Source organism: Lithobates pipiens, unplaced genomic scaffold (assembly GCF_037356315.1).
Source record: "Lithobates pipiens isolate NorthernLeopardFrog02 unplaced genomic scaffold, aLitPip1_a1.2 Scaffold_8, whole genome shotgun sequence".
Taxonomy (NCBI): Eukaryota; Metazoa; Chordata; class Amphibia; order Anura; family Ranidae; genus Lithobates; species Lithobates pipiens.
The window spans coordinates 642,441,592-642,563,487 of record NW_027507903.1 but is presented as its reverse complement, the minus strand read 5'-3'; the positions used below and the strand labels follow the sequence as shown (position 1 = coordinate 642,563,487).

Genomic DNA, 121,896 nt, shown 5'->3' with positions numbered 1-121,896 from the left:
TCAGATGAACTCCCGTATTGCCAAGAGGAAGAAGTTAAAAGAGTAGCTCGGTAACAGCTATTCCACCACTCCCTTCTGTATCAGTGTCCTCTGGGAACTGTAGTGTAAAGGGTCCATAAGTCCCATTCTATGGCTGCTGTACCGGACTTCAATTCACAAGATCCTCAGTGCTCTGCATTGAAGTCCATTAGTTTTCCTGGCTATAGCCCCCCCTGCTGACTGAGGATAGTGCAACACAACATCCAGCATGGCAGTAGGAAATGAAAGTAAAACTGTCTGTGAAGAATGCAATATCTCCTTCTCCATGTTTCTGTAGTCCAGCACCTGGCTACAATAATAAATTTGGCAATGCCGCCCAGGACAGGGGTTCTTTGACCAGACGGGACTCTCTTCCTGGGAAATTAACCAATAATCTAAACAAAGTAATTGGGAGCAGAAGAACTACTGCAACCAGCATACAACATTCACCATAAGAATATAGATACACACCAGTATGGAAACAATGCAAGCTTTATAAAACAAGAGAATAATAACAGTACATCCAATGTACAAAAAGGCTATATCATCCAAGGGCCCGATAGGCATCCTGATGGAATTGTGCGCATATACCCGGTATTTATAACTATTAATAGAAATACTGCCTGATGAATGTTGCAGTTGCAGGGGCCCCTGAGGAAAGTATTTTTGCAGTCCAATCTTACCGCCGGACTTGGGTTTCAGCGGACAATACATTCGTCAGTATGCTAGTCCGGCGGACTAAGAATGACACATGCTCAGAAGCAAATTATGAAAAGGAAGCTATTGGCTACTGGCTATTGAACTTCCTTTTTCTAGTCCCGTCGTACGTGCTGTACGTCATCGCGCTAGCAAACGCCGGACTTTCTGTGTGTCCGTGTGTGGCCAAGTCTGTTCGGTAGAAAGTCCGCCGGACTATCCGCCGGATTGTTTGCCGGACTAAGTACGCTGGACAATTCGATCGTGTGTACGCGGCATTACGCTACAACAGTCTATCCAAACTAGAAAATAAAAGCTTTGGCCGGCGTTCCTCTGTATATGTTGAACTGATTTGTGTGGGACAGCTCTAACCTATCTGCGTGTAGACTGCTTAGGCCCTGTACAGCACAGCTAGTCATTTTCCGGAATGCCACCAATGATTGACGTGCCATACGCTGGGAATCACCATTCCCAGATGTCCTAGACTCAATTCCAGAGTACTTTCTCTTCTAAAACCGCCTCTGCATAAAACAGATAAACTTAAGGAGATGTTATTTCTTCCTTGTGTGCGGCAAAGTTTCCGTTTCAGTGAAAGGTCAGTGGTTTGTAGTCAATGTGTCCATATCTAATCTTTTTTCATTCCCGTCTTCGCTGTCTTCGTGTGAAAGTTGGACAGATAGACATCCAGGTCATATAGAGGCTTCCTGGCTACTTCCAGAGATTTCTGGGGATTTGCTCTTACACACTTGGTACAATGCCATGATGCATAAGCTAGGGTTCTTCAGAATCATATCTAAAGAAGACCTCATCCAAAGGAAAGAGAAACATTTCATAAATATATTGGAATTTCCCTTCTGGTGATCTGAGACCTCAGTTCTTGGCTGGAATTCGGACTTTCTGCCTATGGACAGTATGGGACTATTATCAGAAAATCGGTCTTCTGTACCTCTGACCAGGGTTTAGCAACAGGTCTTCATTGGCTGTAGGGTGCTATAGGAGAGAGGGCAGAAAAAAATGGCATGGGTGATAGGCATGTGGCAAACTGTAACCACATGAGGTAGAGGGAAGTGCAGAGATCTCCAATGGAAGGAAAGGTAGGTCACCTTAAAGTGGACCTCATCCAGAAACAGTTTCCCTAGATATAGATGTAGCAGTCTGTATTACAAAGGGCATAACTACGGAATAGGGATGAGCTTAAGGTTTGTGTTTGGACCGAGCCTTGGCAAGTTGGTCATTCAGATGAACATCGAAACCTTTACCTGTTAACATTATGTACAGTATATTGTAATATGACTACTGCTGTTATACATGACGGCTTCGTACTGTCAATGAAGACGCAGATGGGTGCAGGCACAACCAGTGCTGTCACCAGACCTTTCCACTTATATGGTCATGAATCTCCAGCAATGTAAGGAAAGAAGTCTGGGATAGTTTAGTTAAAAAAAAGATAAAAATGGTGCGGTTGTTCCCTCATAATTCATACCAGGCTCTTTAGGTCTGATAAGAATTTTAAGGGGGACCCCAAGTAAAGATAAGAAAAAAAAAAACATGAGATCTCACTAAAAATATTTACGAGACCCTTACGTATGGTAAACCGGATTCCTAGCATCAGAAAGCCAGTGAGGATTTGTGCTCGTGCTCATGCTCGTGTACACTGCACATGTCCTCATTTTTCCGAGTGAAGGGGGAATCAGGGGCATTGCTAGGTCTACAAAAGATCTGGGGCTAGAGCCCATAGCAGCTTAGTAAAGAAAGTCATATGCTTGGGGCGGGCATGCACATGTATATACAGTAATATACGTGTGTGTGTGTGTGTGTGTATATATCCCCAGAGAGCCCCCCCTTACATGAGGGTCCCCATAGAGCCCCCCTTACATCAGGGTCCCGAGAGAGCCTCCCCCTTAACATCAGAATCCCCAGAGACCCCCCCCCCCTTGCATCAGCGTCCCCAGAAAGCCCTCCACTTACATCAGGGTCCCCAGAGAACCTCCCCTCCCATTGGCGACCCCTGCAGAGACTCGGGATTCGGGGCTATAGCCCCAAAAGCCACCCCCTAGCGACACCACTGGGGGAAATGCTAGATATACTGTTCCAGCTGGTCACGTGAATATTTGTGCATGAGCACATGCACATACTAATTAGCACCTGGTGCCCATTAACCTATTTAACCAGTCAAATGATGGAGGGGCGGTGCGGCTCTCATTCTTGTGTCAGAACCAGTCCCGCCACGGGGGGGCGCGCAGCGCGGTGATCATGGCTGCGCCATGTTGCTAGGACATGGCGTGACTCTGATCTCTGTAAAGATCTCTGTAAAAATTGTACTCAATTTTATTGCCAGTGGTTTAGACATTAATGGCTGTGTGTTGAGTTTTTTTGAGGGGACATAAAATGTACACTGTTATACAAGCTGTACACTCACTACTTTACATTGTAGACAAGTGTCATTTCTTCAGTGTTGTCACATGAAAAGATAGAAGAAAATATTTACAAAAATGTGAGGGGTGTACTCACTTTTGTGAGATACTGTATAATCTGTAATTACTTTGCCACAAGGGAGAGCGTCTTACAGACACACATAAACCTCAGGACAAAAAATGTATTGTTTAAAAAAAATAAAATAATAATAATTAAAATAAAATAAGCTTAATACTATTTTTAACCAGATTTTATTGTGGTGAGACTTGTATTTATAGAATAATACATTTCTAATCATGTGTATCAATTATGTAGTAATAATTTGTATGTGATGCACCTCATTTACAGTAAAGCCCCAGGGCTAATGTATTGGAATTTGTGTATACACTATAAACATCACTGGGCCTACATAAGGTTTGTAATGAAAACAGAAAGGTTTTATTAAAATCCCATTAGCACATGAATGAGGGGGATGGGAGGAACCCGGGAAAACAAAGTATAAGCAGATTAAACTTCAACTTTAAGTAATATTTTGATTCGGGAAACAAATCATAATAATTGCCCTTGTGGAGCCAAAAAGGAATCCCCTCCCAATGTACATTTGCCCATTGCCCGAGGGTTTGTTATTTATCTGACTGATGACGTCCTTCTTGAGTAGTTGTTTTAGCCTTGTAGTTAACTTTGTAATGCCGTAATCTTCAGATTGGATCTGATGGGCAGATTAGCATGGCACCGCTCAACATTGTGATGTTTAGTCACCGCTCATTAATAAGCACAGATGGTAGGATGGACAGGAACCCTTCGTCTCCAAGCAGGAAAGAGATGGCCAAGACAATGGGAAACAGCATGGCATATGAAGGCGTCATCAGGCTCCATGATCTCCATCACAGTCTAGGAATATTTTGTTGTGTAAGAAGCTAGTCTGTATTCCCGCGTCTCTAAAGTAAACAGGATCATTGTTTTGAACGCCATCGAGACTCTCCAGATTTGTCTTTAGCAGGACAGTCATGGGTTTTGCATACGATGGCAGATGTCTGTTTACAATGTCCTGATTAAAGAGCCCATGGCTCCAGGAAGTGGAGAGAGAGCCATTCATAATAGCTTCTGAAGAAAGTCGGCAATATGCAGACTCAAAGCCAGTTGCTCTGTCTTTGTATTTTTTCCAATCGCCTACTAATTGTACTTTTGCAGATTACAGTTTCTTACTTTTGTAAAGGAAAATTCAGTTTGATAGATGAATGTGTGTACAATTGCTACACAAGCCTTTCCAATGAGTCTAGGATGATGGCCCCTCTAGGTGTCTGAATGTACATGTAGCACTAACCACCTATGGAGATTATGGATTTTATGGACCTTCCTAGTGTTTCTATCGTTGATCTGGCCTACAGCTGCCCCCAAGCACTCACTGGCCCACCATCAATGACTAAATGACTTACATTCATTGTACCAAGCTTTTCTTTTAGGTTCTATTGGCTTATGGCCCACCATCAGTGACCAAATGACTAATATTCATTGGACCAAGCTTTTCCTTTAGGTTCTTTTGACTTATGGCCCACCATCAGCGACCAAATGACTAACATTAATTGTACCAAGCTTTTCCTTTAGGTTCTATTGGCTTATGGCCCACCATGAGCGACCAAATGACTAACATTAATTGTACCAAGCTTTTCCTTTAGGTTCTTTTGACTTATGGCCCACCATCAGCGACCAAATGACTAACATTAATTGTACCAAGCTTTTCCTTTAGGTTCTATTGGCTTATGGCCCACCATCAGCGACCAAATGACTAATATTCATTGTACCAAGCTTTTGCTATAGGTTCTATTGGCTTATAGTCCACCATCAACGACCAAATGGCTAATATTCATTGTACCAAGCTTTTCCTTTAGGTTCTATTGACTTATGGCCCACCATCAGCGACCAAATAACTAATATTCATTGTACCAAGCTTTTCCTTTAGGTTCTATTGGCTTATGGCCCACCATCAGTGACCAAATGACTAAAATTCATTGTACCAAGCTTTTCCTTTAGGTTCTATTATCTTATGGCCCACCATCAGCGACCAAATGACTAACATTAATTGTACCAAGCTTTTCCTTTAGGTTCTATTGGCTTATGGCCCACCATCAGCGACTAAATGACTAATATTCATTGTACCAAGCTTTTCCTTTAGATTCTATTGGCTTATAGCCCACCATCAACGACCAAATGGCTAATATTCATTGTACCAAGCTTTTCCTTTAGGTTCTATTGGCTTATGGCCCACCATCCACAACCAAATGGCTAATATTCATTGTACCAAGCTTTTCCTTTAGGTTCTATTGACTTATGGCCCACCATCAGCAACCAAATGACTAATATTCATTGTACCAAGCTTTTCCTTTAGGCTCTATTGGCTTGTAACCCACCATCAATGACCAAATGGCTGATATTCATTGTACCAAGCTTTTCCTTTAGGTTCTATTGGCTTATGGCCCACCATGAGCGACCAAATGATTAATATTCATTGTGCCAAGCTTTTCCTTTAGGTTCTATTGACTTATGGCCCACCATCAGCGACCAAATGACTAACATTCATTGTACCAAGCTTTTCCTTTAGGTTCGCTTATGGCCCACCATCAGGGACCAAATGATTAATATTCATTGTGCCAAACTTTTCTTTTTGGTTCTATTAGCTTATGGCCCACCATGAGCGACCACATTATTAATATTCATTGTACCGCTTTGCTGGCTTATGATTTGCCAAGCATGCACTGTGAAACCGCATGCTTGGCCAATCACAGCGCCGGCAGCGAGGAGAGCCATAATTGGCCACAGGCAGGATGCCTAAAATAAAAAAAAATAAAAAAAAAGTTTGTAATTTTCCCGCAACTTGTGGCAAAATATAAAATATTCCATGGACTCAACATGCCTCTCAGCAAATAGCTTGGGGTGTCTACTTTGTAAAATGGGGTCATTTGTGGGGGTTTTGTGCCATCTTGGCATTTTATGGCCTTCAAAACTGTAATAGGTAGTGAGAAGTGAAATCAAAAATTTACGCCCTTAGAAAGCCTGAAGGCGGTGCTTGGTTTTCGGGGCCCCGTACGCGGCTAGGCTCCCAAAAAGTACCACATATGTGGTATCCCCGTACTCAGGAGAAGCAGCAGAATTTATTTTGGGGTGTCATTTCATATATGCCAATAGCATGTGTGAGCAATATATCATTTAATGACAACTTTGTGTAAAAAAAAAAATTGTCATTATTCAATCGCTTGAGGCAAAAAAGAAAATATTCAATGGGCTCAACATGCCACTTATCAATTTCCTTAGGGGGTCTACTTTCCAAAATGGGGTCATTTGGGGGGGTTTTGCACTGCCCTGCCATTTTAGCACCTCAAGAAATGAGATAGGCAGTCGTAAACTAAAAGCTGCGTAAATTCCAGAAAATGTACCTTAGTTTGTAGATGTGACAACTTTTGCGCAAACCAATAAATATACAGTTATTGACTTTTTGTTTACCAAAGACATGTGGCTGAATACATTTTGGCCTAAATGTATGACTAAAATTGAGTTTATTGGATTTTTCTAATAACAAAAAGTAGAAAATATCATTTTTTTTCAAAATTTGCAGTCTTTTTACGTTTATATCGCAAAAAATAAAAATCGCAGAGTCAGTCAAATACCTTTAAAAGAAAGCTCTATTTGTGGGAAGAAAAGGACGCAAATTTCGTTTGGGTACAACATTGCATGACCGCGCAATTACCAGTTAAAGCAGCGCAGTGCCAAAGTGTAAAAAGACCTCTGGTCATTTACCAGCAAAATGGTCCGGTCTGAAAGTGGTTAAAGTTAAAGTGGTGTTGTGTGCCTCCAGCACAGTATACACCTTTATCTACCCTTTATTGCTGTTTTTCTCTAATTAAGGCATCTGCAGGAGTTAGTGGGTGTTGTGTGCCTCCAGCACAGTATACACCTGTATCTACCCTTTATTGCTGGTGTTCTATAATAAAGGCATCGGCAGGAGTTAGTGGGTGTTGTGTGCCTCCAGCACAATATACACCTGCATCTACCCTTTATTGCTGGTGTTCTCTAATACAGGCATCTGTAGGAATTAGTGGGTGTTGTGTGCCTCCAGCACAGCACAGTATACACCTATATCTACCCTTTATTGCTTGTGTTCTCTAATACAGGCATCTACAGGAGTTAAAGTGGGTGTTGTGTGCCTCCAGCACAGTATACACCTGAAGATACCCCTTATTGCTGGTGTTGTCTGTTGCATCTCTTGCATATTAGTCTTTAAAATTAGCACTTTTGATTTCGAACGTTCGAGTCCCATAGACTTTAATAGGGTTCTAAAGTTCGTATGAATTTTAGGTCCGTTCGAAGGTTCTGGTGCGAACCGAACCGGGGGGGGGGGGGGGGGGTCGGCTCATCCCTACCCTCAATCAACGACCAAATGACTAATATTCATTGTACCTAGCTTTTCCTTTAGGTTCTATTGGCTTAGTGTCCAGAGGAGAGAGAGAGTGCTAGAGATTACAGGATACCTGTTCAACTGACTTTAGCCCCTCTCAATGGCTATTAGTGTGCTTATAAGCTGAAACCAGTAATGGACTGTGCAAACTTTCCTGAAGGTTCTCCTTTTGGATAGCCACCTTTCTGTCATCCAGGCCTTAGCATAGGCCAATACCTAATCCTTAGGACTTGGTTCTGTAATTGTTCCCCCCCTAGGCAGCAGGCCTCGAAGGCTATGGCTGGATCCCTCACTTTGGAATCGTCTTCAGGTAAAGCCTGGGAAGGAAGGATCCTTCTGCAAGAGATCCCACATTTTTATCACCTTCCCCAGCACAAATCGCTGGCAGTAATTCTCCTAGTGATTTGCCAGAGTGAAATAAATATTCATAACCCATAACATTGTATCTTCTTGCTATATCTAGCCAAGAACGTTCCCCAGGAGCAGGCAGAAGTAAACAATGCCCTAGGCCTAGGGTCTCCCATCTACAGCCCATGGGACATCTCTGGTCTGCTACAAGATGTTATCCAGCCTGCAGCTAGAGTGGTGTATCCTCAATGTGCACTGATTGAGGATTAAAGGAGAAGTCCAACCTGAGCTTTTTAGGCTGGGCTTCTCCTTTGGGTCACAGAAGTGCAATTCGTTTTGCACTCCTGTGACCCATTTCCAGCGGAGAGCGGGCTCTCCGCTGACATCACTGCCATCAGTCGAGGCAGCGCGTCATCCCGACTTCCCAAGTCTGGATCTGCCAGATTCCTTGATTGGTGGCACTCTCAGTGAGCCGCCGAGACGGCCACTCTCTGCCCCACCCCCAACGGCACGGTGCTCCAGTGAGCATGGAGAAGCAGAGAGGAGAGACACTGACTGACAGTTAGCAGCTCTCCTCTCTGGGATCTGTGAAAAACGAGCCATCGGCGGTGTTTGGTGGCTCGGTTCTCAGTGCAGAGACGGCGGGGGGACAGGTGCAGCATCGGTCTGATCCAAAAAACAAACAAACATACTTCTCTTCTAAGGTCAGCGAAAACTGCCTATGGTCCCTGCTTACATAGTTACATGCATACATTTTAAAACAGACACAAGTCCATCTAGATCAACCAATGAAGAAGAAAAAACCACACAAATAGAAAACCTCCATTTACACAATCCTATACCCACAGTTGATCTAGAGCAGGGGTCTCCAAACTTTCTAAACAAAGGGCCAGTTTACTTCAGAGTTGTCGCAATGTCAGTGGGAGAAAACAATGATTTATCATTGGTTTCAGTGGCAAAAAATAATGATTCATCATTGGTGTCAGTGGGAGGAATTATGCCTCATTGTTGGTGTCGGTAGATTGTAGTGCCCCAAGGGCCAGGTAAAAGCAAGCAGAGGGCCACACCTGCTCCCCCAGGCTGCAGTTTGGAGACCACTAAACTAGAGGAAGGCAAAAATAAAAAACAATAAAGCATGATCCAATTTCCTCAAGTGGGGGAAATAGATTTTCTTCCTGATTCCCCAGGAGGCAATCCGATATTCATTGGATCAACTGCCCCTGGCATTATTACCTCTAAAAAATAATATCCATATAGCAATGCATTTGACGCTTTTTAAAACAATCTATTGAGCTGGCCAATACTACGAGAGACGGAGTCTATTCCACATTTTTACAGATCTTACTGTGAAGAAGCCTTTCCATATTTGGAGATTAAATCTCTTTTCCTCCAGATGTAAAGAGGGTCCCCTTGTCCTCTGTGATGACCTGGAAGTGAATAACTGAACACCAAGTTCAATATATGAACCCCTTATGTATTTATACATGGAGATCTTATCCCCCCTTATGTATTTATATTTGGTGATCATATCCCCCCTTATATATTTATACATGGAGATCATATCCCCCCTTATATATTTATACATGGAGATCATATCCTCCTTATATATTTATACATGGAGATCATATCCTCCTTATGTATTTATACATGGAGATTATATCCCCCTTATGTATTTATACATGGAGATCATACCCCCCCTTATATATTTACACATGGAGATCATATCCTCCTTATATATGTATACATGGAGATCATACCCCCCTTATGTATTAATACATGGTGATCCTGTCCCCCTTTATGTATTTATATATGGTGATCATATCCCCCCTTGTGTATTTATATATGGTAATCATATCCCCCTTTATGTATTTATATATGGTGATCATATCCCCCCTTATATATTTATACATGGAGATCATATCCCCCTTATGTATTTATACATGGAGATTATATCCCCCTTATGTATTTATACATGGAGATCATACCCCCCCCCCCTTATATATTTACACATGGAGATCATATTCTCCTTATATATGTATACATGGAGATCATACCCCCCTTATGTATTAATACATGGTGATCCTGTCCCCCTTTATGTATTTATATATGGTGATCATATCCCCCCTTGTGTATTTATATATGGTAATCATATCCCCCCTTATATATTTATACATGGAGATCATATCCCCCTTATATATTTATACATGGAGATCATATCCCCCATTATGTATTTATACATGGAGATCATATCCCCCCTTATGTATTTATGCATTATGATTATATCCCCCTTATGTATTTATACATGGAGATCATTCCCCCCCCCCCCCCTTATATATTTACACATGGAGATCATATCCTCCTTATATATTTATATATGGAGATCATATCCCCCCTTATATATTTATATATTGAGATCATATCCCCCCCTTATATATTTATACATGGAGATCATATCCCCCTTATGTATTTATACATGGTGATCATATCCCCCCTTATGTATTTCTACATGTTGATCATACCCCCCCTTAATCTCCTCTTCTCAAGACAGAATAAATTCAGTTCCTCTAATCTTTCCTCATAGCTGAGCTCCTCCATGCCTCTTATCAGTTTGGTTTCCCTTTTCTGCACTTTCTCCAGTTCCCCAATATCTCTTTTTAAAACTGGTGCCCAAAACTGAACTGCATATTCCAGATGAGGTCTTAAGCCCAGTACTAGGGTTGCCATCTTTTCTTCAAGACAAGCCTGAACCCTTTTACAGCACAGGGCAATTTATTTTTATTTTTATTCTTTGCTGTAAACATTATAGGATTATAAAAGACCTGGGATACATTTGGGTGCCCTAAGGAGAGTAGTAATTTAGCGCACAGGGCGCGCCTTGGCAAACCAGTGGGTGTGGTCAAATTGCTCTTGCTGACATTATCACCCCACTCTTCAGTCAAACCTGCCCCCAAACAGCCGGACGGCAACAGATTTGTGCATGACTATCTCGGTTACTTTGGCAGCCACAGCCTGGTCTGCATAATGTGTCCGGGTTTCACAGTTTCAGGTGGACTGAAACCCGAACACATGATTTAATACCCAAACTGCCCGAGTAAATCTTAGTACACATGACCGAAAAATTGGCAAAAATATACAGTTTTCAAAGTGATCGTACGATAGTCTGATCGTTAGTACACAGTTTTTTTACAGCCGATCAGGACAGTTTGACCGAAATTATCCGAAGGGACAAACACAAACGTTTTTTCTGGCACAATAACAGATTGTACGATTTTCGTTTAATCAATACAGTAAACCACGAATGCTCGGAAATAAAAGAATGCATTGCAATACAATAAAACACATTACATCACTTCTGAAATTGTGTTCTGTTTTCAGGCATGTACTGGCCATCGGGACTACCGGGAGATTCCCGGTGGGCCGATGGCTCAGTGGGCCAGTCAGGTGCAGTCCTGGAGCCGCTCCTCTCTGACAGTGAGTGATCGCAATTTCACTCCAGTCAGGAGGAGCAGCTTCCGTCATATGCTGGAGAGAGCGTTAGGCTTTCTGCTCCCTCCAGCCTGCAGGGGAAGATAGACGGCCATCAGACTTCCCTTCCTCTCTCCCCTATCATTTGTTATCACATGACTGGAGAGAGGAAGAAGAGAATCTGATGTAAGGGGCTGCTGATGGGAATCTGATGTAAGGGGCTGCTGATGGGAATCTGATGTAAGGGGCTGCTGATGGGACTCTGATGTAAGGGGCTGATGAAGGGACTCTGATGTAAGGGGCTGCTGATGGGACTCTGATGTAAGGGGCTGCTGATGGGAATCTGATGTAAGGGGCTGCTGATGGGACACTCAAAATGTAAGTGGGCCGGTCTGGATGAAGTCCAGGGCCAAATTTCTGTCCCAGTCCAGCCCTGTCTGTTGTACGAGAATTTTTGTAAGTTTAGTAACCACTTCATTATCCATATGAGACTAGCAAAAAAAAAAAGAAAAACGGACGATAATTCGTCTGATACTCTCATCGTGTGTACAAGGCTTAACTGATTTGTACAGTGGCAGAATGATCTCTCTCTCTCTCTGCACTCCATACCTCTTTTAATACAAGAAAGGATTTTGCTTACTTACTTACTAGAAACCGTAGCTTGGCATTGCATGCCATTATTAAGTCTATGATCTACCAGACCACCCAGATCCTTCTCCACCATTGACTCCCCCAGCTGTTCTCCTTCTAGAATGTAAAATGTAAAATTTAAGGGGGAACTCTGATGAGGACCCTGATGTAAGGAGGTGCTCTATAAACCTTGGTTCCCTGGATTCCTCATTCTTTCGCTTTTGTAAAAAAAAAATGTCTCCCACTCTCAGAGGACTGCAGGGTTTGAAGTAGAAATCTTGCCAATTCTCAGTTATGCTTATTGTGTGAGGAAGTTTGGTCAATCAAAGAGAAAAATGTAGCAAACCCAAAGAACCTAGATCAGGGGTGGGCAACCTCGGCCCTCCAGCTGTGGTGAAACTACAAGTCCCACGAGACAGTACAAGACCCTGACGATCACAGGCGTGACTCCTAGAGGCAGAGGCATGATGGGATTTGTAGTTTCACCACAGCTGGATTTGCAAGGTTTCCCACCCCTGGCCTAGATGTACAGTGTTGGGAAAGTAGATTGGGCAGAGGAAAGGTCGACATTCTGTTTCAGGTTAAATACACACACACATCACAATCTACAGTGGGGGAAATAATTGTTCCTAGTATCAGGGTCGCCTTAATAGCATCATGGGCCCCTGGGCAAAGTAATGCTCTGAGGCCCCTACAATGGAGACAGCGCAGGTAAATAGATCTGACCTGGGGTGTAGAGGGGTCAGAGTGCTGGGGGGATATCTGGGGTGTAGAGGGGTCCGAGTGCTGGGGGGATATCTGGGGTGTAGAGGGGTCAGAGTGCTGGGGGGATATCTGGGGTGTAGAGGGGTCAGAGTGCTGGGGGGATATCTGGGGTGTAGAGATATCCTCCTAGCACTCTGACCCCTCTATACCCCAGATATCTCCTCAGCACTCTGACCCCTCTACACCCTATATATCCCCCCAGCACTCTGACCCCTCAGGAGTCTAGGTATTCCCCCTTGTATTGTGACCCCCACTACATCCCTGATACTCCCTACACTGTGGCCTATCTACATCCCTGATACCTCTAGCACTATAGTCACCCAAGCTACCCCAAGCATTGCTACCCCCTATACACCCCAGATCCACCCCCAGCATTGTTTTCCCCCATAAACCCTTGATATCCCCCAGCACCATTATTCCATCCATGTAGTACCCCCTTTTCCAGTGGAAATACACTGCATGTCAACTTTTGGCTATGTGCCCATCTCCAGCACTGGAGTCACCTATACCAATCAAGCAGGCAGAAGGAGGGACGAAGGAGGGAGCATCCCTCCGGGCATTCCAAGCCCTTCAGTGCAAACAGTGCTGGACAGCTGGACTCACCATGACGCCATCCACAATGCCACTTCCGCAGGTGGGCTCTCAGTGCTGCCAACTCAGCAGCTCGCACTCCAGCTCCTACCCCGCAGTCTTTGAGTCCCGAGCATTCAAGCTGCATGGAGCGGGGTCAGAGCATCACCGGCGCTCTGGCCCCACCCCTCCCTGCAGGCTGTGAAATAATAGGTATCATTCTGCACAGCGCACCACTGCCAGCCTGCCTCCCCTGTGTATCCATCACTCTCAGTGCCATCATGGGGCTCCCGATTTCCAGGCAGTGTGGGCTCAAGGACCAACTGCTTTGGGGAAAGTGCAGGGGCCCCCCATGCAGCTGGGGGCCCTGGGCAGTGCCCAGATGTGGCCAATCATTAAGACAGTCCTGCCTAGTGGCCTAATCAGTCTGCAGACCTTAATCCTATAGAAAATTTATGGAGCGAGCTGAAACTTCGATTTGCCAAGCGACAGCCAAGAAACCTTAAGGATTTAGAGAAGATCCGTAAAGAAGAGTGGACCAAAATCCCTTCTGAGATGTATGCAAACCTGGTGGCCAACTACAAGAAACGTCTGACCTTTATGGAACGAACTGAATGTCTGAGTTGCCAAGCGACAGCCAAGAAACCTTAAGGATTTAGAGAAGATCTGTAAAGAAGAGTGGACCAAAAATCCCTCCTGAGATGTGTGCAAACCTGGTCACCAACTACAAGAAACATTTGATCTTACCCCTGTGCTTGCCAACAAGGGTTTCTCCACCAAGTACTAAGTCATGTTTCGCTTGGGAATCAAATACTTGATTTTACTCACTGAACCGCAACTCCATTTATAACATTGTATCATGTGTTTTTTTCTGGATTTTTGGTTGATATTCTGTCTCTATCATTTAAAATACATCTATGACAGCCATTCTCAACCAGGGTTCCGTGGAACCCTGGGATTCCTCCAGAGGTTGCTAGGGGTTCCTTTAGCTGTGGCTGATGAACCACCTTTTTGATGGTGCCTACAGAGTTCAAGGTTCAGCACCACTTCAGCAGAGCCAGCAGCATGACACAACATATATTTTTAGCTGTCTTTAAGGGTGGCATTCTGAGTGCCATTTTAAGGGGAACATTCTTCCTATTGGCCACCAGTATAAGAGGCATTGTTCTATTGACCCCTAATGAATTGGTTTTAGTAAGGGTTCCTCAAGACTTGAAAATTATTTTTGAGGTTCCCCTAGGGTTAAAAGGTTGAGAAAGCCTGATCTATTATAACAATTATAGACACTTCATTTCTTTGTAAGTGGACAAACTTACAAAATCTGTAGGGGATTAAATCGTTATTTTCCCCACTGTTATGGTACCGTCTCCTTTGAATCCACCATTTTGTAGTGCCTACTTAATCTATTTACGAATGAAAATAGATTTTTTTTAACGGTAGGAACTCAAGTTTTATTGTTATATTGGTGCAATTAGATTGCAGCCTAAATGGCCAAGTTTTGGAATTGTTGACTTTTTTCAAAGGTTTTGATGGAACCTGGAAGCAATAGAAGGGAATTTGTATTCTTTTTAGGGAAATTTCTCCTCACTTTAAGTTCTAGAGACATAATGGGAAATGAAGTACATTCTCCTTGACTGGAATGTATGGAAGTTATTTAAAAAGTCAAATTGTGCCATGCTAAAGAGCCCACCCGTTGGGTTATAATTCAGAACCTTCCACTTTCAGCCTGATTTCTGATGAAAAAAGAATTGTACTTGGAAAATAAAAACAGGTTTTAGTTAATTAATTTGGGTCTACTTTAAACCGATCACATTTACATGTATTGCTTTAACAAAAATTTTAATGCTAAAGACTATATTTTGTTTAGGTTTGTAAGGCCAACCAGGCGGCTGTTTTTTCGACTTTTGGCTCTAATGTAACTGTTGCTGTCCATTTGCTGGGCAGTGGCACCATGGAAAGGGGAGACAGCGGGTCGTCTCGAAGGCAGGAAAAAAATAGCTGGCACAATGGGAAGTTCCTCGGCAAACACTTGGCGTCATCCCGCTTTGCTTCTTAGGAGCCAGGGATGTGCTGGGTCTTTTGTTTTGAGACGTCATACATTTTCTGCGTTTCCTTGTTTTTAGTGGAAGTGTTGTAAACAAGATGAATGACTCGAGGCTAAACAACACAGGAGGCTTTCAATCACTTTTCATTAACTGTTTCTCCTTATGGGTGTAGAAGCTTTCTTAGATGAACCATATTACTTTTTAACATTGTGAGTACTGGGGGAGGCTGTTCCTGGCTAGGGATTGGGTAATTATTCTGCAATGCATTATTTTAGTGCTGGGGATTAAGTAAGGGCAGTGGCAGTTAACCTATGAGCTAAGGGAGCCTCATATGTGACACATCACTAAAGGGGCACACATAATGTTCAATATATGTAATTGAGAGGACTGTTAGAAACTGCAGACCTAATAGAGGAAATGGTGGTCGGAGATTGTGGACTTGCTCTATTGTTGACTGGGGATATGCTGCAGAAGACAATACGAAGCTGAAAACATGTTACATGAGGCTAGGTGGCCATCTTGGTAAAGGCAGGACTTTGCTTCATCGTGTCAGAACTACCCCCTTGATGACTTGTGACCTGATGACTAGTGAATTGATTACTAGTGGGGTAATGATGAAGAAACCATAGAAGCGGTTGGCGGAAGCATGCTTTGTTCTGCAGTGTCTCTCCGTTTAGAGGTGGCTATCTTGGTAAAGGCAGGGCTTTGCTTCCTCATATCAGAGCTACCCCCCATGATGACTGGTGATCTGATGACTAGTGAATTGCAAACTGGTGGAGTAATGATGAAGAAACAGTAGGAGAGGTGGAGGAAGCACAGATCAATGGAATGATGTGGCAGAACTACCAGGGTCGCATCGGTCGCACTTGTCACCAGGCCCTGGCATTCAACCACTGTGGGGGCCCATAGCTGGCACCAGTATGAGGCACTGTGCTAAATCCAGGAGCCCAGGGCCAGGCACTCGGTTCACCTGCACCCCATCTCTTATGGGATGCATAGAGTCCCACACTGGTGATCGCTCCCTCCATAGCAGCTGCCATATCTCAGAACTGTCTGAAGCTGGCTCCTTCTCCTCAGCTCTGATGTCCTACTATACACAGACAGGAAAAGGAGGAGTCATAGAGGAGGGACATTACATTGCAACAGCTGCGCTGATGATCTGAGATCTGTGTTTATGGAATTGTATCTACAGGGGGACAGAGTAATGGGGGTGGGGTGGCTGGTAATTAACCGATCCACCTGGAGGAGTGAGGGGGTGTAAAAGGATGTGTGCTGGGGGGGTGCTTTGGGAGGGGAGAGGACTAGGCTGGGGGGGAGCAGATTTGAAGTCCCCCACACCACTTTATTGTCCTCTCCCCTCCCAAAGCACCCCCCAGCATACAACCTTTTACCACCCCCCCTCCGCCAAATCAAAGAGAAGCTGCCTGCCGCAGAGGGGGAAATTGCAGTGCCTGGAACTCCTACACCCATAAGAGATGTGGGGCAAGTGCCCCCGAGTGCCCATTCTGGACTGCTCCTGTCAAGCAAGTCACTGGAGCCAAGTGCCAGAACTTGTTCTGGCACTGGCCCACAGAACTCAGCCTGGATTTACAGGACACCAGGATTTTATTCAAACCTCAGAAAGGTCCCGCCAAAACCGGTACAGTTAGGAGCAGGGGCATATGTACAAGGGTGGCAATTGTGGCTGGCCCCATGCTCCAGGGGGCCTATGCAGCTCCCTGTACACACAGAAAAAAGGGACCAAAGGTGGACATGGTGTACAGCGCCCTGTACACCTGGATAGGAGGTGCGGTGGGGGCAGCATATAGAGGAACTGATCTCTCAATTTTTCTCCTGCAGCCTTTCATTCTCTACATGCCGCCACTCCTATCCACCTCCTGCTGTAATTGGGCTCCTGTGCTATCCCTCATCCCTCACAGCACCGTCTTGTTCCCCCCTCCCCTCTCCCGCTGGCTGCTGCGGCAGATGCTTTCAGGATTGAGAGCAGGGAAGTGGGCCCCTTCCTTGTCTGAATGAATAGATCTGTACCGATCACTGACTCTGTCCATTCATAAATGAAGCATAATAAACTGTGTTCATTCATAACTGTATTTACAGTGCTTCAGTTTACGAATGAATGGGAAGTTCCGTACAGAGCTATTCCTGTTCACTCATTCTGATGTTGCAGGGATGAAGATTGAATGTCCTCAATGTCTTTTCTCTGTCTCAAAGGTGGAACATCAGAGGTCTGTTTAGTCCACTGATATTTCACCAAAGCCCCCCAATGGGGCTCTAAAAAAAAAGAATATTTTTTTTTTAAATGATATTGTAAAAAAAAAAAAAATGGAAATAAATAAATACATAGAAAAAATAAAATGGTACAAAAATAATAAAACAATAACAAAAATTATAAAAAGACTGACACCAGTGACGAAACTACCAGGGTTGCAAAGATTGCACTATTGACTGGGCCCTGGCATGAGGGGTTCCCTGCCGGTGGGGTCAGGGGGATCCTTTATGGTTTCTTGCACCGGGGGCCCTGAAGGTTCTACATAGAATGGATGAAACAGAAGCAGGGGACTCCTTGCACTGTAGATTCTCAGATACAGCTTCCTCTCCAGCAAGAACAGTGAGCAGCGCAGTAGTGACCTCACCAAATCTCGCTCCGAATCTCCTAAGACTAGCAGTGCCTTAGATGATCTCACACTGCACATATACAGCTATGAGTCTACAGAACACGAAGAATTTAAGGCAACAGGTAGATTTTTATGGGTGCGGCTTAGGAACAAATAACATTTCTAGATTTTCCCTAAAATCTTTTGGAGTTGGAGACTCCATTTGCTCTCATTCCTAAAAATGAACCCACCGGTCTCCAAGCATTTTTTCACGTTCGAATTTAGTCTTTGAAATACACCATCAGGCACGAGAAAAATATATTTATTTAACCCAGAAAAGATAAATATATAGAAATATTTACGTTCTTAACTTAATATCAAATATAAACTATCTTCATACCTTTTTTTACCTTGTTTTCAGCTGTGAATAATAAAACACTAAAAAACACAAGTCATGTCCATAAAGTCCTTTGTCCTGGCGGTGTGGAGTGGAGTAATGGTGAGAGACGATGCAGCTATTTGTCCATGTGGCCCATCATCTGAGCTTAACATTGCTGCAAATGGAAATAACAACAGTCCTATATTTTCCTTGTAAAAAGTTCTTGTAAACACTGTAGAATTGTTGTAAAGTCCTTGCGGCAAAAGTCTTTGATTCTCTGTCCGTATTTTCTGTTTCGGCCTAATGGTAAAAACAAAAAAATATATATATATTATTTCTCACTCAAGACCAAGCCTTCAATCATTTCTCTTACGAAGCCAGTCTACTTCTGAAAAACAGGAGAGGGTTTGGAACCCATTCCAGGTTTTTATTACCGTGTTCTCATTAGGAAGCATTCCCCTAAAGTAGTCATAAAAGGTCTATGGAGGCCACCATTGATAATGTCCTAAAATGCTAGTATTCTGGTTTCCACGTTGAGGTTTCTATTTCCTTCTAAATTTCTGACTCGAAACAAGTAAATTTGAAACCGGGGTCCCCACACTTTCTAATCAAAGGGCCTGTTCACTGTCTGTCAGACTGTTGGGGGGCGCCAGGCTGTGGTCAGTGTACTAAAAATATACCCTGGCATAGATAGTCAATGGGAGTAAAAATTACCCTGATACCCAGTGGTCATTGAGGGTAAACAAAAGCCCCAGTGCCAGAGGTCATTAAGAGTAATACATGGAAGGCATCAGTGGTAAATGACAGGAATGTAGCCCCATCATTGATGGTCACTGATGGTCAGAGGTGTGAAGGTAGCTCAGTCATTGATGATCATGGGTATAAATGTAGCTCCATCGTATACGGCCCATGGGAGGAATGTAGCCCCAGCATTGGTGGTAAAGGGAGGAATAAAGCCCCATCAGTGGTTAGTGAAAGAAATGTAGCTCCATCATTGGTGGTCCATGAGAGGAGTGTAGCCCCATCATTGGCGATCAGTGGAAGAAATGTAACCTCATCATTTATGGGTAGTGGAATGAATGTAGCCCTTTCACTGGTGGTAAGTGAAAGAAGTGAAGCCTCATTATTGGTGGTCCGTGGAAGGAATATAGTCTCATCATTGGGGGTCAGTGGAAGGAATGTAGCCCTTTCATTGGTGGTAAGTGAAAGGAGTGCAGCCTCATCATTGGTGGTCAATGAGAAGAATTTAGTCCCATCATTAGTGGCCAGTGGAAGGAATGTAGCCTCATCATTGATAGTCAGTGGAAGCAATGTAGCCCGTTCACTGGTGGTAAGGGAAAGAAGTGCAGCCTCATCATTGGTGGTCCGTGGAAGGAATGTAGTCCCATCATTGGGGGGTCAATGAAGGGAATGTAGCCCCATTATTGGGGACCAGTGGGAGGAATGTAGCCCCATCATTGGCGGTCAATGAAAGAAGTGCAGCCCCATCATTGGTGGTCAACGAGGGGAATGTAGCCCCATCATTAATGGTCAGTGAGAAGAATGTAGCCCGATAATTGGTATTCAGTGGGAGGAATTTAGTCCCATCATTAGTGGTCAGTGGAAGGACTGTAGCCTCATCATTGATAGTCAGTGGAAGGAATGTAGCCTCATCACTGGTAGTCAGTGGTGGTAATGCAGCCCCATCATTGCTGGTCAATGAAGGGAGTAAAGCCCCATCATTGGTGGACAGTGGGAGGAATGTAGTCCCATCATTGGGGGTCAGTGGAAGGAATGTAGCCCTTTCATAGGTGGTAATTAAAAGGAGTGCAGCCCCATCATTGGTGGTCAATGAAGGGAATGTAGCCCCATTATTGGGGACCAGTGGGAGGAATGTAGCCCCATCATTGGCGGTCAAAGAAAGAGTTGCAGCCCCATCATTGGTGGTCAACGAGGGGAATGTAGCCTCATCATTAAAGGTCAGTGAGAAGAATGTAGCCTGATCATTGGTATTCAGTGGGAGGAATTTAGTCCCATCATTGGTGGTCAGTGGAAGGACTGTAGCCTCATCATTGATAGTCAGTGGAAGGAATGTAGTCTCATCACTGGTAGTCAGTGGCGGCAATGCAGCCCCATCATTGCTGGTCAACGAAGGGAGTGAAGCCCCATCATTGGTGGTCAGTGGAAGGAATGTAGCCCTTTCATTGGCGGTCAATGAAAGGGGTGCAGCCCCATCATTGGTGGTCAACGAGGAGAATGTAGCCTCATGATTAATGGTCAGTGGGAGGAATGTAGCCCCATCATTTGTAATCAGTGGGGGGAATGTTGCCCCATCATTGGTGGTCAGTGGGCAGAATGTAGCACCATCATTGGTGGTCAGTGGAAGGAATGTAGCCCTATCATTGATGGTCAGTGGGAGGAATGTAGCCCCATCATTGGTGGTCAAGGCTAGCACTGTAGCCCCATCATTGGTGGTCAGTGGAAGGAATGTAGCCTCATCATTGGTGGTCAGGGGAAGTAATGTAGCCTCATCATTGGTGGCCAGTTCAGGGAATTTAGCCCCATCATTAGTGTTCATTGGAAGAAATGTAGTCCCGTCAATGGTGGCAAGTGGTTGGAATCTAGCCCAATCACAGGTGGTCAGTGGAAGGAATGTAGCCTCCATCACTGGTGTTCAGTGGAAAGAATGTAGCACTGTCAGTGGTGTTTAGTTAAAGGAGTGCAGCCCCATCATTGGTGGTCACTGGGAAGAATATGACTTCATCATTGGTGATTAGTGGAAGGATTGTAACCCCATCATTGGTGGTTAGTAGTATTTACAGTACCTAGCAGGCTCCATAGTTCTACACTGCCAGGACTATACTGGCGTCATCAAGCTGGAGGCCCGATAGTCCTTACATTAAACTGCCAGGTGCAGAAGCCTTCTACATGCCACAGCCAGGTACCTGTTGCCACTCTGCAATTAGCGACCCCCCCCCCCCCCCCCCCGCCCCCTACTTTTGGCTTGCAATGTTAAAGCTTATTACAGGGTGTGCAACAAAAAAGGTTTAGTGTCCTCTTTGGCTTGTTCTATTCTGTACACAATTCCTAAAATATGTGGCAAAGGGATAGAAGACAGGATGGGACTCCATGAATGGCAAGCCAGGCTTAGCGTGACTCTGCAATTCTCACCAGGAAATCTTATTATAGTGACCTATTGTTCAGTCTTGACAAGCATGTTCAGCCATGTACCTTATAGGGGCCCGTCTATAATGATTGACTAAATCCTTACTTTTTTTAATTTCGTGTAAGTACCATCCCTAGCGCAAATAAATAAATTTAAAAAAAAAAGATTTAATTAAACTTAAGCTTTACCAAGCTCAATTTTTAAAAGTTTTATGGTTTTTGGTCAATGGTAGTTAAAATTAAAAAAAAAAAAGCAAATTTATAAAAACTTATTTAACCACTTCAGATCCAGGATCCCCCCCGCCCCTTCATGACTAGGCCGTTTTTTTGCGATTCGCCACTGCGTTGCTTTAACTGAAAATGTTGTGGTCGTGCATCAAAACAAAATTGATGTCCTTTTTTTTTTTTCCCCACAAATACCTTTCTTTTCGTGGTATTTGATCACAGTTTTTTTTTTTTTTTTTTAAAAGAGCGACAATTTAAAAAAAAAAAAACACAATATTTTTAACTTTTCTGCTATAATACATATCCAAAAAAAGATATATAAAAAACAAATTTACTCATCAGTTTAGGCCAATATGTATTCTGCTACATATTTTTGGTAAAAAAAAAATTAAAAAATTCAGAATAAGCGTATATTGATTGGTTTGCGCAAAAGTTATAGCGTCTACAAAATAGGGGATAGTTTTAGGGACTTTTTATTTATTTTTTGTTTTTACTAGTAATGGTGGGGATCAGCGATTTTTCGTTTCAATCATTTTATTCGTTTTATAGGCACAAAAAACAAAGTACGTTCGAAAAGGAAATGTTTGGTATGTGTTGTGATATGGCTGAGTTCATATAAGATTAACTTGGGTTAACCTGTTAGTTAGTTTAAACTCTGTATTTACAGACTGTAGAGAAATGAAATAGAGAAAGAAAGAAAAAGAGAAAGGGAAAAGGAAATAAAGAAGGAAAAAAGAGAGTGAAAGAAGGAAAGAGCGAGAGAAAGAAGGAATAAAAACAAGTGAGAAAGAAAGAAGGGAAAAATAAAGAGAGAAAAATGAATGAAAAAAGAAAGAAAAGGAAAAAAAAACTGAGAGGAAGAAAGAAAATGACAAGGAGAAAAAAAAGGAGAAAAAAAAGGAATAAAGAAGGAAAAAAGACAGAAAGAAAAAAATAAAGGGGGGAAAGAAAGAGAAAGAAGAATGATAAAAGAAAGAGAGAGTGAAAGAAGGAAAGAGAGAAAGAGAGAGAGTGAGAAAGAAAGAAAGAAAGAAGGAAAGAAACAAAGAAAGAAAGGGAGAGAAAACGAAAGAGAGAGAGAGAGAAAGAGAAGGAAAAAGAATGAAAAAAGTGAAAGAGGGAAAGAAAGCAGGAATAAAAAACGTGAGAAAGAAAGAAGGAAAAAATAAAGAGAAAAAAGAAGGTGCAAAAAAAAAGAAAAACAAAGAGAGATAGAAAGAAAAAGAGAAAAAAAAAAGAAAAAACAAAAGAAAAAAGGAATGAAAGAAGGAAGAAAAAAAGAATGAAAAAAAGGGAAAGATGGAAAGAAAGAAGGAAAAGAAAGAGGTAAACAAGATGGAAAGAAAGAGAGAGAAGAAAAAAGAAAAAGAAAGGGAAAAGGAAAGTTAGAAAGAAAGAGAAAGAAAAAGGTAATAAGAAAGAAGGAAAGAGAGAAAGAAAAAAAATAAAGGGGGAAAAAAAGAGAAAGAGCAAGAAAGGGAGAACAAGAAAATAAGAAAGAAAGAGAAAGAAACCCCCTACCTATTACTCATTACTTTTAAAGTATATCTAAAGTCAAAACCTCTTTAGTTTTGGATGGAGTATGGAATGGTTGAAATCACTTTTGTTTTTTTTTCCATCTGTATCCCATTGGGGATCTTCTAATAAGTCTATCACTTTCCTCCATGATATCTTCCTATATTCTTATTATAGAATTGTGCAGTATTATAGCCCCTGGATCCCATGTGCTGGAAGCATGTGAAGCCCCCTAGGGATGGAATACATTGAGGAGTTTTCCATGTGTGTATGAAGGGTCAGAGCTCCAGATCACAGGATATCCAGCATACATGGAAAGACGCCGGACTTGCTGTTTTATAGCCCTGCAGGTTGGAGCTCCTTCTTCTTTCCACAAAGCCAGCCGGGTGAAAATTAAAACATTTTCAGAACTGACGGCAAGGCCGGGCGCCTACTACCCAATTATTTGTTTTCCGAATAAAAGCTAAAATTTCATTTTTAAAATTCGGTTGGAGTGGCAAAGGTTAAGCCCTTATACACACGGTCACAAATTCCGACGGAAAATGTCCGATCGGACCGTGTTGTCGGATAATCCGACTGGCAGAATGGGGGGATCTGTCAATGTAAATAGACAGATCCCCATTCTGTCAGGGAGAGGAGAGAGGTCTGCTGTTCCTAGTGATCTCTCTCCAATCACAGTCAGTCCCCTCCCCCCATAGTTATAAACACCTCCCTAGGACACACTTAACCCCTTGATCGCCCCCTAGTGTTAAACCCTTTCCCTGCCAGGGATATTTATACAGTAATCAGTTTTTAGCTCTGATCGCTGTATAAATGTCACTGGTCCCAAAAAAAAAGTGTCCAATCTGTCTGCTGCAATGTCTCAGTCCTGCTAAAAATCTCAGATCGCTGCCACTAGTTGTAAAAAAAATAATAATAAAAATCCAATAAATCTATCCCCTATTTTGTAGACGCTATAACATTTGCGCAAACCAATCAATATATGCTTATTGCATTTTTTTTTTTTTTTACCAAAAATATGTAGAAGAATACGTATCGGCCTAAAGTGATGAAAAAAAAATTGTTTTTTTATTTTTTTTTTTATTTGGGATATTTATTATAGCAAAAAGTAGAATTTTTTTTTTTGTTTATAGCGAAAACAATAAAAAACACAGAGGTGATCAAATACCACCAAAAGAAAGCTCTATTTGTGGGAAAAAAAACTATTTTGTTTGGGTACAACTCGCAATTGTCAGTTAAAGCGACGCAGTGCCTTATTGCAAAAAATGGCCTGGTCATTAAGGGGGCAAAAGCCTTCACAGGTTACTTTACTGACATGATAAGCAGGTGGAAATCTATTCCCTTGAATTGCACATAATTTAAACAGAGTAGCAACAGTACAAATGTAACAATGTTACTTTGTATCTCTCTATCCTGTCTGATCAATGTTTGTAAACAATGCTAATTTGCCTCTCTCGATCTCCTGTCTGATCAATGTTTATAAATAATGTAGTTTGTATCTCTCGATCTTTCATCTGATCAATGTTTATAAACAATGCTACTTTGTAGCTCTCGGTCTCCTGTCTGATCAATGTTTATAAACAATGTACTTTGTATCTCTCTGCCTCCTGTCTGATCAATGTTTATAAACACTGTACTTCGTATCTCTCGGTCTCCTGTCTGATCAATGTTTATAAACAATATTACTTTGTATCTTTCTATCTCTCATCTCATCAATGTTTATAAACAATGTTACTTTGTATGCATCTATCGCTTGTCTGATCAATGTCTCTAAGCAATGCTACTTTGTATCTCTCTATCTCCAGCCTGAACAGTGTTTATAAATGCTGCTGAAGGCTCAAACCAAGAAACAGGAGTCCAAGTGGGTGTTCCAAGTCAATGGAAGTTATCCGATTACTTTTGAGGATGGTGAAGCATCTACTTCCTTGTCCACTTTTCTAACAGTTTATGCCTATCTATTGATCAGAAGAAGGTTTGAGGATACAAGAGGGGTTTTTGTTTTGGTTGAACCTCATGGATTTGTTTTAATTTTCTATCCTATGTAACTAACTACTTTGTCATCCAGTCCACCAGCAGAAGGGTGAACATGGGTACCAGATTTAGTCTGTGGTTAAGAAGCACATCTGACCTTGGTGTTGGTTCTGTCCAGGATGTTCTTCATGGTCCGCACTCTGCTGGGGAAATTCTGGAGTGAGATCTCCAATTTACATTCCGAGATGAACTTTGTAATCTTCGGGGCAGCGCTGATCAGTAAGGAAAGTCCTTCCTGCACTTCATCCCTCTGCTGAGATATCTACGGGTATAAAATGATATCATTTTACAAAGAAGAAGAAGAAGGAAGAAGAAATCCAGAGACACTTATTGCAGTTTTCCTTTGATACGCGCTTCGTGACCTTAATAAGCGCCCAGATTAGTTATTACGTTATTACGGGTTTTTTTCGAAAAGGCCTGTTTTCTTGAAAGTTCAAACTGGGAGCTGTTTGCGATTATCCGATTGACTTTGAAGTGGTTACGTCAGATGCCTTCCTGTCACCGTGTCATTGTCATCGAAGGAAGTGCTGATTAACCCCATAGCACCAATCATCTTTAGCAACGTTCTTATGAGGTCGGCGCCCTGATTTGCGTCACTCTTCCAAACAGCAGTTGTGTCTGGCTGGGGTGGTATATTAGTTAGTTATTTATCATTTTTACAATTATTACGGTACTAAATTATTGGTAGCCAATATAAATAAATATAGGATTAAAGGTCAACTACTCCCTACTGAGGGATTCAGATTTGGTAAGGCATAAAAGAGCTTGGGGACTACTAATAGTGACGGGGCAATTTGATTCATATTTTTAATATTTTCGTGTCTTGAAAAGATGCTGACACGGTTTGGGCTGGGCACAGTTTGCCATTTTCACCATGGGCACTAGATGACCTTGTCTCAGGGAGATTCATAGTTTCACCAATGCTGAGAATTATTATTGAAGAAACTGGCACCAGTGCTACAGGTTAGTACTACAGAAACTGGCAACAACAACGCTGGGGTTATTTTTTGTGGAAACTGGCACCAATGCTGGGGGTTGTTATTGTGGAAATTGGCACCAATGCTGGACGTTGTTATTGTAGAATCTGGCACCAATACTAGGGGTTATTATTGCAGAAACTGGCACCAAATTGAGGATTATTATTGTGGAATCTGTTAACTATGCTGGTGGTTATTATGGCGGAAACTGGCATCTATTCTGGGGGGTTATTATTGCAGAAACTGGCACCAGAGCTGGGGGTTATTATTGTGGAAACTGGCACCTATGCTGGGGGTTTGTACTGCAGAAACTGGCACCATTGCAGGAGGTTGTTATTGTGGAATCTGGAACCAATGCAGGGCGTTATTATTGCAGGAACTGGCACCAATGCTGGTGGTTGTTATTGTGGAAACTAGAACCAATGCTGGGGGTTGTTATTGTGAAAACTGGCACCAATGCTCGGGGTTTTTACTGTGGAAACTGCCACCAGTTCTGGCGGTTGTTATTGTGGAAACTGGCACCAATGCTGTGGGTTGTTATTGTGGAAACTGGCACCAATGCTGGGAGTTGTTATTGTGAAAACTGGCACCAATGCTGGGGGTTTTTACTGTGGAAACTGCCACCAGTTCTGGCGGTTGTTATTGTGGAAACTGGCACCAATGCTGTGGGTTGTTATTGTGGAAACTGGCACCAATGCTGGGAGTTGTTCTTGTGGAATCTGGCACCAATGCTGGGGGTTGTTATTGTAGAAATTGCCACCAGTGCTGGCGATTGTTATTGTGGAAACTAGCACCAATGCTGGGGGTTGTTATTGTGGAAACTGGCACCAATGCTGGGAGTTGTTCTTGTGGAATATGGCACCAATGCTGGGTGTTAGTACCTCAGAAACTAGCACCAATGCTGGGGGTTATTTTTTTCAGAAACTGGCACCATTGCTGGTGGTTATTATTGAAGAAACTGGCACCAATACTAGGGGGTTCTTATTGTGGAATCTGGCACCAAGGCTGGGGGTAGTTGTTATTGTGGAAACTGGTACCAATGCTGGGGGTTGTTATTGTAAAAACTGGCACCAATGCTGGGGATTGTTATTGTGGAAACTGCCAACAGTGCTGGCGGTTGTTATTGTGGAAACTGGCACCGATGCTGGGGGTTGTTATTGTGGAAACTGCCACCGGTTCTGGTGGTTGTTATTATGGAATCTGGCACCAATGCTGGGGGTTAGTATTGCAGAAACTGGCACCATTGCTGGGGGTTGTTATTGTGGAATCTGGCACCAATGCTGGGAGTTATTATTGTAGGAACTGGCACCAATGCTGGGGATTTTAATGCAGAAACTGGCACCAATGGTGGTGGTTGTTATTGTGGAATCTGGTACCAATGCTGGGGGTTGTTATTGTGAAAACTGCCACCAGTTCTGGCGGTTGTTATTGTTGAAACTGGCACCAATGCTGGGGGTTGTTATTGTGGAAACTGCCACCAGTTCTGGCGGTTGTTATTGTTGAAACTGGCACCAATGCTGGGGGTTGTTATTGTGGAAACTGGCACCAATGCTGGGAGTTGTTCTTGTGGAATCTGGCACCAATGCTGAGGGTTATTATTGAAGAAACTGGCATCAATGCTGGGGGTTGTTATTGAAGAAGCTGGCACCAATGTTGGGGGTTCTTATTGTGGAATCTGGCACCAAGGCTGGGGGTAGTTGTTATTGTGGAAACTGGTACCAATGCTGGGGGTTGTTATTGTAAAAACTGGCACCAATGCTGGGGATTGTTATTGTGGAAACTGCCAACAGTGCTGGCGGTTGTTATTGTGGAAACTGGCACCGATGCTGGGGGTTGTTATTGTGGAAACTGCCACCGGTTCTGGTGGTTGTTATTATGGAATCTGGCACCAATGCTGGGGGTTAGTATTGCAGAAACTGGCACCATTGCTGGGGGTTGTTATTGTGGAATCTGGCACCAATGCTGGGAGTTATTATTGTAGGAACTGGCACCAATGCTGGGGATTTTAATGCAGAAACTGGCACCAATGGTGGTGGTTGTTATTGTGGAATCTGGTACCAATGCTGGGGGTTGTTATTGTGAAAACTGCCACCAGTTCTGGCGGTTGTTATTGTTGAAACTGGCACCAATGCTGGGGGTTGTTATTGTGGAAACTGCCACCAGTTCTGGCGGTTGTTATTGTTGAAACTGGCACCAATGCTGGGGGTTGTTATTGTGGAAACTGGCACCAATGCTGGGAGTTGTTCTTGTGGAATCTGGCACCAATGCTGAGGGTTATTATTGAAGAAACTGGCATCAATGCTGGGGGTTGTTATTGAAGAAGCTGGCACCAATGTTGGGGGTTATTATTTCACAAACTGTGACCAATTCTGAGGGTTATTATTGTGTCCACTGGCATCAATGTTTGAGGTTACTATCAGTGCCGGGACAATTTAATTGATATGTTAAATATTGTCTTGAAAAGACACTGACTCATTTGTAATAAACATGGGGGAGGGGGGGGGGGGGCACAGTTTGCTATCAGTAAAGCAGTTGAGATTTGCTATCAGTAAAGCAGTTGAGATTAGTCCAGTAAAAATAGAAAATAAATAAAAAAAAGAGTACTAGGGCTTCACATCTGCTAACAAAAAAATGTATATTTATTTCGATATTGGATATATACTGATTAAAAATAATAATTTATTTAAAATATACACAAATAAATAAATGAATATATAATATCATTATATATTATTAATATTATATATATTATGTACAGTATAAATAAAGTGAAAACCTAAGAGATATAACAATTATAATGATAGGGATTTTATGCACATATAGTATTATAAAAAAAAAAGGATCCTAACAATCTGGCCGGGGATTCCTACCTGCAGCTTCCGCCATTCTGCATTCATACTTGGCTCTGGTAAGATGACGTCCTCGGGGAACTGACACGGAACATTCTATATAGGAGAACAAGGATGAGCCTATAACAGTGAATTGAAAGTGGTGCAGTTTGATATTTTGTCTTTGCAGCTGCTGATCACACTCATTGTTCAGTCATTGCAAATTGCTCTTCTCACCCCATACTGTCATCGAGTTTTGTTTTTTGTTTTTGGCAAAAAAACAACTGATGTTACCATTAGTATAAATTAGTCGTTTTTGTTTTATGTACCATTTTTCACAACGCTAAAGTTATGCATTGGGACAATCTTTGCCAAAGTTAATTACGTATCAGTTGATGTTTTTTTTTTTTTTTTTGCAGATTTTTTTTGTTGCAGATTTTTTTTTTTTTTTTTACAAAAATAATGCTACTAATAAACCAATGAAAATAAAAGGAACATTTTCTTGAGAAATCTATTAAAATAAAACAAAACGTTTCACAAAAAGAGAGTGAGAAATTAATAAATTGCAATTAACTGACAAAGCATAAAAAGGCTTTTTTTGTTTTCAAACATAACAGAATTTTTTTTATATTATATTTTATATATATTTCCATCTATCTATCCATCTATATATATATATATATATATATATATATATATATATCTATATATATATATCTATATATATATATATATATATATAATCTATATATATATATATATATATATATATATATTCTACTGAGCAGTGCTATAGCCAGACCATTCCAAAGCGCCAATCAATGGATTAGAACCAAAGCGCTTAAGTAGTGCAATAAATATATAACAATAAAAGTGCAATAAATGGATACCAAGTAAGGTATATCAGCTGGCCTTAAAGGGCTTAGTGCAGCTCCACAGCAGAAAGAAGGAAAATCTGTAGTAATGTAAAGAAGACAGAAGAGGGCGCTTCTAAGTGCAGCAGATTAAATGATTTATTATAAAAAATTTAAAAAAAAATGCAAATGAAATTAGCCTCTCACATGAAGTAGGAATAAAAGCGCATATCAAGCTTAAAAGTCATCATCTATGAGGACCTGGGTCGTCTGAAGCAGATGGAAGTGACACCACCAGTGTTAGGAGATGCACAAGCTCACAAAAGGGAATACATCAGCTCAGGAGCCAGTCTGACAGCTTGAGAACACGTCCAATGGCTTCAGGTGGTGGAGGTCGTGGAGGGGGCGTGTCTGTGTGTTTTGAGGCAGCAATGCCTCTTTCTCAAGCCTGCTGCCTCAAAATGCATAGCCATGCCCACGCCACTCCCTCCTGTATCTGATGTCATATATAAAAGTATTGGGACACCTGCCTTTACACACACATGAACTTTAGTGACATCCCAGTCTTAGCCGGTAGGGTTCAATATTGAGTTGGCTCACCCTTTGCAGCTATAACAGCTTCAACTCTTCTGGGAAGGCCGTCCACAAGGTTTAGGAGATGTGTCTATGGGAATGTTTGACCATTCTTCCAGAAACGCATTTGTGAGGCCAGGCATTGATGTTGGACAAGAAGGTCTGGCTCACAGTCTCCACTCTAATTCATCCCAAAGGCGTTCTATTGGGTTGAGGTTCCTCCACCCCAAACTCTCTCGTCCATGTCTTTATGGACCTTGTTTTGTGCACTGCCCCAAATCATTTGGTGGAGGGGGTATTATGGTGTGGGGGTTGTTTTTCAGGGGTTGGGCTTGGCCCCTTAGTTCCAGTGAAGGGAACTTTTAAGGCGTCGGCATACCAAGAGATTTTGGACAATTTCATGCTCCCAACTTTGTGGGAACAGTTTGGGGATGGTCCCTTCTTGTTCATACATGACATCCCACCAGTGCACAAAGCAAGGTCCATAAAGACATGGATGAGCAAGTTTAGGGTGGAGGAACTTGACTGGCCTGCACAGAGCCCTGACCTCAACCCAATAGAATCACCTTTGGGATGAATTAGAGCGAAGAATGGGAGCCAGCCCCTCTTGTCCAACATCAGTGCCTGACCTCACCAATGTGCTTCTGGAAGAATGGTCAAACATTCCCATAGACACATCTCCTAAACCTTGTGGACGGCCTTCCCAGAAGAGTTAAAGCTGTTATAGCTGCAAAGGGTGGGCCAACGCAATATGGAACCCTACGGACTAAGACTGGGATGCCATTAAAGTTCATGTGTGTGTGTAAAGGTAGGCGTCCCAATACTTTTGATAATATAGTGTATATAGTACTGTGCAAAAATGTTTTAGGCAGGCGTGAAGAAATGCTGTGAAGTGAGAATGCTTTCAAAAATATATATTACATTTTTTCTTTTTTTTATAAATTTACAAAATGCAAAGTGAGTGAACAGAAGACAATTCTAAATCAAATTAATATTTGCTATGACTACCCTTTGACTTTAAACCAGCACCAGTTCTTACACTTACACATAGTCCAAGCAGGTGCTAATGATCATCATTTTCATGAAACATTGGTATAGGAGGCTTAAAACTGGGTGAGGAATGGCCAAAATCTACTACCAAGGTGAGGTTGTGGAAGACAGTTGTCACATCACAGGTCATACACCATGGCAAGGCTCAGCACAACAAGACACAAGGTAGTTATTCTGCATCAGCCAGGTCTCCCCCAGGCAAAGATTTCCAAGCAGACCGGGGGTTTCAAGATGTGCCGTTCAAACTCTTTTGAAGAAGCACAAAGAAACGGGCAATGTTGAGGACCGTAGATGCATTGGCCAGCCAAGGAAACCTAATGCAGCACATGAAATACACAGAAACCAGAGGGACCCAGTTACACCCATCTACTGCCTGGGGAAGTCTGGCCAGAAGTGGTCTTCATGGAAGAACTACAATCCAAAAAAGCCGCCAACGTGGAAACAAGTCTAAGCGACTCAACTGTGGGAACTGGGTTGCAGAAAAAAGGCAGCAGTGCGACTGATGAGTCAAAAGTGAAGCATGGTGGAGGTTCCTTGCAAGTTTGGAGCTGCATTTCTGCAAATAGGAGACTTGGTCAGGATCAATGGTGTCCTCCAGGGGTGGACTGACCATTTGGGCAGTGCTCGGTGTCAGTAGGGGGCATTATGAGAGGCTCCACGTGTCTTATATTTAGGTCTGTCCGAATAATGTGTCCGCCTGAAACCCAGAAACATTGTTCAGACAGGAATGTGACTCGGAGCTGGGCCTGGAAGGAGGACCATGAGGGGAGTCCAGGATGGGAGCAGATAAGGAGGCATGACGAGCAGAGGACTGCCAGGGATGGTGAGGGGAGCAGAGGAGGTAGTCACACTGATACTGGAAGTAGCTTGCCTGTGAAGTAGTGGCGGAGTGGGTCGGGGTCCTGGGCTGTGGTGCCTTGCTACATGCAGCTAGTGATGGAGCCGAGAGGAGTGAGATGAGTCTGTGACGTTAGATAACATGACAAGACACTAATGCCGCGTACACACGGGCGGATTGTATGGCGTACTAAGTCCGTCGAAACACATTTCAGCGGACAATCCGCTCGTGTGTGGGCTTCAGCGGACTTTTTCAGCGTGCAGTCCGGAGTACTAAGTATTTCGGTTTAATTCTGTCCGTCGTACTTTGGTTTCAGCGGACAATCCGCTCGTCAGTAGGCTAGTTCGACGGACTAAGAATGGCGCATGCCCAGAAAGGATTTACACGGCGGAAGGGTGCTTTGCTGTGTCTTGGACTTCCTATTTCTAGTCCCGTCGTACGTGCTGTACACGTCATCGCGCAAGCTTTCGACAGACTGTTTGTGTATCCGTGTGTGGTCAAGTCCGTTCAGTGGAAAGTACGACGGACTGTCCGTCGGATTGTATGACAGACTAAGTACGCCATACAGTCCGCTCGTGTGTACGCGGCATAACTCTTTCACCGTGGCTAATTACAGGCATGTGAAAGTTGTAGAACATTATACAGGTGTAATTTGATTGGGGGGAGGGAGGGGTCATCCCCCTATCTCACTCTCACCCCCCTCACTTTCTCATTCCCCTTTCTCTCTCTAACCCCCTTTCCCCCCCCTCTCTCAACCCCCTCACCATCTCTTCTCTCTCACCACATCTCTCTCTCGCTCCCCCTCTCTCTCACCCCCTCTCACCACCTCTCTCACTCTCTTCTCTCTCTCCCCCCCTCTCCTCACCCCTCACTCACTCTCTCCCCACCACCTCTTCTCACCCCTCCTCTCATCCCCCTCTCTCTCACCCCCTCTCCTCTCTCTCCCACCCACCTCTCTCACTCCCCTCTCTCTCACCCCCCTCGCTCTCCCACCACCTCCTCCACTCCCCTCCTCTCACCCCCCTCGCTCTCCCACCACCTCTCCCCTCTCACTTCCTCTCTCTCAACCCTCTCTCTCACCCCCCTCTCTCTCCCACCACCTCTCCCACTCCCCTCTCTCTCACCCCCCTCTCTCTCCCACCACCTCTCACACTCCCCTCTCTCTCACCCCCTCTCTCTCCCACCACTTCTCTCACTCCCCTCTCTCTCACCCCTCTCACCACCTCTCTCTCCACCACCTCTCTCACTCCCCTCTCTCTCACCCCCCTCTCACCACTTCTCTCTCCCACCCCCCTCTCTCTCTCTCCACCACCTCTCTCCCTCTCCTCTCTCCTCACCCCCCTCTCTCTCCCACCACCTCTCTCACTCCCCTCTCTCACCCCCCTCTCACCACTTCTCTCTCCCACCACCTCTCTCACTCCCCTCTCTCTCACCCCCTCTCACCACCTCTCTCTCCCATCACCTCCTCTCACTCCCCTCTCTCTCACCCCCCTCTCACCACTTTCTCTCTCCCACCACCTCTCTCACTCCCCTCTCTCTCACCCCCTCTCACCACCTCTCTGTCTCACCACCTCTTCTCACTCCCCTCTCTCTCACCCCCTCTCACCACTTGTTCTCTCCCACCACCTCTCTCACTCCCCTCTCTCTCACCCCCTCTCACCACTTCTCTCTCCCACCACCCTCTCCCCCTCCCCTCTCTCTCTCCCCCCTCTCACCACCTCTCTGTCCCACCTCCTCTCTCACTCCCCTCTCTCTCACCCCCTCTCACTACTTCTCTCTCCCACCACCTCTCACACTCCCCTCTCTCACCCCCTCTCTCTCTCACACCCCTCTCTTATGCTCTCTCTCTCTATAATCCCACCACCCTCTTTTATCCCCCCTCCCCCTCACCCCCCTCTCTCTCAACCCATTCTCTCCCTCTCATCCCCCCTCTTTCAACCCTTTTTCTCTCTGCCTCTCTCACTCCTCCATCTCTCTCTCTCCCCCCTTTCTCATCTCCCTCTCCCCCTTCCTCCACCTCTCTCCTACTTTCCCATCTCTCTCCTTCTCTCCTGTTCCTATGTAGGTGGGCTTGGTGTGGGTGTAGTTTGAGTGTGGACACAGGAGGCCCCATGATCTTCTATTGGCCTGGGGGCCCCAAGAGTTGTTGGTCCGGGGGGAGAGGTCTCCTGTGTATTTGGGTCTAATAAGGGTTTCCCCTCTCTCTCACGCCCCCTCTCTTTCTCGACCCCCAGTCTCACCCCCTCCCACTCTCACCCACCTCTCTTTCTCTACCCTGTATCTCACCCCCTCTCACCCACCTCTCTTTCTCATCCCCTTTCCTCTCTCTCACCCCCTCGTCTCCCCTCTCTCACTCTCTCTCACTCCCACCCACCTCTCAATCTTACCCCCTTTCTCTCTCTCACCCCCAGGTCCCCCCTCTCACCCCCTCTCACTCTCACCCACCTTCTCTTTCACACCCCTCTTTCTCTCTCTCACCCCCACTCACTCTCACCCACCTCTCTTTCTCACCCCCCTTTCTCTCTCTCACCCCCTTGTCCTCCCATCTCACCCCCTCTCACTCACCTCTCTTTCTCACCCCCCCTTCTCTCTCTCACCCCCTTGTCCCCCCATCTCACCCCCTCTCACTCTCACCCACCTCTCTTTCTCACCCCCCTTTCTCTCTCTCACCCTCTTGTCCCCCCTATCTCACCCCCTCTCACTCTCATCAACCTCTCTTTCTCAGCCCCCCTTCCTCTCTCACCCACCTCTCTTTCTCAGCCCCCCTTTTCTCTCTCACGACCTTGTCCCCCCTCTCTCACCCCCTCCTCTTTCTCACATCCCCTCTATTATGCTCTCTCTATAATCCCACCCCACCACATTCTTTTATCCCCCCTCACCCCTCTCTCTCTCAACCCCTTCTCTCCCTCCCATCCCACCTCTCTCACCCCCTTTCTCTCTGCCTCTCTCTCTCACCTCTATCTCTCTCTCCCCCCCCCCTTCTCACCTCCCTCTTTCCCCCCTCCCTCTCTCCACTTTCACCGTCTCTCTCCTACTTTCCCATCTCTCTCTCTTTCTCTCCTGTTCTCATGTAGGTGGGGCTTGGTGTGGGTGTGGCTTGAGTGTGGACACAGGAGGCCCCATGATCTCCTATTGCCCGGGGCACCATGAGTTGTCGGTCCGCCCCTGGTGTCCTTAATGCTGAGGAATACAGACAGATACTTATCCATCATTCCATACCATCAGGGAGGTGTGTGATTGGCCTCAAATTTATTGTGCAGCAGGGCAACCACCCCAAACATACAGCCAATGTCATTCGGAACTATCTTTAGCGTAAAGAGTCTTGGAAGTGATGGTTTGGCCCCCACAAAGCCCTGATCTCACCATCATGGAGTCTATCTGGGATGACATGAAGAGACAGAAGGATTTGAGGCAGCCGACATCCACAGAAGATCTGTGCTTAGCCCTCCAAGATGTTTGGAACAACCTACCTGCCAAGTTCCTTCAAAAACTGTGTGCAAGTCTACCTAGAAGAACTGAGGCTGGTTTGAAAGCAAAGGGCGGTCATCACCAAATATTATTATCTACTCTTCTATTGGTACGGTTATTCCATTTCATATATTGTATTCTTGTTATAAACTCTATTATTTTCATTGACAATATAATCATAATTGCTTTATAATTATAATATTAGAAGACAACTATCATTACTTTATTCAGTATTTGTCTTTAACCCATTCCTGCTGCCTCCAGGCAGCCCCTGAAATGCTAGAAGGTGGGACAGACTCATGTGATCACTGTGATTAGCTGTCACTCTCAGCACAGAAACCTCAGTGTCCATGGATGTATATGTGCAGCATGTGGGCCTTGGGGCTAACCTGCCCTGCTGCCACATACAGTATCTCACAAAAGTGAGTACACCCCTCACATTTTTGTAAATATTTTCTTCTATCGTTTCATGTGACAACACTGAAGAAATGACACTTGTCTACAATGTAAAGTAGTGAGTGTACAGCTTGTATAACAGTGTACATTTGCTGTCCCCTCAAAATAACTTAACACACAGCCATTAATGTACAAACCGCTGGCAACAAAAGTGAGTACATCCTTAAGTGAAAATATCCAAATTGGGGCCCAATTAGCCATTTTTCCTCCCTGGTGTCATGTGACTTGCTAGTGTTACAAGGTCCCAGGTGTGAATGGGGAGCAGGTGTGTTAAATTTGCTGTTATCGCTCTGACTCTCTCATACTGGTCATTAGACATTCAACATGGTACCTCATGGCAAAGAACTCCCTGAGGATCTGAAAAAAATAATTGTTGCTCTACATAAAGATGGCCTAGGCTATAAGAAGATTGCCAAGACCCAAAAACTGGGTTGCAGCACGGTGGCCAAGACCATACAGCAGTTTAACAGGACAGGTTCCACCCAGAACAGGCCTCGCCATGGTTCGACCAAAGAAGTTGAGGTCACATGCTCAGCGTCATATCCAGAGGTTGTCTTTGGGAAATAGACATATGAGTGCTGCCAGCATTGCTGCAGAGGTTGAAGGGGTGGGGGGTCAGCCTCTCAGGGCTCAGACCATACGCTGCACACTGCATCAAATTGGTCTGCATGGCTGGTATCCCAGAAGGAAGCCTCTTCTAAAGATGATGCACAAGAAAGCCCGCAAACAGTTTGCAAGCAAACAAGGACATGAATTACTGGAACCATGTCCTGTGGTCTGATGAGACCAAGATAAACTTATTTGGTTCAGACAGTGACAAGCGTGTGTGGGGGCAACCAGGTGAGGAGGACAAAGACAAGTGTGTCTTGCCTACAGTCAAGCATGGTGGTGGGAGTGTCATGGTCTGGGGCTGTATGAGTGCTGCCGGCACTGGGGAGCTACAGATCATTGAGGGAACCATGAATGGCAACATGTACTGTGACATACTGGAGAGCATTATCCCCTCCCTTCAGAGACTGGGCTGAACATGATAATGACCTCTAACAATCCTTCAAGATGACCACTGCCTTGCTAAAGTAGCTAAGGGTAAAGGTGATGGACTGGCCAAGCATGTCTCCAGATCTAAACCCTATTGAGCATCTGTGAGACATCCTCAAATTGACGGTGGAGGAGCGTAAGGTCTCCAACATCCACCAGCTCCGTGATGTCATCATGGAGGAAGGGAAGAGGACTCCAGTGGCAACCTGTGAAGCTCTGGTGACCTCCATGCCCAAGAGGGTTAAGAAAATAATGGTGGCCACACAACATATTGACACTTTGGACACAATTTGGACATTTTTCACTTAGGGGTGTACTCACTTTTGTTACCAGAGGTTTAGACATTAATGGCTGTGTGTTGAGTTATTTTGAGGGGACAGCAAATTTACACTGTTATACAAGCTGTACACTCACTACTTTACATTGTAGTTGTGTTGTCACATGAAAAGATCTAATCAAATATTTACAAAAATGTGAGGGGTGTACTCACTTTTGTGAGATACTGTATATGCATTATGGGATCGACAAGAGTTAGGCCGCGTACACACGGGCGGACTGTTCGCCCAACCTTGTCCGCTGAACAGTGTTTGGGCGGACAGTCCGCTCGTGTGTGGGCTTTCAGCGGACAGTTGGACGGACAAAGTCTTTCGGAAATTCCGAAAAACTGTCCGCTGAAACTGTGTTTGAGCGAACAGTCCGCCCGTGTGTGGGCCTGTCCGCTGTACTTTCGAAATGAACGGACTGTTCCCGCTCGGAAAGTCCGCCCATTTCGAGCGCGTGTACAGGTAGGCGGGGCCCGCGAAGGATACGTCGCGGGCTCTGCCGCCTGGAATGGGCTTAAAGGGGAACCCCAACGCCGAAAAAAATCGGCGTGGGGGTTTCCCCCAAGTCCACACCAGACCCTTGTCCGAGCACGCTACCCGGCCGGCCAGGAAAGGGGGGCGAGCGAGCGCGCCCCCCCTCCTGAGCCGTACCAGGCCGCGTGCCCTCAACATGGGGGGGTGCCTTGGGGAAGGGGGGGCCGCGCGGCCCCCCCACCCCAAAGCACCTTGTCCCCATGTTGATGAGGACAAGGGCCTCTTCCCGACAACCCTGGCCGTTGGTTGTCGGGGTCTGCGGGCGGGGGGCTTATCGGAATCCGGGAGCCCCCTTTAAGAAGGGGGCCCCCGGATACCGGCCCCCCACCCTATGTGAATGAGTATGGGGTACAATGTACCCCTACCCATTCACCTGTGAAATAAAGTACAAAAAAAAACACAACACATAGAAAAAGTATTTTATTGCACAGCTCCGGGGGTCTTCCGTCTTCGGGGGTCTTCTCGCCGGACTCCTCCGCTATGTGTGTGTAGCTCTTTTGCTAGCGGAGGAGTCCGGCTTTCTTCCTCCCCACCGCCGGCCTCTTCTCCCGACTTCGGGGGTCTTGTCCCCCTCTTCGGTTCTTCTGCCGGGCCACCGCGCCTGGTCCGGTGGCCCGGTCTTCTGTCGCCGTCTTCCGTTCTTCTGTCGCCGCCTTCGGTTCTTCTGCCGGGCCACCGCGCCTTCTTGTAGCTCTTTTACAGGCGGTGGCCCGGTCTTCTGTCGCCGATGTCGTCGCCGCCGCCGCCGCCGCCGCCGCCTTCCGTTCTTGTTCTTCTTCTTGTTCTTCTTCTTCTTCTCCTGGAGATGTTGACTCGACTAGCTCTCCAGCCGGAATGCCGGGGACGCGCTGTGAGGTCACTTATATAGTGACAATGGGGCGGGGTCACATGGTATATGTCACATGGGTTGGTCACATGGTGACCCCGCCCCCTTACGATGTCATAGTCCCCATGTGACATCAACCCATGTGACCAACCCATGTGACATATACCATGTGACCCCGCCCCATTGTCACTATATAAGTGGCAGCAGAGCGCGTCCCTGGCATTCCGGCCGGAGAGCTCGTCGAGTCAACATCTCCAGGAGAAGAACAAGAAGAACAAGAAGAAGAACAAGAACGGAAGGCGGCGGCGGCGGCGACGACAGCGGCGACAGAAGACCGGGCCACCGCCTGTAAAAGAGCTACAAGAAGGCGCGGTGGCCCGGCAGAAGAACCGAAGGCGGCGACAGAAGAACGGAAGGCAGCGGCGACAGAAGACCGGGCCACCGGACCAGGCGCGGTGGCCCGGCAGAAGAACCGAAGAGGGGGACAAGACCCCCGAAGTCGGGAGAAGAGGCCGGCGGCGGGGAGGAAGAAAGCCGGACTCCTCCGCTAGCAAAAGAGCTACACACACATAGCGGAGGAGTCCGGCGAGAAGACCCCCGAAGACGGAAGACCCCCGGAGCTGTGCAATAAAATACTTTTTCTATGTGTTGTGTTTTTTTTTGTACTTTATTTCACAGGTGAATGGGTAGGGGTACATTGTACCCCATACTCATTCACATAGGGTGGGGGGCCGGTATCCGGGGGCCCCCTTCTTAAAGGGGGCTCCCGGATTCCGATAAGCCCCCCGCCCGCAGACCCCGACAACCAACGGCCAGGGTTGTCGGGAAGAGGCCCTTGTCCTCATCAACATGGGGACAAGGTGCTTTGGGGTGGGGGGGCCGCGCGGCCCCCCCTTCCCCAAGGCACCCCCCATGTTGAGGGCACGCGGCCTGGTACGGCTCAGGAGGGGGGGCGCGCTCGCTCGCCCCCCTTTCCTGGCCGGCCGGGTAGCGTGCTCGGACAAGGGTCTGGTGTGGACTTGGGGGGAACCCCCACGCCGATTTTTTTCGGCGTTGGGGTTCCCCTTTAAGCCCATTCCAGGCGGCGGAGCCCGCGACGTATCCTTCGCGGGCCCCGCCCACCTGTACACGCGCTCGAAATGGGCGGATTTGCCTCCTCCTTACGTGGGCGAGTCCGTTCATTTCAAAAGTTGAGCGAACTGTTTGCCCAACCTTGTTCGTCAAACAGTCCGCTCGTGTGTGGGCAAGTCCGCTCATGCAAATTTTGAGCGGACTGTTTGACAAACTGTTTGCCGAACAAGGTTGGGCGAACAGTCCGCGCGTGTGTACGCGGCCTTACTGGTGTTCGACTTTAATATCATAGCTTTCAATGTGCATAAAAAATGTTCTTTTTGTTACTTGTTATCTCCCAAAGGAGATGAAGGAGGTTGCGCAAAGCCCCTAAATGATTTGGCTTTTGTAACCAATTGACTTATATCTGCACACCAACATTTCGGTCTTGCATATAAATTTCAGACTTATTTGCAATGTAAACCTGACAGAGGTTCTATTCCTTTCCCATTTCATCCACAACAAAAAAAAGCTTTGGCTTTAGCTACAATTTACCGTGTTAAAGAGTCACCTTTCCCACCTTGCCGACCCCCTTATATTCATCTCCTTGCTCCTCCATCTCAAATGGCACTGAAATCACCAATGCCAGTGACCAGGAGGAGCGGTGGCATCACTCTCTCTGTCAAGTGACAGCGCTCGGGCCTAGGGATTGGCTGATAGGTTCAGGTAGGAGGTCACATGCTCCTTCATACCAGCTTGTGACGGCGGGGGAATGCTGTACAGGCAAGGTGGCCGCATCTCTTTAACACTTACATGAAGTTTGGTGATCGTTTTCAATCTACTTTAATAACGTATCTGAAAAGAAAGCTAGAGCGTTCTAATGTCGTCAATTTTCACATTACCTTGCCGGTAACTCACCATCACTTTAGCCTCATCCACAGCAGTTCTGATATAACTGTCCAGAACTTTTCTGTCGCAGACCGGCTGAGGAGTAACAAGCTTCACATTAACCAGCAACATTTGTAGCAGGATAAGTAAACCTGGAAGACAGAACACAGACCGCATGGGAGTTACCCTGAAGATGTCCCGTGTATACCAGGCTGAAATCGGTTCCTATTATATCCTAATATCCAGCCAAATCAAGTTTAAATACCTTCTTTTTTTTTTTATCAGTTCATAAACACCAAACAGGATGTAAAATCAATTATTATCCATAGATAGTGGGCTGAAGAAAGATATTTACCCAAGGCATCATAATTCATATAGTAAATACCAAACCAGGGACCACCCATTGGTGAGAGAGGCTAGAGAAAGGACTTCCCCCAAGGAAGCATCATTTATAAAGCTCAAACCAGGAATCACCTGTTACCTTTAACGGAGAGAGGTGCGGGAGAAACAGAACTTTTCCTAAGAGGTCTTAATTTATAGTAAAGACCAACCCAGGAATCATCAATTACTTTAAATGGGGGGGGGGGCGTTGGTGTAGGACTTCCCCCAAGCAAGCATAATCTTTAAAGATCAAACCAGGAATCATATGTTACCTTTTAATTGAGGGAGGTGCTGGAGAGAGAACTTCCCCTGATGCCGCGTACACACGACCGGACTTTCCAGCAGACTAGGTCTTCCCGATGGACTTTCGGCAGAGTTCCGACAGACTTAATTCATAAAGACTTGGCCACACATGAACGGACTAAGTTCGCTCGAAAGTCCGTTCATTCTGAACGTGATGACGTAAACAGGACTAAACAAGGAAGTTCAATAGCCAGTAGCCAATAGCTGCCCTTGTGTGGTATTTGGTCCTTCGGACTAGCACACAGACGAGCGGTTTTCCAGATTGTTAGTCCGTCGGAATTGAGTCCGTCGGATAGATTTGAAACATGTTCTATTTCTAGGTCCGTTTGATTTTTTTCGAAAAATGATCAGACTAGCCCACACACGATCGGATTGTCCGACGGACTGATCCAGCCGGACCGAGTCTGCCGGAAAGGCCAGGTCGTGTGTACACGGGATAAGACATCCTAATTTATACAGTGAAAGACCAAACCAGGAATCATGAATTACTTTCAATGGAGGGCGGACGGGGAGCACTGCAGTAGGACTTCCCCCAAGAGATCATAAATTAGAAAGACCAAACCAGTTACTTTTAAGGGAGGGAGTGAGTTGGAGAAAGCACTTATGGCAGCATAATATATAGATATCAAACACAGAACGGTTCATTACTTTTAACGGAGGGTCTAAATGGAAGGTTTTCTACAAAGGTAGCATCATTTTTAAAGATCATACCAGGAATCATCTATCACTTTCAATAGAGGGAGGGATGGAGAAAGATCCTCCCCCAAGGAAGCAAAATTCATAAAGCCAAAACCAGGACTCGTCTTTTAATGGAGGGAGGGGCTGGAGAAAGCACTTCACTTATGGTAGCATAATACTGTATATACACTTCAAACACAGAATGGTGAATTACTTTCAATGGAGGGAGGGCCTAAAGAAAGGACTTTGCTAAAGGTACTAATGGTAGCATAATTTATAAAGATCATACCAGGAGTCATCCATCACTTTTAGTAGACTAAGAGGATGGAGAAAGATCTTCCCCCAAGAGAGCATAATTCATAAAGCCCAAACCAGGGATCATCCGTTACTTTAAATGGAGGGAGGAGCTAGAGAAAGGACTTCCCCCCAAGGAAGCATAATTCACAAAGACTTCCCGAAAGGTACTAATGGTAGCATAATTTATAAAGGTCATACCAGGAGTCATCCATCACTTTTAGTAGACTAAGGGGATGGAGAAAGATCTTCCTCCAAGGGAGCATAATTCATAAAGATCAAACCAGGGATCATCTGTTACTTTAAATGGAAGGAGGAGCTAGAGAAAGGACTTCCCCCAAGGAAGCATAATTCACAAAAACCAAACCAGGAATCATCAATTACTTTTAATGGAGGGAGGGACTGGAGAAATCACTTCCCTTATGGTAGCATAATATATAAAAGTCAAACAGGAAATGGTCCACTACTTTCAATGGAGGGAGGGCTTAGAGACTTCCCCAAAGGTAGCATAATTTATAGAGGTCATACCAGGAATTTTCCATTACTTTCAATAGAAGGAGGGGATGGAGAAAGGACTTCCCCCCAAGGGAGCATAATTCATAAAGATAAAACCAGGAATCATCCATCACTTTTAATGGGAAGAGGAGATGCAGAAAGGACTTCCCAAGCAAGCATAATCCATAAAGATCAAAGCAGTAATACCCCATTATTTTTAATGGAGGGAAGGACCGGAGAAATGACTTCCAAGAGACCATAAAAAAAAACCAAAGCAGGAATCATCTGTTACTTTCAATTCAATGGGGGATGGGCTGGGAACAGGACTTTCTCATCATAATTCATAAATATAAAACCAGGATTCATCCATTACTTTTAACAGAGGGAGGGGCTGTAGAAAGGACTTCCCCAAAGGAAGCATAATTCATAGTGTTCAAACTAGGAAGGATCTGTTACTTTTAATGGGGAGAGGGGCTGTAGAAATGACTTCCTCAAAGGGAGCATAATTCGTAGAGAACAAACTAGGGAGCATCTATTACTTTTAATGGGGAGAAGAGAGGGGAAGGAGAAAGGACTTTCCCAAAGAGAGCATAATTCATTGAGATCAAACGAAGGAGCATCTATTACTTTTAATGGGGAGAGGGGCTGTAGAAAGGACTTCCTCAAAGGAAGCATAATTCGTAGAGATCAAAGTACGAAGCATCTATTACTTTTACTGAGGAGAGGGGATGAAGAAAGGTCTTCTTCAAAGGAGGCAGAATTCACAGAGATCAAACTTGGAATCTTCCATTACTTTTAACTGAGTGAAAGCTGTAGAAAGGACTTCTCCAAAGGTAGCATCATTTATGAAGATCCAACCAGGTATCGGCTATTCATTTTAATGGTGGAGGGGCCGGAGAAAGGACTTCACCCAAGATGTCATAATTCACAAAGACAGAATTGGATACTTTCAATGGAGGGACACACAAGGGAGCATCATTCATAAAGCGCAAACCAAGAATCATCCAATAAATTCAATAAGAGAAAGGGGCTGAAGAAAGGATTTTCCCCAAGGTAGTATAAAGATCGAACCAGAAAAAATCAATTCTTCTTTATGGTGGGAGGAGCTGAAGAAAGAACTTACCCCTGGGTAGCATCATTTGAGAAACATTTTTTCCAAATTGTTTTACCTTCCTTCACACCATAATATAGGTTATAACACACATAAACATGATGCACAGTAATGCACTGTTTGTGTGACTTGTACTGTGTTGCAATGAAAACCTGCCATAAAGTTTATCACAACACATAAATACCTATGCTTTGTGTTTTACATCACATTGAGGAATGCAGGACCGATTTGTTCCTATGCTTAGGTGTATTGACAGACTATTCTTTTTAATTAGGCTGCCTAATTCTACGCACCACAACGCAAGCATGTCGATGTGCATGTTATGGTGTGAATGGGTCCTTATCAACAAGTCTCTCTAAATGTCCCTCACATTGCTTTGAGTACATTTCTATAAAGGTTAGATTTAGCCGCAAACAAAGCCAAGTGCAATGAAGCAAAAATATTTCACTCATTTTTACAAATAGGTTCCAAAGAGTCCAGTCAGAGTAGGTATCTTAACCACTTAAGGACCACTTGCACTCCCTATAAAAGACAACACCCAACCTTGAAAACACACCTGGGGAAAACAACCCACCTGCCAGGGCTCCAGTTTTCCATCCAGGCATTGCCTGGTGCACCAACCTACCACAATTATTTTTATTTTTGTAGTCCACTGGTTTGAAAACTTTTTTTCAGAAAACACACCCACTGTTGGCTGTCCCTCTCACACACAGCTTTTGACAGCAGATACATTCAACCCACATCTAACAAGTTATCTGCATTCTGTCAGCAGCAAATGAAGATGTGAGTTTCTTTTGTGCATGCACTCCAGTGATGGCTGCATGGCAATTTTTAGGGCAGGCTTCCTGAAGATGACAATGGTGGCCCATGACTATGTAATGTGTGTTGGTACCTATGACAGGGTAACAATGTAGGTGCACAGTTGGAAAAAAGAGACTATAAAAGGTAGGGCCTCAATAACCATGAAAAAGAATGCCTTAATGGCATAAGTAGTGTATGGTTAACCTCCTTATATCAGAGAAAAAACACTGGGATGCATAACCAATACACCAGTCTTTATCAGGTATGTCAGGGGTTGAATCCAGTAAGCTTCCTTTCATAAGATGCAACTCCTCCAGAGAGACGGAAGAAATCTCTGAATCAAGACCTAAAAACCAACACACAGGGTGCCATCTAAACGCAGCATTAAAATATTTTCTGTATGATAAACAAAAAGTGGCAACTCGCATGAAGTAAGTTTTTGATGGCATGCAAAAACAGAACATCCGAGGAACCCTGTAGCAGAGGCATCCAGTGCAGGGATTGTACAGCACTGCCGCCATCAGGGTATGCATAGGGAGCTCAGGACACTTCCCAGTGGGGTGGAGACTCCAGAGGAACCCAATAAATGATGTCAAATCCATTTCTAGGCACTACTGACTCTTTGTCAAGCCATAGGCCATAGCCATAGGCTTGACAAAGAGGCAGGAATACCTTGACATGCATAGCCATACCCTGTGGATATCCCCCAGTGTCTGACCCAGATGGCGGCAGTGTTGCAAAATCCCTGGACTGAATGCCTCTGCAACAGGGTTCCCTGGATGTTCCGATTTGTTATGCTCTACATTTCTTCATAAACTGACTTCATGTAAGTTGCCTTTTTGCTTTTATCATACAAAAAATGTTTGAATGCTGCATTTAGTGTCATCGTGGCAATGATGGTCAGATGATCAGGTGCCATTCCACTGGTCTCTGATTAGAAGCCTTGAGTGGGAACTGTTTGTGATAGCTTGGTCAGTGTACTGGGAGTGTACAATGAGCAAGAAAACACATTTCACCTTATTGCACAAAAAAAATGGTTCAGTGAATTTTTTAGACACTATAAGGCAGTGATGGGGAACCTTGGCACCCCAGATGTTTTTGAACTACATTTCCCATGATGCTCAACTACACTGCAGAGTGCATGAGCATCATGGGAAATGCAGTTCCAAAAAAATCAAAAAAATCTGGGGTTCCAAGGTTCACCTTCACTGCTTTAAGGCATGTGTGTCAAACACAAGGCCTGCAGGCTGAATTGGACTCAGGGCTTTTTTCAGCCGAAGCGGTTCTCGCACTCCACTCACCACTGTTACTTGTAAACACAAAAGCCTTCTGTGTTTGCAAGGTTAGCTTTCCTCTCGGTGACTCTCACAGATCCCTGCCTGTCTTGCACTCAGGGCAGGAAAAGGGAAATGCAGGTCCGGTGTGGGATGGGGCATTACATGATAAGCTTGTCAGGGCTGGGGTCAGCCCTTCCTTCTCAAAGCTGGCCACTCAGCTGTTGGCTAATTGCCAGCTCCTTTCTCTCCACAGTGACTCACCTGTTGATGATATCCTGCTCATCATTCCTGCCTACTTAAGCTGTCCAATCCAGATGATCTCTGCCTTCGCCTTGGTCACATCTCTAGAGACACTTTCCTGTGTTCCTATTAAAGACTTGCTTGGCTCCAGATCCTGCTTGCTGTTCTACTACGCTCATCTCTGGCTCCCTGACGTTTTGGCTTGTCTGACTAGCCGTTCCGGTACCTGAACTCTGGCTATGTTTTGACTACTCTGTTTACCTTTTTATTATTATTATTATTATTAATAAACAAGTTTGATTTAACTGTACCTCTGTCTCAGTCTGATTTGCGGTTTTTGACAAAGCTGCACCGTGACCAAGGCTCTCTCTACAGACGAGAGAGAGGTGAAGTCTGTCAGGAGGTGCTAGAGCCCTGCCAGGTATATGAGATAAGAGGAGGCGTTTGGGAGAGAGGAGGGTGAGGCCTGTAGAAGGAGATGTTTGCAGAGGTGGGGGTGGGGGTAGGGGATGAGGGAAAGTGGTGCAGAGATCAGAGCTGAGTAGGGGTGGAAGTGATATGTTAACATTCCTGTGAAAGAGAGCTGAACCCTGCACACTGTGCATAGCACACCCCTAAACCCTGCACTCTGTACGTAGCACACTCCTCAACCCTGCACTCTGTACACAGCACACCTCTAAACTCTGTATGTAGTGCACCCATGAAACTGGACTCTGTATGTAGCGTATCCCTAAATGCCACACATAACATATTCTTGGTATTTATTGCCCCTTGAGGATCTTCCCACTGTAATTTGGCCACATCCACTTTTCAATGCGTTTCAGCATGGGGGGGGGGGGGCGATGTTGAGTTCCTACACCTATTTTTTGAGAAAAAAAAGCCCTGAATAAATGTATAGTCTTACAGATACAACCGGTCCTTTGAGGGCAACCATAATGCTGATGCAGCCTGCACTGAAATTGAGTTTGACACCCCTGCTCTAAGGCAAGTGCCCAGCTACCGTAACTATACTATGACTTGCTTCTGTATTAAACATCATGGAGTGGTAGGTCACTTCGTTTGTATGTGCAACAGTCCTGGAGCTTGTCATGTTCTCCATTTTGTGTGTCCATCTCTGCCCTGCCCATAAAGGAAGGTTTTCAGACACCTATGCCAGAAGCTAATAACTACAATCAGTGCACAAACGAAACAGTGCCAAATTTATAAAGCCACGTGCCTTAAGTGTAGAAAAACCATATGACCTAAACCCATAGGTTTTACAGACCATATGACCTAAGGCCACATAAAGTAAAAAGTATTCACACATTATAAAACAGTTACATAGTAAGGTTGAATAAAGACACCAGTCCAACCTGAGTGAGTGTCTACAGTTGTCCCTATCCCTGTACATGGCACACTCACATTGGTCCCTACCCTCAAGGAGCCCACACTCCAAGGTCCCCATTCATATACTAGGGCCAATTTGGGACAGAGGCCAATTAGCCTACCTGCATGTCTTTGGAGTGTGGGAGGAAACCCACGCAGGCACAGGGAGAACATGCAAACTCCAGGCAAGTATGTCGTGGTTGGGATTTGAACCAGCGACCCTTCTTACTGCTAGGTGAGAGTGCTAACCACTACACCACTGTGCCGCACCAAAATGTTCCCTTGTTGCACTCACCAGCAAGACACCAATACAGTCCAACTGGCATCCAGCAACAATTAATCCAGCAGCCGGCAGGCCATCAGAAGCAAGTCAAGCTGAACCCTCAGAGTTGGTCTGCATAGTGTCAGCAGCAAACTCCATTCTGTATGAGGAGCCATATACAATGTCTAGTTTTTCATGGGGCTTTGTAAGTTCTGAAGCTACAATTCCAGGATAATTTATTTTATAATCCTGAGTCTGTCTGCAATGTTTTATATAAAGATTCAAGCAAAGGAATAAGAAGTAAAAAAAAAAACATATAAATTGAAGTGATATATTGTCACTGTTCCATTTTTCTGGAGGTCTTTTGCTGTACCGAATGTACTGTAGGTGCTTGTCACTGCCCACCGCTCTGTGTAAGCGTTCATGATGGCAACATGACTTTCTAAGGGCAATCTGGCAAGAATGTTGTTTTAGTTCTAGTAGAAAATCAGTGTAATATCAGTTGCTTGCAATTATGACATGCATTTGTTGAATCTTTGTATGATTGGGCAGAAAGTAATGGAAAATAAGAAGGTTATGGACAGACTAAAACTAAACTCCCATACCTTTGAAGAGCTTTCTGCATTTGTTTACCGCCCACCATATCAACTGCACGTTTTTCACGCCCCCCCCCCCCCCCCTTCCACCACAAGTCTAAATGAGCCCTTAGATTTAGGATTTGAGCAAAATTAGTGGACTTTATGACATCTGTAGAGTAAGGGCCTGTGTTGATGGGCTTTGGATTTGTGTCCAAGTCATCAGTTTGAGGTGCTTCTGAGATCATTTAGAATTCATTGACATGCAGTTGAGCTCCATCTGATTTGCAGTTGACCTCCTTGGGATGTGCAGTTGACCTTCTTTTAACTTGCAGTTGGCAAGCTTCTGACCTGCGGTTGACCTCCTTTTTATGTGCAATAGACATTCTTCTGACCGCCATTTGGCCTTCTGCTGACCAGCAGTTGACTTCCTTCTGACCTGTAGGTCATAGACTTCTGACCAGCAGTTGAGTTCCTTATGACATGCACTTGATCTTCTTCTTATGTGCAGTTGACCTCCTTCTGACATGCAGTTGACCTTCTGATGTGCAGTTGACCTCCTTCTGACATGCAGTTGACCTTCTGATGTGCAGTTGACTGTCTATGAACATGCAATTGACCACATTCTGATGTGCATTTGACCTCCTTCTGACACGCAGTTGGCCACATTCTGACCTGTAGTTGACCTTCTGATGTGCAGCTGACCTCATTCTTGACATGCAGGTGACGACATTTTGACCTGCAGTTGACCTTCAAATGACATGCAATTGACCACATTCTGACCTGCAGTTGACGTTCTGATGTGCAGTTGACCTCCTTCTGACATGTAGTTGACTTCCTTATGACATGCAATTGACCACATTCTGACCTGCAGTTGACTTTCTGATGTGAAGTGGACCTCCTTCTGACATGCGGTTCACCTTCTTCTGACATGCAATTGACCACATTCTGACCTGCAGTTGACCTTCTTCTGACCTACTTTTGACCTTTTTCTGATGTGCTTTTGACCTCTTTCTGACATGCAGTTGACCACCTTATGACATGCAATTGACCACATTCTGACCTGCAGTTGACCTTATTCTGACCTACTTTTGACCTTCTTCCCGAGGTGGAGTTGAATTCCTTCCGGCCTGCATTGGCCATGGTCTTGTACTCCCATAGACTTATATGGGAATGCAAACCCTGCAAACCTGTCAGCAAACCTGTCAGCACAGGCCCTTACATTTTTTTTGTAGAAGTTGCTGCTATCAATAAAACTGAGCAGATACAGTGTTTATAACCATTGTTCAGACAGGAAATGGAGAGATACAAAGTAATATTGTTTATAAACCTTGATCAGACAGGCGATAGAGATATACAATGTAACATTGTTTATAAACATTGTTCAGATAGGAGTTGGAGTGATACAAAGTAACATACAAAGTAACATTGTTTCATTCATCTGTAGGTCAAAGGGATGAGCTTCCATCTACATATGATGTTAAAGCAACCTGATAAGTAAAAGTTTTACATTTAATAAAATGTGCTTCTATTTAGCCCCTGATTAACTCTTATTTGACCCTAATCAGCCCTAATTACATCCTTCTTCCCCTTTTCACCTTAACTATTATCTTCCTGTTGATTTTCTTTTCTATGTCTGTTTATCTAACCATTAAAATGTAAATGTTTTCGTTTTTATACGTTTTGTTTAATAACTAAGAAAGTAACCTTTACATCATTTGTAAAAAAAAAAAAAAAAAAACGTTCTCACTGCAGATCACCCCGATTCCTGTACCTTCACACTGCAGATCACCCCGATTCCTGTACCTTCACACTGCAGATCACCCCGATTCCTGTACCTTCTCACTGCAGATCACCCCGATTCCTGTACCTTCTCACTGCAGATCACCCCGATTCCTGTACCTTCTCACTGCAGATCACCCTGATTCCTGTACCTTCACACTGCAGATCACCCCGATTCCTGTACCTTCTCACTGCAGATCACCCCGATTCATGTACCTTCACACTGCAGATCACCCCGATTCCTGTACCTTCTCACTGCAGATCACCCCGATTCCTGTACCTTCTCACTGCAGATCACCCCGATTCCTGTACCTTCTCACTGCAGATCACCCCGATTCCTGTACCTTCACACTGCAGATCACCCCGATTCCTGTACCTTCTCACTGCAGATCACCCCGATTCCTGTACCTTCTCACTGCAGATCACCCCGATTCCTGTACCTTCTCACTGCAGATCACCCCGATTCCTGTACCTTCACACTGCAGATCACCCCGATTCCTGTACCTTCACACTGCAGATCACCCCGATTCCTGTACCTTCACACTGCAGATCACCCCGATTCCTGTACCTTCACACTGCAGATCACCCCGATTCCTGTACCTTCTCACTGCAGATCACCCCGATTCCTGTACCTTCTCACTGCAGATCACCCCGATTCCTGTACCTTCACACTGCAGATCACCCCGATTCCTGTACCTTCTCACTGCAGATCACCCCGATTCCTGTACCTACTCACTGCAGATCACCCCGATTCCTGTACCTACTCACTGCAGATCACCCCGATTCCTGTACCTTCACACTGCAGATCACCCCGATTCCTGTACCTTCTCACTGCAGATCACCCCGATTCCTGTACCTTCTCACCTTCACACCTCTGATCAGCTCCAATACCTGCACCTTCTCACCCTAGATCACCCTACTTTCTTCACCTTCACACCTCCAATCATCTCCAATTCCTGCACCTCTACACCTCAGATCAACTCAATTCCTTAATTTTCTCACCCCAGATGACTCCAATTCCTTTACCTTCACACCTTCGAAAAAATCAATAGGGCAGTGTTGAATCCCCTCGGGAGGAGGTTAGGACGGTGAAGGCACTTGGGCTCCATAGCAATTTTGAGGAGCTGATCGAGATTTTGGATATGCGGCTCTATGCTGCATTTTAGACCCATGTCCATATTAGTGTGGTGCGTTGGGAGCATCTGCATATTGTGAGTACCTTATATATTTTAATAAATGCTTGTTAAAGTGTTTTAAACAATTCAAGCGCTATTGGAGTCTTTTTCTCTGCATATGCTCTGCTGCTGACATACCGAGGAGGAGGTCTTGGGAGAAGTCTAGGAGCCAGATGTGTTGGACATCTCGCTGAGTCCTGGGGTGGCTCACAGACATTTTCTAACCCTGCTTGGTTGGGGGGGTGGCACTCCCAGAGGTGAGCCTATACCCATTGGGTGGAGCACGAGTGAGGTGAGTTGTTGGTGGTCTGGAAATTTTACACGGTCGGACATTCCGACCACAAAATCCTTTGGATTTTTTCCAACAGATTTTGGCCGAAACTTATCTTGCATACACACGGTCGCACAAAGTTGTCGGAAAATCCAATAGTTCGGAACGAGGTGACGTAAAACAAGTACGACGGGACTACGTAGAGGCCAGTAGCCAATAGCTTTCGTCTCCAAATTTTTTCTGAGCATGCGTGGCACTTTGTGTGTCGGAATTCTCTATACACGATCGGAAAAAGTCAGATCGGCTTTTGTTGTCGGAAAATTTTAGATCCATCTCTCAAACTCAAACAGAAAAAGTCCAATAGAGCCCACACACAATTGGATTTTTTGACAACATAATCCGATCTGACTTTTTCCATCCGAATTTCTGACCACGTGTATGGGCCATAATAAATTATACCTTAATGCCTGAGATCACCCCAATTCCTTCATCTTCACATCTCATATCACCCCAATTCCTTCATCTTCACACTTCAGACCACCCCAATTCCTTCATCTTCACACTTCAGACCACCCCAATTCCTTCATCTTCACACCTCAGATCACCCCAATTCCTTCATCTTCACACATCAGATCACCCCAATTCCTTCATCTTCACACCTCAGATCACCCCAATTCCTTCATCTTCACATCTCATATCACCCCAATTCCTTCATCTTCACACCTCAGATCACCCCAATTCCTTCATCTTCACACATCAGATCACCCCGATTCCTTCATCTTCACACCTCAGATCACCCCAATTCCTTCATCTTCACACCTCAGATCACCCCGATTCCTTCATCTTCACACCTCAGATCACCCCAATTCCTTCATCTTCACACATCAGATCACCCCAATTCCTTCATCTTCACACCTCAGATCACCTCAATTCCTTCATCTTCACACCTCAGATCACCCCGATTCCTTCATCTTCACACCTCAGATCACCCCAATTCCTTCATCTTCACACCTCAGATCACCCAGATTCCTTCATCTTCACACCTCAGATCACCCCAAATTCCTTCATCCTCACACCTCAGATCACCCCAATTCCTTCATCTTCACACATCAGATCACCCCAATTCCTTCATCTTCACACCTCAGATCAACTCAATTCCTTCATCTTCACACCTCAGATCACCCCGATTCCTTCATCTTCACACCTCAGATCACCCCGATTCCTTCATCTTCACACCTCAGGTCACCCCAAATTCCTTCATCTTCACACCTCAGATCACCCCAATTCCATCATCTTCATACCTCAGATCACCCCAAATTCCTTCATCTTCACACCTCAGATCACCCCAATTCCTTCATCTTCACATCTCATATCAACCCAATTCCTTCATCTTCACACTTCAGACCATCCCAATTCCATCATCTTCATACCTCAGATCACCCCAAATTCCTTCATCCTCACACCTCAGATCACCCCAATTCCTTCATCTTCACACATTAGATCACCCCAATTCCTTCATCTTCACACCTCAGATCACCCCAATTCCTTCATCTTCACACCTCAGATCACCCCGATTCCTCCTTCTTCACACCTCAGATCACCCCAATTCCTTCATCTTCACACCTCAGATCACCCAGATTCCTTCATCTTCACACCTCAGATCACCCCGATTCCTTCATCTTCACACCTCAGACCACCCCGATTCCTTCATCCTCACATCTCAGATCACCCCAATTCCTTTATCTTCACACCTCAGATCACCCCGATTCCTTCATCTTCACACCTCAGATCACCCCAATTCCTTCATCTTCACACTTCAGATCACCCCGATTCCTTCATCTTCACATCTCAGATCACCCAAATTCCTTCATCTTCACACCTCAGTTTACCCCGATTCCTTCATCTTCGCACCTCAGATGAAATTCACTTTGTGCAACCTCACACCTCAGATCACCCCAATTCCTGCACCATCACACCTCAGATTTAGGTCTGCTTTTGGTTAGTAAAAATATTAATTAAAAAAAATAGGTGAAAAAATGCTTCATGAATTTCTAAAATAAAAAATAAAAATTGATGGCTTATGTTTCCGCGTTATGCAGAAAAAATCCTAGAGCAGTTTTACAAACAGGTAGAACGTTAAGGAAAACGTTGTAGCAAAATTGGGTAAGATACTACAAAAAATGCCATTGTTTTACTCTTTGAAACTGGATCTGAAAGCCATATGGTGTAGGGCAGTGGTCTTCAACCCTGTCCTCAGGACCCACTAACAGGCCAGGTTTGCAAGATAACTGAAACACATCACAGGGGATATCATTTGCTGCTCAGTGATTGCAGTATTCTAGTCTGCATCTCCCCCCAAGGGAATACAAAAAACCTGGCCTGTTGGTGTGCCCTGAGGACAGGGTTGATGACCACTGGTGTAGAGGGATTTCAGGAAACTTGCTGAGGAATTTGCATCGTCCTTAACTAAAGGTACCATGTTTAACCATTAATAGCCCCACGTTGCATCCCAATAATTCCTAGAAAGCCTTATAGTTCAGAGGTTCCTGACAAGGCTGGAATGAACTCTGGTGTCTATGAACTGAGATGCTCTTTTTTTTGATGATGAAACCTAAAGGGTTCAATGCTCTTTTTTTTTTTCTTTTTTTACTGACGGTGATCAATGGACCCAATGTATAGTAATTAAAGGTCATAACATGAAGGCAAAGTATAATCATAGTGGACCTGAACTACAGCTCAAACTCTACAGGCGGCAAAATTCTTCTTGCTTTGCAATCTAGTGCACACAAAAACAGTTTTGTTTACATATATATATATATATATATATATATATATATATATATATATATATATATATATATATATATGTGTGTGTGTGTAAGCAGGTTGAAATAGCCAGATAGGTGCTGCCCCAGCCAAGACGGTAGGAGTTAAAGCCTTTCCTGGTTCTTTAGTCTTTTGGTAGGTTATTCTCTGGGCCCAGCCCACTAATCCTGTGGTAGATAAATATGGGACAGTGGTCTGGTACATGTAGAACCCCCACCCGGAGAGGTAGTTTTGGGCAGGTTCGGGGATTTATCCCCACGGAGCGGCCAAGAAAAAGAGAGCGGGGACCAGTGCTCATAAGGGAGAGATAAGGAGCGCAGAAGGAAGTCATTTACCACCGTCGAGATGTAAAATCATCTAAACCTGGGGTTCGCCCTGATGACACCAGAACTGGAGTATGCCTCTGAAGGACTTACATCTTCATGAGAATGCCTCTGAAGGACTGTAATTGATTGAGCTTCCCCTTTGTAGGTATGTCGGGGCAGCACAAGCCTGTAGTTAGGAGTAGGGATGCAGGAATAACCTTGTGACTGCATGTTGGACTGTTTATAATTGTTGTATAGTAGTAGTAAAATATTGAAATTTTGTCCTTGGTCTGAAGCTAAAGAAGAAATGGCCGCACTCTGTACTCGATCAAAATTCTTTTAATCAGAATATCCCAACGTGTTGACAGAAAGCTGGTAGATGCATTTCACACACTCCAAGTATGCTTAATGATTAAGTGCACTTGGAGTGTGTGAAATGCATCTACCAGCTTTCTGTCAACACGTTGGGATGTTCTGAATAAAAGAATTTGGATCGAGTACAGAGTGCGGCCATTTTTTCTTTTTTTTCCACAAAAACATTTCTTGAAACTTTTTTCATAAACAGTGCATAATACAACAAGCACCATAAAACAAATAGGAAAGATACAAGTGCATGGTTCCAACATAAGGGAGGCATAGGGTTTAATGTACCTGTAGATAGAAAGCGAAATGTACTGCCTCTACGCGTCATTGGAAGGAAGGCCACACATGAAGACCTTTATTGGTAAGCGATAGACCGTTAAACAAGGTGTAGAACGGTGTGCCGCCGGCCAGCTTGATACTTGTTGGAATGGAGCATTTGAGATCCGAGTACTCATTGTAGCTTCTAGAGGTGCTAGAGGGCATACAGGGAGTGGGAGTGGCGCCTGACCACCATGCCGGCCTACGACTCCACTCCCTGCTTTGAGAGCTTAGGACGAAAACAAAAAGAAAGAAAAGAGGAAGGACAAGGAAAGGAAATAAGGGCCAGAAAGAAAACGGATTAGGGTAATATGGGGGGGGGTAGAGGGTGGCACCATAGGGGGAGTATGTGAGAAGGGGGTGGGATCACACCAACTGCCCTCCCCAATGGCCCCCCAGTATTATGAGCGGCATAGCGCTCTTAGTTCTACCTTTCAAAGGTTATCTCGGGATAAATCCAGAAAGCGATGCGAGCTTCGGTATTCAAGCCAAGGGGCCCATGTTACCATAAAGTAAGCCATTCTGTCATGGGCAGTGGAGATCAACTCCTCCATCGTAGCTATCTGGTTGACCCGCGTCACCCACTCCTTAATGGAAGGGGGTTATTTGGACCTCCAGTGCACTGGTAGGCATAGCCTAGCAGCATTGATCAAATGCATAGCTATTGATTTATAGTATTTCTTACGGGGGATTTTGGAGAGGTGAAGGAGGTACTGAGCTGGTGTGAACTCCAGATCAAGTGAGGATATCTCAGCCACCACTTTGTGTGCTTTACACCAGTATGGCTGGATGAGTGGACATGTCCACCAGATGTGAAGGAGCGAGCCTAGTTCCCGTTCACACCTCCAACGCTGATCTGACACAGCTGGGATAAATTTGTGAATTATTTCCCGTGTTCTGTACCACCTCATTTTGATTTTATACCCAATTTCCTGAGTATGTGCATTCAACGAGCCCTTGTGCATGTACAGATGAACTCAATACCAGGCGGCGTCATCAATCTCTGTGCCCAGCTCAGTTTCCCAGTAGGCATGTTCGGATTTCAAGGAGGCACAGGGCTCTCCGAACATTGTGGCGTGTAGCCCTGAGATCAGGTGATTCTGGGGGGAGGGGCCTGAGCAAAGTGATTCCAATACCGTAGGAGATTTCGTAAAGTGCTTGCTCGGCTGTCCAGAAAATGTTTCAGTTGGATGTAGGCCCAAAAAGGGAAAGACTTTGCATTAGACAATGACGCTAGCTCACTTTGTCAGAGAAGCTGTCCTCTGGAGAAGTGTTTGGCCTGCATGTCTGTGCAGGGCCATTCAGCATTTCTTCTTTTGATTGTATGAGGAGGCGAGCCAAGGCGGGCACCTGTCCAGATCATCAGGCTTTCAAAACCTCACCTGGAGCAGCGAGTCTTCTTGTTTGGATATCTGGTCTGAATCTACTAATGAGGCGTATTGCAAGTAACCGGAACACACATAGTTCACCAAATGGGTCTTAACACTGGGGTATAAAGACTTTGGTGCGGGGGGGGGAAATTGTGAAGACATAGAGTAAGTGGTTATTTAAGGTAACAGACGTTTTACAGCTTCCTGTTGGTAGCCTGTACCAGTTATGGGTGGAATAGACTCCAGCAGCAAGGGAGATGTGGTCGGCACTCCTTCTACCAGCGGTCTGTTTCCCAAAGGAAGGGGAGTGGATTAGTGCCACAGAGGTTCCCATCTTGTACAGAGGTACGGAGGTTCAAGAGTTAAGTTAAAGCGGAGTTCCACCCAAAAGAGGAGCTTCCACTTTAAGTTCTCCTCGCCCCCTTACATGCCACATTTGGCATGTCATTTTTTTTTGGGGGGGGATTGGGTACCTGGTTTTGACAAGTACTTCCTGTCCCACTTCCTCCTTCCGTCACTTGGCCGCCTAGGTGACTCCTCCTCTCTGCAATTTTATGGGACACGTCACAGATCCCAGAAGAGCGTCTGGCCACTAGGAGGGCGCAGTGCAACTCACGCATTGCGCACCCGGTGGTGAAGCCACAAGCTGTCACAGCCGGGTGCCCACACTTGCAATGATGGTGCCGTGGAGAGGAGGGGGAGAAGAGCGGGCGTGGACCGTGGAACAGGTGAGGGTTTGTTTATTAAAAGTCAGCAGCTACGCTTTTTGTAGCTGCTGACTTTTAATAAACTGAAAAAACTAGTGGAACTCTGCTTTAGGTGCACATGTAGAGCCCATGCAGGGACTCACTGTGCTACTGAGGAGTAGTAGTGGAAAACGCTGGATAGGTGGATGCAGACTGAGTTCAGCTATTCTTTCTTACATGCATATTACAGAGAAGGTGAGAGTTAACTGGAGAATAGTGTGCACGTTCATCTCTAATGCCACGCACACCCGGTCTGAATTTTAGTCGGAAAAAGCTCTGATGGTTTTCCCGATGGAATTCCGATGGGATTTTGCTCAAGCTGTCTTGCATACACACGGTCACACCAAATTCCGACCGCCAAGAACGCGGTGACGTACAACACGTATGACGGGACTAGAAAAAGGAAGTTCAATAGCCAGTAGCCAATAGCTTCCGTCTCGTAGTTGAATCTGAGCATGTGTGAGTTTTTGCGCGTTGGAAATGCATACACACACGATCGGAATTTCCGATAGAAACTTTTTCCGTTGGAAAAATTGAGAACCTGCTCTCAATCTTTTGCTGGCGGAAATTCAGCCTAAACACGGGCGCATTTTCTGACAAAAAGCTCTCATCGGTCTTTTGCTGGCAGAAATTCTGACCGTACGTACGCGGAATAAGAGTAGAATAAAATAAAATGGGAATGAAGCACGTGTTTATCGCCTCCATCCCTGAATCTTGAAATAAAAAGGGGGAGTTTGGGACTTTAGATGAGGCAAGTGACCGACAACTTGATGAAAAGTAATAATAACCTTGGAGTTATTACTTTTCACCACCGTTAAGTAAGTAAAATATGGGGGCCTTCATTTTCTGGGAATGTTTTGTGTGCGCCCACTCCGCACGCAGGTTTACACTACCAAACGTTGTCCATCCTTATAATCACATATGCCTACAGGGCCTGCCAGGGGGTCATTAACAGCTGGGCGTTAGTTCCTTCAATCTGCAGGCCCAAACAATCTATTCAAATTCAAATGCGGACATTTATCTACTCTGTTAACTACAGAATTAATAAAATATATGTAATATATCAAGAGAATATCTGTGATATCATACCGCTTTTTATATCTAATATTACACTGCCATGTCCACCCTACTACTTACACAGGATAGTTGTATCTTTATCATAACTATGCATACTGTAGTTAATCTAAGCATCTAATCATGTTATTGCATACAGTTTGCTCTTTTTCCATCCTCATTCCCACCCATTTGTTCTCTGGAACACAACCTCATATATTAAGAGTTCTCTGCTGTTATCTATCTTGAATCAGGCTACATTAGATCTGCCAATCAAATAGAAAAGCATGGATGTCAACTGTTCCGAATTTTGTGGGACAGTCCCGCATTTTCTAGGACAGTCCCGTATTTTTGCCTTCTGCCCCATGGATGCTGTGTCCTGGGCCACAGCTTTAATCTTATTTGAGTGACTGTACATGCAAAGTACCTCAAAAAAGTATTAATTACAGAGCTCAAGGCCATGGATGGGCAGACCTACATTTTTAGAGGTGGGGCCTAGGCAGGACCAACTCTTAAAGTAAGCTTGATGGGTAGTCCTGCATATTTAGAGGCAGGTCTTGGCAGGACCTGCCTGTAAAGTGGGCCGATGAAATGTAGACCAGGGGCAGGGTTAATAGCATCCAGGACCATAATGTTGGTAAATATGTAAAGAGACAACCTAAGCATGAAACAAACTCCCTTCTTCCATCCCCTTGTCTGTGCATCTGTGGTAGCCAGTGTCAATGACCATAATAGACCTGTTGGGTTCAGGCCTATGAAGTAGAGAAAGTTTGGCACACTCTTCTGGTCTCCGTTTATCAGGGAACAAATAACCTGTCTAATTGCTATTACTTCTTATGAGCTTCAGCCTTTTTAGACTAATAATTTTATAGACTAGTAATTAGATGCCTATGGGCACCAAGAATCTACTCTACGACTAATGGAAGAACAAAAAACTCTGGCCGTGATTTATTAATTTAATCTCTGATTAACAGGGTTCGCCGACTGTGGAATGTGCTTTTTTCATACAGATGGCCACTAGAGCAGTTGTGGGAAACTTTATTGACATGATCCACCCATGAACTTTCTATTTATGTCATGCCTCTGCACTTTTTGTTTTCCAGATTATTGTGCTCTATCCAGCCAATATAGTTACATAGTTACCTATAGTAGGATATATACCAATATCTCGCGTTTGTCACTCTTGCTGTTGTCTGTATCTTTGCAACCACTCGTTACCAATCATTGGCTTGTTCCTCAAATACGCTTCTGCTTGATCCCAACCTGCAACCACTTGTTACCAACCTTTGGTTTGTTACTGACTAGGCTTCTGCTAGATTCCAACCTGCTACTGAACCCCCCCTGGCTTGCTCACCTCCTGGTGGAACGATGCTGAGAACTACGACATGGTACTATTATGCAACAAAACCCATTTCTAACATCAGAAGCGCTAGTAAATCCCAGTTAGTGCTTGTACCTTTCATCATAGGCCTTGTACCTTTCATCATAGGCCTTGTTGACTCCTCTCCAAATGTAGCGTTTATGGCTTTAGCAAAAAGTAAAATTTTGGTCTAATCACTCCAAATGACTTTGTGCCAGAAGATTTGAGACTTGTCTCTGTGCTGTTTGGCGTATTGTAAGCGAGGTACTTTGTGGCATTTGCGTAGTAATGGCTTTCTACTGGCAACTCGACCATGCAGCCCATCTTTCTTCAAGTGCCTCCTTATTGTGCATCTTGAAACAGCCACACCACATGTTTTCAGAGAGTCCTGTATTTCACCTGAAGTTATTTGTGGGTTTTTCTTTGCATCCCGGACAATTTTCCTGGCAGTTGTGGCTGAAATTTTAGTTGGTCTACCTGACCGTGGTTTGGTTTCAACAGAACCCCTCATTTTCCACTTCTTGATTAGAGTTTGAACACCGCTGATTGGCATTCTCAATTCCTTATCTTTTTATATCCCTTTCCTGTTTTATACAGTTCAACTACCTTTTCCCACAGATCCTTTGACAATTATTTTGCTTTCCCCATGACTCAGAATCCAGAAACGTCAGTGCAGCACTGGATGAAAGATGCAAGGGTCTCTCAGGAGTCCAGAAACTCATTGACCTTTTATACACGCACACTAAATACAAGCAAACATATCACAGGTGAGGTTGGTTACCTTTAATAACCATTCAAACCCCATTTGTGTCAACTTGTGTGCATGTTATCAGGTCAAAATCACCAGGGTATGTAAATTTTTGATCAGGGTAATTTGGGTAGTTTATTTTGCCCTTATGATTTTAAAAGAGTAAACACGGTTTATTGATAATAAATGGCTTCAGCCAAACACCAACCATGAGTGGAAGAAAAGTTTTTGTGTTATCATTCATATTCTCTAAAAAATGGGCAAGAAATCATAAATTCTGCCAGGGTATGAAAACTTATGAGCACAACTTTACATTATGAGGTTATATCAATGAGAGCTTCAATTTTCTTGCTTTTATCTTGTACTCATTTTTAGAATCTCCATTTTTGTAATATATTTGTAATAAAAAGAATTTTGTAAAAATTAGTGTAGTTGATGTAGCGTCCCTTTTCTGGTACCGGCAAAGTCGGCTCAAAATGTCCTCATCTTTTAAACAAGTAAAAAAATATTACATTTATATTTAGATCAATGGAAAAATGGGGAAAAAATGATGACTCCAATTGTGAAAATATATTATGGTTTCACTTTAAGAAATGCAGTATCATGCTCGACAGACAAACGTGCAAAGATTTATGACAATCCATGTGACAACGTCTGACCTTTCATGCAGGCACAAGTAAGATCACAGCATCCGCCTCGCATATTTATACAAACATATTTAGTGAAGAATGCATAGTGAGACATGCGGCCATATCCTCTTGTAGGATAATTATAGCCCCCAGCTATTCTCTTCCAAAGCTTTGAAGGGAAATCTGCTGCGTAATAGTCCATACAGACGAATACAACTGAAAAACCAACCGCTTCAAATGGTATCTAACGGAGGTGGACACAATTATGGAAAAATCTCATAAAATAAAGATTAGATAATTGAATTAACTAAATCGCAAATACAAGCTTGCCGAGGTGAGTCCTATCAAGCTGACTACCAGTTTTATACACAATGAGCTTATTCGTAGATTCACCAACTGCACAAAAAGGCTCACTGTGAGTGAAACGTGTGAAAGAACAAGGCTCAGGTGGTCCGTCTTGCACTGAACCATTCATTCATTCTTCCATTATAGCTTTCCAGTTTGGAGTGCAACTGCCTTTCTTTTTACTGCCATCGAACTTAAGGTGGAGAGTGAACTACCGGTGAGCCGGCACCCAACCCTGAGCTGTGTGGTTATAGGTATCTGTGATGGAGTGCAGGGGGGGCAGGAGGTGGCGAAACTGCCCTAGATGCAGTGTCTTTATACATTGGGGGGGGGGGGGGGGGGCACGCCTCACCCTTTCCATTCCTGCAGCCCTACCTAATTGGAGGAACCCAAGCAGAGGGGCAGTGACGTCTCTGTTGGTCAGGTTCATTGTCTGCACCAGTGGTGTACTTAGGGGGGTGTAGCCCGCACCAGATACCAGCACTCTGGGGGCATCGACCAGCCACCCAACATTTTATGCACTTTGAAACTATTATACAATCAGCAGTGGCACTGTAGCACTACTATCATAGATCCCAGATGCAGAAGACGATCAAGGGTGCCCACGTCGTGTGGGGGGCAAAGTTTGGCATCTTTGAACTGAACGACTTTGCTTCGGCAGTGCAGTACCCTGAATCCTATTGACTACTAGTTACTGTATGCATATCTAAAAAACACTTTGAGTTTTTAAAAAGACTGATGTCCATCAAACTCAACACTTCTCAAAATACTGATAGCTTTGACCCCGAAGTGGCTATCCCAGGGCAATTGTTTCCAGTCTCCCACGGCAAGGGTTTACAGTTTCTCCCTGACCCCCCCCCCCCCCCTAAAGAGTTTGATCCAGAAACAGCTACCCCAGAGAAATTGTTTCCAGTCTTTCTTGACCCCTCCCCACCCCTCCAGAAATGACTACCACAGAGCAACTGTTTCCTGTCTTTCCGGACTCCTACCCCCCCCACAAGAGTTTGGTCCAGGAACAGCTACCCCAGAGCAACTGTTTCCAGTCTTTACTAGCCCCCCCCCCCAGGGTTTGATCCAGGAACAGCTACCCCAGAGCAACTGTTTCCAGTCTTTCCTGACTCCCCCCAAGGGTTTGGTCCAGAAACGGCTACCCCAGAGCAACTGATTGCAGTCTTTCCTGACCCCCCCCCCCCCAAAGGGTTTGGTCCAGGAACAGCTACCCCAGAGCAACTGTTTCCAGTCTTTCCTGACTCCCCCCCCCCCAAGGGTTTGGTCCAGGAACAGATACCCCAGAGCAACTGTTTCCAGTCTTTCCTCACTCCCCCCCAAAGGTTTGGTCCAGGAACAGCTACCCCAGAGCAATTGTTTCCAGTCTTTCCTGACTCCCCCCAAAGGTTTAGTCCAGAAACGGCTACCCCAGAGCAACTGTTTGCAGTCTTTCCTGACTCCCCCCCCACAAGGGTTTGGTCCAGGAACAGCTACCCCAGAGCAACTGTTTCCAGTCTTTCCTCACTCCCCCCAAGGGTTTGGTCCAGGAACAGCTACCCCAGAGCAACTGTTTCCAGTCTTTCCTGACTCCCCCCCCCCCCACAAGGGTTTGGTCCAGGAATGGCTACCCCAGACAAGTGTCTCTTTTTCGGGGCAAAAGAAACAGAACATATCTGATGATGCACCATCCATATTACAAGTCAATTGTTTGTACACAAAGAACACTAAATCCAAATGGATATTATAGCCTAAACCAGGGTTTCTCAAATAGGGTTCCTTCAGAGGTTGCTAGGGGTTCCTTGAGGGTTCCTTCAGAGGTTGCTAGGAGTTCCTTGAAGGTTCCTTCAGAGGTTGCTAGGGGTTCCTTGAGGGTTCCTTCAGAGGTTGCTAGGGGTTCCTTGAGGGTTCCTTCAGAGGTTGCTAGGAGTTCCTTGAAGGTTCCTTCAGAGGTTGCTAGGGGTTCCTTGAGGGTTCCTTCAGAGGTTGCTAGGAGTTCCTTGAAGGTTCCTTCAGAGGTTGCTAGGGGTTCCTTGAAGGTTCCTTCAGAGGTTTCTAGGGGTTCCTTGAAGGTTCCTTCAGAGGTTGCTAGGGGTTCCTTGAGGGTTGCTTCAGAGGTTGCTAGGGGTTCCTTGAAGGTTCCTTCAGAGGTTGCTAGGGGTTCCTTGAAGGTTCCTTCAGAGGTTGCTAGGGGTTCCTTGAAGGTTCCTTCAGTAGGTTGCTAGGGGTTCCTTGAAGGTTCCTTCAGAGGTTGCTAGGGGTTCCTTGAGGGTTCCTTCAGAGGTTGCTAGGAGTTCCTTGAGCAATGAGCAATTTTTGCCTCTCTTTGCTATCTTTAAGGGGTGGGGGGATTCTTCCCAATGACCACAAGTGTAAGGAGCATTCTTCCCACTGACCATGACACTAATGTATCATGAGTTGTAGATATAGTCATTTTTATTAGGAGTTCCCTGAGACCGGAAAGTTATTTTAAGAGTTCCTCTATTTTGCTCTGTGATCGATAGATCAACCTCACATGAACAAAAATGCCCATACATGGTTCGAAATTTGTCTGGTTCCTGCTAAACCAACCAAATTTTGATCCGAGTATGGCCAACTTAAGTTAGAATACCTTGGTATAGTATTGCAAGATAATCATCCATATGTTTTTTTTTTTAATCTTTAATCACTTCCTTGTTTTCGTCAAGACTTCAGTAAGTGATTACGCAATTGTTGGTTCTTCAAGAAAACTGCAGACTATTGGAATGTGTATAGGAGGGCAAAAGTCTCACAAATGATGACAGCATCAGCTCTATCTATAGCTAAAAAAAAAGTGACAGTGATTGCAATTAAAATCTCATTGATGGGAACAAACAAAGAGGCCTCACAAGATAACTGCTAAATTCCATGAAGGTACAAACTCCAAAACAGAACTGAATCAGCAATTCCGTCACTCAGTATGAGGAAAAAACTACACGTCACAAACTTCTGAAAGCTGGAATTTATGGCAGGGCTGCCTTTTAAAAACCACTTATATCCAAGGCCAGTGCTTAAAAACAAGCTGTGTGAGGGGTACAAAGCTGAGCAATGGTAAACAAATGTTCTATGGCGGGATTCATCATCCTTTCACCCAATTTCAACCTACAAAATTATTGGCAATTTTGAAATATGGCTCTATACGGTTTTATCATAGTATGGGCATCCATCTCTTAAGCCACATACACACGACCAGACTTTTCGACGGACTTGGTCAAAGCGGAATGGAATCCGTCAGACAATTCGATCGTGTGTGGGCTCCAGCTGACTTTTTCTTCTTTCGTATGAATAAAAAATTCGTACGGACTTTCCGAATATTCGTACATTCAGAAGCATCCGAAATACGAATTTCTATGCTTCCGAATTGTATACGAAATTTCGTTGACGAATTTCGGAAATGTGACTGGTGTTTTGTTGACCATACAGAGGTTTTCTTCTGCTGCTGAGTACCTTTTTTAATATGGGAGTGGGAGACTGGTACTGGTAGTCGATGGGAGATTCAGAATCGGATAAAATAAAAATGTTTCTTAATATCGTTTTTTTATTGTCATAATAATTACGATTATTCGTTAAGATGAAGGGTTAACTAAGGGTTGGGTGATTGCCAAAAAAAAATGAAACAAAGCTGGGATATGTCACCCAATCAAAGTGTTTTCCCATGATTAAATGTCTTAGGTTATTTAAATATCCACGCTGATAAGAAGCATTGTTTCATGGCAGCTGTGTGAATGTCAGAGGACAGCTTTTCCAGCAGGATAATTCTCCATGACACAGCGCTTCCAGGCCAGGAACGGATCCAGAAATATGAGCAGTGAACACGTTTGTTAGTTGACCAGGGTCATTACCAGAGGTGACTCTAGAGAGATAACCATGCTGTCAGCCACGCTGCTGGCGGCTCCCCTTCTGTGATAAAAAGGAGGCCTAGAATTCCTCTAAAGCTTGCCATACATTGACCAAAATTCAGTCAGTTCAGTAGGAACCGGCCAAATTTAAATTCATGTGTAGCCCTTTCCTTCAACAGAAGTTGATCTTTAGAAAACCTGCTGGGAAAACCAACATTCAATCGGCGCATGCAGCCAATGGGCTGCGGTGCTGATCAGTATATTCCAACAGCGGGTGAGTCCCACTATCAGTATAGAAAGATGCAGAGGGAAGGATTTCCCCATTCACCTCGAATGTGTGACCTCCAGAAAATTTTACCCCCTTCATGACCACACCCTTTTTTTTTTTTTTTGCTATTCGGCACTGCGCTAATTAAACTGGCAATTGCGCAGTCATGCAACACTGTACCCAAATAAAAATGCAGCTCATTTTTTTCAGAGGAAACCCGTGCAGGCACAGGGAGCACATGCAAACTCCAGCCAGATATTGCTGTGGTTGTGATTCAAACCAAAAGCCCTAGACCTGCTAACTGGAGGTGCTAACCACTTAGCCGCTGTGCTAAATGCAAACTTATGGTTCCCATCTTTAAAGAACTTCAAAATAAGTTCTCCTCGTGTCACAAATTTTATCTCATTGCTAATTTTCCCAATTTTTTTCAATATAAAAGTTTTACATGGACACTTGTGATATTCAAATAAAATGTTAAAAGTTACCAATAACTGGCCAGACTCGTTTAAGGGAATCTAAAATATTTTCAACATATTTTCAGATATTCATGTAAAGTAAACATAACAAAAACATGTAAAAGAATCTCTGGAATGTATTACAACCAGTTCAGGTCCCTACGTTTTTTTTAAAAGTTCTCCTGTGGAGCCGCGGCGCCCAATCACTTTTACTGTACTGAGAAGGGCTGTAACCCCAACATCCCCCCAAACTCCAGTGGTTCTCAGGATCTCCTGTTCCTCTGGAAGCCCAGGAATGCAACTGGCCCAATGGTTAGCAACAAAAACACACAGAGGAGGGTGCCATCTAAGTTCAGCATCGAAATATTTATTTTATGATAAAAACAAATTGGCAACTCACATGAAGTAATGCCCTCTACACACGGTCGGAAATTCCGATGGAAAAAGTCAGATCCGATTATGTTATCGGAAAATCCGATCACGTGTGGGCTCTATCGGACTTTTTCTGACGGATTTTCCGACGCACAAAGTTTGAGAGCTGGATCTAAAATTTTCCGACAACAAAATCCGATCGCAAAAATTCCGATCGTGTGTAGACAATTCCGACGGACAAAGTGCCTCGCATGCTCAGAATAACCTAAGAGACGAAAGCTATTGGCTACTGGCCCGTTTATAGTCCCGACGAACGTGTTTGACGTCACCTCGCTCAGAACGATCGGAAATTTCCCACAACTTTGTGCGACCGTGTGTATGTAACACAAGTTTCGGCCAAAATCCGTTGGAAAAAATCTGATGGATTGTGTGGTCGGAATGTCCGACCGTGTGTACAGGGCATAAGTTTGTGAAGGAATGTAGAGCATAAAAAGTCAGGACATCCAAGGAACCCTGTAGCAAAGGCATCCAGTCCAGGGACTGTGCAGCACTGGGCAGCGGCTGGGTAGACATAGGAAGCTCAGGGCACTTTCTGGTTCGGAGGAGACTCCAAGGAAACCAATGGATGTGGTACTCCGGGGGACATCCTGGGGCTGTGACTATGCATTTCAAGATGTTACTGTCTCTTTGTCAAGCCTGTTAAATAGATGCCTGAACTACAGGGTTCCTTGGATGTCCTAATTTATTACGCTCTACATGCCTTCACAAACTTACTTCATGTGAGTTTCCCATTTGTTTTTATCATATATGTTTCAATGCTGCACTAAGGCTTCATGTACCCTAGCAGCTCCCAAACTTGAGTTTAGGAGGTCTTGGCATTTTTTTTTTGCCAAAACTCCTAAACGCAACTCCATAAAAGCCTATGTGTCATTGAACACACAGGCTTTTAGCATAGTTTAGGAGCTGCTGCGGTTAGGGGAGCTTCAACCTCCCTCTCCTGGTAGTGGATGAATCTCCCTTGGCTGCGATATATGATGGCCAAGCGTACTTAAGATGTTTTTTATTTTTCTTGATTTAGAGATTTCTTCCATCACTCTGGAGAAGCTGCATCTTGTGAAAGGAAGCTTGCCGGAGTCAACCCCTGATATACCTGATAAAGTCTGGTTTATTGGACTCATGATTATGCATCCCAGTGTTTTTTCTCTGCAATAAGGACGTTTCCCATACCCTACTTGCACCATGAAGACATTTCTTTCCAATAGCTAGATCCAGAGGAGATCAAGGAATATCCATTCCCAGATCTCCTTAGTAACTAATGAACCCCAAAGCGACAAGGATTTCGACATTTCCTGTCTCAGAACTGGCATTCACTGGCAATTGTAGCCAAGGATGCAGCTAATTAAGTATGCTCTGTGCTTGATTGGCTGCAGTGGAAGGTAGAGTAGACATTGGGGGGTCCAATAGACATCTGACATCTCAATGAAGAGTACCTGTCACCTAACCATGCAATCATATAGAGGGCTTCCTCCTCCTTCTACCCACCGCATCTACCCTACTGACTGCCTATTCAGTAGCCAGACTTCTCTCAAGGTTTTCAGCCTCTTTGGGCAGCAGAGGTACTCACCCATAAACCGCTGCTCCAGGCGTGACATGCTGTGCTCCGAATAAGATCTTTAATATTAAGAATTTTAGTACTACAATTTTTTGTGCTGCTGCTTTGAGTTACTTACTGTAAGTTAAGACTAGAACAACGTGTTCTGTTTTAGCTCTTGTTATATTAAATCTACTCCTACCACAGGGGACATAAATCAGCAAACCACAGGTGCTTTAATATATAGCGGGTGGGAAAGCCGTAACCACTTCCCCCTTAATTAGGTGTAAAGAGCCGCCAGAGAGGTTTGTATTGTAAATCAGAGAAAGAGAGCGGGCAGAGTGAGAAAAAAGTGTCCTTTAAACCAAATCAATTATGCGTAGAGAGGTACCTCAATACAAATCTAGTTTTACGAGAATCAATTTTAGGTTGGAGACTTGGTTGGAGACTTGCTTCTCTTGGGTCCCTGCAGCCCCCCCCCCATTCCAAACCCCTGGGAGCAACTACTTTGGAGGTTGTAGATCACATGTGTCAAACACAAGGCCCACAGAGAAGTCTTGAAAGTTGCACATCTCTGCGAAACTCTATAAGAAGGTGTGTGACAGCCTCAGTCTGGGCCCCAACCAGGTCACAAGCCCAGGCGGAGACTGTCATACACCTTCAAACAGAGTTTTGCAGAGATGTGCGACTTCCAAGACTTTTCTCTTTTCCATTAGATGTCTAGAGCTGGGACGAGCTCTGTCCATAGATGTCTAGAGCTGGGACGAGCTCTGTGCTTAGATGTCTAGAGCTGGGACGAGCTCTGTCCTTAGATGTCTAGAGCTGGGACGAGCTCTGTCCTTAGATGTCTAGAGCTGGGACGAGCTCTGTGCTTAGATGTCTAGAGCTGGGACGAGCTCTGTGCTTAGATGTCTAGAGCTGGGGCGAGCTCTGTCCTTAGATGTCTAGAGCTGGGACGAGCTCTGTCCTTAGATGTCTAGAGCTGGGTCGAGCTTTGTCCTTAGATGTCTAGAGCTGGGGCAAGCTCTGTCCTTAGATGTCTAGAGCTGGGGCGAGCTCTGTCCTTAGATGTCTAGAGCTGGGACGAGCTCTGTCCTTAGATGTCTAGAGCTGGGGCGAGCTCTGTCCTTAGATGTCTAGAGCTGGGACGAGCTCTGTCCTTAGATGTCTAGAGCTGGGGCGAGCTCTGTCCTTAGATGTCTAGAGCTGGGACAAGCTCTGTCCTTAGATGTCTAGAGCTGGGACGAGCTCTGTCCTTAGATGTCTAGAGCTGAGACGAGCTCTGTCCTTAGATGTCTAGAGCCGGGACGAGCTCTGCCCTTAGATGTCTAGAGCTGGGACGAGCTCTGTCCTTAGATGTCTAGAGCTGGGACGAGCTCTGTCCTAAGATGTCTAATGCTGGGACGAGCTCTGTCCTTAGATGTCTAGAGCTGGGACGAGCTCTGTCCTTAGATGTCTAGAGCTGGGACGAGCTCTGTCCTTAGATGTCTAGAGCTGGGACGAGCTCTGCCCTTAGATGTCTAGAGCTGGGACGAGCTATGTCCTTAGATGTCTAGAGCTGGGACGAGCTCTGTCCTTAGATGTCTAGAGCTGGGACGAGCTATGTCCTTAGATGTCTAGAGCTGGGACGAGCTCTGTCCTTAGATGTCTAGAGCTGGGACGAGCTCTGTCCTTAGATGTCTAGAGCTGGGACGAGCTCTGCCCTTAGATGTCTAGAGCTGGGACGAGCTCTGCCCTTAGATGTCTAGAGCTGGGACGAGCTCTGTCCTTAGATGTCTAGAGCTGGGACGAGCTCTGTCCTTAGATGTCTAGAGCTGGGACGAGCTCTGTCCTTAGATGTCAAGAGCTGGGACGAGCTCTGTGTTTAGATGTCTAGAGCTGGGACGAGCTCTGTCCTTAGAGGTCAAGAGCTGGGACGAGCTCTGTCTTTAGATGTCTAGAGCTGGGACGAGCTCTGTCCTTAGATGTCTAGAGCTGGGACGAGCTCTGTCCTTGTCTGTACTCCAAGCAGTTGCTACATAGGAGGACCCGGGGGAGCCTTGAGCAGCACCTGTACATTCAGTTTGGATTACAAGGCCTGTGGGCCAAATCCAGACCTGCAGGCCATTTCATGTGGCCCTCACACCCAGGGATTTTTTTCAGCCGGAACATTGTAGAACTGCCACATTCGGTTCTTGTCATCTGCTCTTGCTTTCCACTGTCACTTATAAACACAGAAGCCTTCTGTGTTTATAAGGACAGCTTTCCTCTTGGCAGCTCTCACAGATCCCTGCCTGCCCTTTACTCACAGTGGGCAGAAGGAAAATGTATGTGCAGTGTGGGAAGTTGCACTGGGATCCCCATCTGTGCATGATTCCCCCCAATGATCTTCCTACAGATTAGAGAGAGAGACTAAGCTGCCTACACTGCCGGGAGGTACTGGAGCCGGGCCGAGTAGGTAAGAGGAGAGGAAGCTTTGGGGGCAGAGATAAGGCTGTTGAAGGAGATGTATGCAGAGGAGAGGGATGAGGAAGAATGGTGCAGAGGTCAGAGCCAAGGAGGGGTGGAAATTAGATGTTGACATCCTGTGAAAGACAGCTGAGCCCTGGACACTGTGCATAGCAAACCCCTAAACCCTGCACTCTGTATGTAGCATTTCTCAACCCTGCATTCTGTGTGTAGCGCACTCCTTAAAGCGGAGGTCCACCCTAAAGTGGACCTTCCGCTCATCGGAACCCTCCCCCCCTCCGGTGCCACAATCGGCACCTTTCAGGGGGAGGGGGGTGCAGTTACCTGGATAATCCAGGTAACTGCACCCACTTCCGGGATAGCTCTCTGCGGAAAGGGGCGTAACTTACGCCCCTTTCCGCAAGTGCCCGCCCCTTCCCGCAAGTGCCCCGCTGCCTGCTGGGAAACACACAGATTCCAGAGGCAACGGGGACCGTCCTCATTGCGCAGCGCGGCTCGCGCATGCGCAGTAGGGAACCGGGAAATGAAGCCGAAAGGCTCCATTTCCTGATTCCCATACCCAAGATGGCGGCGGCAGCACTCGAGTGTCGATCTAGAGATCGGCTTCGGGTGCCGACATCGCGGGCGCGCTGGACAGGTAAGTGTCACTATTTTAAAAGTCAGCAGCTGCAGTATTTGTAGCTGCTGGCTTTTAAAAAAAAAAAAACGCGGAGTCCCGGTGGACTCCCGCTTTAACTCTGCACTCTGTGTGTAGCACATTCCTCAACTCTGCACTCTGTGTGTAGCACATTCCTCAACCCTGCACTCTGTGTGTAGTGCACTCCTCAAACCTGAACTCTGTGTGTAATGCACTCCTCAACCCTGAACTCTGTGTGTAGTGCACTCCTCAAACCTGAACTCTGTGTGTAGTGCACTCCTCAAACCTGAACTCTGTACATAGTGCATCTCTGAACTCTGCAGATTGTGGATAGAGCACCCCTGAAACTGCACTCTGTACATAGTGTATTTTCGACCAACTTTGTGTGACCATGTGTATGCAAGACAAGTTTGATCCAACATCCGTTGGAAAAAAATCCATGGATTTTGTTGTCGGAATGTCCGATCAATGTCCGATCGTGTGTATGGGGCATTATAGATACTACCGGAGAGCAATCATACTGCTGATGTGGCCCGTCATAACACTGAGTTTGACGCTGTTGTAGATGAACTCGTATTAAGATAACCATTATTTACTGAGATGATTGCCAGCATTGAAATTATATTTTTTGGCTTCTATCAAGTGATTGTAAAGGTACAAGGTTTTTTTACCTTCATGCATTCTATGCTTAAAGGTAAACAACCTTCTGTGTGCAACAGCCCCCCCAAATACTAACCCAAGCCCCCTCTAGATCCAGTGATGTCCACGAGAGCATTGACTATCCGAGACTCGCACTCTTGATTGGCTTTCGGCAGCAGCAGGAGCCATTGGCTCCTGCTGCTGTCAATCACAGACAGTGAGCCAATCAGGAGATGGAGCGGGCAGGGCCAAGCCACAGCTCCGTGTGTAAATAGACACACAGAGCGGTGGGTCAGGAGTGCGCCTTCCTTGGTACCCCCAGAGCAATTTACTTGCTATGGGAGCACCTGGCAGGAGGGAGGGGCCGGGAGCACCAGCGTGGGACCTGAGAAGAGGAGGATCCAGGCTGCTCTGTGCAAAACCATTACACAGAGCAGGTAAGTATGACATGTTTGTTAATTAAAAAAAAGAAAAACAAGGCTTTAAACATCTCTTTAATTGGATGTATTTGTACAATTTCTGACATATTCCTTTGTACCTCCTGTTATCACCCGAGGAAGTAGACCATTGGTCTAAGCCCTTGTACACACGATCAGACATTCCGACAACCAAATCCGTCGGATTTTGTCTGACAGATTTTGTCCGAAACTGTTGCATACACACGGTCGGACAAATTTGTCGGAAACAGAACGTGATGACGTAATTTCGTTACGATGGGACTACGTTCAGGCTAGTAGCCAATAGCTTTGGTGTAGGAATTTGATCTGAGCATGCGTGGCACTTTGTCCGATCGGAATTCTCTACACATGATCGAAGTATGTCCGATCGGAGCATTTTGTCAGAAAATTTTACCAACAAGTTGGAAAACTTGGTCCGTCGGATACTCCGACGGAAACAGTCCGATGGAGACCACACACAGTCGGAATATCCAACAAAACGGTCCGATCGGACACATTCCGTCGGAATCTCCGACCGTGTGTACAAGGGCTAAGAAAGTTAAAGTGTAACCAAAAGGTAACTATTTTTTTTCCAGTTTTGGATAGAGTGGAGAGGAATTAGAACACCTATTATGTTGTTACAGATGTCTGTGCCCCCTATTAGGGAGATTCAACCTCTCTATCTGTCCTGTTTACCATTAGCATCGAAAGTAAAAGTAAAGAAAACCACAAATTTTGGGTAGTCCCCAGAAAAGTAACAAAGGGTATATTTTCCAATTGATTTGCAGGGATTATCGCTCACTTCCTGTTTCGGTTATGGGACAGGAAGTAAAGATGAATCTCCCCAATGGGACAGGGATGGTAAAAAAATAAACAGATGGGGGGTTATAACTCTCCCTCACTTAAAAGTTTTGCCTATAGTTTTCCTTTAATAAATATAGGTAGAAGATTCCCGATCTGTAGAAAAGATCCAGATTCTTGTAGGGATACCTGATTTGTCGAGAAAAGCAAGTGAAAAAAAGACGGCAATTGTTTATACATACACAGTGCAAAGAGCAAACTAATTGTCATTAGGTACGAGTTTGCAGCCACTTTGGTTTATTCTTAGCCTTCTCTAGGCTATAAAAGCCATAATATCATAACAGCATATTAACACACAAGGATAAAGGCTCCCAATTTGTCTTCCATAAGAAGGACTACAAGAAGATGAGGAGAGCACTTATTATTAATGGAGTGTTTTTTAGTTTTTTTTTTTTTGCTCGTTATGCTTCCAATATTTTGAATTGTACTGTATAATCACCAGTTGGCCCATGGCCAGATGGCATCCACCCAAGGGCACTTAACAAGTGCAGCTCATAAATAGCCAGACTGCTATTTTTAATCCTCAAGGACTTTACATCCTCTGGCGCGGTGCCTTCAGGGCTGGGCTGCCACTGTGTAAACACACGACGCGGGCTAGGTGAGGGTGCCAGTAAAAGCAGTGATGGTTTTTAAGGAATTCCTGAAGGGTGATGCTGGAGAGAAGACAAAATGGATGGAATATTTCTGATTTATTGTATCATCTTTAACAGCAGGTCAACCAGTAGGAGTGTTGTGTAAAATAGAGATACTGAACCTTTCAGTATACACTCGAAGTTTAGGAAATTGTTCGTTCAGCAACACTGTAGAGAACTTTGATATTTTCGCATAGTTTCTCGTTGAATTGATGCAGGAAAATGAACGCTTATGAAGGAGGTCGGGAACCACCAAAACAAGCCACCAAACCACCAAAACAAGATGTGGGACAGCAACTCTCAGAATTCTCAAACAATACCCTTTGAGATGAGTTTGGGAAAAGTGCCTCTGAGTGCAAGGTTTAATGTGTACAATCAGAGGCCTAGCTTAAAACTCGTGGGTCCCGATGCAAAAGTTAACCTGGGCCCCCCCACTACTTCCAATGTGCGTGCAGATACATCCACCGCACGCCAAGATACCCAAAGTGGCTTAAGTGTTTTGAGTTCCCAGAGTTCCTCTTTACATCAGAGGACAGGGATTACCATTGGAGAATCAGAGGACAGGGATTACCATTGGAGAATCAGAGGACAGGGATTACCATTGGAAAATCAGAGGACAGGGATTACCATTGGAGAATCAGAGGACAGGGATTACCATTGGAGAATCAGAGGACGGGGATCACAATTGGAGAATCAGAGGACAGGGATCACAATTGGAGAATCAGAGGACAGGGATCACCATTGGAGAATCAGAGGACAGAGATTACCTTTGGTAAATTAGAGGACAGGGATCACCGTTGGAGAATCAGAGGACAGGGATTACCATTGGAGAATCAGAGGACAGGGATTACCATTGGAGAATCAGAGGACAGGGATCACCATTGGAGAATCAGAGGACAGGGATTACCTTTGGAAAATCAGAGGACAGGGATTACCTTTGGAAAATCAGAGGACAGGGATTACCATTGGAGAATCAGAGGACAGGGATTACCATTGGAGAATCAGAGGACAGGGATTACCATTGGAGAATCAGAGGACAGGGATCACCATTGGAGAATCAGAGGACAGGGATCACCATTGGAGAATCAGAGGACAGGGATCACCATTGGAGAATCAGAGGACAGGGATCACCATTGGAGAATCAGAGAACAGGGATCACCATTGGAGAATCAGAGGACAGGGGATCACTGCTGGAGAATCAGAGGACAGGGGATCACTGCTGGAGAATCAGAGGACAGGGACCCCTGGCAGGTCACTTGGCAGAGCTCCTTTCCCATCCCAGCACTGTATAGAGCCCCCCCCCCCCTCCCCACAATACACAGAGCTGAAATCACATTCCTTTACACACAGTCACTGTCAGTCTTCACGGGGTGTATCTGGCTCTTATGTTGCCCTTCTAACCCGTGAAATTCTTTGGTTGGAGCGGCAGTGTAGTTGCATTAGGCAGATACACCCTGTGCAGATCATGGCTAATTGGCTGTGTTGTAAAGGAATATGATTTCAGCCCTGCGGAGGAGGAACAGTATAGAGTGCTGTAATGGGAAAGGAGCTCAGCAGCCTGACATAGCATGCAGGGTGGAGGGGTTGGTCAGGGGGCTTTGGGGGGGCAACTTAGATCTGGGAGGGTAAAGCCATGTGACACAAAATCTGGAGCCTGTGGCCCTTCAGGGGCCCCCTGAGGAGGCGTTAAGGGATTTGTTTTAGCCATTTCTGAAGATTTCTCTGTCAGATATGGCAGGAGGTCACCTCCCGAAGGTGTGAGTCTTTTCCCCAGTTGTCAGGGAAGTTGGGTAAGCAGATATCCCCAGGTAGGGGGGTATAGAGAATCCCAGCTGGTGACTAGGAGACACTGAGCAGTGTCTTACCTCACCAGTGACATCGGTCCAATCGTGGCCACAGGGCGGCACTCGCCTCCTCTTGCCTCACTGAGATCGGTTATTATTCCATGTTGCCATCACACCGCACAGACACTTTCCCATTCTGGGCTGTTCTCACCTCATGCTCCTCTCCATTCAGGAAATGGCTCACAGCTTCTCTGGGAACAGAGGGGTGTGGACTGTGGAAGGCAAAGTAGAAGCCCAGTACTGGAGCCTGGCTATGGGGCCCTAGGGCAGATCGGAGCTGGATTTTGTGGAGGATATGATAATATGACAGGGAGGCTGCATGGGCCCCCTGGAGCTAGGGGCGTGGTTGCGATTGTGACCCCTGCAACCCCTTATGCTACGCCCATGTGTCCAATAATACATTATCGAACACTTACATAGAAGTAAGGGATGACAGGCTCATGGAAGGTGACAATTCCTAGATCAGTCTCCAACGGTCTCCTAGGAGATTGCACCTTCCATGATCTTGTCATCCCTTACTTCTATGTAAGTGTTGGATAACATATTATTGTACACATTAAACCTTGCACTCAGAGGCGCTTTTCTGCTTTTTTTCTTGTCTTGTCTAACAGAGCTGGCTTCGCTCATGTGAAAAGCTGCGCCCTCAGTGCTGGTCTTATCCCTGAGATGTTACAAACATCCACCTTAAAAGACAGATTGCCTCAAATCTACTTGGACATTTCTTAAATCCCTATCCCTGGACTTATATACTTTTACCCATTGTGCCCATTTTTAATTGTTTTATTTTATCAATCTCCTGAGCGCTAGCATATGTGTATATTTGAGATGACTTTGGGCTCTTGCGTACCTTCAAAAGCAGCACATTTCTTCCTGCACCCAACTCTAAATTTTTACATTTTGCTACATTTTTTAATTAATAAAAAATTGTGTTGATAGAAAAATAAAAGGTCAGTGCCAAGCCTTTGTTGGGTTTAATGACTTCCAGCTTAATTTAACTCACTTTCGGCCATAGACACACCCACTGAAGTTGCGTCATCATGTCAGCCTGTACTCATAGGAGAATCATGCCGATAATGGCACTCACGTCACAATATGAGTGCCAATCTGTGCCGTATCCAGGTACTAGAGGAGAGCAGAAGGTAGACAAGGATGACCCTACCTGTTGTGTGACCAGCCCCGAAATATAGGTATAAATTGTGAAATAAAAAAAAACTAATATGGCGGTGGGAGGGGGGGGGGGGGGGGTGCAGGGTATGAGGCTATGGAGGGGCAAAAACAATCTTTGCCCACGTACACACGGTCCGAGATTTTGCCAACCAAATCCGTCTGATTTTGCCCGTCGGATTTAGTCCGACGGATTGTGTCCGAAACTGTTGCATATACACGGTCGGGCCAAGTTGGCGAAAAATCCGATCTTTCAGAACGTGATGACGTTATTTAGTTACGACGGGACTACATTCAGGCTAGTAGCCAATAGCTTTGATGTAGGAATTTGATCTGAGCATGCGTGGCACTTGGTCCGATGAAAATGCTCTACACATGATCGGATTAGGTCCGTCCGGCCCAGTTGGTCGGGAAATATTTCCAACATGTTGGAAAATTGGGTCGGACGGAGATTCGGACGGAATCAGTCCGATGCATACCACACACAGTCGGATTATCTGTGTGTACAAGGGCTGAGAGGGAGTAGGACACACATCGGCATTACCAAATCACAATTTTTAATCTAAACCCCCACCCCCCCCCAAAAAAAATATCTCTTTTGTGCCATGAAGTAACAGGTTCACTTAAAGTGGTTGTAAACCCTTACAAACCACTTTGACCTACAGGTAAGCCTAGTGCAGGCGCACTGAGCAGGACGCAGATCACGGCGATATGCAGCTCGTGTCGTCTCCCGTGCGCATGCGTGGGAGTGATGTCATCGCGGCTCCGGCGAATCACAGCGCCGAACCAGCGAGACCCGGAAGTCACTCCGGGATACATGGCAGCGGCGAAGAAGAAGAAGGAGGACCGCTTCAGGGGCTTCGTTCTCAGGTAAGTTATTTATAATGAGCTAGTATGCTATGCATACTAGCTCATTATGCCTTTGCCTTGCAGGTTGCATTTAAAAAAAATAGCCTTTACTTCCTCTTTAAATCAGGGGTGTCGATCTCAATTTTATCATGGGCTGCAACAGCATTATGGTTGCCCACAAAGGGTTGGTTGGATCTGTAAGACTATATTAGATGTCCAGAGCACCACCCCCCCTTACAACACATGTCAAGAGCCCTCTACTATCATAAGTCAAGAATACGGCATCCTCCCTTACTTTACAGTGCACCCCCTAGACGCGTGTCGTCAGGGTGTTGACTTCCTCAGAAAGGAATTGCGCAAATTGATTTTTTTTTGAACTGCTGTGAAGTAATTTTAAATGCAGCAGTGCAAAAACAGTACTGTCTTTATTTTTTAGTATTTGCATATTGTTAAATAATAAGCAACAATGCAACTCTGATATAATAATTTGGTGCTTGGCTTCCCTGCCTTCTTCCCAGAGCCGATTTTGTCTTTACCAAAATTTCTGTTTGCATCGGGACAAACCTGAAAATTACAACCCAGTGGCTCTGCTCATCTGAGAGGTCATTGTCTACCTCAGGGAACTTCTGAAGACTAGACTGCCTCACCCTAACAACCTACCTACCTGATTCAGGTCTTTCAGTTAAAGAGGAACTGCAGTCTGCTCACATAATTTGTAATAAAAACATCATAGGCCGCATCAGCATTATGGTTACCCTCAAAGGTTTAGTTGGATCTGTAAGACTACATTAGATGTCCAGAGCACCAACCCCCCCTTACAACACATGTCAAGAGCCCCCTACCATCATAAGTCAAGAATACCCCACCCTCCCTTACTTTACAGTACACCCTCCTAGATGCGTGTCGTCAGGGTGTTGACTTCCTCAGTAAGGAATTGCGCCGATTGATTTTTTTTTTCAACAGCTGTGAAGTAATTCTAAATGCAGCAGTGCAAAAACTGTACTGTCTTTATTTTTCAGTATTTGCATATTGTTAAATAATAAGCAACAATGCAACTCTGATGACATTTAGACTCCTTTCACACTGGGGTGTTTTTCAGGCATTTTCAAGCGCTTTAGCATTAAATAAAAGCACCTGTGAAGCGCTTGAAAGAAGCCTCATCTGCAATCCCAATGTGAAAGCCCGAGTGCTTTAAGAGCCCTTTCACAATGTCAGAGCCCGAAAAACGCATGTAAAGCACCGCTTAAACTAGCAGCGATTTACCAGCGTTTTTCTAGCGCTATTGGGGCGCTTTTAACCCCTGCTAGTGGCCAAATAAAGGGTTAAAAGCGCCCACAAAACGCTGCTGCCAAAAGCGCTTTTCAGGCGCTTTGCAGGTGCTTCCTATTGATTTCAATGGGAAGGGGTGCTTTAGGAGTGGCGTAATTCACCGCTCCAAAAGCGCTGCAAAGAAGCTACTTGCAGAACTTTTTTGACGCCCTGCCAGCGCAGCGCCTCAGTGTGAAAGCACTCGGGCTTTCACATTGGGATTGCAGTTGCGGCTTCTTTCAAGCGCTTTACAGACGCTTTGTTTTAACGCTAAAGCGCATGAAAAACGCCTGAAAAACGCCCCAGTGTGAAAGGGGTCTTATTGGCCCAAACACACCTTTGCCAATGCGGTGAGGCAATGCACATGTTTTGGCAATGCATGTTGCATGCATTAACACATTAGGGTGTCATTCATTTTGAATGGCACCCCAATGCACCAAGGCAATGCAGCCATGACACTGCATTACATAGAGGAAAAAAAAATGCTGCGTGTCCGTTTTTTGGGTCTGTTCTCGTGTGTGTTGGCAGCCCTTTTAAAATGAATAGGATGTCTTCATGCTACGCACATTAATGCATGAAAGGCACAAGAACAGACAGAAATGAATTGGCCCGAAATCTTCCCTCTCTTGTGAGTAGGTTTGTCAAGGTCCTGCTTTACTAAGGTCACGGTATAGTTAGTAGCAGTTAGTCACAGTCAACTACACCTGTCCTGCAATGTTCACTGTTCACTGTTTATCCATGGACCTCTTCGGTTCTAACGAGTGCCAGGAACATAGCCCGGGATTTAGGCTTATGATGTCACATGCTGCTTCTGGCGTTCATCTGAACCGAGGAAGTCACTAAGATGTCTGACCAGGGGTGTTTACATCTACAGAACAAGAAAAGGTGAATGTAACCTACCTCGACTATAATCCTGTGTGAGCTTTTAGTGTACAAAGTAAAAATGAAAGCCGAACTTCCGACAAATATGAAAAAAAAAAATCCTTCCTTGCTGACCCTGGAACCTGGACAGGAGGGGTGGTGGGGGCAGAATTTACTGGAACCGATCCCCCGTATTATCCTCCTGTGACAGTTGAAAGGCGGCTTCTCCTCTTCTCCATCTCACTGGCATTCAACTGCCACAGAAGGAAACTACAGAGGATTGGTTCCAGTAAATGTCACCCCTGCCCCTCCTGTCTAGGTTTATATTCATTCTGCCAAGAGGTTGGACCTCTATCTTAGGGCCCACTGCGGAACAGAACCCTCCCTAGGGACTAAGCTTAGAACCACAGTGTTCAAGGCCTCGTGAAGTATGTGTGGCAGCCAGGGGCGGACTGACCATTGGGCCACTCGGGCACTGCCCGAGGGCCCCGAGCCACTAGGGGGCCCCATCAGGGTTTCCAGCCTCAGTAAAACCAGGGACAGTATGTAAAAATCTGTGTTTTTTTTGTTTTTGTTTTTTTACATCTGTCTGTGAAATGTCCCTTACCAACATCCTTTTGGTCTAAAAATCCTGAGATTATAGCTGCCCTACCTCTCCAGTACCTTCTCAGCCAATAGAAACATGTCTGTGTATACTGTGTGTACATGTATGTGTATACTGTGGGATTGTATACTGTGTGTGTGTATACTGTGTGGCCCCATAATCTTGGATTGTCTGGGGGCCCCATAATCTCCTATTGCCCGGGGGCCCCATGAGTTGTCAGTCCACCCCTGGTGGCAGCTCCTCTCTTTGCCTGTGGGTTGAATATGGTCGACTCAAATACAGCGTATGGGAAGAGATGGTGGAGAGAAAAAGATCTCAATGTTGTGTCTCTCAAAATGTCTCTCAAAATGTGTCTGTAGTCAGTCAACTGGCAGTTGTAAAGGATGTTAACTTTTTGTATGTGAAGGCCTCCGACCATGAGGGGGTGCTGAACCTCCATGAGTAATAGTAGTATAAATCCAGCATGCAGTTCCCCCATACTAATGTACTACCCTCTACTTAGGTAGATGCTAGAGATGAGATTGAGATGAGATTTTTGTCTGTGCGGGTAAATATAGGCAGGCCTAGCTGAATGTTTTGATCTGTGTCTGGGAGTGGCTTAGAGTAGGCTGGTGACTTACAGCTAGTTTCATCTTTCGGTTACCTCCCTTTTTGCTTCTAGAGGGTTCTAGAAGGAAGGTGGGGAAGAGAGGTGGAGCTGTCTGGGATGTTCTAAGGAGCCATGACCAATCCCCAACCTGGATTGGCTTAAATACATGGAGTCAGCCCAGCTGGGGAGGAGTTGTTCGGGTGGAAGAACTGGAGATGGAGTATTAGGCTGTTGGCAGGGAGCCCCCCACTCTGGGGGGTGGTGGGGGGGACCTTGGGCCAGGGGCTTGGAGCTGAACAAGAACCCCAACAACCCAAGAGGTGTCCTGAACAGGAGCAGGAGAGGGCAGCTGGGAATACAACCAGGCAAGTCTCAAGGAGGGATCCATCAGGTGTCGGTGAGTGGCAGGCACAGTCGGGAGAGCTGGGAGAGGCATGCCGGAGAGGACTGCAGTCAGAGGTGGATACAGAGCCAGCAGGAGAGACTGTGATGCTACTGGGAGTGAAGTCGGGCCACTGCAGTCAGGAGGGCTGTCAGGGTCTGCAATGGGCTGACTGGGATCCGTAGTCCACCAAAGAGGGCAGCTAGCACCAGAACTCTCTTTTACTACACCACAGGGGCCCACGGTCCCTGCTTGTAATAAGGAGCTTTCTAAGGCCTGGCTAAAACCAGAGTTAGGCCAAACCATGTGCTAGCTATGCCTGAAGAATTGTGCTGGAGGGAGAGGGAGAGATAGGTCTGCAGCAAGTGTTGTGCAGGAGGAGAATATCTGAATTGTCCCATACGATGCAAGAGTCATTTTCTGGGCATCCCATGGATTTCTTAACCCCATCCATGTTCTAAGCCCTCAATAAAATACAAAAACAAAGCTGATGGACTCGTTCATTGTCTTGGAATGTCTGGAAGTGAATGCCGGGCTGGGCAGGGTGATAGGTGGGCTGCATCACTCAGCAGCCCCTACGGGGGTACCGCTACACTAACATGCTAATAACAACTGTGCTGTCAGGACTAGAGTGCAGAGTGATGATCTTAAAAGTCTTCTGTTCTTCCTTCATTGGCCTAGCCAGTGGGGAAATGACCTTTCCTGAATTACGTAACTTCGATAGAGAAAATATTGCACAGGGCTATGTATATATCAGGACTGATTGACAAAAATACAAATCCTTGTATTTCTTTATGCATTTAGTTGTTTGCGATAAATACCATCTAATGCCGCATACACACGACCAGACTTTGAGGGACTTGGAGTTCATAGCCGGTAGCCAAGAGCTGCCCTAGCATCAGTTTTAGTCTGTCAGATTTTTCGGCCGGACTCAAGTCCGTCGGAAAGTTTTGAAGCTAATTTTATTTCTAGGTCCGCCAGACTTTTGGGAAGAAAAAGTCCACTGGAGCCCACACACGTTGGAATTGTCAGACGGATTCCAGTCCGTCGAAAAAGTCCGGTCGTGCGTACGCGGCATAACTCTACAAATAGTTACATAGTTAGCCTGGTTAAAAAAAAGACAACCTAGTTCAACCAATCGAAGGAAAAAAAAACCCTCTAATGCCGTGTACACATGACCGGACTTTTCGGCGGACTGCATTCCGTCTGACTGGAGTTGGACTGGACTGGAATGGAGTTCCGACGGACTTCCGTCGAATCGGACTTGTCTACACACAATCACACCAAAGTCTGATGGATTCGACCGTGATGACGTACGAATAAGGAAGTTCATAGCCAGTAGACAATGGCTGCCCTAGCGTCGGTTTTCGTCCATCGGACTAGCACACAGACTAACAGGTTTTTTGACCGGACGCGAGTCCGTCTGGAAAAATTTGAAAGATGTTCGAAAATCCAAAGTCTGTCTGATTTTTCGACACCAAAGGTCACACATAAAGCCCACACACGATCAGATTGTCCGCCTGATTCGTTCCGTCAGACCTTTGCTGTCGAAAAGTCTGGCCTCGTGTACACAGCATAAATCTAAAGCCCGTCTGATTTTTCGACAGCAAAGGTCTGATGGAGCCCACACACGATCAAATTGTCGGACGGATTCGTTCCGCCGGACCTTTGCTGTCGAAAAGTCCGGCCGTGTGTATGCGGCATTACCCTTAACCTGACAGTTAACCTTTGCTGACCTAACAAACAGTTGACATGGGACCTCACCTGGACCCTATAACAACGTTACCCCATAAATGAAACCCTTAACACATAAACTAAACATAACACTTAATCCTAATCCATCCTAACTTCAAAATGAACCATTTAAAACGTAACCATAATTCTATCATATAACTCAACAGTTAAAAACAAACGTGATGAAACTCTAACCTCAGCTTCAACTTAACCCAAAACCTTGACACCAACCATAACCTGTATTCGAACCCATAGCTGTGCGCAGCCTATTGCATTAGGGTGTGCACCCCAAAGCTCAAACACAAATGTGTGTGTGTGTGCGTGTGTTTGTGTGTTTGTGTATGTATGTTGTAATAACTAGCATCAAATGTAAAAAGGGAAAGGGAAAAGGGAAAAAGTTCACATGTAAAAGGGGAACTTTGTATATTCAGATGTAAAAGGAGAACTCTGTGGACTCTGATGTAAAGGGGGACTCTTGCTATTAACTTCATATGATTAGAAATGTTATTTAATAGCAAAATGTATGTATAGTTTATACTATAAAAAATTTTGCTGAGCGCCGCTAAAGTGTTCGATTTTGACTTGAAGAAAAGGTGGCGACCCCTAGTGCTTGGAGCGGGGAAGAAGAGCTCCGGCGGGTCATGTGAAAGCCCAGCGGCGCTGTAAATAAGTTATTTTCTTCAATGTTACATAAAGACACCTTGGACATTATATAAACCATTTACAGTGGATTAAATGATTTTACAAGGACTTTAACTAGGGGTTTATTTTGGGGATTACAGAGATGCTGACTCCTGAGCTGACAGGGAGTGTGAGGCGGAGAGAAGACAGGAGACAAATAAGACATCCCCTGAAAATAAGCACTGATGCATTTTTGTAGCCAAAATAAATATAAGACCCGGTCTTATTTTCGAGGGAAACATGGTAGAAGCCTCTTGCTGCACTGGCTCCCACGTGGAGCTCTGCTGACTCCTGAGCCAGACCTCCTGTCTGCCGGGGTGGAGCTCAAAAGCATGGTCAGGTTATTACTAAAAACCCAGCACACACTTGACCAATTAGTATGCTGGCTGTTCTGAATACCTGCACCCAGGATTGGTGATCCCACCCGGATCACTTTGAAATCTCCAGACCCAGGTCCCAAAACAAACCTAAGAAAACACGGGGGAAACTGAAAAGCCAGTTTCCTCTTTATGTCACAAGCCCCTTGGAGCCCCTCAACCTGTTTGGTTGAGAATTATGGGTCACAACTTATATATATATATATATATATATATTATAGAGAGAGAGAGAGAGAGAGAGAGAGAGAGAGAGAGAGCTCTTTCACACCCTTTGATAAAGTCACATCAGCAGTGATGCAACGCGTCACGGAAGAGTCAGGTGTCATCACTTCCTGTCACGGCCGAGACTAGGAAGTACTGTGTTCAGTGCTGTTTTACCTATATTTTTGATGTAAGCATATTTATTTTTTTACCTATTAAATTCCTTTTAAACTAATGCACAATTTTGATGCTTTTCTTGTTCACATGCCTTCACCTCATCTGCTGAGTTTGAAGTTCCCCACTAGAGATCCGTCATGTGCTGTGACGATCGGAGGTGATCGTAGGGTTGCCACCTTTTCTTCAAGCCAAACCCGAACACTTTAGCGACACGGGGCACATTTTTATTCGTAGTATACACTATAGGATTATAAAAGACCTGGGACACCTTTGGGTGCCCCAAGGAGAGTGGTAATGCAGCATGCTGCGGCAAACAGTGGGTGTGGCCAAACTGCTTTTGCTGACATCATGCCCCCCCTCCCAGTGATGTCAAACCTGCCCCCAGACAGCGTCCCACAGCTCACGAATGGCAACAGATTTTTGTGTGACTATCTCAGTTACTAGGGGAGCCACAGCTCGGTCTAAATAATGTGTCCGGGTTTCAGGCAGAGTGAAACCCGGACACAAGTTTCCAAACCCGAACTGTCCGGGTGAATCCTGGACAGGTGGCAACCCTAGGTGATCGACCGACTGCTGGCTTACCATTGCCTTCAGATTACAGGCTCATTCTGACCTTGGGGGTCTCCTTTGGAAGTAAGAGGCTGGGGGAAACGTGTGACACTCCATGGATTGCTGCTGATTGGATTGGAGGAATCTGAAATCGATCACTTTCTACACATGCACTTTACGTCTTTTATATGAACTGTTTGATGAAGATTCAGTACATTCACGTTTGCACTTTACTGCACTGATTGGACTTTGCACCTTTTGCTTTATTTACATTGACTTTGATTATTTTGCATTTCATGCGATTTCTTGCACTTTTATTTCTTTTTTTATGTTATTTATGGCTTTGTTTGCACCTTTATGCACTTTAGACTTTCCTATTCCTATTGGATCCTTCTTGTACTTTATGTGAAGAGTTTGGCACTTTATGCGATTTTTTTCACTTTATGCGATTTTTTTGGTTAATTGTTCCGTTTTTTGATTGTTATCCACTCCCATACATTCTATGTGATTGCTATCCATTCCTTGCACTTTATGTGAATACTTTGGCATTATATGCGTTTTTAATGCGATTTTGCTCACTTTATGCGATTTTTTTTTTTTGGTTAATAATTTTGCTTTGTGATTGCTATCCACTCCTATGCATCTCTAGAGCTATATTGGTTACGTTTGATTATTGGTTTCTTTTATCATATGGATTTAGTCAGTCTGGTGATGTTACACTGCTAATTCTTTTCTTTATTTATTTTATTCAGCTTGACCACTCACCTTTCCTTACTGCAGTTAGCGCCACATATTTATTTTTATTTGATAAACCTTAGGATGCACACAGCACGCAGCCTACCTGCTCAGTACTTCTCTTTGGTAGTAGCCTGGTGATCATGGAAAATGTCTGCTTGTGACGCCGCCCCTTAATTACAAAAAAAAAAATTATAAAATATTGCCAGTGATAACAAGGTTCTCAAAGCTTCCTATCCGATTCAGTCCTGGATTGGAAGAAATATTTCATAGGAGAAGAGCAGAGTATGGGTTTTGGAAAGTAGACTCCTACTGATCCTCTATGGAGCAATGTGTGCATGGATTGCAGAGATTAAGGTAAACTGAGCAGACTTTGTGGCTTTTGTGTAGCGCCAGATATTACCGGATACAATTAGTAGATTATTTTACTGATTTCACCCATTTCTCTTGTTATTTCACCCACCTTTCCCGGTGCCCAGAACTATCCGCACCAATAGCTAGCCCTCCTGGTTGGAGATGGAATACGCTAATGTATAAACTGCAAATGGTAAATTGCACTCAGGTTGGAACATTTGTAGGTAACGTGTTGGGTGCAAAGTCACGGTCATTCCTCTTCTCACTGTGCCTTGGAATTGACAGCATTCCGGGCAGCACAGACTCAGGAATGCGTGATGTGCACAGCACTGTGTAGACTTGGTGTAAACGTGCGGTGCAGCTGGGACAGGGTGCAGGGGTCAGGGGGAGGAAGCTAAATGAGCCTAAGTTTAGAAACAATTACTCAGCAATATGGAGAGGTCCACACGTGTCTTCCTTGGATATGTAAAATCACTGCATTCTTATCTTAAGCACTCTGACCTCCTATTGGCCCAGGAGAGACAAGGGAGAGAGTAGAATAAGGAAAAAGGGAGAGGGGCAGATACAAGGTGGAAAGAGCCAAAGGCACATGGTGAAGTAAGAATATAGACATAGGAGTACATCTTACCACGTACCCAATCCATCGCACTACCCCTCAGCTCACCCCTTCAGTCTCGTTACATAACACTAATTTACTAACGGGCATAACACTATGGATGTCACACCACTTCCTAAAAAAAATACTTGTTCAAAAACCAAGATCAGGGCTGCTTAGAAGCCATGGGGTTCCATACAGCCAACCCGATAGAGCCCCCCCCCCCAAAAATTAACACAATTTACTATGCTTCAGTTATGCATGAGCACAGTGAGTTCTCGGTACAGATCGCTCATTGTGTTCATTCAGGAAAGGAAGAGGCTGGTAAATATGACATATTTAACGGACCCTTCCCTCACTCTCCATCCCTAAGGATCCTATTGTGAGCTTGCAGCTGCCAGTGGGAGGGAGCGGAAGAACAGGGGGAGCACACAGAGGGGCTTGGGGAGGGTGGGTGATCATGCTGTCGCTGGGGTGGGGGGGCAATTACTTCAATTGATCCCCTGCATGGCTCTCTCTGCAGCAGCCAAAAGCTGGAGGGAGGGAGAGACACATTCTCTGCCCACATCCGATTCACCCTAGTGCCTGGGCCACCCTGTTTGCCCAGGCCCCGTACAGGAGGACCAGTGGTGCTCCCTCCCGCAACATTTCTATCAAGATCAATAGCACAAATGCCCTTCCTTCATATCATGCCAGGGTGCTAGGTGTAATCCTAGACCCTGACCTGTTCAGGTTTGCTATGAATTTTAAGGGGGACCTCATACAAAAAAAAAAAAGGCAAATTCTGTACCAGACCCCATAGGATTTCCTTGTCATCGTTGATCAAATATGGTTATGTTGATATTTGGTCAATGACGACACCCAGGAGACCACATTCCTTTGTTGATATTTTAGCAGTAGGGCCTGGAAATGTCATTTGGCACGAGGGAGGCAGTGGGATCAGAAGTGTATTGGCAACAATGCTGGGGTAATTCTTGCATCCAGGATGGGGGTGGGGGGTGCAATTTTGAATCTTCGAACTGGGCACTAATTGACCTTGTCCCACCATAGCTCAGGACCTCCTTCTATTTCCTGGGGATCCCTCCAATGATATAGGGGAATCAGGATCTCCTTCCTCCTGCTAGTGATACCTCTGGTGACATAAAGGTCTATATAAAGGATTTAGTACCCTGGAGTTTAGGCAAGGTTGCTCCTGACAAATTTACTTGTCAAGAGTAGTAGTATTGATTTCTCCCTAAGTTTGGCCTTGGCACTTTTCTTTGGCTGGGTACTTGGTGGTACTAGATATGAGAAGGGCAACCCAAGGTTAATTTGTGGGTTTATGGGGTATCTTAGCCAATAGGCAGGGGTTTTCTTGAATCCCTTGGCCTGCTGGGAGAACCTATATATTCGAGTGGTGATCTATGATCTGTGCCACCTGGCCGGCTGTCTAGGTGGACATGTGTTGTACTGCCCAGGCTGCTAGACCAGAGATTTGGCCTATCCTGGGCACATTTGGCTGCTAGGCTGTCTGAGGGCTTATCCAGAAGCAGGAGAGCAGCGCAGGGTTGGACCTGTGGGTTGCAGTCCAACCAGAAGTGACGGTTCAGACGGCCAGGGGAACTTGTCGTGGTCGGAGGTAGAGGGGAGGGTGTTGCCAGTAAGAGACTATCCACCTTATTACCAGGGACCACAGTGAGTAACTGAAGCAAGTACCGGAGTAGTATTCTCACCAAGCGGGGACAAACTAGGGACTAAACAGGCCAGCGTGGGTGAAGCTTGAGAGGTATCTAGAGTGCCAAGCTAGGGACCCAACAGAGAAGTGGGGGTGATGCTCGAGGAAGATACCACCATGAAGAATGAGGGAGCTCAAGGGATTCAGTGACAGTGAATCAGTGGGTCTAGTGAGAGACCGGGGGGCTCAGTGTATGGAAGAACTACAAGAAGAGATTGTAGTGAAAGTGAAGGAACTGTTAAGCCTTGTGTTGACTGTTAGAAATAAACGTTATTTTGCATTTTGTCTGGAGCCCAATAACTTAACTACTCTGCACCCACCATGCCTCACAACCCACCACATACAGAAGGATATCAGCTGTCTCTGGCCCTGGAGGTTCTTATCAGACCAAAGGTGGCCTGGGACCTTGCTACATAAGTATGATCTCCAGAACTGGACACAGTATTCTAAATGAGGTCTCACTAAAGATCTATGTAGGGGAATGAGGATGGCCTTCCTTCTGATGATGATGATCCCTCTTGTTGATATAAAGATCTATATAAAACAATCAGGACCTCCTTTCTCCTGCCGGTAATCCCTTTTGTTGATATAAAGATCTATATAAAGGAATTAGGACCTTCTTCCTGCTGCTGGTGACCCATCTAGTGATAATCAGTTCTTTACAGAGGAATCAGGACCTCCTTCCTCCTGCTGGTGACCCCTCTAGTGATATAAAGGTCTATATAGAGGAATCAGAACCTCCTTCTTTCTGCTGCTGATCCCCCTATTGATAACTAAAGATCTATATAGAGGAATCAGAGCCTCCTTTGTCCCGCTGGTGATCCCTCTAGTGATATAAAGACCTAAATAGAGGATTCAGGACCGCCTTCCACCTGCTCGTGATCCCTCTAGTGTTATAAAGGTCTATATAGAGGACTCAGGACGTTCTTCCTCCTGCTGGTGACCCCTTTAGTGATATAAAGATCCATATAGAGGAATCAGGACCTCCTTCCTCCTGCTGGTGACCCCTCTAGTGATATAAAGATCTATATAGAGGAATCAGGACCTCCTTCCTCCTGCTGGTGACCCCTTTAGTGATATAAAGATCCATATAGAGGAATCAGGACCTCCTTCCTCCTGCTGGTGACCCCTCTAGTAATATAAAGATCTATATAGAGGAATCAGGACCTCCTTCCTTCTGCCAGTGATCCCCTCTAGTGATATAAAGATCTATATAGAGGAATCAGGACCTCCTTCCTTCTGCCAGTGATCCCCTCTAGTGATATAAAGATCTATAGAGAAATCAAGACCTTCTTTCTCCTGCTGGTGATCCATCTGGTGATATAAAGGTCTATATAGAGGATTTAGGACTTGTTCCATTTTATAATTTTTTTTTGTAAGTGAAATCTCCAGAACTGGACACAGTGTTCTAGATAAGGTCTAACTAAAGATCTATATAGGGAAATCCGGACCTCATTCCTCCTGCTGTAAATCCCTCTAGTAATACATCTTATAATTCTATTTGGTTTTCCCACTGCATGGCTACACTGTTTGCTCATTTTGCAATCTGAAATAAGTACCCCCAAATCTTTTTCCTCTGTAGCGCTGGACAATACTGTATGCCTATAATTGTTTACTGTCAAGAGATTATTTTTCCCTAGGTGCATTTTTTTTTACATTTAGAAACTTTACTTTTGAATCCCTGGACTGTAGTAATCCTCTGGATGGCTGGGGGTCATCATGAGTACTAACAAGTCAAAGGAATAAATTGAGAGAGCACATGTACAGTGGGAGTTGGAAGCATCTGGGACTTTATTCTGCAAAGACTGTGCAGCACCTGGCATAGCCGAATAATGGAGAACATGGAAGGTAAATATTTTAGTATATGGGATACACTGACAAGGGTGGGCTAAAGAGTTTAAGAATAACTTCCCTAAAGGTGTAGATGTCACTTCATTCTAAGCCTAGTACTTTACCTAACCCTTAACGTAGGTGCTTAACTCTCTTAACCTCCCTTCCCTCTAATGCCTAAGCCCTTGTACACAGGGTCGGAGATTCCGACGGAATGTGTCCGATCGGAGCGTTTTGTCGGATATTCCGACTGTGTGTAGTATGCATCAGACTGTTTCCGTCGGAGTATCCGCCGGACCAAAATTTCCAACTTGCCGGAAATATTTTCCGACAAACTGCTCCGAACGGACATACTCCGATCATGTGTAGAGAATTCCGAAAGTGTCACGCATGCTCAGATCAAATTCCTACACAAAGCTATTGGCTACTAGCCTGAATGTAGTCCCATCGTAACGAAATTACGTCATCACGTTCTGAAAGATCGTATTTTACGACAACTTTGTCCGACCGTGTGTATGCAACAGTTTCGAACAAGATCCGTCGGATTTGGTTGTCGGAATCTCCGACCGTATGTACAAGGGCTAACACCCTAAATCAACCTTTCTCAACCTTTGTACCTCTGAGGAACCCTTAAAAAAATGTTCTGGTCTAGGTGATCTCCCCATCTAAAATGGTTTGAACTTTCAACTAAGTTGTAGAAAACAAAAGATTAACTATTTGACATGCCTAGCGCATTTGACGCCCATATTTTGTACTGTCTCTCTTCTCTGTGCAACAAAATAATTTTCAGTAATAATAAAGAAATTAAAAAATTGTGATGTCCTCTTACGTTAGTGGTCAATGTGGAAGTACCCCATTCAGCTTGGTGGCCGCTGTAGGTGGAAGGTTAATTAACCATTGCTCACTGCTCAAGGAACCCCTAGAAACTTAAGGAGGAACCCTAGTTGATAAAGAGAGTTGATAAACGCTGCCCTAAAGCCTGAAAAAAAAAAACATGGTCCAACATTTTATGTGTCCTGAGCTTCATGTTTCAACTGGGTTGGCAGATAATGACTAGTGATGGAACCACTAGTGCGGCATGGGCAATAGCGAACAAAGAACTTTGGTGAAAAAATGTTACAGGAAGAAATATGGGGACTACCACTGCTGAATTCCTTTCCGAAAATGCAAGTTGCCTATCTGCCATTTGGTTTTCTTCTGGCTTCAATACTTTAAAACACAAAGTCATTAACCCAGGCTTCTTGCTCCACTCTGACATTACTATCAGTGTTGTAACTGTGGGAACCAGAGATGTCATTCAGCTTGAGGGAAGTGGCAGGATCCGAAGTGTGTTGGCAGGTTTTTTCTTTCAGCAGGTCGACAGCTCATCATGACTGATGTATATCTGCATTGCCGGACGACGTAATTGATGATGGATGTACACATTTTGTTTTTTTTGTTGTTTTTTTTTTTTTTATCAAAGGACAAAACTGTGCCTGTCTTTATTTACTGTTTATTTATTTTTTGTGAATGAGTAGGGGGTACCCCTTACTTCACATGGGATGGGGCCAGTATCTTGGGGTGCCAGGCATGTACTGGCCATCGGGACTACCGGGAGTTTCCCGGTGGGCTGATTGCTCAGTGGGCCACTCTGATGTAAGGGGGCTACTGATGGGATATTCTGATGTAAGGGGGCTAGTAATGGGACACTGTGATGTAAGGGGTGCTGATGGGACACTGTGATGTAAGGGGGTGCTGATGGGACACTCTGATGTAAGGGGGCTAGTAATGGGACACTCTGTTGTAAGGGGGCTGGTGATGGGACACTCAAAATGTAAGTGGGTGGATGAAGTCCAGGGCCAAATTTCTGTCCCAGTCCAGCCCTGTGGGGTGCCCTTATTATTAAAGGTGGCTTCCAAGTTCGTAAAAGACCACCACTTGCAGACCTCAACTCCTGGGCCAGGTTGTGGAGAATAAGCCCTTGTCCTCATCAACAAGGGAACAAGTTGTTTTTCAAGAGAAGTCCCACTGGCAATGTACCCCCCCCCCCTTGTTGAAGACATGTGGCCTGCTATGGCTCGGGGGGGGGGGGGCTGTATGCTTGTTCTTGCTGCAAGCTCAAATAAAGGTCTGATATGGATTTGGGGGGGAGGGGGACATTTATTTATTTTAGTGGGTTCCCCCTTAAAATCCACACCAGACCTAATGGTATGGAATTTGGAAACTCACCGCACTTTTTTTGTCCCCTTTCACATCCATACCAAACTCGCATTAAGAATAAGGTTCTGGTATGTACAACGGGTCTTCAAAAAGTTTCCGCACTTTTTTATATGCAATAGAATTTAAAAAAAAAGTGCGGAAACAAACACTATTTTTATTGGTATAGGAACAAAGAGACCTGATATATGAACAAAGAGACATGCGATATGCAATGATACAATGTATAGAAGATCATAGGCAAAATTACCGATTAGAACCATACACAATTATAAATGCCTTCATCCATATAGAAAAACATCATACAACTTATCCCCATACCTGGCCCATGTTGCCATTGGGATATCAGACCATTTACTGAACTTTTTAGACAAACCTCGTATATTCAAAATGATACCATAGATAACCATTGAACGACCTGCCACCCCAGATGATGGCACACCACAAGCTATGGACAGATCTTAGCTACAGCTAAACCCAAAAAGATATAGGACATGTTGGATTAGTACCTCATCGGAGCTACTATGCAAAAGAAAAAGGAGAGAGGGAAAAGGGACGGACCAGGTTATAAAGTTACAAAAAGTGAAATATAAAATGTGAGCCTTCAGCACTCAACACAGGTTTCAGAATCTTCGAGGCTTTAGAATTGGATAACTAAATCTGCCATAAATGCATCTTCTCTAAGTGCTTTGTAAGCCAGCATCTTTTCAAGAATAAGGTTCCGGCGTGTATTTTTAGAGGGAACCCCACACCATATTTATTTTCATAGGGTCCCCCATTAACATCTATACCAGACCCTCATCTAGGATAAAGGTCTGGTATAGATGAAGAGAATCCCCAACACTTCATTTACAAACAGGAGCAAGTAGAAGGGAGCCCTCATTTCTGATAAGACCCCCACCTGCAGACCCCCACAACCACCGGGCTGGATGCTGGGAAAGAGGCCCTTGTCCTTATCAACAAGGATCGGTGAAAAAAAGTATTACAGGAGACACGCTGAGAGAAATATGGGGACTACCGCTGTTGAAAATGCAAGTTGACTATTTGCCGTTGGATTTTCTTCTGGCCCCAATGCCTTACAAGTCATTAACCCAGATTGCTTGCTTCCTTCTGACTTTACTTTATCAGCTCTACGTGTGAATCTTCTGTTGGCAGTTCAAGGTAAAGATAGAAGAGGAAGAGATTTCTCCTATCCAGCTGATCGTTTCAGCTGCAAATGCCATTTTCACTGCACAGCGTGTTTCCTGACGCCACAAAAAACTTTAACTCTATACCTGCAAACCGGGAGGTCTTACTGCTCTACACAATGATACAATGAGAAGTACAGAGAACATACCGAGAAATTCCAACACTGCTTTATAAGAATACACCAATCACACTGCATTGTATAGCAATAGCAAGTATACACCTATCACCATCACACCACACACCGACAATGGGTAGTGTTCAACAACAGTTGCCAGTATCAGTGTGCCTCCGTGCACAGACAATTTTCCCTCTAATACCAGTGCCAGTAATCACAGCACTCTCCAACTAACATGGGGTACAAGGTTTGGCTTTACGGGTCAGACTGTTTTACTGTGGGGGGGGGGGTTATCTTCACACTAGACCTGCTTATATCACCCTCCTAAATTGGGTTCACAGTATTGTTTACTATTTACTTTTTTTTTTGTACCCCTTACTTGGGGTACCTTTATTATTAAAGGGGGCTTACAGATTCTGAAAAGACCCCCACCTGCAGACCTCAACTCCTGGGCCAGGGTTTCGGAGAAGAGGCCCTTGCCCTTATCAAAAAGGAAACAAGCTGGTTTGTAAGGGAGTTGACCCCCACTTTGTTGAAGACATGTGGCCTGGTATGGCTTAGGACAGGGATATGCAATTAGCGGACCTCCAGCTGTTCCTAAACTACAAGTCCCATCATGCCTCTGCCTCTGGCTGTCATGCTTGCGGCTCTAAGAGTCTTGCTATGCCATATGGGAATTGTAGTTCTGCAACAGCTGGAGGTCCGCTAATTGCATATCCCTGGCTTAGGAGCTGGGGGCTATACACTTGTTCCTGCTGCATACTCAGATAAGGGTCTAATATGGATTTGGAGATTTATTTGAGTGGGTTTCCCCTTAAAATCCATACCAGACCCTATGGTTCCGGTATGAAATTTGGGTGGAAACTCACCGCACTTTTTTTTTATATACCCCTTACACATGGGATGTGGCCCGTGTCTTTGGGTACCTTTATTATTAAAGAGGGATCACAGATTCTGAAAAGACCCCCCATACAGACCTCAACTGCTGGGCCAGGGTTGTGGAGAAAAGGCCCTTGCCCTTATCAACAAGGGAACAAGCTGGTGTGCATAGGAGTTCCCCCTGGCAAAGTACCCCCCCCCCTCCACTTTGTTGAAGACATGTGGCCTGGTATGGCTTAGGAGCTGGGGGCCATACACTTGTTCCTGCTTCATACTCAGATAAGGGTCTACTATTTATTTGAGTGAGTTTCCCCTTAAATTACATACAAGACCCAATGGTTGCAGTATGAAATTTGGGTGGGAACTCACCTCACCTTTTCATTTTTTTTTTTTTGCATGGAGTCCTCCTTCACATCCATACCAAAACCTCATTAAGAATAAGGTTTTGGCATGTTCGAGGGGTCTTCAAAAAGTTTCGGCACAGAGTTTAAAAAAAAGTTTGGAAACTAACCCTCGTTTATTTTTATGCTCTATTTTTATTGAGATATATATATATATATATATATATATATATATATAAACAAAGAGACATGTAATATGCATTACTAAAACTGGACAGTGCAACATACGGTGCAACTCCGCATAGAAACCGATCAGCTTCCAGATTTTATTGTCAAAGCTTAATTGAATAAGCTGTTAGGCTCGGTTCACACAGGGGGCGACACGACTTGCCGCGCCGCGACCTGCCGCGACCTGCCGCGACCTCAGCGGCGACTTGCAAACGACTTCTGTATAGAAGTCAATGCAAGTCGCCCCGAGGTCGCCCAAAAGTAGTACAGGAACCTTTTTTCTAAGTCGGAGCGACTCGAGTCACTCCTCTTAGGTTCCGTAGTACAGAACGGGGGCGACTTGTCAGGTCGCGGCGCGGCAAGTCGTGTCGCCCCCTGTGTGAACCGAGCCTTAGAAGCTGATTGGCTACCATGCACAGCTGCACCAGATTTTGCACTCTCCAGCTTTAGTAAATCAACCCCAATGAATAGAACTGCACTGTATAATAGTCCTGAGTATACACCGATCACCATCACGCCACACCGATAACGAGGACCGTTCACCGACAGTGAATGTGGTCGGTGTCAGTACATCTCCACGCACAGACAACTTTCCCTCTCATACCAGTGTAAGTGATCACAGCACTCTACGGCTGATTCTGGGGTGCAAGGCTTGGCTTTACATGTCTTACTATTTTATGGGGATCATCATCATACTAGCCGTGCTCACGTCACCCTCCCCCCCCCCCCCCCAAATTGGGTTCCCGAGCATTAAAAATAAAGTAAATAAATTTGCCATAGTCCCATGCAGGAGTAAACTACCCTCTATATTTAGAGCTGCACTTGGAAGGGGCTGCAGATCACTTGATCCAGGGCTGGGAGGATTCTGACAGCCCAATATATATTGGTCCAGGTGTCAGCGGCGTGCACAAACACACTAATAATTACCTACCAGTCACACCCATATCCAAATCTTCAAATATGAGGCACCCGCATTTTCCATTGCATTAGTCGGAGCTTCGCTCTCAATCCAGGAAAGAAGCCAAAGGAGAAGTGCAGAATCCCTTTAAATCCAGCAAAGGGGCAAGTATTCCACAAAACAAGAAGGCAGTTGCAAAATCCCGAAGGTGCAGATTTTATAATTCCAAGCCACGGGCTATTAGGGAGGGGATGAGGTTGCCGGAGGCGATCAGTGAAGGTGCAGGTCCCTGGCTCTGGAGTGGGAATGCAGCGTGGAGGACAGACAGTCACAGTTAATATTTCACCAGCAGTTGGAACTGGGAGAAAGGTGCTGCGGGACTGTGATTTAGGATCCCTTTCCAATTCATATATGTCTGTACGAGAGGATTTCCTGAGGAAAGAAGATTTAGCCATACCGGAGGAAGCAGACAATGCAGATCACATCACGTCAGCATCCCCAGGAGACTCGGGACTCTATATAAACACGTACAAGTGATGCAATGTATGGCCAGATGGAACCTACTCATTGATAAGCTTGCTAAAAGTTTTACATTGACATTTTCCAAGTCATTGTACTTTTCCATTATTTTGCAACAAAAGTTGGGCCCATTCCAGAAACAGTTGAGTACTGCTCATGATACTTTATTTTATTTGCATTAACATACAATTTGTCAGGACAAGCATTCAGGGTATGTCCCCATCTTTAAGGTCCAAACAGTACTTTCAGGGTATATCCCCTTCTTCAAAGTTCAAGCAGTACTTTTCGAGTATATCCCCTTCTTCAAGGTCCAAGCAGTACTTTCAGGGTATGTCCCCTTCTTCGAAGTCCAAGCAGTCCTTTTAGGGTGTGTCCCCTTCTTCAAAGTCCAAGCAGTATTTTCAGAGTGTATCACTTCTTCAAGGTCCAAGCAGTACTTTCAGGGTATGCCCCCTTCTTCAAAGTTCAAGCAGTACTTTTCGAGTATATCCCCTTCTTCAAGGTCCAAGCAGTACTTTCAGGGTATGTCCCCTTCAAGGTCCAAGCAGTACTTTCAGGGTATGCCCCCTTCTTCAAAGTTCAAGCAGTACTTTTCGAGTATATCCCCTTCTTCAAGGTCCAAGCAGTACTTTCAGGGTATGTCCCCTTCTTCGAAGTCCAAGCAGTATTTTCAGAGTATATCACTTCTTCAAGGTCCAAGCAGTATTTTCAGGGTATGTCCCCTTCTTCAAGTTCAAACAGGTACTTTCAGGGTATGTCCCCTTCTTAAAAGTCCAAGCAATACTTTCATGGTGTGTCCCCTTCTTCAAAGTCCAAGCAGTACTTTCAGGGTATGTCCCCTTCTTCAAGGTCCAAGCAGTACTTTCAGGCAGGATTCGAGTCCTGCAGGAATGCATGGGAACGTCGTTCCTGTACTTTTTCTACAGCAGGAACAACGTTCCCGTTTGCCCTGTGGCTGCAGGGGGCCAACCCTGCCCTCCCTCCTCCTCTTGTGTAAAACATGATGTCCCTGTCAATAGCGGAGTGTAGCGTGTGTAGTACTGCAGCAAGGGTTAATAGATCATTGGGCACTCGCCGAGCTCATGCTGTTCACCGCTAGATTGTTGGGCTCAGGCTGACTGACACGGTTCTACACCACCAAGCAGCATTAAACACAGCAGGAGCGCCGTCCATAGTCCCGCCCACCCTGTCAGGCAGCACTGAGCACACTGAGAGTGACGCCCGTAGTCCCGCCCACTACTCTCTAGTGGTGGGCGGAACTACGGGTGCCGCTCCCACTTTGTTTAATGCTGCCTGGTGGTATAGAACTGTGTCGGTCAGCCCGAGCCTGACAATCTGGCAGTGAACAGCGTGTGCTTGGCGAGTGCCCAATGATCTATTAACCATTGCTGCAGTACTACACATGCTACACTCTGCCACTAAGAGGGACAGCATGTGTTTCGATTTTTGCAAATTCCCATTGGCTTGCAGCGCTTCCCACCTTGGGCTTGGGGGAAGCTGCAATGATGGACACGGTGAGGATGCATTGATGGGCACAGGTGAGGCTGAATTGATGGGCACAGTAAGGCTGCATTGATGGGCACAGTGAGGCTGCATTGATGGGCACAGTGAGGCTGCAATGATGGGCACAGTGAGGCTGCATTGATGGGCACAGGTGAGGCTGCATTGATGGGCACAGGTGAGGCTGAAATGATGGGCACAGTAAGGCTGCAATGATGGGCACAGTTAGTCGGCATTGAACCATTATCACACATTGTGTTTTTTTGTTGGTATAGCATGCAGGTTAAATTATTTTGTTGTTAGATCTGTTTATTCATGTTCCAAACAATACTTTCATGGTATGTCCTCTTCTTTAAAGGCCAAGCAGTACTTTCAGGGTATGTCCCCTTCTTTAAGGTCCAAGCAGTACTTTCAGGGTATGTCCCCTTCTTTAAGGTCCAAGCAGTACTTTCAGGGTATATCCCCTTCTTCGAAGTCCAAGCAGTACTTTCATGGTATGTCCACTTCTTTAAGGTCCAAGCAGTATTTTCAGAGTATGTCCCCTTCTTCAAGGTCCAAGCAGTACTATCAGGGTATATCCCCTTCTTAAAAGTCCAAGCAGTACTTTCCTGGTATGTCCCCTTCTTCAAAGTCTAAGCATTGGCAATACTTTCAGGGTATGTCCCCTTCTTCAAGATCCAAGCAGTACTTTCAGGGTATGTCCCTTTCTTCAAGGTCAAAGCAGTACTTTCAGGGTATGTCCCCTTCCACAAAGTCCAAGCAGTACTTTTATGGTATGTCCCCTTCTTTAAAGGCCAAGCAGTACTTTCAGGGTATGTCCCCTTCTTCAAGGTCCAAGCAGTACTTCAGGGTATATCCCCTTCTTTAAGGTCCAAGCAGTACTTTCAAGGTATATCTCCTTTTTCGAAGTCCAAGCAGTGCATTCAGGGTATGTCCCCTTCTTCAAGTTCCAAGCAGTACTTTCATGGTATGTCCTCTTCTTTAAAGGCCAAGCAGTACTTTCAGGGTATGTCCCCTTCTTCATGGTCCAAGCAGTACTTCAGGGTATGTCCCCTTCTTCAAGGTCCAAGCAGTACTTCAGGGTATGTCCCCTTCTTCAAGGTCCAAGCAGTACTTCAGGGTATGTCCCCTTCTTCAAGGTCCAAGCAGTACTTCAGGGTATGTCCCCTTCTTCAAGGTCCAAGCAGTACTTCAGGGTATGTCCCCTTCTTCAAGGTCCAAGCAGTACTTCAGGGTATGTCCCCTTCTTCAAGGTCCAAGCAGTACTTCAGGGTATGTCCCCTTCTTCAAGGTCCAAGCAGTACTTCAGGGTATGTCCCCTTCTTCAAGGTCCAAGCAGTACTTCAGGGTATGTCCCCTTCTTCAAGGTCCAAGCAGTACTTCAGGGTATGTCCCCTTCTTCAAGGTCCAAGCAGTACTTCAGGGTATGTCCCCTTCTTCAAGGTCCAAGCAATACTTCAGGGTATGTCCCCTTATTCATGGTCCAAGGAGTACTTTCAGGGTATATCCCCTTCTTCAAGGTCCAAGCAGTAATTTCAGGGTATATCCCCTTCTTCAAGTTTCAAGCAGTACTTCAGGGTATGTCCCCTTCTTCAAGGTCCAAGTAGTACTTTCAGGGTATGTCCCCTTCTTCAAAGTCCAAGCAATACTTTTCAGAGTATATCCCCTTTTTCGCGGTCCAAGCAGTACTTCAGGGTATGTCCCCTTCTTCAAGGTCCAAGCAGTACTGCTTGGACCCTGAAGAAGGGGATACACCCCGAAAGCTTGTTCTGAAAAATTGCATGTAAGTACAAATCAAAAAAGTACTCAATTGTTTCTGTTGCAAGTGAACTAATACAGCTACAATCACCTTTAGCAAGATGGTCCATTGGGTAGTGTTGGGTAGATGACAAAGTGTTAAACCAGCTGGTATGTCACTCTCACTAATAGGTCACCAGGTCTGGACGCCTGTCATAACCATTACAAAGGGGTCCAACTTGCAACAGGTGTTGGAACACACTATGGGGTTGATTTACTAAAACTGGAGCGTGCAAAATCTGGGGCAGCTCTGCATGGCAGCCAATAAGCTTCTTTTTTTTATTTTATTTTTTTTATAATTTTTATCATTTTGATTCAATTTTACAAAACTTTCACAATCATTCACATAATATATTTAAATGCAGTTCTAGTATCTTATTATCAATAAAAGCAAACAATTATTGCTACTACTCCAAGCAATAATAATAAAATTTTGAAAAATCACCTGCTAACATCATGTGCCTGTATTGTCTCTCCATATGGAGAGGATCCCCTTACATTCACCAACACCAAAAAAGAAAGAAAAAAAGAACACAAGGAAAGGGGAAAAAAGGCTAAAAAAAAATGTAATAAAAAAAAAAAATATATAAAATATATATAAAAAAAAAATATATATATATATATATATATATATATATATATATATATATATATAAACACACTATATTACCAAAAGTATTGGGACACCTGCCTTTACATGGACATGAATTTTAATGGCATCCCAGTCTTAGTCCGTAGGGTTCAATATTGAGTTGACCCACCCTTTGCAGCTATAACAGCTTCAACTCTTCTGGGAAGGCCGTCCACAAGGTTTAGGAGTGTGTCTATGGGAATGTTTGACCATTCCTCCAGAAGCGCATTTGTGAGGTCAGGCACTGACGTTGGACGAGAAGGCCTGGCTCGCAGTCTCCGCTTTAATTCATCCCAAAGGTGTTCTATCGGGTTGAAGTCAGGACTCTGTGCAGACCAGTCAAGTTTCTCCATCCCAAACTTGCTCATCCATGTCTTTATGGACCTTGCATTGTGCACTGGTCCAGATCATTTGGTGAAGGGGGGATTATGGTGTGGGGTTGTTTTTCAGAGGTTGGGCTTGGCCCCTTAGTTCCAGTGAAGGGAACTCTTAAGGTGTCAGCATACCAAGACATTTTGGACAATTTCATGCTCCTAACTTTGTGGGAACAGTTTGGGGGATGGCCCTTTTCCTGTTCCAACATGACTGCACACTACGGACTAAGACTGGGATACCATTAAAGTTCATGTGCGTGTAAAGGCGTCACAATACTTTTGGTAATATAGTGTATCTGACAATAAGGGGAACACAGCCTACAGATACTTCATTTTTTATCTATAGGATTGTATATCTTCTTGCCATTTTTATTACGACTATTTGCAAGCGGAGGTCTTTTCAAAGTGAGAAATTCTGCTCTTTATTGCCTCCAGATGTGTCCGATGTGGTGTGGTGTGACGGCACCTGCTGCTGTCCATCTTCTACTTGTAGCTCTCTACGCCGCGTCTCATCATGTTCACGGCCCCCGTCAATCATCCATTGTGCTATGTGGAGTCTGAATACTTCTCCCCTTCATTCTTCGCCATTGTAGACGTGATTGTTAGCATGCTTACATTTTCTGTTCTGGTGTCTATAAAACTGCTAAGTAGGGTAGCTGTGACAATATTGAGATCGGCCAAACCCCAAACTGTGTGGAGCAAAGGGGGAATCGTATTCCTCATTTTTTCAAAATTCACAAGTCAACAGTAAAAAAAGTAGGATTTAAATCTCACGACTGTGCTAGGCATTCATGAAAGATACCACATTTGACAAAAGAAAAAAAAAGAACGGTCCACCATATGACACAATGACACGAAGCAGATCAGCTAGAATGCAGAAACATCAAACCCTACATATAGGATCTGCAAAAATAAAATAAAAACTTTAATGAGTACCGTTATAAATTGGCATATTGTTAATAGTCTAGAGCAGCCATTGTCAACCAGGGTTCCTCCAGGGATAGCTAGGGGTTCCTTGATCTGATCTCCCATCTGATGGCTCCATCATAAATCCAGGTCCATTGCCACTTGGAAGAGTCAGCAACATGACTGCAAGGGTGTCATTCTAGCCACCCTTGTAAGGAGAGGGCCTTTTTTCTCATTTACCACCACCAAAGTAAGGGGCATTTCCCAAAGACCTTCAAAAGACTGATCTTAGCAGATGTTCCCTTAAAATTATTTTAATGGTTCCTGTGGGTCAAAAAAGGTTAAGAAAGGCTTTTCTAGAGAATAGTTGAATAATGGACACCTGTCAGATTGGGGGTGGTGACGTATACCTAACGTACAGTTGAACCTCAAAGAGTTATGCCGCGTACACACGACCGGACTTTCTGGCAGAATAGGTCTGACGGAATCATTCCGTCGGATAGTCCCATCGTGTGTGGGATAGTCCGATTGTTTCTCTTTAAAAAATTACGACGGACCTAGAAATAGAACAGGTTTCAAATCTGTCCGAAGGACTCAATTCCCATCGGGAAAACCGTTCGTCTGTATGCTGGTCCGAAAGACCAAATACGACGCAAGGGCAGCTATTGGCTACTGGCTATTGAACTTCCTTTTCTAGTCCCATCGCACGTCATCACATTCAAAACTAACGGACTTTAGAACATTCGTGTGTGGGCAAGTCTGTTCGTTCGGAAGTCCATCGAAAGTCAGTTGGGAAGACCGTCGGACCTTTTCTGCCGGAAAGTCCAGTGGTGTGTACGCGGCATTAGGTGTCATACTTGTAGCGCTGGCTCCTGAAGAGCATGCGCTATGTTTTTGAAAGTTAATGTTACGCCTGAACTGTAGTTTGGTTTGGGTACAATTGTTCTAAATTTGGACCTCAGCATCAGTCTGACTGGACTACAGGATGTTCAGCCTGGCCACAAGGGGCACTATCTCTTCTGACAGGCATGGTACTACAGTCTAGTTGGGTGCTTTAAGTTTACTCTCTCTCGGAGCCTGCCCAGTGGGAGTGTCACTCTCGCTGTGCTTTCTGTACTTAAGATGCGGACGTCACGTGGGTTCGGGGTTCCGGTCCAGAAGTACGTTCTGACTTCATGGTCCTGGTCCTCCTGACCAGACCCCAGGAAGGCTATGGCCTGAGGTGCAGATCCACGCGACTTGTTGTCTCGGGGCTTGCTAGCCCGAGGTAAGGAAACTAAAGAAGGATTCCAAGGTGGTCCCGTGCCGATTCCAGTAGTTGGAGAGGCCCAGTAACTTCGTAGCTATCCAGGGGAGGACTCTTCAGAAGAAGGCCATGTATGGGTTGGCTTCTTAGCAAGAGCCTGGAGGGGCTGAAGTACCTAAGTGAATCCTGTCTCCTGGGTATCGCCAAGCTGGCTGAAAGATCCAGGTATCACATGAGTGTTCCACAAGTTTTAGTTTCCTGAAGTTCTACAACACCATCTGTGGCAGAGACGTATTCCTGTATGTTCTACAACAACGTCTGTGGCAGAGACTTGTTCCTGAGTAAAGGCTGCTAGGCCTTGTGAGAGAGGGACTATCCAACCTGAATGAACATCCAGTTGTGAATGGCTATTCTCTGGATCTAGTCAAAGTAAGCAAGTCCTTCATTATTGACTTTGACACTAAAGCCCCGTACACACGAGAGGACTTATGTCCGACAGACTTCCGAAGGAGTTCTGCCGGAGTTCTGCCGGAGTTCCGACAGAGTTCTGACGGACTTTTCGACTGAGCGGACTTGGCCACACACAATCACACCAAACTCCGACGGATTAGAACGTGATGACGTACGACTGGACTCGAATAAGGAAGTTCATAGCCAGTAGCCAATAGCTGCCCTAGCGTCGGTTTTAGTCCGTCGGAATAGCATACACACGAGCGAATTTTTCGGTAGGAACTGGGTCCGGCGGAGTTCCGTCGGAAAAATTTGAAGCATGTTCCATTTTCTAAAGTCTGTCAGACTTTTGCGAATCAAAAGTCCGTTGCAGCCCACACACAATCGAATAGTCTGACGGAATCATTCCGTCGGACTTTGGATGTTGAAAAGTCCGCTCGTGTGTACGGGGCTTAAGAGTACCTGAACTTCCTTCCTAACCCCCTGATACAATTTTGAAGAGACTGCTCGTTGTCTAAGTTTTTGCAATAAAAATCCCTTCATGCGGATCTGTCGTTAGTCTCTAGAGTTACTGGGTATCTATCTACCACGGGAAACCCCTAGACAGAAATTGAGGAGAAGAAGGTAACGGTAAGCCCAGTCTAATCAGCAGCTCCTTTGGGGGTTAGTGCTACATACTGTTTCCATAATTCCTGCCATGATGAGGTTACATTTTATAACAATAGGATTTTTGATGTACTTGTAAAAACATCTTTTTTTGGTGTACATTACAGGTCACAGAATCTTAGTCCTAGTCAGATGGTTTATGCAGCTACCTTCAGGTGACTTGACCTATGCATCTCGTAATACACCCCTTCCCGGAAACCTTCCATTTTCCTACCCCATACCTTTTACCTTTCCCCTTTACCTTACCCCCCAATAAATAGACCACACTGGAGTTTGGAGTATAAAATGGCCATAGCAGTCTTTATTTTAACCAATCTTCAACCAAAAATCAAATAAATAACTTTTATTACTCTAATAGAAAAATACTATATTGCAACAGCAATTACAACTCCCAGCCATTTGGTCTTTGACGGTACCTCGGTTCTCTTTTTAACGTTACCCTTTTTACCAATACACTGCGGGACCAAATTTTTACCATACCAGGCCTCTGGCCGTTTATCAGCCTGGAGACAACTCACTTTCCCGCAGTGCCACCAAACCCGTATCCCAGCCTACCCTTCCGCTGGGATACACCAAAAGGGGGCACATACCACCTATGAGCCCCCCACACACTTCCATCACATCAGTTTCTTTACCCCGTCAAAGACCAAAGACACCGCCTGTTGCTGCTATGATGACCCTCCTCACCGAACCTGCAAGAAAAAAGGGAACACCGACAACAACCAGAAATACAATAAATATAACATCAACCTAACCTAAAGGCGGGTGGGTGGGCAACTTCCAGAAACCTTGTGACCCACGCTTGCCCTTTCCTCCTGACTCTCAGCTCCACCCCTCCTTCACTTCTTCTATCCTTAATTTTAACCCTGCAGGGGTTTTACTTAGCATCCGTTATGCCAGCCCTGCACCTCCGTCTCTGCCTGCGTTTCCGTGCCTCCCTGGACACTGACAAACAAAATCTGTAAGGACAGCCCCAGCACAACCCCTCTCATTCCTAGCAAGCCCCAGTTTAGTCGCAACTTGCAAGCAATAAGATATGAATTCACATGAATCAACAATGATGAAACACTCTACAGAGAGGAAGTGGCACAACTGGTTAAATGGTGTCGTACAAAGAACCTGTTCCTTAATGCAAGCAAAACAAAAGGAGGTTGTGATGGATTCCAGGAGAAATTCTGTTGATCACCCTCTACTGAGCATCAACAGCTTGACTGTGGAGAGAGTAAGCAGAATTCAATTCCTGGGAGTGCACATCTCAGAGGATCTTACCTGGACAACCAACGTCATGTTACTAACCAAGAAGGCACAACTGCGCCTATATTTTCTCCGGCGCCTTAAAAAAGCCTCCCTCCACCCATCCTTACTACATTCTACAGGGGAACCATTGAAAGCGTGCTGACCAGCTGCATCATTGTCTTTTATGGGAACTGCTGTTCTGCTGACCTCAAGACCCTGCAGTAGCGAGCGAAGACGGCTGAAAAGATTATTGGTGTCTCTCTCCCCTCCATCCTGGACATTTTCCATACACGATGCTCCAGCAAAGCTACCAGTATCGTGAGGGATCCTACCCATCCCTCCCACAGTCTCTTCCAGCTCTTGCATCAGGTAGAAAGTAGCGGAGTATCAAAACCAGGACTTTCATACTGTTCAACAGTTTTTTCCCCCAGGCTGTGAGAGCCCTCAACTCCAATCCTCTTTGAAACCTCTTCGCCCTTTTACACACGGTCGGACATTTCGACAACAAAATCCGTCTGATTTTTTCTGACGGATTTTGTCCGAAACTGGTGATGCATACACACGGTAGGACAAAGTTGTCGGAAAATCCGATCGTTCAGAACGTGATGACGTTCATTCGTTACGATGGGACTACGTTCCGGCTAGTAGCCAATAGCTTTGGTCTCGTAATTTGATCGGAATTCTCTGCAAACGATCGGACAAGGTCCGATCGGATCATGTTGTCGGAAAATTTTATAGCCAAGCTCTCCAACTTTGTCCGTCGGATATTCCGACTGAAACAGTCCGATGGAGCCCACACACTGTCGGATTATCCGACAATACGGTCCAATCGGACATTTTCCATTGGATTTTCCGACCGTGTGTACAAGGGCTTCTACAACCTATAAATTGTGACCAGGAACGTCTCACGTCCCCTCCTTTTTACTCTTGAATATGCATTACGCACTTTGATAAAAACTTGCTGCTACAAAGACTAAAAGCATGTCCCCTCTCAGAACCCTGAGGAATGAATCAACGTGAATCTCATTGAGTAAAAGAAGCCATAGCAGAAATGTAAACTGGCACAGGGCATTTCACATCCAGTGGATGAAAATCTTTTGGTTCAGAAAAGACATTCTGCTTCTTGCTCCACAGTTCATGAGTAACCCTTTGGAGTGGTCTTTACCTTATTTTAATGGCTCTCTCGACCCCCCTCCCCCCTTTTCCTGCTGCCTGCCAGGTTGTGTGCTCGGATAAGGGTCTGGTATGGCTCACGCCATTTTGTTCTTTAATTTTGGTGCAGGGTTCCCCTTAAAATCCATACCAGACCTGAAGGGCCTGGTATGGAACTTAGGGGGACCCTGACGTATTTGAGGAAATTCCATGCCGTTTTTATCAATGAGCTGTTATGTATATTGTCGGACCCGACAATTCATTATAGTCGCAAGTAGTTTTAAATTACTTTTTTCCTTTAGAAATGTCATTTTGCTGTCAGACTGTTCTAAACATGGGAAACATGTGTCCCTTTACATGCATACTATAGACACCCCCCAGGTACGAAATTTAAAGGAATATTACACTTTTATTGTTTCACTTTAAGTATTATTAAAATCACTGCTCCCAGAAAAACTGCTATTTTTAAAACTTTTTTTGCATTGATACATGTCCCCTGGGGCAGGACCCAGGTCCCCAAACACTTTTTATGACAACACCATGCATATAAGCCTTTAAAATTAGCACTTTTGATTATTCATGTTTGAGTCCCATAGACTTTAACGGTGTTCGCGTGTTCAAACTAATTTATTGCCTGTTCGCATGTTCTGGATGCAAACCGAATAGGGGGGTGTTCAGCTCATTCCTAATATACAGTAATTATGTCACATTATGTGTAGCACCCCCTATCATTGCTAGAATGTTAGAATAGGATGTTTTGTGTCAGAGTAGGAAAAATGGCCGCCAAGCCTGTGTGTTTTTCTGAGTCGGGTGAGTGACTCAGGTAGACTGGATGACTCATGAGCAGCTTCTCTGGTGACTCCCCCTGCTATCTGGAAACTTGGAGAAGGTTCCAGAAGCAGTTGGGAGGAGTCTAGGAGGAGATAGCTGGAGTGTTCTGAGGACCCTGACCAATCTCCAACAAAAGGGTTGTCAGGGGGTAAGCCCCCTCAAATACTCAGGGTCAGCCCAGCAGGGGCAGTGTGAAGTTTGGTTGGAAGATGGAGATGGAGTGTTAGGCTGTCAGGGCCTTTGAGAGTAGCTTCCCAGTCTAAGGGGGTGGGGGGGGTTTAACTTAGGTCTGGGCTTGGGTGCGGAAGGGACCCCTCTTCGTGACACACAGAGGGATCCTGGCCACGGGAGCAAGGAGAGGACAGCAGAAGAACACTGCCAGGCGAATCTCCAGGGAGAAAGACAGCTATGTGGGATAGTCAGAGGACTGAGAGGCATGCCTGAAGGGACTGGGTGCAAGCAGTCTGGGATGAATGCAGAGTCAGTCTGGGAGGACTTTGGAGAAGTAGCCAGGAGGGCTAGGGAAAGGAGCAGCTGCAGCCAGGTGGGCTGGAAGTTCCTGAAGAGGTGGTACTGGAAGCAGTAACCACAGGAGAAGCACAGCTAGCACCAAAGACCTCTCTTTTTGTTACACCAGAGGGGCCCACGGTCCCTGCCTGCAAAGGGCATTTTCTATGGATCTGACTGAGTTAGGGTCAGATCATCCTAGCTGGTCCTGAGAGTTGTAGTTCTACAAGCAAGTCTGTGCTGGAGGTAGAGGAGGAGTGTGTATATACCTGATGCATACAGGTTTGTGTCCCTGAAGAGTTTCTACTGGTCAAATGGGCATTCCATAATAACCCTTTCCCCTCCAAGTTCAATTCCCCTAAATAATAAAAACAAAAGAAAGCTGCAAGGACTGCTTCTTGTCTCAGGAGTGATTGAGAAATTCATGTGCCTGGCTGTACAGGATGGGAGATAACCAACATGCACCAGCAGCTCCTACGGGGTAGCGTTAAATACAGTGCCTTGCGAAAGTATTCGGCCCCCTTGAACTTTTCAACCTTTTGCCACATTTGAGGCTTCAAACATAAAGATATAACATTTAAATTTTTTGTGAAGAATCACCAACAAGTGGGACACAATTGTGAAGTGGAACGAAATCTATTGGATATTTTAAACTTTTTTAGCAAATAAAAAACTGAAAAGTTGTGCGTGCAAAATTATTCGGCCCCTTTACTTTCAGTGCAGCAAACTCACTCCAGAAGTTCAGCGAGGATCTCTGAATGATCCAATGTTGTCCTAAATGACTGATGGTGATAAATAGAATCCACCTGTGTGTAATCAAGTCTCTGTATAAATGCACCTGCTCTGTGATAGTCTCAGGGTTCTGTTGAAAGCGCAGAGAGCATCATGAAGACCAAGGAACACACCAGGCAGGTCCGTAATACTGTTGTTGAGAAGTTTAAAGCCGGATTTGGATAAAAAAAGATTTCCCAAGCTTTAAACATCCCAAGGAGCACTGTGCAAGCGATCATTTTGAAATGGAAGGAGTATCAGACCACTGCAAATCTACCAAGACCTGGCCGTCCCTCTAAACTTTCAGCTCAGACAAGGAGAAGACTGATCAGAGATGCAGCCAAGAGGCCCATGATCACTCTGGATGAACTGCAGAGAACTACAGCTGAGGTGGGAGAGTCTGTCCATAGGACAACAATCAGTCGTACACTGCACAAATCTGGCCTTTATGGAAGAGTGGCAAGAAGAAAGCCATTTCTCAAAGATATCCATAAAAAGTCTCGTCTAAAGTTTGCCACAAGCCACCTGGGAGACACACCAAACATGTGGAAGAAGGTGCTCTGGTCAGATGAAACCAAAATCGAACTTTTTGCCCACAATGCAAAACGATATGTTTGGCGTAAAAGCAACACAGCTCATCACCCTCAACACACCATCCCCACTGTCAAACATGGTGGTGGCAGCATCATGGTTTGGGCCTGCTTTTCTTCAGCAGGGACAGGGAAGATGGTTAAAATTGAGGGGAAGATGGATGCAGCCAAATACAGGACCATTCTGGATGAAAACCTGTTGGAGCCTGCAAAAGACCTGAAACTGGGACGGAGATTTATCTTCCAACAAGACAATGATCCCAAACATACAGCAAAATCTACAAAGGAATGGTTCACAAATAAACGTATCCAGGTGTTAGAATGGCCAAGTCAAAGTCCAGACCTGAATCCAATCGAGAATCTGTGGAAAGAGCTGAAAACTGCTGTTCACAAACGCTCTCCATCCAACCTCACTGAGCTCGAGCTGTTTTGCAAGGAAGAATGGGCAAGAATTTCAGTCTCTCGATGTGCAAAACTGATAGAGACATACCCCAAGCGACTTGCAGCTGTAATCGCAGCAAAAGGTGGCTCTACAAAGTATTAACGCAAGGGGGCCGAATCATTTTGCACGCCCCACTTTTCATTTTTTTATTAGTTAAAAAAGTTTCAAAAATCCAATAGATTTCGTTCCACTTCACAATTGTGTCCCACTTGTTGGTGATTCTTCACAAAAAATAAACATTTTATATCTTTATGTTTGAAGCCTGAAATGTGGCAAAAGGTTGAAAAGTTCAAGGGGGCCGAATACTTTCGCAAGGCACTGTATGCATGAATTATTATATTGAAATGTATTTGTTAATATTTAACTAGCTTTTTTAAGCACTTTACTATTATTTGTTACTCAGCATTCATTTTAACAAATAATATTTTGTGATGTTAGAAATTATTTTAAATTATGTAAAAAAAAAAAAAAAGAACGTATTAATAAAATAATACAATAATACAATATTACTATTGTATTTTTTTTTTCAAATCCTTTTATTCAATTTCTTAATAACAAAAAAAAACACAAGAAGACAACATATACATTGAACAAATAATATAATAATGCAGTTTCAAAATCCAATATAACAATTATTAAAGCGGGAGTCCGCCGGGAGTCCGCCGTTTTTTTTTTTTTTTAAAGCCAGCAGCTACAAATACTGCAGCTGCTGACTTTTAAAATAATGACACTTACCCGCCCAGCGCGCCCGCGATGTCGGCACCCGAAGCCGATCTCTCGATTGTCTCTCGGGTGCTGCCGCTGCCATCTTGGGTATGGGAATCAGGAAGTGGAGCCTTTTGGCTTCATTTCCCTGTTCCCTACTGCGCATGCGCGAGTCGCGCTGCGCAATAAGGATGGTCCCCGCTGTCTCTGGGATCCGTGTGTTTCCCAGCAGGCAGCAGGGGACCTTCGGAAAGGGGCGTAGATTCTGCGGAAAGGGGCGTAGCTTCTGCAGAATCTACGCCAGAAGTGGGTGCAGATACCTGTACTGTACAGGTATCTGCACCCCCCTCCCCCCTGAAAGGTGCCAATTGTGGCGCCGGAGGGGGGGAGGGTTCCAATGAGCGGAAGCTCCATTTAAGGGTGGACCTCCGCTTTAATCCAAAGGGGAAGGGAAAGAGAAAAAGAGAAAGAAAAAAAAGGGGAGGAATAAAGTAATCATTAATTCCTTCTTTCCCCAATGACCCCAAAAATCTCTCATATGGGCACGCACATATTATAAACAATGACCCCCACGGGCGTTCGATGCTGTATACAGTTTGTCCAGCCACTTTGCCCACACTTTAAAATACTTACTAGGACAACCCCTATTCATGTAAGTATCTCTATACCAGTGATGGTAAACCTTGGCACGCCAGATGTTTTGGAACTACATTCCCGATGATGCTCATCTACACCGCAGAGTGCATGAGCATCATGAGAAATGTAGTTCCAAAACATCTGGGGTGCCAAGGTTCACCATCACTGCTCTATACAATGGAAGATTATTATTTACCAATTGTTTCCAATATGAGAGCGTAAGGGAACGAGGTTTCTTCCAATGCAACGCAATAGCTTTTCTCGTGTAAAATAATGCTATATTGGCAAACACTCACTCAGACACTGTAGGAAAAATAGTCTCTACCAGATTTAATAAACAGACAGACATTGAAACCGGTAAAGAAGCAGAAGTGATAGCAGAATAAATCCACCACTTCCACCTAAAAAATAACTATATATGGGCAAGTCCAGAAAATGTGTGTAGAGTTGCTCCACATTGCCAACACTCTGAAGAGCACACAGGATTTATCTTAAGTCTATGTGGCTTAATATATGCTCTATGTACCAGTTTTTATTGGGCCATGCGATCTCTCAAAGATATCTAAGATCGCAAAAGGAAATCCTACACATCCCTCCAATCTTCCATATCTAAATCTGGTATATCTTAAACCCAACCTTGCTCTAAGAACATCTAATGGCAGGACAGAAATTAATATAGGATGAGAATACAATCTCGAGGTGGGTTTATCCAGACACTCAGACCTAAGCACTAATTCTAAAGTGGATTGTCTACTTAAGTATCCTGTGGAAACTGTGTATGAAAAGTATGAAGAACCTGGAAATATCTAAATAGATGAGAACTTGGGACATTAAAAGTTGAAGTAAGTGTAGAAAAGGTAGTTAATTCCTGATCAGTAATCCCTCGAGAAAGTAATTTAATATTATATTTAGTCCAATAAATAGGCTCTGGTGCTTTGAAAAATTGTGGAAGAGTAGGATTAAACCATGAAGGGGCACTTGCAGAAAACGCACCCTTATGCCCGGACTTTCTGGCAGACTAGGTCCGATGGAATGAGTCAGTCGGACCATCCGATCGTGTGTGGGCTAATCCGATCCTTTTTCATTTTAGAAATAGAACATGTTTCAAATCTGTCCAATGGACTCAATTCCTCACGGAAAAACATTCGTCTGTATGCTGGTCCGACGGACCAAATACGATGCAAGGGAAGCTATTGGCTACTGTCTATTGAACTTCCTTTTTTAGTCCCATCTTACATCATCACATTCAAAACAAACAGACATAGTCCGTTTGGATGTGGCCAAGTCCGTTCGTTTGGAAAGTCTATCGGAACTCTGCCGAAAGTCCGTCGGGAAGACCGTCGGACCTAGTCTGCCGGAACGTCCAGTCGTGTGTACGTGGCATTAGGATAATGCTCACATCTAAGACCGGCCTCCCAGGCTCAAATAGTAATGAGCTCTGAAGGAGTCAACTGGTATGGTGCCCTACAGCCCCTAAATAAAAGAGCTTTAAGAGCCACCATAGAACCTACTACTGCCGCTTCCAGCCGATTAGAGGAGTTATATGTATCAGGGTTCAGCCACCGTGCGGCCGTGACCAATTGAGTGGCTAAAAAGTGTTTATATAAATCCAGAAAAGCTAGTCCTACCTGCTCACAAGGGCACATCCGGGTGGTTAATTTATACCTGGGATTCTTCGATCCCCATAAAAAGTATGAAAAAAGTTGGTTTAATTTTGTAAAAAAGGACATAGGAAGCCACTGGGGAGAATGTCTAAATAAGTACATAAATTTTGGTATAATTTTCATTTTTAAAAGATTAATACGTTACAATAAAGACAATGGTAAAGTCTTCCATACTTTCAATTTTGACACAATATCTCCCAGAGTCTGAGTCAAATTCAGGGAAATAAATTCGGAAGCTTGACGGGAAATTACAACTCCTAAGTACTTGAAATGCTCCACCCACTGCAATGGAATATCATTGGAAGCCATACTACGGGCCTCCCTATCTATTGGAAACAGCAAGTACTTGCTTCAATTTACCTTCAGCCCTGTGACTGTTGAGAAAGAGTCCAATATCTTCAAAACCCCTTGGAGAGAGGGTCCAGCATCATTTAAAAATAGTAAAAGGTCATCAGTGTACAAGGCTACCCTCTCCTCCAACCAACCAATCCGCAATCCCCTAATATTAGGGGAAATGCGTAAAGCCTCCTCCACAGGCTCCATAGCAATAGCAAAGAGGGTCAGAGAGAGAGGGCAGCCCTGCCGAGTTCCCCTAAACAGTGAAGAAGCAGTTGACAATCCCCCCCCCCCCCCCCCCCATCTTCACTGCAGCTGTTGGATTTCTAGATGAGATCTGCAACTATTTTATAAATACTATTGGAAAGCCCATTCTGCGGAGTACCTCCCACAAAAAGGGCAACTCCAAAGTATCAAAAGCCTTCTAGGGAGGCAATAACCCTAGAACCTATATTAAGATGTGAGGCCCAGACTATTTTCCCGTAACCTCCTTTCTTTTTTATTCTGTTTATTGGTTTATGAGTTTTTTTTTTATATGGTTTGTTCTTATTTCATCTGTTATTTCTGTAGCAACGTAGAGATGCCCACTAAACCCCTAGTTAGCTTTAATGTTCCTCTCGCTAGGCGGTCTCCCCATGTAAACCATTATATGTGACAATTTAGCAGTAAGTGAATCACAATGGTCCCAGGTGGTAAACGGATCAGTTAATTTTGCTAATAGCACCTCATTATTAGTGTTAATATACCTTGTTACATATTTTATGTTTCACTCTCTGTCAATGACGCTTATTGTTACTGCTCTATATTCTCCAATAAAAATCATTTGTATTAAAAAAAAAAAAGATGTGAGGCATGAAATTCACATCAGTAGCCCTACCAGACATAAACCTCGTCTGATCTGAATCAATAATATTAGACAACAAAGGTTGTTATCGCCTGGAAATGAGCTTTGTCAAAATCTTAAAATCTACATTCAAAAGAGCAATGGGCCTATATGAAGTCCAAGAAGATGGATCTTTCGGGAGCTTCTGAATTAAAACGATATGAGCATGACTCATTGATTCCGGTAAGGCTCTCAGACAATCAGAGCAAGGAGAAGTCAGTACAGGGGCTAAAAGCTCTCCATGAGCCTTATAAAATTCAATAGGAAGGCCGTCAGGCCCTGGTGTCTTCCCCAATGCAAAGGAACCGATGATCGAAAGGACCTCCTCCGATGTTATTGAGTGTACTAGCATCTCCCTCTCATTATCCGTTAATCAGGCCATTGCAACTGAATCCAGCCAAGCTGCCAATTCTGTTGGCTGGAAATCAAAACACAACTGAGATGTATACAGTGTCTGATAAAATTGACGAAAAGTCTCCAGAATTTTAGGCTGTGTACAGACCATATCTCCAGAAGCGGTGCGTATTTCCGATATCGGAACACTAGGTTGTTCATGTTTAGCCATCATGGCCAAAAAAAAAACTACCATTGCGATCTCCCTGCTCAAAAAGCTTCAGTTTATTTTGGTATAAATCCAACCTTGTGACCTCTGCCATATGCAAATGTAATACCTGTTTGCCATGGAATAAAGCATTCAAATTTAACTCTGAAGGATCCGCAACATATTGGCATGTTTTTTCCTGCACTATAAAGCCTCATACACACGGTCGGACTTTGTACAAACTTTTCCGTGGACTTTTGTACAAAGGGCGTGGTCCACAAGTTTGTATTGCATACACACGGTCGGACTTTTTGACAACAAACACGAACGTAGTGACGTCACAACGTACTGACGCCACTTCAAAAGAGGACGTTCAATGACTCCAGCGCCACCTTTGGTCAACTTCTGTATTGTAGTCTGATCTTTTGCATTGGTTCTGAGCATGCGTGTTTGTACCTTGTACAAAAGTCCGATGCTTTTGCGTACACACGGTCGGACTTTGCTCCATCGGACTTTTGTTGCCAGAAAGTTTGTCCATTCGCACAGCCAACAAAAGTCCGATGAAAACAGAAAAAGTTTGTCCGATGGAGCGTACACACAGTCGAATGTTGCTCCAAAACAGCTAATTTGCATGTTTGTTGTCAAAAAGTCCGACCGTGTGTATGGGCCTTAAGTTTCAATGCATCACTCCTTACTTGCCAAGCCTTATTAACCACTTTAATAGCTGATATATACTGCCCCCTTGTGTAAGCCTTTAAGGCATCCCATGTTATTGCTGAAGTAGACGACCCTGTATTAATTTCCCAATACTCTGTTAAAAGGGATGGAATTTTATTAGCCACATCTGGATGTGAAATCCAGTAAGTTCCCAATCTCCATTGTGCTGCATCGCGAAAATAATGCATGCAAAGTGTAAGCACAAGGGGAGCATGGTCAGATTACCCACTCGGCAAGTATTTAACATATCTACCTTATCCGCTAATATCGCCAAATTAACAAACGCTAGATCTATGCGAGAGGCGGCCTTATAGGAAGTTGAAAAACAGGAGTATACTCTAGTTCAGGGGTATGCAATTAGCGGACCTCCAGCTGTTGCAGAACTACAAGTCCCATGAGACCTAGCAAGACTCTGACAGCCAAAAGTATGACACCCAGAGGCAGAGAGCATGATGGGATTTGTAGTTTTGCAACAGCTGGAGGTCCGCTAATTGCAGATCCCTGCTCTAGTTGATGGATGTTTCCATCTCCAGGCTTATACTAGATCTACCATCTTGGCCCAAATAATGAGTTCCCCCTAAAGGGAGGGGGGTTTGTTTATCCAAAACAGGATCGAGTATAGCATTAAAGTCTCCCATTATCAATAACTTAGCTGGACCATACAAAGAGATCTTTTCTATGGGACTATATAAAAGAGTCCCCACAAAGGGGGGTGGTATATACACAATAACATCTATATATCTCTGACCCCACAGAAGAAACACAGCCAAAACATATTTACCCCGGGGGTCAGAAAATATATCCTCCACCATACATGGTGACATGGAAATTTATAGATAGGCAACTCCTAACCTCATATTGATTAGTGGTTCCAAATTAATAATAACTACTGCAGTAGGGAACAGACACAAAAGATACGCTCCGCATCTTTCCAAATAACTGTTCTGCTTTATTATGACGCAATTTAAGGTTTTTATACACATGATTACGTAGGTATCACATTAATATTACAATTGTACTTTTATGGTAACAAGGGGCTTAACATAGGCAGGCTAATTCTAATCAGGACTCAAAAGAATGCAAAGGATGTACTGAAAACATTATTAGTGCCGTGTGCACAGTGAGGGCAGAGTGCAATACATATAAAATAGAATACAATTATATACAGAACTTACAAAATTTCCTTTATAATGGCAATGATCTACTAATTAATATTGAAATCTCTCTAGAAAACGTGGAATATGTGGCATGATATGCCTTCTGTACCCAAGGATTCTTAACCACTTTCAGACCGGACCATTTTGCTGGCTTAAGACCAGACCACTTTTTTGCGATTCGGGAACTGCGTCACTTTAACTGACAATTGCAGGGTTGTGCGACGTGGCTCCCAAACAAAATTGCTTTCTTTTGGTGGTATTTAATCACCTCTGCGTTTTTATTTTTTGCGCTATAAACAAAAATAGAGCGACAATTTTGAAAAAAAACACATTATTTTTTACTTTTTGCTATAATAAATATCCCTCTAAAAATAGATAAAAAAACATTTTTTTTTCCTCAGTTTAGGCCAATACGTATTCTTCTACATATTTTTGGTAAAAAAAAACGCAATAAGCGATTATTGATTGGTTTGCGCAAAATGTATAGCGTTTACAAAATAGGGGATAGTTTTATGGCATTTTTATTAATAAGTTTTTTTTTTTTAAAGTAATGGGACATTATGGCAGACACATCTGACATTTTTGTGACCATTGTCATTTATACAGCAATCAGTGCTATACAAATGCAGTGATTCCTGTGTAAATGACACTGGCAGTGAAGGGGTTAACAAGAGGGTGGCAGTGTAGGGGTTAAGTGTGTCCTAGGGGTGTGTTACTAACTGTGGGGGGGCTGGGTTGTGTGTTAGTGAACGCAGATCTCTGCTCCAATCACAGGCAGTAGAGATCAGTGTCAATTGTTGCTAGGCAGAACGGGGAGATGCTGTTTACATTAGCATCTCCCCGTTCAGCCTCCCGTAAGACGATCGCAGGTATCCCCGCGGCGATCGAGTCCACGGGACCGGACTCATGGGGGTTCCTTGAAGTAGCACTATAAGTGGAAAATAACTTTTCAAATATCTAAATAACAATGCTCTTTTAAATTTTGAGTTAACACCACAAACATTCCATGACAGAATAGAAAAAAAACCTCTTGTTAATGTGACATTTAAAAAGGTAAAAAATATAAAACCTAAATAATGAATTACATTGCAAAATACATTGAAGAGTGGTGAATCCTAAGGACAGCAAGTATTTAGAAAAATAAATAAAAATAAAATAAAAAAGACACAATGTGTATGAACAATTAACAAAAACACACACCCCGGGCGTTAATACACCCTTCCTGCCTTTCTCCAACACCATCCCTAAAAAAAAGCAAGGTGGTGTGGAGAAGACCTTATCCCAGAAACTCAAAATCAAAAATAGGCAAATATATCTACTTGTCCTATATGCTAAAAGCAAGACACACATAAATGGAGAACAAACACACACACAATAATAGATCACTTAAGGATAATAGAGGATAAAATAAGGATAATAGATCACTTATGCCCCATACACACTATCAGTTTTTCTGCTGAGTTTTTCCATCAGGTTTACCAAAACCATGTAGTACAAGGGCCTGCCTGATTGCATACAATTGCAAACTCCTCAGGTTTGACCTCATATTATATGGTTTTGGTAAATCTGAAGGAAAAACTCAGCAGAAAAACTGATAGTGTGTATGGGGCTTTAACGTCCATCCAACCAAGCGGAGGCAGCAGCCGGAGTATCAAAAAAAATGTTTGCAGACTATCTATAATACGCAATCTGCTGGGAAACAAAAGGCTGAAATGTATACTTTTCTCCCGCAGTCTCTCACAGATCTCTGCGTAAGATTTACGACGTTGCTGAACTTCTTGAGAATAATCCGGAAAAAAATAATAGCTTAGTATTTTCAAAAGGTATATTTTGTTAGCCCTGGCAGCTGCCAGAACCCTGTCTCTATCTCAATAGTTCAATAATCGTAGCAGAAAAGGCATGGGGGTCCCCAGGTTTAGATGGTTTTGGTGGGACCCTATTTGCCCGCTCCATCACAATGGTGGGTGGTACACTGCCCAGGCCCAGAACTGAGATTAGTAATTGCTCAGCAAATTCAGTAGGTTTAGTCCCTTCAGCCCTTTCCAGTAAACCCAAGATATGGTCATTATTTCTTCTAGGACGATTTTCAGTATCGTTGGCTCGCTCCTGCAACCATTAGTCCAATTTAATAGAGTCTTCCAATGTGGAGACCCTATTTTCCACCTCAGAGACCCTATCTTTAAATCCATCCAGGTCCTGGCAGATCTGAGAAACATCCGAAGCTATAAGATCCATTTGCCCCTTAAGAGTCGCTTTACACTCCATAATGGCTGCCAAAATGGCTGCAGCTGAAGAAGACTCCTCCACAGAGGTAGCTGACACGTCATTAGACGATTGAGAAATAGCAGCCATATCTGCTTTTGTTTTTTCTATGTTTGCATTCTTTGTTTTGTTCGTAGGAAAAATGACTGCTGCAGAGGTTGGCTCTAATATTGATTTACTTGATGTTACTGAATGAGTCTGAGGTTGAGACATCTATCCCTAGCCCCAAAAAGGAAAAAAAATAGATACTATAGACAATTTTTCTTTCTCTTTTCTTCTTTTTCCCTCCTTCCTTCCTTCCCCTAAAGCCCTATAACTTAAATCCGGGTTGGCAAAAAGGACAGGACAGAAAAAACTTATCTGGCAAATGTTTATCAGATATATGTAGCAAAATGGCGGCAATGCATGCTCTAGGCCCATAGGCGTGCGCACAGGGTGTGCCGGATGTGCTCAGGCACACCTTAATCACCCTGTGCAGCACAGATTCCCCCTACTGCCCTGGCTCCCCACTCGTTCCCTCTGCAGCACTTCTGGATTACCTCCTCACCTCTCCTGCCGGCTGTTGCTGCGGAGATATTTTAGGATGAGTGAGGGAAGGGACTGGTAAATATGTATTTATCAGTCCCTTCCCTTTCTGAATGAACATGGTGAGTGATGTGTGTGTTTGAGCTTTGGGGTGCACACCCTAATGCAATAGGCTGTGCACACTTATGTCTAGGCCTAATCTTGGCTTAATCAAGGGCCACAGCACAACAAATTCCAGTCATAGTACAGAGACTACCCTTGTCGGAGTTACAAACAATCTCCTTATATCATCTGATACTGGCTTTCCTTCCCTTCTTATTCTCCTGGATCTTTTGGCTGCATTTGATACTGTTGATCGTGGCATTCTTTTAAACCGGCTCCATTGCACCGTTGGTCTCAACGACACAGCCCTCAGTTGGTTCAAATCATACAAACAGGACAGAATACATCTCCCTGGACCACTCCAAATCAAATCCACATACAGTTACCTGATGTGTTCCCCAGGGGTCAGTTCTTGGCCCCATTCTTTTTATTCTCTACCTTACTCCCCTTGGCCAAATTATTAGTCGCCACAAAATTTCATTTCACTGCTATGCCGATGACACACAGCTATATGTAAATGCAACAGCTGAAACCACATCTTCATAGTCATCCCTATCAGTACTCACCACCTGTCTGGAGGAGATAAAGGTATGGGTGGAGCACAACTTTCTTCAACTAAATAGTTCCAAAACTGAAGTTATCATGATTGGCACTCCTTACCAGACCAAATCATCATTCATAACTAGCATTACCTTTTCTGGTTCTAATATCCCTCTTTCATTAACAGTTACAAATCTAGGTGTAAAAATGGACCCCCAGCTCACTTTTGAAGCCCATATAAACCATCTATGTAAGCCCTTGTACACAAGGTCGGAGAATCCGTCGGAATGTGTCCTATCGGACCTTGTTGTCGGATAATCCGACTGTGTGTGGTATGCATCGGACTGATTCCGTCGGAATATCCGTCGGACCCAATTTTCTAACATGTTGGAAATATTCTCCGACCAACTGGTTCGATCGGACATACTTCGATCATGTGTAGAGAATTTTGATCGGACCAAGTGCCACGCATGCTCAGATCAAATTCCTACATCAAAGCTATTGGCTACTAGCGTGAACGTAGTCCCATCGTAACAAAATTACGTCATCACGTTGTGAATGATCGGATTTTTCGACAACTTAGTCCGACCGTGTGTATGCAACAGTTTCAGACAAGATCCGACGGACAATATCCGTCGGACAAAATCCGACGGATTTGGTTGGCAGAATGTCCGACCGTGTGTACAGGGGCTAAGACTTCTTTTTACCATCTTCATAATATTTCTAAACTCCGTCCCATTCTTTCCTTCCCAGATGCTGAAAGGCTGGTTCATGCCTTTGTCTCCTCCAGAATGGACTACTGTAATGCACTTCTCATGGGGTTTCCTAGGAGTCTGCAGAGGCTTCAGTACATCCAAAACACCGCAGCGAGGATCCTGATGGGCGTGCGGAAACATGAGCACCTTACTCCCATTCTCCACTCACTCCATTGGCTTTGTGTCTCTGCCAGGAGGATTAAGTACAAGGTTTCCCTCTGTCATGGTCGTTCCCGAGATCCAGCGGCCCATGGAAGACCTATTCACAGAATTGGTTCGTTGAGCGCTAATAGGTTTCCCTGGGCGCGCGTTGGCGCGAACGGACGCACGCGGGTGCGAGCAGGTACGAACGAGCGCACGCGGGTGCGCGAGGTTGCGAACGTGCGCACGCGGGTGCGCGGGGTCACGAACGGTTGCACGGTTTCACGTGGGCGTTCTTGGCGCCCAGAGGGCTTTTTAAGGAATCCGTTCTAGTGGCCCGGTGCTGTTCTGTCTACAGCGTTCCTGTGAGTTACCTCTGCTAACCTGATTGTTCCTGCCTCTGATCTACCCGGCCTGTTCCTGATTACTCCTGCTTGCTGCCAGCCTTGACCCTCGGATTTCCTGACCATGCTTCTGCCTTCTCCTTCGGTACTTCTGCTGCCTGCCCGTTGACGACCGGGCCTGTGTTTGACCCTGCTGTTTGCCAGCTGATCCAGTCTGCCACCTGTGACCGCTGTCACCTGTTGCCGCCTGCCAGCCGCTCCAGTCTGCCATCTGTGACCGCTGTCGTCAGTTGCCGCCTGCCAGCCGCTCCAGTCTGCCTTCTGTGACC

At 44.7% G+C, this 121,896-nt stretch overlaps 1 protein-coding gene across 1 annotated transcript; it reads right to left on the bottom strand.

The window, feature by feature from the left end:
• Positions 1-18,302: 18,302 nt before the first annotated feature.
• On the bottom strand, positions 18,303-97,047 carry EPO (erythropoietin). The gene is made up of 5 exons (XM_077473867.1): positions 96,675-97,047; positions 41,024-41,145; positions 29,138-29,212; positions 25,388-25,552; positions 18,303-18,675 (listed from the first exon to the last, which is right to left on the bottom strand). Exons 1-5 carry the CDS (start codon positions 96,685-96,687, stop codon positions 18,532-18,534), a joined length of 519 nt encoding a protein of 172 aa, XP_077329993.1. The 5' UTR covers positions 96,688-97,047; the 3' UTR covers positions 18,303-18,531.
• Positions 97,048-121,896: the final 24,849 nt, after the last annotated feature.

Excerpts from the sequence above, each read along its gene's own strand:
- EPO (XM_077473867.1), bottom strand. Across the intron at positions 25,553-29,137 it reads CAGAATGGCGGAAGCTGCAG|ATATCTCAGCAGAGGGATGA; the intron begins GTAGGAATCCCC and ends TTATACCCGTAG. Across the intron at positions 18,676-25,387 it reads TGGACAGAACCAACACCAAG|GCCGAAACAGAAAATACGGA; the intron begins GTCAGATGTGCT and ends TTTTACCATTAG.